Source organism: Ceratotherium simum, chromosome 6, assembly GCF_057802395.1.
Source record: "Ceratotherium simum simum isolate JZ-2026a chromosome 6, ASM5780239v1, whole genome shotgun sequence".
Lineage (NCBI taxonomy): Eukaryota > Metazoa > Chordata > Mammalia > Perissodactyla > Rhinocerotidae > Ceratotherium > Ceratotherium simum.
This window is the reverse complement of record NC_141905.1, coordinates 48,855,082-48,999,260: the sequence shown is the minus strand read 5'-3', so window position 1 is coordinate 48,999,260 and position 144,179 is coordinate 48,855,082. Positions and strand designations below refer to the sequence as shown.

The window sequence follows — 144,179 nt, the reverse complement described above, 5'->3', positions numbered from 1 at the left end:
TCATTAAGTAGTAGGTAATAAGGACAACAAACAAACACATAGAGACAGAGATTGTGTTGGTGGTTACCAGAGGGGAAGGGGGGAGGGAGGAGGGCGAAAGGGATAATTAGGCACTTGTGTGTGGTGATGGATTGTAATTAGTATTTGGGAGGTGAACGTGAGAACATAATGTAATCCATGCAGAAATAGAAGTATAATGATGTACTCCTGAAGTTTATACAATGTTATAAACCAATGTTACCACAATAAACAAAACAAAGAAAGAAAGAAAGAACAACAGATAAAACAAAAAAAGAAAAGAAACAAATTCTGTGGGCCGGCCCGGTGGCTTAGTGGTTAAGTGCGCGCACTCTGCTGCTAACGGCCCGGGGTTCGGATCCCGGATGCGCACCGACGCACCTCTTCTCCCGCCATGCTGAAGCTGCCTCCCACATACAGCAACCAGAAGGATGTGCAACTATGACATACAACTATCTACTGGGGCTTTGGGGGAAAATAAATAAATAAATAAAATTATAAAAAAAAGAAACAAATTCTGCTGTCAACCTGAGGGAGCTTAGAAGAGAATCTTTTCCCAACTGAACCTCCAGATGAGAACCCAGGCCTCGATATCTTAATTGTAGCCTTGTGAAACCCTAAGCAGAGACACAACCAAGCCATGACCCCTATGAGATGCCTATGAGAAAATAAATATGTATTATCTTAAGCTGCTAAATTTGTGGTAATCTGTTGTGCAGCATAGAATACTAATATAGGAGTTATGATAACTAAATGAAATGTGGGATCCTTGACTGGATCCTGGAATACAAAAAGGGCATTAGTTGAAAAACTAATGGAATCCTAGTAAAGTCAATAGTTTTGTACCAATGTTAATTTCTTTCTTTTTGTGTGTGTGGCTTAAACAACAGAAGTTTATTTTCTCACAGTTCTGGAGGCTGGAAAGTCCAAGATTAAGGTCCGGTAGGGTACAGTTTCTGGTGAGGACTCTCTTCTTGGCTTGCAGATGGCTACCTTCTCAGTCCTCACATGGCCTTTCCTTGATCTGTGCAAGTGAAGAGAGCAAGATCTCTGGTCTCTCTCTCTCTTTCTTTTTTTATTTAGATATAACCAATGTTAATTTCCTAGTTTTGATAATTCTATTATGGTTATGTAAGATAGTAACACTACAGGAAGCTGAGTGAGGAGTACAGAGGTCCCCAACTCACAATGGTTTGACTTATGATTTTTCATCTTTATGATGGCGAGAAAGTGATATGCATTCAGTAGAAACCATACTTCAAATTTTGAATTTTGACCTTTTCCCAGACTAGCGATATGTGGAACAATACCCTTTCGTGATGCTGGGCAGCAGTCAGCCATGCGATCACGAAGGTAAACAACTAATATACTTACAACCCTTCTGTACCTATACAGCCATTCTGTTTTTCACTTTTAGTACAATATTCAATAAATCACAGGAGATACTCAACACTTTGTTATAACATAGGCTTTGTGTTAGATGATTTTGCCCACTGTAGGCTAATGTAAGTGTTCTGAGCACGTTTGAGGTAGGTTTGGCTAAACTATGATGTTCTGTAGGTTAGGTCTATTAAATGCATTTTTGACTTAAACAATATTTTCAACTTATGATGGATTTATTGGGACATAACCCCATTGTAAGTCGAAGAAGATCTGTATACAGAAACTATCTGTACTACTTTTGCAATCTTTCTGTAAGTCTAAATTTATTTCAAAATAAAAAATTAATAAAAGTGTATCACTAGTATTCCTTGCTATAACCGTCTTGGTAAGGGTCATATTTTATTTTGTTATTTGGAGGCTAAAAGGGAAAGAAGAGGTAGAAAGAGACCAAAGAAGAGAAAAAAGGAATGATTAAAAAGCATGTGCCCATTTTCTAATGAAAAAGAGACGTGAGTTGGAATTAATTGTGCTGTGAGTGGTGATAGAGCATAAGGACTGCCGTTAGCTCTGTCCACACTCACCCTGACTGCAGAGGAAAGGACGTAGTGGAAGCTTTAGGTCTGACGTGTCTGCACCTGAGAACCACATCTTTCTACCAGCCCAGGACAGATTGCTATGAAGAGGGCCAGGCAACTGCTACATATTTGGAGAAGACAGAAATTTAAATGTGAGACAGAGAGGAACTTAATATTGGCAGGAGAAGCTGAAAGACGACAAACCAAGAAAAGCCATTAAGCAAATGCCATGAGGCAATGGAATGCATGAGTAAGCAGAGCTTTGAGGTAAAGAGGAGAAGCACAGACACTATAGAAGAGACTTAGAAAAACTGTGTCAAGAGAATGTTGGATTCTCTGGAGCAGGGAACAAAAGACACCTGATGCTGGGCTACTAGAGCTGCTGGGATCCAAAGCCCAGACAGTGTGCATCAAAAAATAATGCAAGTAGACTTTCCCATCACCCAGCAGGCTCCTCAGATCAGAAGCTCTGGTGAGTCAGCAAGACATCCTTTCACATGAGCCCCACAAGACATCAATCAGCTCCTTCCAAACGTGGGCTCCACACACCTTGGGAGGCTCTCTGCCCAGAGTGTCATTGTCATTTCTGTGACACTGCACTAGGTGACTTCTCCTGGCTCAGGCTTTCCTCAGGCTCCAGGCTGGGGCAGCTTCTGAAACAAGCCTTTGACTGTGGAACTCATCAAACCCCACTTGAAGACATGTGAGGGAGTTTGTGCAACAGTTCCACTCTCTGAGGGGTGTGCTTGCTGATGGCCTGAGTGTCCCAGAACCTCTCTGCCCACATCTTTCAGCACCACCAAAATTCTGGAACTTTCCTCACCAGCGCTGAGGAGTTTTCACCAATTATTGTTGCCTTTAGCTTCCTGCCGTGCCCTATGCAAACTTGGGAAGGAAGCGGGGTAAACAGGCCTATGCTTTCAATCAGGAGGCCATAATTTATAAAAAGTAATATCAAATACTCATACCCTTTGTTGTAAATTCCATAGAGTCAATTGATTCTCACAGAATGTTTTCTTGATTTTTGCCAAATTCTTTAGTTCATAGCCAACCTATGGGTATAATTCAAGCATGATTTGATAAATGGGATTGCATCCTAATGCGCTAACTCTTTTCCCAAAACGTTTCAGCTTCAGCACTACATATGCCGGAACTTGACTTGTTCGTCAATGACGTGAGCAGCTTCTTCGCTGAATAGGTTTTCAAATAGCATAAAAAATATTTCCTCAATGTTTCTTGTGCTTTTCAAAGTATAACAGCCACAGACCTGACTCATTTTCAGGTTTAATTTTCATTATTAACATTTTCACCGTTACTATCTTAAATCTAGACGAGAGGTCAGCAAAATATGGCCTGCATATTTTTGTATGGCCCAAGCTAAAAATAGTTTTTTACATTTTTAAATGGTTGAAAATAGTTAAAAGAAGACCACTATTTCGTGATATGTGAAAATTATATGAAAGTCAAATTTTGGTATATATACAGTTTTATTGGAACCCAGCCGTGGTCATTCATTTATGCACTGTCTAGGTCTCCTTTTGACTGTAATGGCAGAGTTGAATAGTTGCAACAGAGACTGTATGGCCTGCAAAACCTAAAATATTCTCTGGCACTTTACAGAAAAAGGTTCCTGACTTCTGGTTTGGACAATCAACAAAACAATAAAGCAAGCCTTGATTTGTAGCATTAGCCAATTTCTACAGTGCAAATACGCCCACCAGCCTCAACTGGAACTCCAGCCTGGGGCTGTGCTCCTAGCTTCACTCCATCTGCTGCTTTTGAGTGGCCTGAAACAATATCAGATTTTAGTTCTAATCACAGGTTCTTGATGTGGCCCCATCTACTCCCCTCAGGATATTCTAGTAGCAGTTAGCAATGCCTCAGATTAAGTACCTTGGATTCATGAAATTATGCGACAAATTACTCCTCTTTGCCTCTTGGGCAAGCTGTTAACTCAGTTTCTGTGTACACCTGCATACCTTGCAATTTCATTTGCACAGTCCTTTCAGAACAACCAGTTTTTTCAACCAGGTAAAGATTAGCTCAATGAAAATTTTTTTTTCTAGAAGAAGTACATCACTCACATATTCTGAGTTATGAACCAAAAATATTTCCATATTTTTAAGTAGCTGAAAAAAATGGTATTATTTCAAACTTGCAGCGTAAACAACTGGCTCACCCCATATTTAGTGTGAGCAAATATTATAGAATAAACAGAAGAGTGAGAGCACTTGTAGGAATTGTGATACCAACAGTATTCATTACATCCTGAAATGTTACTGCATTATGAAGTGCAAAGAGGGCTTTCACAAGATGGGATCCTGGGACTCCTAGCTAAATCAATTATTAAATGCTTTCCATCTATAGTCGCTACTAACTTCTCTTTTCATGTTGGTATGTGAAATTTTTGTCTCTATTAAAATGAGTCAGACAAGTTGGGAATGTTTTTTGAGCAGAACTAAAAATAAAATACTAATAAGTTGAACATGTATGTACTTGCATCGTAAAAAAGCACTTGTGTCTAATAGGAGTTGTGAAATTATCACACCTAAAACCTTAAAAAGCTATTTAAATAGAAAGCAATTATTTTAACTCATTTGTCACATTACAAGCCTGACAATGTTGACTTAGGTAGTAGAATACACACAGGATACAAACATATAAAAAAATGATGGACATATGAGGGTCTTTCAAAATAATTCATAGTGTTCTTTTCAAGTAAGTTTGGAAAAAAATCATCTGTGAGATTCTGTAAAACTTTTCCCTGCCTAAAAAATATATTCTCAAACTTAGTCCTAATTATCCGTTCCATTCCTTAAATCCACTTGGCCATGGCCACCTTTCTTCATATTAGAATTCTGCTGAGAAAGTGGTAGCTTAACCCATCTATGGTCTAATGATTGGGTATTTTATAAATACAAGTTCCCAAGGTGGTGCAACAAAGTGAGGCTGAGTTGTTAAGTTGTTTTAGGCCCAATGCCAGCTGGCTAAGTCATGACAATGAAGCTAATGCACACAGCACTTGACGTTATTCTAAGTGCTTTACATATATCAACTTACTTAATCTTCATGACAACCTATGAAGCAGGTGGTATTGCTATGCTCATTTTATAGAAGAGGAAATGAGGCACAAAGAAGTTAAGACCTAGGTAGACAGCAGAGCCAGGATTCAAACCCAAAGAGTCTGGCTCCATAGTCCATGCTTGTAACAACTATGCATGCAACCCCTCTCGTGCCTGTGTATGCACTATTTTTTTAAAAACATATTAAACAGAATAATCTTCATTAACTTGGAGTTATTAGTAGAAAAGTCATTCTGCATAAGTGAAAAGAGGTGCTTAAATGGTTTTAGAGAATATACCAATTTTTTTTTAATTTTATTGCATTAAAAGAAATTGTTTTATAATTTTTTTCAAATACCTCCAACAACAAGAACTAACTCCCAGCTCCCGAACTACGTTTCCAGACAGAGACCTTGCTAGGGAAGGGGCATTTGTATTTACTAGCTTTGCTCACACATGTTCATCTGGTGAACTTTAAAAACAACCTGTGGGGCCAGCCCGGTGGCATAGTGGTTAAGTTCACGCACTCTGCTTCAGCAGTCTGGGGTTGACATGTTTGGATCCCGAGTGCAGACCTATACCACTCATCAAGCCATGCTGTGGCAGTGACCTACATACAAAAACGGAGGAAGATTGGCACAGATGTTAGCTCAGGGTGAGTCTTCCTCACCAAAAAAAAAAAAAAAAAAAATTTGTTCTCTTAAGTAGGTTTATGAATCCATGAAAATATGTTCATAGTCTGTGGCCAAGTGGTTCAAGTTCCATGTGCTCCGCTCCAGCAGCCTGGTTCACAGGTCCGGATCCTGAGTGCAGACCTATAGCTCTTATCAAGCCATGCTGTTGTGGCAACCCACATACAAAATAGAGGAAGACTGGCACAGATGTTAGCTCAGGGCTAATCTTCCTCAAGCAGAAAAAGAGGAAGATTGGCAATGGATGTTAGTTCAGGGCGAATCTTCCTCAGCAAAAAAAAAAAAAAAAAGAAAGAAAAAGAAAACGTGTTCATATTGTCAATTTGCTTAGAAAACCCTTTACTTGAGATAGTGTTTTCGCAGTTATATCTTGAGTTCTGCCCTGGTTGAATAATCAGAAATGTCAAATCATTTGAGTCCAAAGGAAGGAGCCTGACTTCCATAAAAAAAATAGGCATCAGAGCGTTTTATTGACCAGTAGCTTCCAGGGCGTAGGGAATAGACTAAGCATTATGCTAAAATCGTAAATAAACTCTCCTTCCTATTGGACGAGATAATTAGAATTCTTTAAATAGATTCCCATAGATTCAAGCAAAACTCTGGAAAAATGGTAAAAGCTCAGCAAAGATGAGTCCTTTTTAGCCTTGCCATTGCCTATGGTAGAAGGGTATGTGATCTGGTCACTTGCTTTTACTCTGTAGTAAAAGGGCTTTAAAATCCCTGGAACTTCCCTAGCTGACCTGGAGGGAGGCACTGATGAGGTGGGGACTTGCTAAGCTTGAGTCTGATGTAACCTCATTGAGTCAGGAGGTTTGCAATGTGTTTTTGGCCGTGCCATGAGACAGAAGCAAGGCTTAGAACAATGTCTTCTTTCTTTTTTTTTTAAACATCTTTATTGAAATATAATTCACATACCATAAAATTCACCCATTCAAAGTGTACAATTTGATGGGTTTAGTATATGCACAGAGTTTAGTATATGCACATACAGAGTTGTGCTGTACATCCACAACCAAAAGCAAATTTAGGGTATTCTCGTAACCCAGAAAGAACCCCACACTCCTTGGCCATCACCCCACAATTCTCCCATCCTCCGGCCCCTAGCAACCACTAATCTGTTTTCTGTCTCTATAGATTTGCCTATTCTGGATATTTCACACAAATGGAGTCATAGCATATGTGGCCTTTTGTGTCTGGCTTCCTTCACTTAGCATAATATTTCAAAGTTCATCCATGTTGTTGCATGTATCAGTACCTCATTTATTTATATGGCTGATAATATTCCACTGTATGGAAATACCATATTTTCTTTATCCATTACTGATGGACATTTGAGTTGTTTTCACCTTTTGGCTATTTTGAATAGTGCTGCTACGAACATTCATTTGTGAGTTTTTGTGTAGACGTATGTTTCCATTTCTCTCAGATGTATATCTAGGAGTGGAATTGCTAAGTCATAAGCTAACTCTATGTTTAACTATTTGGGGAACTGCCAGACTGTTTTCTGAAGTGGCTGCATTGTATTACATTCCCACCAGCAATGTATGGGTGTTCCAATTTTTTTACATCCTCCTCAACACTTGTTACCATCCATCTTTTTTATTATAGCCATCCCAGTGAGTGTGAAGTGGTATCTCATTGTGGTTTTGCTTTGCGTTTCCCTGATGGCTAATGATGTTGAACGACTTTTCATGTACTCATTGACCATTTGTATAACTTCTTTAGAGAATTTCCTATCCATCACATATTTTTTATCTGCTTTGGTTTCCCCTCTAATGGCAAAAGGTACTGCAATACGACACTTCGTCACAGGTTCTGTTCACCTTGGTACGATACACAACCTCTAGAAATCATGAAAACAGATTTATTAAGCACATGAATCTGTCAGTGATTACTGGCATTATCAAAGCATTGATTTTAATAGAGTTCAAGACTTCAATAAAAACTCAAATAGAGCGCTCAAAGTCCATTGCAAGTGGACTTCTCTTAGGTCTAATAGACTTATCTTATCCAAAAGCTCCATTTTAACCTTCAGGCACTATTCTTGAGCCTATCGCTCAGAACAAGGTCCGGTCACAGAATATCAGAGGAAACATTCTAAATAGAAAGATCAGCGAAACAGGATGGTCACGTCATGTGACTCAGAGCCTTTCGAGAAACCTGAATAGGGTAACCAGCCACTACAATTTGCCTAGGATTGTCCTAATTTTAAAAGTGAAAGTCTCAGGAAACCCTTTAGTCCTGTGTAAGCCCAGCTGGTTAGTCACCCCAGAGCCATCCTCATCCTCTCAGTTAGGTAGGCAATAGAGTTATAAATGAGGACACGGTAAAGAGCAGAGGCTATGTCTTTAGGCCTTGCTGGCAGCATAGGTTTGAATTCTGTCCCTGCCACTTATTGATTGGCTTGTGAATTCTGGCATGCTACTTTACATCTGTGAGCCTCAGGGCAGTTCAGATGAGATACAGTGTGGTCTTGTTTAACATGGTTGAATTCAACTATGATAAGGGTGCAATTCATATTTAGTCAATAGTAACCTTGAAAATCATTCAAATACACAACCAAGTACAGTTCCAATACATGGTTTGGAATGGTCAATGCTGAAGATAATTTTACTGATTCTCTAACTCTTCATTTATTACTCTCAATGAATTCCTCACTTTCTTCCATCACCACTCTTATACCTGCCACTAGGAACAACGGTTTCAGTTTTCAGATCAAACCCTTACAGTCACCCACATGGTCTTTCCAAAGTTTTCAGCCGACAACGTTCCTGGTTTCCGGCACAACTGTACCCACTTCTGGGCACATGTTCATTGGGTAGACTAACAGGGCCACACCCCACATTATTTGAATTCTCTTTCTCTTTTTACTAGGGACATATAATAGAATTCTTGCAAAATAAATGGGTGTACGGTGTGACTCTCCTGTGAAGTATTTAAACCACTTAGCAGAGGGCTGAGTATGCCCTCAGACATGTCCAAGAAAAGGTCAAAGCCCCCCAAATCTTTCTATGATTGAGGTGACAGCTCCCAAGTTTCACCTCCCAAGAGAAGAGTAGTGTGTCGAGAGATCAGAGCCCAGTTCACAACTCTGGAAGTGGTCCCATTTTGATGATTCCTATAGTTACTGTTCTGAAAGTCCAATCAGTTCTGCCCCACATGGCCTATTATTTCATACACATATCACGATTGGCATTCCAAAGGTCAGCTTGGTGCCCAGGAGAGCAGTTCAGTTCACTCTAGTTGGATCAAGAGTGTCAAGGACTGCCCTGGGGGAGTAGCAGGGTTGCAGAACTTGAGGTTGGTAATAACTAAGGCAAGAATATAATACCCCTCCCCTACCATCCAACAGGAGTGGGTGGGAACAGAGTGTGAGGACAGAGGTACCATTTGCCAGTAAAACTAAGGCATTCAGAACTTTACCTGCCATTACAAAGTTGTACTTTGCCAGTGTCATGGCTTTAGATTTTTTTGTTATTTTTATTTATTCTTTGGGACGTTCCCCAGTGATGCCTTTTAATAAAAGACAAAAACTTTGTGTCAGCTGAAGCAGAAGGCCCTTACTGGTGAGGTAGGAAAAGACTGTAACAACTTAAATGCCCATCAGTAGAGGAGTGGTTAAGAAAATTATAATATATTCTTATATCAGAATACTAGGCAGTCATTAAAAAGAACAAGGTGGAGCGATCTGTTCTAATATGGAACTCTCTCTGAGACATATTAAGTGAAAAAAACAAAAAGCATAATAGGTACATTGATCCTACTATTTGCATAAAAAGGGAAAGGGTAGCTATGGAGATAAATACATATCGATATGCTTATAGTTGTAGTAATGCATATTTCTGGAAAGATACATAGAAAACTACTAGCAGTGGTTGTCTCTGTGAGGGGGAATCAGGGATAGAAGGAAGACCTGCTTTTCATTGCATGTTCTTTTGTACTGTTTGAATTTTTTTTATATGTGCTTGGATTAAACTTTAAAAAAGTAATAGTAGGGGCCGGCCCAGTGGTGTAGTGGTTAAGTTTGCATGCTCCACTTCAGTGGCCTGGGGTTTGCAGGTTCAGATCCTGGGCATGGACCTACACACTGCTCATCCAGCCATGCTGTGGTGGCGTCCCACATATAAAATAGAGGAAGATTGGCAACAGATGTTAGCTCAGGGCCAATCTTCCTGACCAAAAAAAAAAAAAAAGGTAATAATACAGAAGTCCAATCATTAGGAAACTAAAACAAACCTGCCTCTCACCTGTATTAGAGCAGAGTGGTGAGTAATAGAATTCCTGCTGCTCTTTGTTTTTCTTTTCTTTTCTGGCAAAAGAGTTTTGCAATCATCAAGTAAAGTACTAGTCCATTTCTGAGTTAGACTATTTCCCACATACAGCCATGCATGGCATAACAATGTTTCGGTCAATGATGGTCCACATATACGACAGTTGTCCCATAAGATTGGTACCTTATAGCCTAGTGTATAGTAGGGTATACCATCTAGGTTTGTGTAAGTACGCTCTACGATGTTCGCACAACGATGAAGTTGCCTAACCACGCACTTCTCAGAACGTATCCCCATTGTTAAGCAATGCATGAGTGTATTATTGAAAGAAATGTTCCAACAGTCCTTCAAAGACAAAGTATAAATCAGTTAATGATAGTGCCTGGATTAGAATTTAGAATTACAATGGTCATGCTCATTTTATATTAATCCAATAGAAATTTTCAGTTGACTCTAAGAAAAGGAATGTGTAATAAAGGGTGAAGAGGAAAATAACATCATAAAAACAGCCTGAAATTTCTATTAGTAGCTAGGATTGAGCCAATTATTTGAAAACTGTGGGAGCCAGAATTTACAGTCATAGAAAACAAGAGTTAGGAGTGTGCCTGGATGATCAGAATTGGGTGAGATTTAAGTTTCTCTGTGGGGGAAAAAGTGACAGTTTACATTGGTCCTTCATTCATTCTACAAGCTTTACTGAGTCTTACTCAGTTGCTGGCAGGCACAGTGCAAGGTACTGGAGGCATAAATGGAGGTACAGCTGTCATTTTTCCTTGCCCAGAATCCATTTCTCCCTTTCCTGGCGAGAGTATCTTGATTTTCCTTTGGGAAATCACTCATTCCCTACTCTTGGTTCATTTGGTTCCTTCAAGAGAGACTAGCCTTGAACCCTGTTACCCCACAACTACCACCAAGCACAGGTTCAGGAGGGGTACTTGGCATATTCTAAGCCCCTGGCCACACTGCTGTGCATAGGACTAAAGGAAAAGCAATCTAGAACTCCTGTGGAACTACCGAGAAGGTGAAGATCTCCCTCCAATGGAGGCTGAAGCTGTGAGAATGTAAGGCTGCCAGTAGTCTGACAAAAAGGCCAACAAAAACAAAAGTAGACCTGAGAGAGAAAGATTCTGGGTACGATCATTTGAACATTAGACCCAGCTACCTGTGAAATAGATCTAACCCTGAACATTTTAGTGCTAGGAACTAATAATTTTCTTTCTTGGTTTAAATCAGTTTGAGTAATAAATCTGTCACTTGAACCCAGAATGCTCCTGACAAATAGAGGAAATATAAGACTGTTCCTTCCTCTAAGGTGCTCCAGTCCTTTGGGGAGAGGCAGACACATAACTGAGAATTAGCTACCTTAGTGACAGGTGCTATGACAAGGTATATACCTGGTGCTGTGGAAACATGGAAAGGCGTAGATAATGTGGTAAGACATCTTAGAGTTGTAAAGGATCTTAGAATTTATCTGAACTAATCCTCTCGTTCAAATAGAGACTGTGAAGCCCAGACTCATCCAAGAAATGCAAAGTAGCTAAGAATTATTCTGAACTATATTCCACTCCTCTAGTGAGAAAGCAATTTTTAAATAGCACTTTTTCCTAATAACCAAAAATTTTACATATTCATTGTAGAAAATTTAGAAAATATAAGAAAGGCCAAAGAATAAAATAAAAATCATCCATAATACTCACTCATCAACCAAAGATATCCTCTGTTACAGTTTTGGTCAATACCCTTCCAATCTTTCCCCATGAATTCCTTAATTTTTTTTTTTTTTTTACAAAAATAGAATCATACTGTTTTGTAATCTACTTCTTAAATTCAACACTACATTATAATATTTACTTGTGTTATTAGATCTTCTTCAAAAAAAATTTAATTGGCTGCATAACTTATTTACTCAATCTCCTCTTGGATGCTTAGGTTGCTTCTAATTTTTTATTATTATATGCAATACAAAGATGAGTGTCCCTAGAGATAAATCTTTGCAGCCATCCCGATTATTTCCTTAGGACAAATTCCCATCCATGGAATTGCTAGATCAAAGAATTCACATATTTTAAAATAAAAGCTCACATTTCAATTTTAAGCCAAATATGTAAATATTTTACAGCACATACTTAACCTTAACTAGAAGGGGCAAAAAACTCAAGTCAGTTGCATACAAGAAGCTATGTGTGTTATAATTGTAGGGATTGTCTTCCTAATGAGAGGGAGAAGGAATAATTTCACCGAAACAGAATGCCTTTTTTTCTGAGAAAGGAAGAAGGTCATGGGTACATAACTTGTACCTGTTAATCTGTACCATGCTATCAAGTCTAAGCAGCAAGGTATTAAGAACAAAAGTGATAAGCAAGAAGAAAGCTCTCCAACTTTTCCTTCTTTAAGTCCATCCATTACACTGCCTGTCCCCACAGTCACTGAGCCCAAGCACAAATCAGATTATGCCATGTCCACGCCCTAACTTTTTCACCGCTCCCTAATGCCTCCTGACTACAATTCTTTATGGAGGCATTCAAGTTCCTTAAGATATGACTCCCAAGCCATATTTTGAGCCTTATCTCCCTCTAGTTACCTGTCCCAATGCATCTAATGCTGTAGACATGGCCACCATTCACTGAGGGGCCTCCACACGTGACCCACTCTATGCCGTGGCCCACACTGTTCCTATTTTCTAGAATGACATTCTCGTCCATCTCTATCTATTGAATCCCTACCATTTTTCAAGGCTCAGATGTCACCTTTCTGAGCTTATCCCAGCAAATCTCTCCTTCCTCTGGTTTAAGTTGTAGTTGACTGTGAGGCACCAGATGCCCCTGTGCCCTGCGGGCTCCTTGAAGGCAGGAACACATCTCACTGAGCTTCCTCTCGTCAACCAGCTCTGTGCCGTGCACACACACATCACCAATTAAATGTTTGTGGAATAGTATTTTTCAGGCATTAAACTTACATGAAATGGCACAAGGTTTACTAATCTAGCAGGATTGCATTTAATTGAGTTACTCTCCTTTATTATGTTATTGTATTAGCCATTCTGTTCTTGATCCCAGCCTTCCTAAGCAATCAAAAAGAGGCTCATTCTTGGTGGGTGGGGTGGTGTTTGCAATGAACTTTGGCTGAAATACAGACCTTTGGCCATTTACTGGCAGTGCAGAATTCTGTATTATGCTTAGAGAGATTCTGGAAACCGATTTGAAATTGGACATTATAGTTTATTTCAAGGAACCACGAATAAGAGTTGTACTAAAAAAACTGGACTAAATAGACGTGTTTATGTTTTCCCCTCACGATCCCCCAACACACACAGAAATCTGTGTGTCAAGTGCAATCTTTCCCTACACAGAACTCCATGAAATGAATCTCTAGTGTACAAACGATGAAACAATTTTGAAAAGGGCTTTAGAACAGCTTGACTTGGTGCTGAAACCTCAGGACGAGATGAACCAAGAGAGCCTTGTCCAACTGTTGAATTGCTTTTTATGCACTTCACTCCACCAGAAGCAGCTGAAGAATGTAACTCAGTGTGTTTTATTACACACTGTGGGTAGTTGGTATGAGTGAGGTTGACATCAGATACTTGCCAATAAATAAATCATCAGTACGTTCCCTAGGCTGTCTCAAAATATATGATGTGCAGAAATGGAGGTACATTCAGAATGCACAAGTTTTAAAAAGCTAGAGTTGTCATTTGAAACTGTCCCCAAAAGAGTGGCCCATCTGCAGCTCAACGAGAAGCCCAAGAACCTCTTTCACAGGACACCTGTGCTCACCACCTCTTGTGGTTTAAGGCTTTGAGCTCGATGCTGGGTTATGGAGAGGGATCACACCCCATCACTATCCTCACAGTGCTGACAGTGCAGCAGGGAAGGCAAACCTCTATATCGATAACTGAATTCTGCGTAGTAGCGAATTCTGTGTATCACACGGAGGTAGCAGAGGAAAGCTGGGGGACCCTGGGGCTGAGCAAATAGAAGACACTTCACAGACTTCACAAAGAATGTGACACATGAGCTGGATTTGGCAGGATAAGCAAAATTTTGCAAGTGGACAGCGGGGCAAAGGGCAGCCCAGGCAGATGGAGCAGTGTGTACAGAGAGGCACAGCAGCATGAAAACACTTGCTTGGTGTGGGGAATTATGAGTGCTTCAGGGAATTACCACGGAAACAAAGCGGAAGATGGGGGAGAGGCAGGAGGCGAGGCTGGTGAGAAAGGAAGGGCTGAGGTCACAAAAGATGTGGCCCTGTGGGCCAGGGGCTTTGCTCCATCAGTGATGGGGAGCTGGTGGAAGGTCTTAAACCATTAGTAATAGCCAGATTTTTACTTTGAAAATGCCTCTCTGTGGGAAAGTAGCCATTGGTGCCTGATTGTCTTGATTTGCCCCTCCAGATCCGCTCTCTCCTCCCTACTCCATGCCCTGGGAGGCTGACCTCTATAGACAGCATCCTCGGGCTCCCTTTCCCCCAGCTTGGTTGTATTTGGCAGGCACTGGCAGGAAACCAAAGGGTAGGAGGAGAAAGAGGTTAGGTACTATATTATTCAAGGTTCTCCAGAGAGACAGAATAAATAGGATGTGTGTGTATATGTAGTTATATATATAAATGTATTATGTAGTTCTAGACATATGTATATATGTATGTGTGTGTATATATATGTATGTACATATATATGAGAGATTTTAAAGAACTGCCTCACACAATTATGAGGGGCTGGCAAGTCCAAAATCTGCAGGGCAGGTCAATGGCTGGAGACCCAGGGAAGAACTGTTGCGATCTTGAGTCCAAAGGCAGGCTGGAGGCAGAATCCCTTCATCCTCAGATGACCTCCCTCTTTTTTCCTATTAAGGCTTTCAAATGATTGGATAAGGCCCACTTACCTTATGGAGAGTAATCTGCTTTACTCAAAGTTTTCTGATTTAAATGTTAGTCATATCTAAAAAAAAAAACCTTCACAGCAACATCAAGATTGCTGTTTGACCAAAAACTGGGTACCATGGCCTAGCCAAGTTGACACATAAAATTCACCATCACAGGTACTTGTTTGCCTTTGCTCCCTCGCTGCCAGGCTGCGATGGTACAGGCTACCATCACTCTTGTTGGTGGCCCTGACCTTCAGCCACCGCTCTGTCCTTGGCCTTCAGACACAGGAGTGGTAACAGTATCCTCTTGTTGCTAGCCCTCAGCTTCTCTTAACCCTGCCCACAACTTTGTAAATAGTCCCTTCGTTAGATTCTTCTCAACTACACCATTTCAGTATTTTATTTCTTTCCTGTCAGCATCCTGACAGTGACTCTGTGTATCCTTAGGGTTCATAATCTTAAAAAAAAAAAAAAAAACAGAATGCCCAATCAGACACGAACCTTACCTTCACTGGACTGTAAGCTCTCTGAGAGTGTGTGTTATCGTTTTGTTCAGTGATCTATGTGCCTGTTACATAGTAGATGCTCAATAAATTTTAATTGAACGAAAAAACAAATATATCTGCACCTTTAGGAAACAAACTTTAAAAGGTCATAGAGAAGACGGATATGAGTCCATGGCTAGAAGCCCCAAAGACAATAATATGTTCAACAGGAACGGAAGGTTCTAAGAATGAAAATACTAAAAATAAAACTGAAGTGAGTTCAATGAGAATAAAAGCAATTTTCTTGATAGTTCTAAAGCAAAAAATGTGGCCATATAGGTAGGTTTCTGAGGAGGGAACATTTTTGAAAGAACATGCACGACAGAAACCTAGAAGAGGCAAGATGTACTGCTCAATTAATGACAAATCCCAGAAACTGACATAGCCTTATCTGAAAAGCATCAGGGAGACTATAACCCAAATTGAGAGGAAATAGTAAAGCAAACAGAAGGATTGTGTCAGCACAATGCTGGAACAAGAGAAAACAAGGAAGGCTAAAGGGGTCGACAGAATTGCTCAAGTACTATTTTGCATTCTTCTTTTCAACAAGAGTCTTCAAATGAAGTGTGAAAAGCACTCACTGTGAAGAGGGGAATTGATGCTCCAGGTGGTCAAGAAAAAATTAGGACACTTGGCCATTTTAAAGGAACTCATTCTCTCATCTCTAGACAACCTAAAGACCAAAGGCTGAAAGACATGGCAGCTGTGATTTCAGAGACATTACTGGTCATCTCTTTCATCTTAGTGGTCTTCAGATACTGTCCCTCTTCTGGAACAGTATACACAGCCTTCTCACCTACCTAATCTCACAGGTCCCAAAGATCACACCTCCCTTGGGAAGTCTCTATGGACTCTCAAGACTGCTTGGTACCTTCCCACCTGCTCTCCTATTGTGGTCCTGCTCTGAAAATGGCCCACCAGATGGGTATCAAGCCATTCATCACCACCCTCCAGGTACAGCTCCAGGCTATAATCTTCCTGAGGGCAGAGACCGAGTCTTATTCACCATAGTCTCCCCACTGAGCAGCCTAGTGCCAGAATTTGGTAGTAAAAATGGTAACAACCATAATATTTATACCTAAGATATTGTATTAGCTTCCTAGGGCTGCCATAACAAAGTACACAAACTACATGGCTTAAAACAACAGAAATTTATTATCTCACAGTTTTGGAGGCTAGAAGTCTGAAATCAAAGCATTGGCAGGGCCACGTTCCCTCTGAAACCTATAGAGGAATCCTTCCTTGCCTCTTTCTAGCTTCTGATGGTGGCTGTCAATCCTTGGTGTTCCTTGGCTTGTAGCTACATCACTCCAATCTCTGCCTCTGTCATCACATGGCATTCTCTTTGTGTATCTTCACAAAGGACATCCGTCATACTGATTAGGGCCCACCTTAATGACCTCGTCTTAGCTTGATAGCATCTGCAAAGACCTTATTTCCAAATAAGGTCATAGTCACAGATACCAAGGGTTAGAACTATCAGTATATTTTGGGGGGGGACACAATTCAACCCAGAGCAGATACACTGAGAGCTTACTGTGGGCAGGGACTATGCTCAGTGTTTCACATGCATTCACTTATTTAATCCTTACAGCAGCTTTGTGAGGTTGGCGTGATTACCATCCCATTTGATCGACAAAGGAATTGAGGTTAAAGAGAGGTGAAATAATTTGCCCAAGTCCAAATTTCAAATAAATGGAGGAGGCAGAACTTCTCCTTTTCCTTTTCTTCATCCCTCTTTATCTTTCTTTCTCCTTCTTGCCCTTGTCCTCCTCCTTCTTCTTGAGTAATTAGAGAGTTAACTTGTGGGAATGGCTTAGATAGGGTTCCTCAAACTTTAACGTGCCTACTACTCTACTCACCTGGTGATCTTGTTCAAGTGTAGATTCTCATTCAGTAGGTCTGAGCTAGGAGAGGAGATTCTGCTTTTCCAGCCAGCTCCCAGGGGCTGCTGCTGATCTGCAGACCACACTTTGATTAGCAACAGCACCTGGTTCCCAGGTACTAGTCACAGCAGAATGATTTTTAAAATCACTAATTCTCATAACTCACCTAGAACCTATTGACTCAGAATATCTGAGGTGGGGCCTAGGAATCTGTATTTTAAGGGAGGTGATTCTGAAGGGATCCAGGTTTGTAAACTACTGGCCTGGACAAACTAAATGTTGATTTGAATTGGCCTGTTACAAAGTCTTTCCCGCTCACGTGGTAGCTAAGACCAAGAAATCTGAGCTAAATGATGGTAATTAGGACATTCAAAACTGGTTGGGTAACTTTATCCAAGAAGTATGTCAAGCCAGAGGCAGTCCCTTAGATGAGGTCTGACCCTGCCCTAGGCAAGATATATGTGAGTGACTTTGATGAAATCAGAGAAAGTAGCTTATCAAGTTTTTATATTGTACAAGGTTAGGTGGGAACACTAATGTAATTGCCAAAAGAAGATCAATATTTAGTAGGCTAAGACACTGAGCTAAAAGCAGTAAGATTTGAAGTAGTCACAATAAGGTAAAGTCCTACATTCAGGTTTATAAAATGAATTGTAGAAGTAAAGGATGGAGAACACCTGGCTTGATAATTTTTGATATAAAAAAGACCTAGAGAGTTTGGTTGATCACTGATTTAATATAAACCAGTAGTATAAAGCAACTACCAAAACATCTCAAGCAATCTTAATCCTTATTTCTATTAATATAGAAAGGCATCCAGAACAAAGAAGGTGACAGTGTTAGGGTTCCCTGCCTGGTCAGAGCAGAGCTGGGTACCATGTTCCCACTGGGGAGCCAAGTATCATTAGAATAGATTAGATTAGATGGATTAGATAGATTAGATTAGAGTGTCATTAGATTGTGCCCTGTGGAGAAAGGTCAGATTGGCTCTTAGAGCATGGATGAAAAAAATGGATACTACATTGGAATATAGAAGATAAAAGAATACTTGATCTTCATCTAAAAATACTTGAGAGCTTGTTGTCTGAAAAAGAATGACTTTGTTCTTTCAGCAGTATCTTTTTGAATATGTTGTCTCCTCAGAAAAGGGAAACAAAGGAAAAAATAAACAAATGGGACTACATCAAACTAAAAAGCTTCTGCATAGCAAAGGAAAACATCAACAAAACAAAAAGACAACCCACAAACCGGGAGAAAATATTTGCAGATCATATATCCAACAAATGGTTAATTTCCAAAATATATAAAGAACTCATACAACTCAACAACAAAAAAAGCAAACAACCTAATCAAAAAATGGGCAGAGGGTGTGAACAGATATTTTTCCAAAGAAGATATACAGATGACCAACAGGCACATGAAAAGATGTTCAACATCACTAATTATTAGGGAAATGCAAATCAAAACTATGATGAGATATTATCTCACATCCATCAGAATGGCTATTATTAAAAAGATAAGAAATAACAAGTATTGGAGAGGATGTGAAAAAAAGGGAACCCTCATACATTGCTGGTGGAAATGCAAACTGAGGCAGCCACTATGGAAAACAGTATGAAGAGTTCTCAAAAAATTAAAAATAGAAATACTATATGATCCAGCTATTCCACTCCTGAGTATTTTATCTAAGGAACATGAAAACACTAATCTAAAAAGATATACGCACCTCTATGTTCATTGCAGCGTTATTCACAATAGCCAAGACTTGGAGGCAATCCAAGTGCCCATCAATGGATGAATAGATAAAGAAGATGGAATGGAATACTACTTAGCCATAAAAAAGACAAAATCATGCCATTTGCAACAACATGGATGGACCTTGAGGGTATTATGCTAGGTGAAATAAATCAGAGAAAGACAAATACTGTACGATTTCACTCATATGTGGAAGATAAACAAACAAACACATAGATAAGAAGAACAGATTGGTGGTTACCAGAGGGTGAGGGGGTGGGGAGGGTGAAAGGGGTAAAGGGGCATGTATGTATGGTGACAGATAAAAACTAGACTATTGGTAGTGAACACGATGCAGTCTGTACAGAAGCTGAAATATAATAATGTACACCTGAAATTTAGACAATGTTATAAACCAATGTGACCTCAACAAAATAATTTAAAATTTAAAAAGAAAAAAAATAATGACCTCGTTCTAAGTACTTTCAAGGAAGCAGAAACAGGATCAATGGATGGAAGTTACAGGGAGGCAATATTTTAGTCAGCATATACGGAAGAACATTCTCAGACTTGATCTGATTAATGGTGGAAAGAGATGTTGATGAAAGATTCAACTCCATGTTCCTGAAAGGGTTTAAGGAGCTGTGTTATCAAAAGGATTCTTTGCACTGTTTGCAAGTCTGGGTTGAATAGCTTCTTAAATGCTTCCAGCTGAAAAAGGTCTGTGATTTTTGATAATGTGTAGAAAAATATACATTCACATATTATCAGGGGTTTGCCTCATCTCCCAGAGGGTTTTGTTTTCTTTTCCTCTTTCTCGAAAAAGGAAATAATTATGTCCAGATTTTAAATCCTTCTTTTAAGGTAGTTTGATGTTGCTGAAAATAATATCGTGGCACAAGAAGAATATTCATTGTTTCATTCAATATATATATTGGTTAAGCACCTAATATTGGCAATAATTAATAATGATAATAGCTAACCCATAGAGTGCTATGTGTCAGTCATTGGTCTTAGCACATATTAGCCCATTTCCACAACCTAATAACTAGGTGATAGTATGGGCCCTGTTATACAGATGAGGAAACTGAGTCACAAAGACATTAAGTAACTCCCCTGAGCTCACACAGCTAGAAAGGGGCAGAGACAGGATTCAAACCCAGACAGCCTGGCTCCGGGATTACTACTCTTAACCACTATACCAAACTACCCCTTTTACGCTACATTATAAGATACAGTCTCAGGGCCGACTGTCCATTAGGCATAATTCCTACAACCCCACAACACTTTTAGAGGTCAAACTATTTTCTTTTAAAATCAGAACAAAAAAATGAATTTAGGATCAAGAAAATATTTCTTTTTTTTCTCATCCGCCCCTCAAAAAAATTTTAGGGCCCATAAAATCCATTATGGTGGGAGGAGGCCCACGGGCCCAAAATGCTTAGGGCCCATGAAAGTCGATATGGAGCCCTGACAGTTCTACCTGCAGGAATTTTCAAAACACATTTCTTGGAAAACGTGGTATTTTATCTATTTTTCCCCTCTTCTCCCACGTCCTTCCATGTATAATTTATGCCTTTTAAATAGCCTGCTACCAAGTTCAGCTGGTGGCTGGGTACAAAGCTGTTCCCCTTTCAAATTCTATCTGCCAGCCTGGAGCATGTGTACTGGTTAAAGCTGGAAATCTTTAACTGACATGTGGAGTAACTTGGTACTTCTTTTCTGATACTCTTATGAAAGGCAAATGGCCAAAATCACACTTTCAAAAGGGTGGTACTTTAACTCGACCTTGTGATTAAATTGGTTCTCTTTTTTCTTTGAGGTGACATGAGGGGAAGGGGAGTGATGGAGAGGGAATTCCGGATGCAGGCAGGAACATGATCAAAGGCATGGGAGCAAAGAGACACAGGAAATACTAATCCATCATGGGTGTGGGAGAAGATGAGTGTGGCAGGTCGGAGACGGTTTATTCACCCTCCTTGCTGCAATAATTGGACCTCTAGATTTGTAGTGGGGGAAGGCAATTTGAGTTAGGGTAAAAGAATATGAAATCCTTTTCGTATTGGAGAAGACAATCTGGTCTAGAAAGGAAAAGGATTTCCATAGAGACATGCACAGAGCCTTGGGGATTGGAAGGCATCCAAACCACTTGTCAGGAAAGTAAGCTTTACTCAAGGCTGGTAAGTGAGAAGGAGGCTGGACTGCTATTTTGCAGTGCAAATATAAAACACTTCCTGGAAATGGCAGTAACACAGGCAAGGAAGTATATCTTCCAGGGAAATTTGATCTGTTTAATGTATAAAAGATTCTAGAAGAGGATTTGCAGATGTAAAAGATCATAGGGCATACAATTGAAAGTCTGAAAGCTGTCTTGAGAGGTTAACAACTCAAAGGATTAGAAAAGATGAGGATTTTATAGCACAGACTTTAAATATCTCTTTCTATTTTTGCTGTACTCAGCTTTCCAATTTAATTAACATATATTCACAGAAATTCCAAGGGGAAGGAATGATGCTATTAGAGCTCAACACTAACGGCAAGCGTTTTTTAAAGAAACATTTTTTGATGGTGGTACCTTGGCAAAAGGGCCCTCCACTCCAGCCCTGCCCCTTCAGGCCCCTACACTTTGAGGCACCTTCTTTGAAGTTTTCTAAGTCCCTTTTGGTATGGGACCTGGACTGGAGCCCACTTAGCCATACTCTATTTTCTCCTCTGTGGAATGTTCTCTGGCCTTCTACCCTATTCCTGCAGGGTCAACCAGATGCCCCTAGGAGCTCTGGGATTCACATCTATGGGATCTGTGGCCTAGTTCCAGTACCAGAAGGGAGGCCTGAATCACTCCTGCCAGGATTATTTCATGGGATCATGCCAGAATGGTGCTGGGTGACCTAAAAAAAAAGAAAAAAAAAGATTTTTAATGACTTTTTTGAGATATAGTTCACAAACCATATAATTTAACCACTTAAAGTGTACAACAAATAGTTTGAATAAAAAAATGTTTGCCCTAGCTCTGCATATTCCAGTTGTGTTCTTCCTTATAGATGAGGAATATTGAAATGAATGTGCAAATGGAGGCAAAACTGCCTATTCCACTAGGGATGGAGTCAATTGAACTTCTAAAAGACAAGACAGAATTTGTGTATCTACAGACAAAAGTCGTGTTGCATTGCAATCTACAAATTACAGAGTTGTTAAAATTGCTCCAATAGATTCATAATCAGATAACACAGATGGCTGTCCTCTAGAGTCTAGAATACACTCTCAGCACACATTGATTCTTTGTCAGTCTTTCATTGTAATATTGATGATGATGATGATGGTTATAACTGAATGTCTACTATGTGCAGTCACTATACTAAATGCTTTAAAAACATATTTCACTTAATTATTACAATAACTCTGTGGGGTAGTTATTATTATCTTCATTTTACAAACGAAAAAATGGAGTCAGAGAGACGGCAACATGAACAAGATTGTGTTCATGTTGCCAGTGGCACAGGATTCGAAGCTAGGTCTGATTCCAAAGCCCTTGCTTTGGTTGCTTGTGCTTTTGGTGTCATACATGAAAAACCATTGCCTAATCCAAGGTCTTGAAGCTTTACACCTATGTTTTATAGTTTGAGCTCTTATGTTTAGGTCTTTGATCCATTTTGATTTAATTTTTGTACATGGCAGGTGGTAGGGGTTCAACTTCATTCTTTGAATGTAGATAGCCAGTTGTCCCAGCACATTTGTTGAAAATACTATTCGCCCCTGTTGAATTGTCATGGTACCCTTGGCAAAATCAACTGACCATAGATGTATGGGTCAATTCTATTCCAGTGATCTATATGTCCCAATACTTGGTTTTTAATGTATGTCACAGCTGAAAAGATAACTCACAAAGGTTCTTGATCAAATGGAAAAAAATTCATCATTGGCCTCTTTTACTAATCATTTTGTATCACATACACCAATTATGCAAATGTTTGGCTAAAGATCTGCCTAGTGAGTTTCCATCTTTTCAGATGTCTTTGTCCTTGCAAACCAATAGCAAGGTAGTGCACTTTTTTCTTTTGAGCACAGAGATACAAAACTCACTAAAGCTCTTCATTTAGAAGATTTTTTTTTTTTGAGTTGGTTTTTTTTGTTGTTGTTGTTTTTTTTTTTGAGGAAGATCAGCCCTGAGCTAACATCCATGCTAATCCTCCTCTTTTTGTTGAGGAAGACCGGCTCTGAGCTAACATCTATTGCCAATTCTCCTCCTTATTTTTTTTTTCCCCCAAAGCCCCAGTAGATAGTTGTATGTCATAGCTGCACATCCTTCTAGTTGCTGTATGTGGGACGAGGCCTCAGCATGGCAGGAGAAGCAGTGCCTCGGTGCGCGCCCGGGATCCGAACCTGGGCCACCAGCAGCAGAGCGCTCGCACTTAACCGCTAAGCCACGGGGCCGGCCCCATTTAGAAGATTTTTAAAGCAAGTTAGCAAATTCTTTTTCCATGTTTTCAAAAGTGCAACTACAAGAGTTTTCAAAAGGTGTTATTACACTTTCGTAATTTTAGCAACAAAACCAGAACAATGAAAACATTTTTGAAGATTCATTTACAAAATGATTTTTCCATAGTTCGTTAGCTTGTTTAAAGAGGACTTAATTTCTTTCTGAAAAAACTTGTACTAGGAAGTGTGAGAAATGTCAGCTCTTCGATTTTATTGTTATTCACTTGTGTTTACATTATTAGTGTCCTCTTCAATCTATGTTTTTTTGCAGTAAATATTTTTAACCTACATGCCTATTTTGAGAGTATGTTAGTTAAACTACAAAATATCTGTTGGGTTTTTTCTTTTTATGTCATTAGTTACTTTGTCTACCTTTATTATTTCCTTCTTTCTACGTTTTTAGGGGTAATTCTGATATTCTTTCTTGAACTTTCTAAGTTGAATGTTATTCAGTTTTTAGAGTTACTTTTTTTTTCTAATGTGTTTAAATTTCCTCTAAGAGCTGCATTGGTTGCATCTACAAGTTTTGATAGTGTTTATATTATCTTTCACTTTCAAGTATTTTCTAATTTCCACATAATATCTATGTTGATATATAAGCTGTTTCATAGTGTGATTTAAAAATTCCCCATGTTGGGGAGGTCTTTATTTTTCGTTTTTATTGATTTTTAAGTCAGATGCATTGTTGTCAGAAAAAAGTGATCTGCATACTACTGATTCTTGAACTTTGTTGACATATATTCTGTAACTTAATACCCAGTAGATTTTTGTAAATGTTTGCCCAGAATTAGCCACACTGCAAAGTTTGAGGGCATGGTCTCCACACAAGACTGCCCTCACTTCTGACACCAACTATAGGGATTTTCAGCCAACTACAAAGTTAAAAGGAACAGTCCCGAAGATTGTCCTCACTTCTGACACTAATTGCAATTTCAGGGGGCTCCCAAAACCACTCTCAGGTTCAATAATTTGCTAGAAGGACTCACAGAACTCACTGAAAGCTCTTATGGTTATGGTTGTGGTTTGTTACAGGGAAAGCATACAAATTAAAATCAGCCAAAAGAAGAGATGCATAGGGCAGAGTTTGGGGGTACCAAATCAAAGCCACCCTTGTTCTCTCCCATGGAGTTAGGATGCATTACCCTCCTGGCATTGATATGTGACAATACGCACAGAGTATTGCCAACCAAAGAAGCTCATCTGAGCCTCACTGTTCAGGGTTTACACTGCGACTCCATCATGCAGATAAGATTGACTGATTGCCCACATGGTTGAATGCAGTCTCCACGTTGATCCATATTGTGTGACCCAAGGCCCCCCACTCTACATCACATGGTCAGTCTTTGTGGCATGACTAGCCCCTACGCTAAGACTATTGGGTGTGACCAGCCACATTCACCCTAAACAAAGACATTCATATGAGGTATGACACAGATTATCTCCCCTAAATCAAGGGGAAAGGCCAGACCTCTTTTTGGTAAGGCCAGATTCTTTAGTACACAATGTTCCTTGTGTTCATGAAAAGAATATGTTTCCCCCAGTTGTTGAGTAAAGGCTTCCATATATGTCTATTAGATATAGCTTGCTAATTGTGCTGTGCAACTCTTCGATATCCTTATAATTTTCATCTGATCCAGCAGTTATTGAGAAAGATAGGTATTAAGATCTCTCACAGTACTGGTACATATAGCCATTTCTCCTTTTAATTTTGCCAACTTTTACTTAATATATTTTGAACTTGTATATATGTCATTAGTTAAATACATTTAGAATTATTATATTTTTCTGGTGAATAAGCCTTTTATCATTAAATGATGACTTACCAGCAACATTTTAAAATTTTATCCTGCTTTGACTGCTATTTGTATAGCTATACCAGCTTTCTTTTGGTTAGTATTTCTTTGGCTGTTTTTTATCCATTCTTTTATTTTCTACCTTTCTCTATTCTGCTGTTTTTGTTATGTCTTTTGAAAACAGCACATATATGGATTTCATTTTTTATATAGTCTGAGTCCATGACATTTAACTGAAAAGTTCATGCCATTGCCCTTTTTTGCGATTATGATTTATTTGCATTTATTTTTGCTCCCGTATTATTTGCATATACTAATTGCTCTCAATTTGCCTTGCTTTTTTTTTCTTCATGTTTTCTTTCTCTTTTCTTGTTTCTTTCGGATTGATTAAAGATTTTTTTTCTCATTTTATTTTTCTGCCCTTTATCAGTTTGAAGTATATATATTTAATTTCTATTATTTTGGTAGTCACTCTTAGAATTTTAACATACATACCTAAAGTATAAATTTAATCAATACATTTCTCTTTAAAAAGTACGTTAGAATGCCAGACTCAAAACAGCCACCTCCAGGTTACTTACTATTGTTGTCCAGCCTTTTATTTCTCTTACTATTTTTATTCCTAAAATGATACATTAATTTATATTTACTATAGGCAACATTTATTTATACTTATCCTCATGTATTTCTGCTGCTTAGAATTTACTGAACATTGTAAATCTGAGTTATTTGTGAATCCTGACAAAGTTTCAGCCTTTATTTCTCTGACTATTTCCTGTCCTCCATTCTCTCCTTTATTTCATTCTAGAAATCTGATATGACATAAATTGGCCCTTCCGTGCTCACCCTCCACATCTCAACCTTTCTTTTCTATATGTTATCTTTTTCTCTCTGGGCTGCATTCCGAGTATTTTTTTCAGATCACTCTTCTAGTTCATCAGTTCTCACAAGAAAGATACTGAATATAAAAAGGACAACGGACAAACCATTCATCATAACAGAACTCTGACCCATATGAGAATCGCCAAACCACAACCTCAGCGGCTATCCCTCCAGAAGAGTCAAGACTTTGTTGCTAACTGCCAACTTTCCTATTTTTTGCTCTGGCTTCCAACTGAGGACCAACCAGAGAAGGCCAAATATGTTCCCCAAACCAGTCATATAAAACGGTCGTGTCCAGTTAGCCTACCTCTAGGTTCCCTGTGCCAACAACCTCCAGTCAGAGGATACCTGAAGCCTTCCCTGTTGGTCACTATAAAGCTTTTCCACTTCCTGCCTGCCTTTGAATTTCCGCCAGCAGCAAGCAGTAATGGCCGACTCCCTTGCTATAGCATGCCCTGAAGAAATGGCCTGTTTTCTTTTGACTGGCCTTTGTTTCAGCACAAATTAAAGTGGCTAAGCTATTTGAGGCTTCGACTTGGTTTTTCATTTCAATTGTTATATTTTTCAGTTTTAGAAGTTCCATTTGATTCTTTTTCAAAACTGCTTGATCATTTTAACCCCCCTGAGGAAGATTCGCCCTGAGCTAACATCTGCTTCTAATCTTCCTCTTTTTTTGCTTGCAGAAGATTATCCCTGAGCTAATATCTGTGCCAATTATCCTCTATTTTGTATGCGGGTCACCACCACAGCATGTCTGACAGGTGGTGTAGGTCCACACACAGGATCTGAACCCGCAAACCCAGGCCACCAAAGCAGAGAATGCTGAACTTACCCACTACACCACCGGGCTGGCCCCTGCCTGATCATTTGTATATTTTCTTGCTCTTTTAACATCTCTTCTATTTTTGTCAGCATATTAAACATTTTATCCAATGATTCTGATATCTGAAGTCTTTACGGGTCTACTTTTATCATTTGTTGTTTCTGCTGTCTCTCATTCATGGTAGCTTATTTTCTTGAATGTTCTTTGATTTTTTTTTATTATTATGAGCCCAAATCTGTTGTGCTTTCTGTGGGAGTTGGTTGAGGTCTGACCTAAGGGCACATTCTCTAGGAAAACATTTGTATTTGCTTCTTCTGGGCACCTGGAAACCTCCAAAGTTACTTAAAATGAAGTTGTTGTATTGGTCTCAGCCTATTGAGAGTGATGTTCTGGCCTAGGAATGCCTGAGGCACTCACTTGGGCCCTACTTACTTGGCACTCTCTATACACACCTGCTTCCCAGGGCCAATGTTGTAGCTGGACCGGCACTTCTGGTACTTATGATGGTTGCAGGGTGCACCTCAGCAAAACCATCAGGGAAGTTTGAAGAACAAGATTTATTACTCACAGTTCTTGTAGGGTACATGGCACACCCGAGGGCCACACAGTGAGGCTGCAGATAGAGAGAGAGGGAGGAAGTGCAGACCTGGGGCCTGTCTCTATTGGAGTTTGAGGGTGGGAAGTCTAGGATTTCACAGGTTCATTCTTTATTAGTGAATTTAAAGCATAAAAGCAGGAATTAGGGAGTGGGAAGGGAAAAGTGTGGTCACTCAAGTGGTCACTTTACTAGGTTATCCCCGGCTTACTAAAAGGGAAACTTCATGGGTGAGGTGAGCTGGTTCCCTATCTATTTGTTTTAGTAGTAACTGTGTCATAAAGTTGGCAATATGTTTATTGGAGATAGATGTCTTTGAAATGGATGGCTCAGTAATCAAAAGTTCAATGCCAGGCCCGTAAACTACAGAAGTTCTTCTTGGGAGCTTTTCTATCCACACTGTGGCATATGCACCTACTTCTTTTTTGGAGAGCATGGCATGTGAGTGAAATCCTATGTCATTGTCAAGAATCAAATGTGTTAGTAATAATGATATGTTCAAACTGACTTTGTAGTCAGACATTGACTATTTGATCAGTATCTTGTAAATTCCTAAACAAAAACCTAAAAAAACTTACCCTTTAATATGTAAGAAGTGATTATAATATAAAGAAAGTATGTTTTAACAAACATAATAGAACTTATTGTTCCCTTTTGTAGAATAGAAAGCAAGTTTAAATGAGTCTATATTTTTTCTAGCTATAAAAATATTTTTTTTAAAAGCAACATAGATTGCAGAAATTATGAGCTAAGCCACAAGAATTTGCACAATCTGTTCACTGCTTCTTCCAAAACATTTCTTTAAATTGTGTCACACATCTAAAGATAATTTCCCTATGTTATCCTAGAGTCTAAATTCTTATAGAAACCCCAGTGACTGGGTCTGAATGAAATTTGTAGGGACTACACCTTTTTCTTATGTCTGACAGTCTTCTGTATTTCAAAGCTCCAGTTCATTCGATACAGTAGTTATTATTCTGGATTAGGCTGTATGGAGGATACAAAGATGAATAAGGTAGGAGCTCACAGTCTAGTGAAGAGTAAATTAAAAACCCCAAAAGAACAACAGACTTTGATAAGTGCTCTAACCCTGCAACAAAATTTTATGAAGCATAAAAGGAGGAGAGAAGCATTCAAACTGAGGGTCAGGGAAAGGAGAAAGTATCATCTTAGGATTCCTGGAAAGCTAAGGAGAATTTGACAGGGACTGGCTTTCCTGGCAAAGATCTGGATTCCTTATTGATCAGGCCTACAGAAGAGAGTTCTGCCCTCAAACTGAGAGTAGTTAAGAATTCAAGAGAATTTTTATCCACTACGTAGAATGAGACCCGAGCCAGGAAAACTTGGGCCGGATTCAGTTGGCTAAACAGAAGTTTCCAGAAATGAGAAAATTCCAAGACTTAACTCCTAAGCTTTACTCTTATTGTTTCACAGAACCTGTTGTGTGAGGGCTTTAGGTCACACAGTATGGGTAGACCTGGAGACTAAGTTCAATTATGTGGGCAATCTATCAATCATGTCTACATGAAGGGGCCCCAATAAAACTCTGAACACTTATTAACTCAACACACTGTACACTTTAAATTTAAAGAAAAATTAAAGTAAAAAAAAAAGAAAAAACCCTCTGAACACTGAAGGTCGGATGAGATTCTCTGGTTGGCAATACTCTGTGCATATTGTCACACACCGATGCCAGGAGCATAATGCATCCTGACTCCGTGGGAGAGGACAATGGGAAGTTTTGCATTTGGTACCCCCTGAACTCTGTCTTATGCATCTCTTCTTTTGGCTGATTTTAATCTGTATCCTTTCCCTGTAATAAAAGATAACCATCAGAGCTTTCAGTGAGTTCTGTGAGTCCTTCTGGCAAATTATTGAACGTGAGGGTGGTTTTGGGAACCCCCCGAAGTTGCAGTTGGTGTCAGAAGTGAGGACAATCTTAGGGACTGTTCCTTTTAACTTTGTAGTTGGCTGAAAATCCTTATAGTTGGTGTCAGAAGTGAGGGCAGTCTTGTGTGGAGATCATGCCCTCAAATTTTGCAGTGTGGCTAATTCTGGGCAAACATTTACAAAAATCTACCGGGTATTAAGCTACAGAATATATCTCAGCAAAGTTCAAGAATCAGTAGTATGCAGATCACTTTTTCTGACAACAATGCATCTGACTTAAAAATCAATAAAAACAAAAAATAAAGACTTCCCAAACATTGGGAATTTTTAAATCACACTATTAAATAATGTATCAACATAGATATTATGTGGAAATTAGAAAATACTTAAAAGTGGAGGATAATAAAAATATTATCAAAACTTGTAGATGCAACCAATGCAGCTCTTCGGGGAAAATTTAAACACGTTAGAAAAAAAGTCTAAAAAATGAATAACATCAAATTTAGGAAATTCAAGAAAGAATATCAGAATCATCCCTAAAAATGTAGAAAGAAGGAAATAATAAAGGTAGATGAAATAATTAATGACATAAAAAGAAAAAACCCAACAGATTATATTGTGTATGTTTAACCATATACTCTCAAAATAGACATGTAGCTTAAAAATATTTACTGCAAAGAAACCATAGATTGAAGAGGATACTAATAATGTAAACACATGTATGTGAATAACAATAAAATTGAAGAGCTGACATTTCTCACACTTCCTAGTACAAGTTTTTTCAGAAAGAAATTAAGTCCTCTTTAAACAAGCTAACAAACTTGAACTATGGAAAGATCATTTTGTAAATGAATCTTGAAAACTGTTTTCACTGTTCCGGTTTTGTTGCTAAAATTACAAAAGTGTAATAACACCTTTTAAAAACTCTCATATTTGCACTTTTGAAAACATGGAAAAAGAATTTGCTAACTTGTTTTAAAAATCTTCTAAATATAGAGCTTTAGTGAGTTTTGGTACCTACATGTTCAAAAGAAAAAAAAATGCAATATCTTACAATTGGTTTGCAAGGACAACTCACAGACTTCTGAAAAGATGGAAACTCACTAGGCAGATCTTTAGCCAAACATTTACATAATTGGTGCATGTGATAGAAAATGATTAGTAAAAGACGCCAATGATGAATTTTTTTCCATTTGATCAAGAATCTTTGTGAGTTACCTTTTCAGCTGTGACATACATTAAAAACCAAGTATTGAAACATATAGATCAATGGAATAGAATTGAGAGTCCAACAATAAACCCATACGTTTATGGTCAGTTGATTTTTGCCTCAGGCGTTTGCCAAGGATACCATGACAATTCAACAGGGGCAAGGGTATTTTCAACAAATGTGCTGGGACAACTGGCTAGCCACATTTAAAGAATGAAGTTGAACTCCTATCACATGCCATACACAAAAATTAATTCAAAATGGATTAAAGACCTAAACATAAGAGCTCAAACTATAAAAGTCTTGGAAAAAAATATAGGTGCAAAGCTTCACGACCTTGGATTAGGCAATGGTTTTTAAGATATGACACCAAAAGCACAAGCAACCAAAAAGAAAGATAGATAAATTGACTTCCTCAAAATGCAATCTTTTGTGCTTCAAAGGCCACTATCAAAATGAAAAGATAACCCACAGGATAAAAAAAAAATGTGTAGATGATATATCTGATAAGGGTCTAATTTCTAAAATATGTAAAGAACTCATTACTCAACAACAAAAAGATAAATAACTCAATTTAAAAATGGACAAAGTATTTGAATAGACTTTTCTCCAAAGAAGATTTGCAAGTGATCAATAAGTACATGAAAAGACGCTCAACAACATCACTGATTAGGGAAATGTAAATCAAAATTACAATGAGATACCACTCACACCCACCAAGATGGCAACAATAAAAAGACAGACAATAACAAGTGTTGGTGAGAGTGTGGAGAAATTGGAATCTTCATAACACTGCTGGCAGGATTGTAAAATGGTGCAGCCACTTTGGAAAACAGTCTGGCATTTCCTCAAATGGTTAAACAGAGAGAGTTAGACCTGGCAATTTTAGGTATATACCCAAGAGAAAAGAAAACAAATGTCCACACAAAAGCTTGCACGCAAATGTTCATAGCACTGTTACTCATAACAGCCAAAAAGTGAAAACAACCCAAATGTCCAGAACTGATGAAAAGGATGAAGGAAATATGGTATATCTATACAATAGAATATTATTTGCTCATCAAAAGGAATGAAGTACTGACACGTGCTATAATATGGATAAACCATAAGAACATTAAGCATTAAGCTAAGTGAAAGAAGCCAGGCACAAAAAGCCACATATCGTATGATTCCATTTATGTGAAATGTCCTGAATAGGCAAATCCACAGAGACAGAAAATAGATTAGTGGTTGCTAAGGGGAGGAGGGTATGGGGAAGGAGGGTATGGGGAGTGACTGCTAATAAGTATGGGGTTTCTTTTGGAAGTGATGAAACTATTTTTAAATTAGATAGTGGCGAACATTGCACAACTTTGTCAATATACTAAAAACCAATGAATTGTATACTTTAAAGGGGTGAATTTTACAGTATGTGAATTATATCTCAATTTTAAAAAGATTAAAAGAAGACAAGTATTGTAATAAACAGAACTATCACAGAGTCACAGATCATGTTTTTTTTAAAAAAGAAGGAAGTGTATTTAAACATATTGTTCTCATTTGCAAAAGCAGTGATTTTTGTACTGTTACTAAATAAAACATAATTTAAAAGTACTTTTAAGATAGTTTAATCTTTATTTTATCCTTTAAAATTTAATTCTGGTCTATTTTATATTGTACATAAAATACTAAGGCAGCGGTACAGGGATATGATTTCAAAATACGTAAGTATACGTATATTGGAGATTAATTCACGAGGGTTTTTATTGCGGGGGGGACGCAATCAACAAAGGTTAGAGACCACTGCTTTGGTGTTTTATTAGACAACAGTTAGAAAAAAACCTTAGGGAAATTGATATAGGAAAATCAGCAAGAGGTACTGACTTCAAATTTTAGCTTATATTGAATAGTGAATGTTATGTTTTATAGACTACAGTAAAGCCTTTGACTGTGTGGATCATAAAAAGCTGTGGGCTGCTCTGAAAGAAATGGGTGTGCCTCAGTACTTGATTGTCCTGATGCATAACCTGTATTGTGGCAAGAAGGCACTGTCAGGACAGAGTATGGAGAGACAGAATGGTTTCCTATCAGCAAAGGTGTCAGACAAGAGTGCATTTTATCTCCCTATCTAATTTGTACACAGAACATATCATGTGAAAAACTGGGCTAGACTCAGATAAAGGAGGAGTGACAATTTGTGGAAGAAATATCAACAATCTAAGATATGCAGATGACACCATCTTACTGGCAGAAAACAGCAATGACTTGAAATGACTTCCGATGAAAGTGAAAGAAGCAAGTGCCAAAGTAGGACTGCATGTGAACATCAAGAAGACAGAAGTCATGACTTTCAGAAGAACTACACAACTTTATGTAAACAATGAAGACACTGAAATTGTTAAAGATTTTGTTTACCTTGGTTCAGTCATCAATTTAAAAGGAGACTGCAGCCAAGAAATCAAGAGAAGACTGAGACTTGGAAGGGCAGCAACGAAAGAATTAGGAAAGATCATCAAGTGTAAGTAAGTGTCATTAGAGACTAAGGCCAAGATTATCCACACCCTCATATTCCCAATTACAATGTACGGGTGTGAAAGCTGGGCAGTGAAGAAGGCTGACTGAAAAAAATTGATTCCTTTGAAATACAGTGTTGAAGGAGAGCTCTACGGGTACTTGTTTGCCAGAACGATGAACAAGTGGGTCCTAGAGCAAATTAAACCTGAACTATTGCTGGAGGCAAAAATGATAAAACTGAGGCTGTCCTACTTTGGGCACATCATGCGAAGGCAGGATTCTTTGGAATAGACAATAATGCTGGGAAAAGTAGAAGGCAGCAGGAAAAGAGAAAGACCAAATGTGAGATGGATTGACTCCATAAAGGACGCCATAGGCATGAGTCTATAGGAGCTGAGCAGGGCTGTTGAGGACGGGACACTGCAGATATCACTCATTCATAGGGTCGCCAGGAGTTGGAGCCGACTTGATGGCATGTAACAACAAAGAATACCGAGGTAATTTGCAAAACTGATTAAAATAAAAACAAATCTGAGGGTCTCTATGGAAAATTCTCTGAAGTTATATACATGATTTATGAATTTTAACTCACTTTAATTCTTCACCATGTGTTGGCAACTTGGTACTAAGCAAATTTCCATTCTGTGTTGCTCCACAGAAGAGGGACACATCTTATATACTGCAGACTAAAAATATATCCTTCAAGAATAATAACACTACAGTTCTTTCTTCAGTCATGTCCCCGACTGCTAGCCAGACGCTGGCAAGCTTTACCAATTCACCTGGTACCGCAGACGTTGTCTGGTCCAGCGTCCAATTTCTTTTCCCAGCTTGCCCTGGAAAAAGACAGTGGTGTCCCTGTAGTCTGTGATTCGTCTCTTCAAATGTTTGCCTGACCTCACTATCGAGAATACTCTATAAATGTAGTCTGCTACACAGCGCTGAGTCTGTAAAGGAACAGGACACTCCCTGGAAAGTGACAAAGCAAAATAGAATGATCTATCTAGCCAGGCTTGGAAAATACAGTTGCCAGGTTGCTATTGGTTTAAAGAAAACTCATGAGCAATTTGCTGGCCCGACACTCTGTTCCTGAAACCCTGCTGTGAACACTTTTACGGAAAAATCAAAAACTATGAGGAAAGCCTGCTCCTTTGCTGGTATACTTGCCCACTAGCTGTTCCTCAGGAAGTACTTTATACTTTATGAGAGGTTACAAAGCTCAGAGCAAGGCTGCACCCACCTCCACCCGGTGCCAGCTAGTTGGCCTATAGATCAAATGTCCTTCCTTTTCAGCAGGGTGACACTGTGGGAAGAACTCCTAGATACCTTGTGTTTCAATTCCAGGTCTTCCACTTATTGGCCTTGGGGAAGTCACTCAACTTCTCTGATCCTTGGTATTCTCATCTGTAAAATGGAGATAATGATAACTACTGCATATGGCTGTTGTACAGCTGAAATAAGAGAACGTATCCAAAAACAGCAGTATCTGGCACACAAGTAGGTGCTCAACAAATATTCGATTTCTTTTTTGCAAGTCAAGGATACAGGATACGCGGTGGTTTCTCTTTATTATCCTACAAGCACTATGGCTGACACCGTTCGTATTGCGTAACCAAAAGATAAAAAGTCATACACCCTTCTTCTTGGTGGGAAATGCTGATTTTATTTGGATGGTGTTTGAACTTGGATTCTCCTGAAGGCAGAGCCTGAGTCAAGACTAGCACGTAGGTGTTTGTTTGGAAGGTGATCCCAGGGACCAGGAATGAGGGACTGGGGGGAGTAGGACAGAGATGGAAGAAAAGCCTACAGAAGAGTATGTTATCAAGGTCACTGCTATGGGCAATGGAGTTGGATTCCACCAGGATCCTCTAAGAAGCATGCAGAATGCTCCTCGAAGGATGAGACACAGGAACATTTCTCCATTGGCTCCTTCTTGTACTGGTTAAATTGTGGATGTTAGCCACACACACCACCAACCCCCTTCCGAGCTATCAATGTCTGCTAGCTAATTGAATGCACCTCCTGGTGCCTATAGTTTGGGAGAAGCCTAAGAGAGAAAGCAAGGTTGTGCTTGAGGCAAGAGGCTATTAGAGAGAATTGATTCAAGGCCTATGTGAAACTGGCCACCTCAGCCAGGACTGGCTGATAATTTGCAGGACCCGGTGCAAAATGAAAAGGCAGGGTTCTTTGTTTAAAAATTATTAAGACTTCCAAGTCAGCAACAGAAGAGCATTAAACCAGGCACACAGCCTTTCTAAATGAAGGGCCCTGTACAACTACACAGGTCTCATGCCCATAAAGTCAGCCCTGACCCCAGCTGGGGCTGGAATTAGAGACTAGACCAAGAAAATGTGAGTGGAGGCACTATAGATGTCAGATACAGGTGGCAATGTGCCCAACCTGAGAGATTGAACTAAAATTGCTCTAAGTCCATTATGGTGGTCTTATTCCCCTTCCACAGTGATTGGTTTAAGATGGCCAATAAGACGTAAGGGTGTTGAAATATAACACTGAAGGGTGTTGGGCAGAAGAAGTCAAGCAAAGCAAAATCTTTTTTGCTCTCTCCTCTCTCCTTTTTGCTAAAGATTCTGTCCTGTGAGGACATAATGCTGGGACTTGCAGCAGCCATCTTGTACTTATGAGGAGGAGACACTGCTGCCACACTGAGGATGGGGTCCTTAAGGACTTTGGTGAGCTTCTGGGCCCACTCTGGGCCCACCCTGGGTCTACTACTTTGGGACTTCCTGCTCAGTAACAACAACTGTCCTATGGGTGGAGTCACCAGCAGCCAGAAGCTTTTCTAATTTATACAACTCCTAAGAAATGTGTTTTCTTTCTTTGGCCCTCCATTTCCCATGTTCTTTGAAGCAGAGCAAAGGCTACTGTCTGTAGACTATGCTTTGATCAGGCCAGGGAAGACAAAGAACTAAATTAAAGAGGTAGCAGTTGCTTGCCGTTGACAGGGTAGAGGAAAGCCACCTCTAATTTACTTTCCCTCTCTGCATAACCTGCATCCTGTGCCTCTGGCTACTTTCTAGTTTTACTTACTGGGAGAGGTGGTAAGAAGGGAGATGACACTTAGCTTCTCCATGTCCATACCAGTGGGGACTTAAGCCATACCAGATCCTCTTTTTTAGGATTAAGCTGTTTAAACTTTGTAGAGGTCATTGTTGTATTTGCCTTCCTGAATTCCCTTCATCTGGTAGTGGATTCCACTTTACTTTGGAGAACAGTCCAGCCTCTGCTTGCAGTCTTGGTGAGGCTTTAGACCTGGTCTTCCCTTGGCCAAGGTCTGGGCACCGAACCCAGAGGCCAATTTGAATCTCTCTCCAGGAAACTTGAATCCCAATAGCAGTGTCCTAAATGGATTAATTCTTGCTGTCTAGATTTTAGGTGGTCCAGCGTCCTTGCTGAAGCTCACCCTTAGATTCTGTAAGCCATCCCATATTCTTCACGTATATATTTTGCCTCTTAGCCACAGTTTCTACCACATGCCACCAAAGAATCAAAAAACCCAAACTTCAAACCTAAAATTTAAAGGAAGAGGAAATCCCAAATATAAACATCATTATTCAGCTTATAAATGAACTCCCTTACTTTCACATATTTCCTCACATTAATTGAGGGCCTGGGTAGTAGCCTGATTGGAAAACTGGTCCCAATTATCCACCTTTCCCGGTATCCATGCACTTTGCAATATGACTTTGTAGCTCTTCCCACCAAGAGGTGGAGTCTACTTCCCCATCCCCTTGAATATGGGTTGGCCTTGCGATTTGCTCTGGACAACAGAATGTGGTAAAAGCCGTGATGCATGTGTTCCAAGCCTAGGCCTCAAGAGGCTTTTCCTGCTTCTGGTCTATCTCCTGGAACCCTGCGACTGCCATGTGAACAAGCCCAGGATAACTTGCTGAAGGATGAGAGACCACGTGGAGCAGAGCTGTTTCTTTCCAGCCAGGTCCGTGCTAGACCAGCACACTGCTGACCCCTAAACCTATAAACGAGCCCAGCCAAAAATCAGCATAGCTGCCTACAAATGCACCACAGCTGACTGCAAATATACTAGTGAGTCCAGCCACTACCAGAAGAACCACTTAGACAATTAATAGACTCTCAAGCAATAACAAATGGATATTGTTTTAACCCACTGAGTTTTGGGATAGTTTGTTATAGAGCAATAGCTAATTGATACAGCCTATAAAGCATAAGGCACCAGACTGGTGTTTAACCAATTATTATTATCTGCTTAATAAATGCCTAGCACTATGCTCACAGAGGATTGCTTATTGAGATTCTCATGGTAAACCCATAGATTATTTATTTGTTTGTTTTAAAAATAATGTGGCCCCTCTGTACCTACATATTTTAAAAAGGCAAAGTTTCATATGACTATACTGTCAAAATGATAATTGGGAAATTTATCTAATACCAGAATATTTGTTTTTTACATAGCATTAGCCCAGTCCATCACGTTGCCAAGACCAGAAGAAGACTCTGTCTTAAGGTGTTGTGAGAGGTTACTATGGACTCTAGGCAGGGACTGTTCCTACCATCTCTCTCCCCTCTTCCTCTAGCGCAGTACCTGGCACACATTTGAAAAATTGAGTTGAATATTTAAATCTGCCAGGGCAAGCCTTGTGGTTCTAGTCAAGACCAGAGTAACTGCAGGTTTGTGAGCCAAACCACAAAACACCCTTAGTCCAACGCACTCAGAAAGCTTGAGTCGGTGCTATGATCACTTTTGGAAAATTTTAAAACTGACTAACCATTTAGAGCCAATGCAGAACAAGGGGGTTTGTTAGAAACAACGACGTTTCAGTGAAGCAATTCACTCACAAGACTAGAAGGAGAGATTTTGGTAATGGGTCTGTTTGATTTTCTAAGGCTTCAAAATAAATTTTTGAAAAGCTGTGTTCTAACCTGGTATATAAGGTTTTGTATAGCACAGTGGTTCACTTAAATAGATGAAAAGTATAAATATATTTAATATATATCTATCATTTTTATGGTGCAAGAAATTTTCTAACAAAATGTAATTTTGAAATATCATTAGTAACTTTAATTTGTGGTTCCAACAGGATCTAGAAAACGTTTTTGCTGATTCATTTGGCACAAAAGATTTCTCCCTAACATAATGAAAATCCACTTGTAAAACAGGTTTTCCATTGAACAAACATATTTTGATAGTCACTCTGTTTATAATACAAAGCAAGCTCCAAGATTCTTGATAAATTTATCTTCTCTGCCATGACATCTCAAGAGAACAATTCTTCCAAAAGACTCATAGGAAAACAAAAATAAAAACTACTTATGGCTGTCATTTAACACTGCCAATTTATTGTTAGCAAAATGCATTACTGTTTTACGGTGATGCAGGAGGTAAGTTACCCAAACAGTACATAATATAAGAATCTCCTGGTGAACTAAACAGTTAGTGGTTTTCCATCTTGCTCCATGGTATTTCCAAGTTGTCAGACAAAACTCCAATTTATCAATGCTTATTTCAAAATATCCTATCTCTGAAAGAAGGAACAAATCAAACCTTAAGAAAAACAAATTTGACAAAGTAAAATACCATTTGGGGGCATAAGGAGAAACGGGAAATAAAATATAATTAGCAATGATGAAATTATCAAAGCAACAATTCATTTTATTTTTGTGAAATTGACCTGTAATAGGATGCTTCCACATTAGCAAGCCTAAATGATCACTCCACCTAATCAGAATCAGTTGTTTCATGTTTTGTTTTGTTCCATATTGAGCAAGAATCAAGCAAATCTCAAGGCTTCTCAATGTAGCCTTAAGAAACTTAGCCCTCCCAGCAAAGCTCAGGTTTCAAACTATAATTATGAAAGGAGGAAAGCTCTCTTCCAAATCCAAATTACAACTTTACCTGATTATTGATCTCAGATTTCAAGTGTTAAAGACGGAGTTTACTCTCACTTCTTATAACTGGCTTCGTGTCACTGTTTAAGCTTCAGATTGTAAACTTGTGGATGCCAAGAGTCCTGGCCATTTTGATTCTGTATGTTTGTTGTGTTAGTCTGTCTTGTCACAATATTTCATTTACAAACTTTTGATCATGACAAGCAATGCTGAGTTTATGTGCCCTTTGGGCTTTTTATCAAGGTTTGAAGGGGAGAAAAAGGAAAATAACTTCCTAGATCTTCTCTGGAGGAATATAATTTCCTATAACTATTTCCAAGTGTGTCAAATGCATTTTAGAAAACTTTCTATTTCATTCCCATGTGTTATCCTTTGAGAAGATGGGAAATAGAAATGGAGGAGACAAGAGTATTCTTGGTTCTCCCTCTCTTGGAAGCTTTTAGCTCTTGGGACATTTATTTCAATTTAATCCATCCATAAATTTTATTGTTCAGTACCTATGAATACAGGGGTGGAGGGTGAGCTCCCCAATGAGGATATTCTCAAAATCCTCAAAGGAATAGATTTAGGTGGGAATAATAGCCATAAAACAAGATAAAGTTTGAAACTAGGACTACAGTCAACTAGAAATGTTAAAATGAAAAGCACAGTTATTGAAATAAAAACATCTAACAGATGAGCTTCTTAGCAGCCTCTTTACTGCTGAAGAGCAAATGAGTAAACTGGAAGGTCAAACAAAGTTTATCTACCAGAAAGCAGCTCAAAGAGGTAAAGAGAATGAAAATATTAAAGAAAAGTTCAAAGAGAAGAGGACAGATGCAGACCCTTCAATATATATTCGATAGACTGTCAGAAGCAGAGAATCGAAGGAATAGTGAAGAAGTAATACTGAAGAGATACTAGCAGGAACATCCCAAAACTGAAGGGAAAAAATGAGTTCTCAGATGGAAAATTCCCACTATGTGTATAGCAGAATAAATTAAGAACATACTCTTAGATATTTCTTGTAAAATTCCAGAGCATCAGAGATAAAGTGAACATTCTACAAGCTATCAGAGGGAAAAGACAATATCTACAGGGAATGAGAATGAGATTATCAGCAACATTGGATGCCAGAAGTCAGTGTGCTAAAAGAAAGTAATTTTGAACCCAGAATTCTATATATAGCCAACTTATCAAGTGTAAAGGCAAAATAAAGATATTTTCAGACATACAAATACTTAGAAAGTTTACTATCCAAAGATTCTCTCTGAAAGAGCTACACTGGGGTGTGCTCCAGCAAGAAAAAAAGTGAGTCTAAAGGCAGGATGCGAAAATCACAGTGAGCAAATAAATCATTAAAAATATAGTAGTAAATCAAAAGGAATAATAAAGTTTTAAAAATATGTGTTTAAATACAAGCTGGAACCAAAATTTCAGAGGGTAGTAACGTTGGAGTTGGAGGAAGAATGTGGAGAGAAATAAAAGGCTTAAGTGTCTTATCTTTTTTTGTTTGGAGAATAGTGACACTATTTAAATTTAGACTTTGTTGAAAGTCTAAATTTAATTATGTGTTTAAATATTTAAAAGTAACCACTTATACACACATGCACACACATATATAAAACAGTAGAAGATGGAAATGTGGAAAAAAGAAAAATGCAGTCAATACAATAAAAGGCAGGACTAGAGAAGAAGGAAGAAAAAAAAGAGCCAAGAGAAAAAAAAGACATAGCCCTAGTGACTTGTCTGAGCCTCTGGATTCAGCCTTGCCTGAAGCTAGATGCACTCCCGGACTTCTTATCTACTTGAGGCAATAAATCACCCTTTTGGATAATGTAGATTGGATGGGTTTGTACCACATGCATCCCCAAGCATCATAACCAATTCAGCCTTCATATACATCACCCATATTTTTGCTTCACTTGCCTTCCCTTTCATGCTGAATTAAATGCTCACACATTTCCAAAATGTGTTAAAATTTATTTTTGAAAACTTCCAGGATAAAACAACAGCAAAAAACCATTCACTGTCTTGCTAGATCACTCACTCCCCTGGCTTTTCAACATCTCGACTTTGCCATTCATCCCCCAGTCCTGCATAGAAATGCCATTTATTTTTCCACTTCAGTGTCTTGGTCACAAGATCCTTCTTGGAAAAAAAATCATGAAAACATATCAATTGCTTTCACTACAAATTCATGCAATTCAACCTTCTTGAGCATATTTTCTGCTAGATTCATACATTTATGCAATGTATGGCGTAAATATCTGTGGCTTAAGATCTGTGAGCTTTGGTTTCACAAGTTGCTTAACATCTGTGAATCTGAGATTAACTTCTATAGAATGATGTGGTTCTTGGCTCCTTCAATTAATGCAGAATGCTCCGTATCCTGGGAAGATCCTATCTACAATCGTTTTGGCCTGTCAGGACTTCTCACAGGTCCATTCACCTGTTTGCCAGGTTTATTAGTTATCTATTGCTGCATAATACATGACTCCAAACCTTAGCAACTTAAAACAAAAACCTTTTATTTTCTCATAACTTCTGTGTGTCAGGAGTCTGGGCATGGCTTAGCTGGATACCTTTGGCTCAGGGTCTCTCACAGGCTACAGTCAGGGTGTGTGCTGGAGCTGCAGTTATTTTAATGCTCCACTGGGAGAAATTCTATTATTTCTAAGCTCACTCATGTGCTTGATGGCAAGCCTCAGGTTCTTGTTGGCTGTTGGCTGGAGATATTAGTTCTTTGCCATGTGGGCCTCTTTACGGGGCTGCACACAACATGGCAGCTGGCTTCTCCCAGAGTGAGAAATCCAAGAGAAAGAGAGGGAGAGTCCAAGACTGAAGTCACAGTCTTTTTACAACCTAATCTCAGAAGTGACATCCCATTATTTCCGCCATATTCTTTTTAGAGTCAAGTCCCTAGGTCTAGTGCATTCTCAAGGGGAGGTGATTACACAAGGGCATGAAAACTAGGAGTACGCTAGGGTATACTCCAACAAACCTCTTCGTTAGTGAAGAGTGACTGAGTAAACTGGTGCCATCTTAGGGGCTGCCTAACAGGCCAGGCAAACCTAAACTTGTCTGGATCCCAGTGATGGACACAGCTTAGAGACCCCTGCGACAGGGTGGTTGGTAGATTAAATAAGAATGCACATGTGTAACACTCTACCTTTATGTCTTTGCTAATACTCTTCCGTGTACCTGGAGCACTAATCCTGCATCCTCTCATCATCTGTCAACACCCCATCCATCTTACTCTTTCAACTGGTCCCATTTCCATGAAGCCTTTTATGAATCCCTTAACCATATGGAAATGCTTCCTTGTACAAACCTGTAACATTTTGCTTGTGTCATTTTCATAGTATTAATCATTTTCTGTCCTGTATTTTACTTTTTGCATATTTGTTTCTCATTCATATCTGAATTCCATATAGAACACTGCCTAGCCCATTGAGGAACAAAGCCTTCATTTTCATTAAGAGCTGAATCCCAGTGGTAACAGAGCAAAGTACACAGGACATCCACTTTTTTCAGTTCTTCAGGAAACCTAGGAAAAGGTAACAGAAAAAAAGCCAGCCAACAGACTCTTCCATAAAGCCCCATGTCTCCCTGAAAATAATGACCAGAACATACAGGGGCACCAGGATATGAAAATACACATGGATGCTTTAAGGGTAAGGACTGAAGTTCCAACCTGACAAGATGAGTGAGGTACACCACCAACAGGGAAGGGAATGTTCAAGGGAGCTATCCTGCAGGCGGATCAACTGGAGACTTTTAGATTACACGGAACTAATAATGGAGGAGAGCTAAGAGGGTGCCAGAAAGACTCAGTGCCGGACATTTATGTAGCACAATAACGGTATTCACAGCTACCCTTTATTGAGTCCTTACTGTATGCCAGGTACACTAAATGCTTTCTTTACATTATCTCATTTAATCATTATAAGTTGAAGAAATTGAGATTCAGACAGACTAAATACTTCAAGTCAGGTCCACAGCTAGTAAGTGGCTGAATTGGTATTCTAGCATAGGTCTGTATGACTCTTAAAATCTGTGCTCCAAGCTTCTACTATCATTCATTTTCAGCAAACCAGATAAAATGAAGTAGAGAGTGCTTCAAATTCTCCTAGACTGTGGCTCTAGGAAAGGTGATATTTGTTTTATGTATGTATGCATTTATTTTACCTTCCACTATTTTTTCTGCCTTATTCCCATGATCGCTTTCTTGCATCTTTCTTTGATCCCATATAGGACTTACTCCTTCCATGTAAGAGCAAGAGATACCACTTAAAAAACAGGCTGCACTATCAGGAGAGTGAAAAGACAACCCACAGAATGGGAGAAAATATTTGCAAATCATATATCTGATGAAGATTTAATATGTAGAATATATAAAGAGTTCCTACAACTCAAAGAAAGACAAATAATCCAATTAAAAAATGGGCAAAGGGGGGCTGGCCCCATGGCGTAGTGGTTAAGTGCGCGTGTTCCGCTGCTGGTGGCCTGGGTTCGGATCCCGGGCGTGCACCGATGCACCGCTTGTCAGGCCATGCTGTGGCAGCGTCCCGTATAAAGTAGAGTAAGATGGGCACGAATGTTAGCCTAGGGCTGGTCTTCCTCAGCAAAAAATGAGGAGGATTGGCATGGATGTTAGCTCAGGGCTGATCTTTCTCACCAAAAAAAAAAAAAAAAAAATGGGCAAAGGACTTGAATAGACATTTCTCCAAAGAAGATATGCAAATGACCAATAAGCACAAGAAAAGATGCTCGCCATCATTAATCATTAGTGAAATGCAAATCGAAACCACAACGAGAAAACATCTCACAACAACTGGGATATAATCCAAAAATGAAAAATAAGTGCTGGTAAGAATATGGAGAAATTGGAATCTTTGTACATTGCTGGTGGGAATACAAAATGGTGCAGCCATTGTGGAAAAACAGTTTGGTGGTTTCTGAAAAAGTTAAACATAGAATTACCAAATGACCCATCAATTCCACTCCTAGGTATACACCCAAAAGAATTGAAAACAGGGACTAAAACAGATACTTGTATGCTAATGTTCATAGCAGCCCTATTCACATTAGTCAAAAGTTGGAAACAACTCAAGTGTCCATCAACAGATGAAGGGATAAACAAAATGTAGTATATACATACAATGGAATATTATGCAGCCATAAAAAGGAAGTTAGTTCTCATACATGCTACAACATGAATGAACCTTGAAAACATTATGCTGAGTGAAATAAGCCAGACATAAAAGGAAAAATATTATATGATACCACTTATATGAAATACCTAGAATAGGTAAATTTGTAGAGATAGAAAGTAGATTAGAAATTACTAGGTGCTGGGAGAAAGAAGGAATGAGGAATTATTGCTTAATGGATGCAGAGTTTCTCTTTAAGTTGAAAAAAAGTTTTGGAAATGGATAGCGGTGATAGCTGCATGACATCGCGAATGTAATCAATGCCACTGAACTGTATACTTAAAAACAGTTACAATGGCAAATTTTATGGTATATATAAATATATATATAGGTGTATATATATATTTTTTACCATAATAAAAAAACAGTTAAAAAAAACCCCATAGACTATATTCTTATAAAACAAAGACTAGATTAATAGTTTACTTTTAATAAAACAGCACTGAGTTTATTAGAGAAGATAGTCTGCTTTCATTGGTTAAAAATCTCTGGAGGAAACAGGAGGGCTGACTCCTTCCCTTCTTGTGATCACTACATGGTCCTGACAATTTCAGGTCCTTTCATTTCAGCCTCTCCCATTTCCCATGAGATGAGAACCAAGTAATACTAGGGCCTCCAGCATTCTACAACTACATACTTGACAATGCCACCTATTCATTCTGATTAGTTCCTATCTCTATCCTGTGATATTATCACCCTTATAATAATATGAAGCAGGTACTTCAAGCTGGACTGAAAGATTCTTGGTCATCTGTAGAAAAGACTTCGAGAAATAAGATAAAACCTAGAGTTGGGTGAAATTGGTTTGGAAGACTAGACTTTTGACCCTCTCAAATATACTTTATTTGTCTGATCATTTCTAGCGTGGATGGGAGTCACGATTTTGAACTGGGTCCCATAAATATTCAGTTGATTTGAATCTTGAAGCCATTAAATTAATATTATCCAGTGTTACAAAGCAACTATTCCAGAAAAAAATTAGTATAGATTCAGACTGGTAATGCATTTGATGCTTCATATTTGTAGAGGAAGACCCACAACTACAAGGCCTCCAAGCAGTCACCTTTCCACAGTTAAATTGTATTGAAGTTCCATTAATTTCTCCTCATCACTAAATAATTAATGAGTCTCCAAGAATGAATTTGAGTCCCGCGTAGCTGCTGTGTACCAAATGAGTGTGAAATCAGCTGTCCTCTCTTGTCTTTCATCAGAGTAACAAAAAGAAATTCTCTGACAATTTACTTTGAGGAAACAAAATTAAAGCAAAAATGAAACATGGGATATGCCATTTATAGAGTGTTTTCATATCCAATTTGATCTGAGACAATGGCTTGGGGACAATTAAATAGATATAAAATAAATCAGCCGTAAAGAGTCTATTTTCCAGGTCTAACATCCATAAGATTTCCAAGCAGAGAATTTCCTAATCTGTTTTATTTACATAGGAAAACATTTCCAGTAAAACTTTTTCCTGCTGTACTCACCAGCCAGTATTAGCTCCTGATCATCTGGAGAAGGAAAAATACCCCCACATGAGTCACTCTTCCTCTGTTTAGAGAGAACCTAGAGGCTTTAAACATTCCACCCTCAGCATTTATCTCACTGTGGTGTGACTGTTGGTTTCCCTCTCCTGTTAGATTTATGGCCCTTTTGGCCAGAGGCTGTGTCTTCGTGACATTTTAGTCCCAGTGCTTAGCTCAGGCCGGGCCCCCGATGCTTGCTCAGTAAACATTTTCTAAGCGGCTAGACTGGGCCACATGCTTTTCCCTAAATAAGCCCCTGTGCTTTCCAGCTTTGAGCAGAGGGCGCCTCTGTGTAGATCAGAGAAGGTGCCCTCTCTGGACAGATGCACCCCGAGGTGGACCAGTACACATGGCTCTGGGGACAGAGAACAGCCTAATCTCAGCCCTTATTCACCCTGTTAGCTTCGTCCCCTTGTGCAGTGAACCACATGCACAGCCAGACGAGGTGGCCCTGATACAAAGCCACCTTCCTGAACCAGGCCACGTGTGGGGCAGGGGCTTTGTTTAAAACCCCCACCTTTTAAACCTTTGTTGTTTTGTTTTAAGTCCCTCTTTATATTCCCAGCCTTTCATCTACCATATTCTCCATTCTATGTGATAAATAGCTGTCGTAGCTGCTGATGGTTATTATATTAATTATATTAATTTGTTGATTTTGCTAGTTATTAGATTTCTGATTAAATAGGATGGTTGAATGAAATACTGATATTATCTGAAAAACGGAGACAAAATTATTGTGAAGCAAGTACACCTAATTGCTTTTTATAACAGCTGTGTTAAGATATAATTTGCATAACATAAAATTCACTCTTTTAAATTACACAATTCAGTGGTTTTTAGTATATTCATTGAGTTATGGAACCATTAGCATCATACAACTTTAGAATATTTTCCACCCAAAAAGAAACTCCATATCCATTAACATTCACTCTCTTTTCTCCCCTTTTTCCAGCCTCTAGGAACCATTAATCTTCTTCCTGGATCTTTCTCTATGGGTATGTCTATTCTGGACATTTCATATAAATGCAGCCACACAATACATGATCTTTTGTGACTGGGTCCTTTCACTTAGCATAATGATTTCAAGGTTAATAAACATTGTAGCATGTTTACTTCATTTCTTAAGGCTGAATAATAGTCCATTGTGTGAATTTACCACATTTTATTTGTCTATTCACCAGTTGATAGATATTTGGGTTGTTTCCACTTTTCGGTTATCATGAATACAGCTACTATGGACATTCAGGTACAAGTTTTGTGTGAACTTATGTTTCCAGTTTTCTTGGGTATATACCTAGGAGTGGAATTGCTAAGTCACACGATAACTCTATATTTAACTTTTTGAGGAACTTCCAAACTGTTTTCCAAAGTGGCTGCCACCATTTTACAATCCCACCAGCAATTAGGGTTCTGATTTCTGCACACCCTCATATATACTTGCTATTGTCTGTCTTTTGGATTGTAGCCATCTTAGTGTTTGTGAAGTGGTATTTCGTTGTGGTTTTGATTTGCATTTCCCTAATGACTAATGTTGTTGAGCATCTTTTCATGAAAAATCAGACTGAAGGTAGGATGCAGCGAGGCCTCGGAAACAACTAGAGCCAGGATGACAAATGCAGCCAAGACTCCTTCTCTCACTTTCCATCACCTGCTCTGCTTCTCTCTGCAGGTGAGCTGAGTTTTCTTCTCTCTCACTGCGGACCAACTTCTTCCACAGGGTGCTGCCAGCTCCCACCGCCAGAGAAGGCCTGATTTCCTTTCTCAGGGAGCTCTGATTCATCTGCCTTGATTCAGACATTCAGGACTAGACTGACCAATAGTGAGCAGGAAATCAAGGTAAGATAAAAACATGGCAGCTCCCAATGGAACCACATGACTGGAATGGGGAAGAGGAGAATAATTCCTAAGAATAGGGATGTGTTATTCCCAGTAGAAAGAGGAGATACTAGTAATACAAAATAGAATATGTCCATGTCACTACTGACTTTGAAAAGCAAATGGCATTAGATTTTTGGTCTTTCAAAGTTTTATAATGACCTTTGGTCAAAAGCCTTAAAGTTTTTTACTGACCTGGACTATTGCCAAATATAAAGGAATATATAGTTATAATCTTAATGATGCATATTAGTGATAGTCCTGGTGTTGGCTGTCTATTTAAACAATAATACCCCGGGGCCAATTTAAGGTTATAACAAAGTTTTTGAAGGAAGTGCTATTACAATAAACTGCATCATCATTCTGTTTGTATAGTGACTCTCACTAACCCCACCAAAAAGGATTCTGATGAAAGAATTCTTAACTCTGAGGTCACAATCTGGCAGCACACAGGCCTGATTTCACCTTATAACATTTATTGTTTGGCTCACACAGTATTTTTTTTTAAAGTTTGAATTAATTTCCCATACTAGAAAACCTGGAAATTTCACATAGAAATCTAGATTTCTAGCTTTTCTTGAAAAATCAAACTATTTGGTGGCATTGGGCCCAAATTCCCACACACAGACAGTGAGGAGCTGATGCTGAGGAGGGATTACTCCCTTAATCAGAGTGTTCATGTTCCAGTTCACAGGAATTGCCATTCTGCTCTCATTCCTTTGCAGGCAGGTGACTTTGTAACCCCTGACTTGAATTATTTCAATCAGGCATATGCCAAGTAACTAAATCATAGTTTCCATTTGTGTGGCCTTGCCGACCTATAAGGTGACAGGACATAAATGGGGGATTCACTTCACAGTTGAATGAAACAAAAATCTCCTCTATAGGCACTTAAAATTTGTGATCATTTTACTTTCAGGCTCTTGTATAACATGTAGGGAGACTATAGAGACAACATAAACTCTCTTTGCAGATCCAGAAGTCTCTGTATTAATTCTCCTTGTCTCCTTTTCTCAAAGTAGGCAACTCCTAACTAGTTTTAACCACTTACTACTGGAGGATTATATTTATCTAATGCTGTTCTGTAGTTTCATCAACAGTTGTCATCAAAAATGTTTTTTAGTTAATAATATAAATATATATAGTTATAATAATATAAATAAATATAGTTAATAACACTGTATTGCATATTTGAAAGTTGCTAAGAGAGTAATCTTTAAAGTTCTTATCACAAGAAGAAATATTTTTGTTGTAACTATGTAAGGTGATGGATGTTAACTAGACTTATTGTGGTGATCATTTTGCAATGTATACAAATATCAAATTGTTCTTTTGTACACCTGAATCTAATATAATGTTATCTGTCAATTATACCTCAATAAAAAAATAAATTAAAAAAAAGCTTTTAGCTTTAAGAACTTTAAGCAATTCTTGTTCTAATCGAAGTCCATTTGGTTCTTATCTTACTCTAATTAATTGCAAGAAGTTTATAATCTTGCCCTTGTACCTTAATCGATCCAATGAAAGATGGTACTCTGTTATTTCAACTCAGTTTCTTAAGACTCGAGAGGCCAAAGTATTGGGCTGTCTTATCCAATGACTGCCCGAGGTGGACCCTGTGGACACCACCCAGACTCCCCTTCAGGAATAAAGAATTTATTTCCTCAGATGCTGGGAGTGCTGTTGGAAAATGGTCTTTAGCTGTCAACCCTATTTAAACTGCCTCTCCCAAAGTCATGCCTCCTCTGAAGGCAGCTGCATCCAAAGAATGATCCTTTGAGGATATAAAATTCTGCCCTCTTTGCCCCAATGTGGAATATCTAAAGGGCGATTCCAGCCCCAGAGCCCCTTGTAGGGTTGCCTGAGGCTTCATTGGGACTGCATCTCATTTCAACTTCTGCCTAATCCTGCTTGCCTTCATCCTTTCCACAGGTGTTGATCTCAAGCTCTCCCTAGTAAGCCCCTGCACCATAATCTCCATCTTGGAGTCAGCTTTGCAGGAGCCCAACTTGTGAAACTACTATGAAGAGGGTGGCTATGGAATGAGGCTGTTATTTCAGAGAGGAGGGGAAGAAACCAGGATAGCTGTAGCATAGGGTTCACATTTTGGAGTAAAGGCAAATTAGAAAGTGGGGAAAGGTTCTTAAAACTCAGTGGAAAAGTATCTGTTGATTCTCAACCAGAGCTTCCAGAGGGTAGAAACCAAGCAACACTGAATATCCTTCTCCTACTTTCTATTAAAATTCTCATGAACCCTATACCACAGAAATACAATGGATTATAAGAGAATACTATGAAAAACTATACAACGAGTTAGACAACCTAGAAGAAATGGATAAATTCTTAGACTCGTACAACCTCCCAAAACTGAATCAGGAAGAAATAGAGAATCTGAATAGACCAATCACAAGTAAAGAGATTGAAACAGTAATCAAAAACCTCCCCAAAATTAAAACTCCAGGACCAGATGGCTTCTCTGGAGAATTCTACCAAACATTCAAAGCAGATTTAATACCTATACTTCTCAAACTATTCCAAAAAATAGAGGAAGATGGAATACTTCCTAACACATTCTACGAGACCCACATTACCCTGACACCAAAGCCAGGCGAAGATAATACACAAAAGGAAAATTACAGGCCAATATCACTGATGAACATAGACACACAAATCCTCAACAAAATATTGGCAAATACAATATAGCAATACATTAAAAGGATCATATACCATGATCAAGTGGGATTTATACCAGGGACACAGGGATGGTTCAACATCCACAAATAAATCAATGTGATACACCACATTAACAAAATAAGGAATAAAAACCACATGATTATCTCAATAGATGCAGAGAAAGCATTTGACAAGATCCAACATCCATTTATGATAAAAACTTTCAATAAAATGGGTATAGAAGGAAAGTACCTCAACATAACAAAGGCCACATGTGACAAACCCACAGCCAACATCATACTGAATGGGGAAAAACTGAAAGCCATCCCTCTGAGAACAGGAACAAGACAAGGGTGCCCACTCTCATCTCTCTTATTCAACACAGTACTGGAGGTTTTGGCTAGAGGAATTAGGCAAGAAAAAGGAATCCAAATAGGCAACGAAGAAGTGAAACTCTCACTGTTTGCAGATAACATTTTTATATACACAGAAAACCCTAAAGAATCCATTGGAAAACTATTAGGAATAATCAACAACTACAGCAAAGTTGTAGGGTAGAAAATCAACTTACAAAAATCCGTTGCATTTCTATACTCTAACAATGAACTAACAGAGAACTCAAGAACACAATCCCATTTACAATTGTAACAAAAAGAATAAAATATCTAGGAATAAATTTAACCAAGGAGGTGAAAGACCTATACAACGAAAACTATAAGACATTATCGAAAGAAATCGATGATGACATAAAGAAATGGAAAGATATCCCCTGCACATGGATTGGAAGAATAAACATAGTTAAAAAGTCCATACTACCTAAAGCAACCTACAGATACAATGCAATCCCAATCAGAATCCCAATACTATTCTTCATGGAAATAGAACAAAGAATCCTAAAATTCATATGGAGCAACAAAAGACCCTGAATAGCTAAAGCAATCCTGAGAAAAAAGAACAGAGCTGGAGGCATCACAATCCCTGAGTTCAAAATATACTACAAAGCATCAAAACAGCATGGTATTGCTACAAAAAGAGACACACAGATCAGTGGAACAGAATTCCAAGCCCATAAATAAAACCACGCATTTACAGACAGCTAATCTTCAACAATGGAGCTAGGAACATACAATGGAGAAAGGAAACTCTCTTCAATAAATAGTGCTGGGAAAACTGGACAGCCACATGCAAAAGAATGAAAGTAGACCATTATTTTTCATCACACACAAAAATTAACTCAAAAATGGATCAAAGACTTGAAGGTACGACCCGAAACTATAAAAATCCTGGAAGATAATATGGGGTAGTACACTCTTTGACATAGATCTTAGAGGGATCTTTTCGAATTCCATATCTACTTGGACAAGGGAAATAAAAGAAAAAATAAACAAGTGGGACTACATCAGACTAAAGAGCTTCTATAAGGCAAAGGAAACCAGGATCAAAATGAAAAGACAACCTACCAGCTGGGAGAAAATATTTGCAAATCATATATCTGACAAGGGGTTAATCCCCATAATATATAAAGAACACACACAACTGAACAACAAAAAAACAAACAACCTGATCAAAAAACAGGCAGAGGACATGAACAGACATTTTTCCAAAGAAGATATACAGACGGCCAATAGGCACATGAAAAGATGTTCAACATCACTAATCATCAGAGAAATGCAAATCAAAACCACACTAAGATATCACCTTACACACGTTGGAATGGCTATAATCACCAAGATAAAAAATAACAAATGTTGGAGAGGATGTGGAGAAAAGGAAACCCTCCTATACTGCTGGTGGGGATGGGAATGCAAACTGGTGCATCCTATATGGAAAACAGAATGGAAATTCCTCAAAATATTAAAAATAGAAATACCATATGACCCCCCTATCCCACTACTGGGTATTTATCCAAAAAACTTGAAATCAACAATCCAAAGAGACTTATGCACCCCTATGTTCATTGCAGCATTATTCACTATAGCCAAGAAGTGGAAGCAACCCAAGTGTCCATCGACTGATGATTGAATAAAGAAGATGTGGTATAGACGTACCATGGAATACTACTCAGCCGTAAAAAAAGATAAAATTGTCCCATTCACAACAACATGGATGGACCTTGAGGGTATTATGTTAAGTGAAATAAGCCAGACAGAAACACAAACACCTCATGATTTCACTCACATGTGGAAGATAAATTAACTCACAGATAGAGAGAATAGTTTGGTGGTTACCAGGGGAAAGGCGGTTGGAAGGCAGGCACAAGGGGTGAAGGAGTGCATTTATATGGTACTGACAATAATGTACAACTGAAATTTCACAATGTTATAAACTATTATGACTTCAATAAAAAAAATTTCTCATGAACCCAAAGAGAGGAAAGCAATTAATTAGACTAAGATAAGAACCACATGGACTTAGATTAGAACAAGAATTATTTAAAGTACTTAAAGCTAAAACCTTTTTCTTTCTTTATTTTTTTATTGAGGTATAATTGACAGATAACATATTAGATTCAGGTGTACAACAGAATGATTCAACATGAAAAAGTTACAGTGGCATTAGAAACTAGAAATGCTGCTCAGCCATCTGCTAGGTGTCTGGAAGAACATCTATGTACCAAAGCCTGGAAGGTAAACCACAGAGACATAACAACGGGGCTCCAAGTGGGGAAAGGTGGGAGAACTGAAGATGGGCAGAACTATAAACTGCTAGAGATTATTCTCCCCTGGGGGGGCGGGGTCAATTTTGAAGATCAAAAGCCCCACCATGTTAAGGGCCAGGGGATCTATCCCTTAGGGTGAATAGATTCAGAATAAAAATAAATCAGCAAGCTAACAGAAGGATGGGCTAGGTGGTTTGCATATCCAGTCCTCCAGTCAAAGATGCAGATGAAAGATTCTAACACTGACAATTTCCCCATGATTACAGGCATTCACCAGAGCTGAATACAGCTCTTTTTTCAAAGATACTCAATATTTAAAAAGTGGTGGAGGAAGCCTAAAAAATATTATATAACAAATGACAGACAATCTGGCACTTGAGAAGAGCACGAGTTTGGAAAATATTTCTACAGGAAACCTAACTAATTTTAGAAAATATCAGGTTTGCACTCTCAATAAGACTTAGGAAGATGTAGATCTTATGAAATAAAAGATGAAATATGGATAAAGCAACAAACATGAAAAAGAAGCTAGTTGAGATGGAATAAAAAATCAAAAGCTGTATGAGATAATGGGACTATTGTAAAAAATGTTAAATATAATCACAGAATTAATCATACAGTGACAGAAAAGAAAACTGAAGCAGTGATTTAAAGAATAAGCTTGAGAAGAAGGAAGCATAAGAAAAAACAGAGAGATAATCCATTGTTTTCTGAATAGGTTGTTTTTCGTCTGTTTATTTGTTCATTATTTTTATCTGGGGTTTCTACCTAAAAGATCTCCTACTAGCTGGAAATTCAGAATCCATTTTCAGTGTGCTCTCTCACTTCCTTGATTTTATGACTATTAAGCTTCACCTACAGTATTTGTTTTCCTCACCAAGCACAAATGTGAACATTGTGCTGTTACTTTTAGAATGACTCATCAAAAATGCTATCCCCCTGAATATCTGTTATCTTAACTCTTTGGCTCTCAGAACACTGGAGACAGTGTTTCTGAGACTATGGTATGTATGTGGCAGAGAGTGGAGTGGAGAAGGCTACTCAAGGGAAAAAGAAAAGACAAAACTGAGAGGTGAAAATGTGGTAAATATGTAGGGCAGAGAACAGAGTTTCAACCAAAAGAGAATAGTTACTCCTAAAACACAAGCCAGAATAAACATAAGCAATAAATTAACAATAGGAGAAAACTTTCCTGATATAAAGATGTACCACAGTGCATGGAATTAAAAAGCCCATCATATACCCTCAGATGAAAAATAACAAGAAAACATTAACACCTAGACATTTACTGTTATTTATTTATTTTTGCTGAGGAAGATTTTCCCTGAGCTAACATCTGTGGCCAATCTTCCTCTTTTTGCTTGAGGAAGATTCACCCTGAGCTAACATCTGTTGCCAATCTTCCTCTATTTTTTGTATGTGGGTTGCTGGCACAGCATGGCCACTGATGAGTGGTGTATGTCCACACCCAGGAATCGAACCTGGGCCACCAAAGCAGAGCTCACTGAACTTAACCGTTGGGCCAATGGGCCGTGCCCCCCCCCCTTTTTTTTGTTTCAAAATTTTTTAGAAGTGTCCTACATACAGGAGAAACAGCTGACCTACACAGGAAAAAATGTAGGCATAAAATGAATCATATTCTGTATCTCTTTATCTCTCGTGTAGCGATTAAGGTCTAAGATAACAAGGAGGTCTATGGAAAGAAGAACAAAGGTGTCCAAGTTTGCGCTATTACAGTAATTCCTTGCCAGAGCAGGTCCTGGTTCTAGGACTCAAGTTACACCACACATCCCTGATAACTTCTTAGACTCCTTTGACCTGTTCACCTCTTACCTCTGTACCCGGCAAAGAATGGCATCCCACCAATGCTATTGTCAGCTAGTAGTACACCGTTACATCTTCACAACATTTCAGGTTCAGTAACCACCCAAGTCAGCATCAGATCGACTTCTCTGAACTCCACTGTGATCAAACCTTTGAGGCACCCAAACTGCTGGATCATCTATGTAGAGTGACTTGTTTTTTGTTTGTGACCATAAACAGGTGTATTAGTTTGCTATTGCTGTTATAACAAATTAGCACAAACCAGGCGGCTTAAAACAAGCCAAATTTATTGTCTTAGAGTTCCAGAGGCCAGAAATCTGAAATGGGTCTCACTGGGCTAACTCAAGGTGTCACCAGGCCTGCACTCCCTTCTGGGGATTCTGGGGGAGAATCTGTTTTTGTCCAGAGGCCACCCACATTCGTTGGAACACGGCCCGACTTTCATCTTCAAAGCCAGCAACAGCTGGCCAAGTTCTTATCATATCATATCACTCTGACCTTCTCTTCTGCATTCCTTTTCCGCATTTAAAGACTCTTGTGAATATATTGGGCCCACCTGGATAATTCAGGATAATCTACCTCTCTCAAAGTCAGTTGATTAGCCACCTTAATTTTATCTACTACCTTAATTCCCCTTTGCCATGCACTCTAACAGGTTTCAGGGATTAGAACATAGCCATCTTTGGAGTTCCATTATTCTGCCTACCACAAGAGGCTTCTCTGGTTTTGCTTCTGGCTACTTTAACTTTTCATTAGCATCTCCAGAGAAGAGTGGTGATAAAAGTTTGATGACGGAAGGAGAAATATATGGCTAAAATGGAGACCTGAGATTAAATCAGTAATGATTAAATCAGTTAATGTATGTGAAATCCTCTACCCCAAAACTTGGCCCAGAGCATGCTTGATTAAATATTTATGGAATCTGAAGTTGGTACTCCAGGTCCTTTCAGAGCATGGCTACTAGAGTGTGATCTTTCATCTGCTTTTGCACAAAATTCACTATTTTACAAAATTCCCACTACCGTCTTTCTCTTTTCCTCCCCCTCATCCTTAAAATATTTTTCATTTCTCCTCTGGACACCTTCAGCATGGAAAGGCTGCCAGGGACATCATATTTGTTTTATCATTGTGAACCAAGAGTCTGTCCAGTTCCTCTTCTGAGCTGAAATTACGCATCCCTGATTTACAATTATTATGAAGAGATTAATGGAGGGAACTGTACAGTGAGCAAAGATTGAGGGAGTTGTAGCTATTTGGGAAGAAAGCAACCTCATTAGTCAAGAAAACGTTGAGTTTCATTTATACATGTTGTATAAATTACAATTAAGTTTATTTGTACAGAACAGAACCTCCAATAAAGGGAGTTAAACACATAAGGGTTTCTCTGGCATATAAAAGAACTCCAAAAATGGGCAATTCCAGGCAGTGCGGCAACTCTGCAGCTAAGACTACAGTTTGTACAAGGGAAGGTAAATGTTTAATTCTTTCCTTTTAATGACCAATTTTCAAAGTATGGTGTTAGGGTGCTAGCTACTTTCAATGGTGAATGGTTTGTTTCATTTTTTTGGATTTTTTTTAAGTACCGTTATAAATTCAGACTTTTCTATAATCACTGTGTTTCAATCAACTGCAGTTACTCTTTTTGATGCTCAAGTTGTCTTATCTCTGGCCAGTTAGGATCCCCTGCAGGTTGGTTCCAGTCCTTGTGACATGATCCCATCAGTCGTTCAGCACTTCCCAGCTTTGGGCACAAAAGATATGCTTCATCTTGTACATGATATGGCTCATCTTGTACATTCCTGCCCCAGGCCAGGAATCAGCCATTTTCTCCAAGGTGCCCTGGTTCCTACTAGTGGAAAATGGTATTTGGAGAACACAAGCTGGTCTTTGCCACTGGGTTGTCATTGTTCTTAGGCCCCAGTGGACAGAGCTATTAAATATGTGTTTTTTAGAGAGACAGAAGTAAATCACAAGATCATATTAATAATTTCAATTCAAATTTAAGATTGCAAAGATTTTACTTAATATCTTTGATTTTATATTTTATATTTGCAGCTGTCTTAGGCTAAAAAATTCAATTCCTAACAACATAATAAATCATATAAATAAATAAATGATAGTATCAAAAATTTAAAAACCAACATAACGATTAACAATAAGACTACTGAATATATAATTTAAGTGTCTTTAAAGTTCTTTTTGCCCTTAGACTAGTTCCTAAAATACTGTGTTTTAAATTAATGTGAAATAATTCTTCTCAGTGTAAATATGTCACTACCTTTATACCCCATTAGGTTTTCTTTTGTTTGTGTTGTTTTTGAATTTTAGAGATTGTGTATTTTTCTTTTTGACTTAATTGTGTTTTTTAATTATAACATTTACCTAGTCACAAATAAAGATTTTAAATTAGACTTTTAGAAAAGTCTAGTTTCCCTTCCTCATAGTTAGTTATTTTTATTAGTTTTTGGTTTATCCTTCCATTATTTTAAAAAACAAACAAATGCTTACAGATATTCGTATTTCCCTCCCCTTTTTATACAAAAAGTATCATACTATAAAAACTGTACTACACTGTGCTTTTTTTCACTTAAAAAAATACCCTGGAGATTACTCCATACCAGGACATAAATGGCTTCCCCCCACCTTTTTAAAATTCTTATGGCTGCATAGGCCATCATGTGTATGTACCACAGTTTATTCAATCAATCCCTTACTGACAGACATTCATCTTACTTCTTCTCTTTTGCTATTATAAATAATGCTGTGATGAAAATCTTAAGTGTATATCATTATATTTTGCCAGTGTACCTTTGGGATAGATTCCTAGAAGTGGCATTGCTGGGACAAAGGCTCTATGCATGTATAATATTGCAAATATTGAAAAACTTCCCTCCACTGGGTTATTTTTGCATTCTACCAGCAATATATCAGAGCGGCTGTCTACCTGTAACCTTGCCAATAAAATATGTCAGACTTTTGCATTTTTGCCATCTGATAGATGAGAAGTGGTATCATCATAGTTATAATTTCCATGTCTCTTATTTTGAATGAGGTTGAACATCTCTTCATGTTTAAGGGTCATGGAAAATACATTTTAATTCAAATATATTTGTGGCTTATGCTGGTATTTTCTCACTTTTAAAGTTGGAGAGAACAGGATGGGTATGATTAGGTGTGAAACACATTTGTATTGAGGCAAAGGTCATGGCTAATGTGTTTCTTAGAGTATAGAAAGTTCTATGAAGCTTTACAGAATTTTTTTTTAAAGAAAAGAAAAAGATGCCTGGGCCTACCACTGGATATCTGGACCTGGAGACTCTGGGGTGAGTCCTTGTCAGCTATGTTTTTTTTTTTTTAAAGATTTTATTTATTTTATTTTTTCCCCCCAAAGCCCCAGTAGATAGTTGTATGTCATAGCTGCACATCCTTCTAGTTGCTGTATGTGGGACTCGGCCTCAGGATGGAGGGAGAAGTGGTGCCTCGATGCGCACCCGGGATCCGAACCCGGGCCACCAGCATTGCAGCGCGCGCACTTAACCACCAAGCCACAGGGCCGGCCCTCAGCTATGTTTTTTAGGGTTTTTTTTTTTCCCTTAAGCTGAGGAGATGATTCTGTGCAGACAAACTTGCTTGTTCAATAAGTATTTATTGGGTGTCTACTAAGTGTCAACGAATGAGTTGGCTGGTGGGTGCTGGGAACACAGCAGTGATGAAACAGACACAGCCTCTGTCCTCATGGACTGTAGAGAGACAGACCAAAACTACTGAATAAATTCACATTAAGTCGTCATAAGTACTATGAAAGAACAAGGGACTGAGAGAGTGAAAGGAAGGAATGTTTTTTTGATAGGATGGCTAGGGAAGGTCTCCCTGAGGATGTAATATTCAAACTGATTTGCAGAAGAAAAATGGGCTTTGGGGCCATATAGGTCTAAACTTTTAAAGGCTATTGGAAACATATGAGCAGAATTTACATAAAGTACTTTGCTCAGTGCCTGGATCATAGTAAATGGCAGCTGACATGATGATGGAGTAGGCAGAAAGACTTGGCCATCCACTTCTGAAAAAATTGGCCATGAAAACCCTATGAATAGCAGCAGAGTGCTGTCTGATATAGCACTAGAAGATGACAGGATGGTGCAAAAAGACTGGGCAGGGTTCATCTCCGCTGTACTCAGGGCTGATGGGGGTTGTAATCCACTTAATGGCACTAACAACAACAAATGATGATGATGAAAACAATTTTATGTTTAGCCAGATCTTCTTCCTTTAAAGCCCATTTCAGACTAAACTACTCCATTAAACCTTCCTTAGTGAATCCAGCCCACACCAATTCATTTATTCACCAAATGTTAACAGGGCCACTACTGTTTGTCAGATACTGTTGTGGGTTCTGGGGATACACTGGTAATGCCAACTTGGCCTTCACAGAACATATGTTAGAGGAGGCAACTCAATTTAGCAATTACCTATCTTTTCTTTTCCAGACTCAATAGGATTATAAATTCTTGGAGGGCAGGGGACCTATCTTATCCTTTTTTGAATCCCTCTCCAAAGTTCCTGGCATAAACAAATTGTTCTGTAAAGTACTAGAGCCAGAGACATTTGGGCTGGTCCAACATCCACCATCCACCCACTACGCAAGGACTCTGAGACCTGGCAGTCTTATTAGGAGAGAGAAGAGAATAAACGTAGATTCTGACACATTAAGGATACAAAAGCTATCTTTATGCCTCAAAAAAAGGCCAACAGCTATACCATTGCAGTCTGTTGAAAAGTTCGAAGTTGTAAAGTGCCAAAATTCAGACCCTGTTGGTATGGCCTTTAAACAAATGGTTCTTACAAACTTGTTGATTTTGTTGCTGTTGTTGTTAACCAACTTGAAAAAGAAATTCTTCTTAGAATATGTTCATCAATCATGGAGAAGTTTTTGAATTCCTAACTTTAACTAATACCCTTCACTTCCCCATTATTCCCCCCTAACCCCACACACATAGGTACATCCACATCCACATATTATGTAGAGTCTATACTTTTGTTTCAAAACTCCTGTTTCCTCCAAGTCAGTGCTTCCCAGCATAAAAAACACCTATTATGCCAATAACTTATTGAGTTACAGTTTACTTATTATTAGAGTTTATTATTAGATAAAATAATACGGGATGCTCAATTAAGTTTGAATTTCAGATAAACAAGAAATAATTATTTAGTGTAAGTATGTCCCATGAAATATTTGGGACATATTTATAATAAAAAAATTATTTGTTGTTTTATGAAATTCTAATTTAACTGGGTGTTTTGTATTTTTATATGCCACATCTGGCAATCCTACTTGTTATAGGTCTTTACGTATGCTATCTCTCATAACCCCTAAAAAACCACACAAAATAAGTATTATGCTAATTTTATAAATAGGGAAACTGAAGCTCAGAAAGAAACAGTAATATCCTCAAGATTATAGCTGGTACATTGTAGAATCAGGATTTGAAAGCAGATCTGTCCAAAGACAAAGACCTTGTTTTCATACTTCTCAAGAAAACCAGTAATTGCTTTGTTCAGAGCTAGATCAAGAGTATCAGAGGTTTTTTTTTATTGGTGTCATAATAGTTTATAACATTGTGAAATTTTAGTTGTACGTTATTGTTTGTCAGTCACCATATAAATGCGTCCCTTCACCCTTTGTGCCCACCCTCCAACCCCCTTCTCCCTGGTAACCACCAAACTGTTTCTAAGAGTATTAGTTTTATAATTGTGAGATTAATAGACATACTCTTGCAGCTCCCTAAACACAGCTCTTCACCGTGCTGAGACTTGGCACCGTCTGCTCCTTCTCACCATGTGAGTGCCTCTTTGCCTCTATCGCTCAGCTCAGAGGTTACCTTATTTTTTTTTCTTAATTCACTTATTTCTTTATTTGGTGAGGAAGATTGGCCCTGAGCTAACATCTGTGCCAGTCTTCCTCTATTTTGTATATGGGTTGCTGCCACAGCATGGCTTGATGAGTGGTGTAAGTCCGTACCCGGCATCCCAACCCTCGAACCTAGACCACCGAAGCGGAGGGTGCCGAACTTAATCACTACACCACTCAGCTGGTCCTGCAGAGGTTACTTTACTGAGGAAGCTTCTCTAACCATCTCAGGGAGAACTGATAATTCCATGCCTCTATTTCAGCACTTGTATAGTATATTGCATTGATCTTCTTAAGAGTCTGTCTCCCTCAGAAGACCATGAGTTTCCTGAAATAGGAGCCATGTCACTTTTCCAGTACTTAGCATGGGAGTGGAGCCTCAGTAAATGCTCAGTAAATGCCTAAAGGATGAAGCACAAACTCTGGTCATCAGATTTAGATGAACTCTACTAACATGTATGGGATTACTGACTAGAGACAATGGATCTCCCAGCTTTCTTTGAAAAATGTCATCAGAGAATGAATATTAGAAACTAACCCCTAGAGATGGGCAAGAAAATCATAATCTTTTACTATTTAACTTGGGAACAACCTTACTAATTACATTTTTTTTTATGATCCGATTTTGCTTCAACCTTTGACAGAGTTGTAACGTGTGTTATTGCACAATTATCTTGAATGGAGTATCTGAGAATGAATCAGCTTTAGTTAACATTTATAAATATCTGGAAGGAAAGGAATGAGAAGTAAAGAAAATTTGAGCCTCACCTTTCTAGCTCAGCAAAGTTCAAACCAGTCATTTTAAAAAGCAAATTTTGTGTGAAAAATGAAGTCATTTTATATGCTCAAGATACATGTGCTTGGCATATAAGGATGTTATTCCATAAAGTATTTCCTCGAATATACTCCAGAGATGTTTTTTTATTACCAAAAAGTGAATTATAATTCTAGTGAATACGGGGCTTCTCTACGTCTTTCCTCCTTCATGAATAGACCTAGTGATTTCCAAGGGCACCCAATTAGATTACTGAAAAGAAATTTAGTACTTTTGTCCCTTGGCTGACCTGCTCGTCATCCTGAACTGAAACTTTTTTAGTGCCAACAAAGCACTATTTCACTGAGAACAGAAATACACCCATTCCCCCTGGTTTTGAGTCGTCCTACCATGTCCAGGTTCTTTAGCTCTTTTGCTAAAATCTTTCAGATAAGAATAATTATGCGTCAACGCCTTTTCCACAATGATACGTAAATGCTACAAAAGGTAGCTATTTATACTAGCCAATAAACGTTTTAGGAATGATTAACAAACTCAGATTTAGATAATTTCTATTAAGACAAATAATGATTAGACCCAAATGACAACTCTTCTTTGGCAGAAGCACAAAGATATAAACAATCCACTCACGAAAATATCTAATTTTTTCTTTCACGCTGAGGAAATGACTGATGCAATCTGGTGTGTCACTTAGTATACTGAACAAAGCTTTAAGTCAAAAGGAAGTCTGTCTACTGGTGGAATCCCAGACATCAATGATGCAGTGTGGGTGGTGTCCTGGGAGGCAGAGGAACTTCTCACTCTCAGAAGCAAACTCTTTTTGTGTATTAGCTAGGCTGGGCCATGGTAAGCACACTATTGGCCGTTCCTCAGGATGCATGGGGGGAGGAGGGAGACACATATAATGGGTAAGAACTGGCTCTGGAGTCAAATTGCTGGAATTCATCTCCTACACCTAATACTTCCTGACCTTGGACAAGGTACTTCTTTCTGAGCCTCATTTTCCTCATCCGTAAAATGGAAATAATAACAGCAGCTACCTCATGGGTTATTCTGAGGATCAGTGAGACTGTAGGTGAATGATTTAGTCTAGGGCCTAGCACAGGGAGCACACAATCTGTTGTTCTTGCTTGCCTGTCAGCGTGACTGAAATCAATGGAATAGTAAGGTGGCATGCCGATGGACAGCATTTCAGTCTTTGACCACAGCTTCCTCCAGACAGATTTATATTAATAATGTAAGTCATATTAAAAAGGAGCAGAGATTTACATAGAGAAGGAGAGATAGCAGGGACTCAGGATTTCAAATGCCTCTCTCCTTTCCCTTCTCTCCCCTTGGCTCTCTTCCCACTTTAGGTTCTTGAGGGAAACAAAAACAAAAGCACAAAAGACAAGGCTAGGCAAATGCATGTTTTGAGACTTTGGCGCAAATCCCTGTGCAGACTGTAGTAAGCTGGGCTGGATCTTGTGGAAGATCCCTTTGACATGGCTAGAGGCAGGCCTAGAGCAAAAGATATCTCCTGCAGCCCTTTCCTCCCATAGCCCATACCCAGGTTTCTCTGGATCTGACTATGGCAACAGCACAGAAAAGGGAGCACAGGAAGAACTAGCAAGTCAGCAAAGAAGCAATACATTCAAGAGAGCATGTGTCCCTCACCTAGTGCTCAGCTGGTCCAGGCTCTCCCAGGAGGCCAGATGAGCCCCAGGACTCCTGGCCTAGATAAAAGCCCATCAAAGTGAGAGAAAAAGTCAGACGACAGAGTCACGTTGACCTAAAACAAATAAACAGCCAGTTATTTTACCAGCAGAATGGGTTTATTTGGGAACAGCAAAGAATTGCAATTCGGGACATGTGGTCTATGGTGAACCATGCACAAGTCTAGAGAAACAAAGGAGAGAAATGTTCTTTTATGAACTTGGGAGGTTCAAAAGGACTGTTGTAAACGTAGAGTCCACTGGAGGAAATTAGGAGTTTAAAGTGCAATGACTTTTCATTGGCTGAGTTATGGCAGTCTCTCATTGGCTGAGCTATTGCTGGGCAAGGAGGAATTTCTTCCTTTCTTCTGCTGGAATAGTAAGTAGTGTCACTGCCTGTCGGAGATGCAAGGTACATCTCTTCCTGTTGGGATCAGTAGTGTGTGTTGAATGGCACATGTGTGCGAGTTCTCTCTTCTAGCCTCCTGTCTCCATTTAAATGAGGTTTCTGCTTATTAGTTTTCACATTTTCCCCTTTTGATCAAGATCTTTCTCTGAAAGCATCACTGATCAAGAGTCAGGTTTTCCGGGATTCAGTGGCCCGTTTATCCCCCAGTGCCAGGAAGGACCCTTCTTGGATGCCGTGTCCCACATCGGAGGGAAGGTAAACAGATTGGAAACCTACCGAGGTCACATTTGAGTAACAAAGAGGGGTAGGAGGGAGATCTCTCAGGCATTTCCCATCTAAGTTTGTATCTTTCTTATACACCTGGTCTAGACATTTTAGGAAAGCTGTCTCATCAGGTGTCATCTGCTTCAATTCCAGGAAATATTTGCCATCAAATAACCAAATGGCGTGCAGGTCCAGCCAGAATTTGGTGCTTTCTTTAGCTATATCACGAGAATCCAAGAACCTATTCTCTGGATTTTGGTGGCACAAAGATTGTTTAGCAGTACTTGATAGGGACCTTTCCAGCGAGGTTGAAGAGAGCCTTCCTGGAGGTGTCTTTTCTGAAAGACAAATCTCCAGGTTGCAAGCTGTGATAGTTAAGGTCTTCATCTCCCTGGAGCACACTGTGACAAGATTGCTCTACCAGAACATGGTTATTTTTTATTTTTATTTCCTGTGAGGAAGATTCGCCCTAAGCTAACATCTGTTGCCCATCCTCCTCTTTTTGCTGAGGAAGATTGGCCCTGAGCTAACTAACATCCGTGCCTGTCTTCCTTTGCTTTATATGGGCCGCTGCCACAGCATGGCTTGACCAGCGGTGCATCGGTCCGTGCTGGGGATCTGGACCCATGAACCCCCAGGTCGCCGAAGCAGAGCCTGCAAACTTAACCACTATGCCACCAGGCCGGCTCCCAGAACATGGTTATTTTTGATAGAAGCAATTTATATTATTGAAGTATATCTCCTTTTATCAGCTGCTAATCAAAAGAGGCAGGAGTCAGGTCCCTTAGGCCTCCTGTGACTATCTCAAAGGGATATGAGTTCCAAAAGAGGTAGATCTGAAATTTAGAAGGAACAATGGCAGTGCTTTTGGCCAAGGTATTTGGAGGATCTCTACAAATTTTGTCAATTGAATCCTAATAATGCCATTAGTGCATTCAGCTAAACCAGAGGATTGAGGGTGGTAAGCGCAGTGAAAGTGTTGTAACACTGGCCAAACAGCACAGACTTTGTCAGAGCATCTGACAGGTAAAATGGATTCCTCGATCACTATGAAGTTTGAGAGGGGTTCCCCAGGTAGGGATAATCTTTTCCAAAAGGACTTAAGCCACAAAAGACGCAGTAGCCTGCCTGCCTATTAGGGAAGGCTTCAGTCCAATGAGAAAACATACAGACCATGACTAAAACATATTTATATTTATGAGATGGGAGCAACTGTATGAAATCCATTTGCCAAATCTTGAGTGGTCCATTAGGCAATTTAAAATGTCCAGGAGCAGTGCAAACAAGCTTCTCTGGATTGTATTTTGAACAGGTAGGACAAGTGAGGTAGGCATGTTTTGTGGCCTTATTAATATTTTCCCATCAATATTAATTCATAAATGCTATCATTTTGTCAGTGGACCAATGGTTTAATGCATGCACAGTGGTTAGGAGTGGGAATTTTAGAATCTCCATTAGGACTGAATTGTTATTTGGCCTGATCCAGAGCTTTATCTTTTTATCAAACCAACCAGTTGTTGAATTTCCAACCTTGTTTTTCCTTTTACGAGGCCAACTGTCAGGCTTCTTTAGCCAGTTTTGCTAAGTTATCATTTGGGGAAATCTCCCTTTGGACCACAACAGAGATTTGGCTGCTGTTGGTTCCTTTAACAGCAGCATTACTTGCAGAAGTGTCAGGAGGTGATTTCCTTTAGCTTCCAGAGAGTCAAGTTTAGAATGCCCCAGGATCTTAATAACAAAGCAGCAGGTAAAAGTATAGCATCCAATAATTCCTGAACATAGGTGCCATTTTTAATTTTATCTCCACTGGATGTAAGGAAGCCATGTTGCTTCCACAACATTGCAAAATCAGGAGCTATTCTGAAAGCATATCTACTATCAGTACAAATCTTGGCAGTTTTGCCTTTCACTAGGGTGCAGGCCCATGTGAGTGCGTATAATTTGACTTGCTGGGCCGTAGTAGCCAAAGGCAAAGGTGCCACTTCAGTTATGTCAAAGGGTGCTGATGTTGCAGATCTAGCACAATATTGCCATTGTCACTTTTTAAACAGGAACTGTCACTGACTAATTGCCCCAAGGAACTCAAGGGAAGTTTCGGAAGCATTTAACTGTTTCTCCAAATTGTTTTTCTCTTTTTGTTATGTTAAGAGATGCAACAACCCTGAACCAGACTAAGCCCCATCATAAAAGTGATGCCTATGACCTTTGCCTTATTTTTAATGCTTAGATCTCCTCTCCAGGAGGAGCTTAGGCCTTATTACCATAACCTGCAGTGTATGTGGAAGCATGTTTTCCAACTGAGCCTGTGCAAGTGAATGCAGCGTTCAGGGACAGCCACCACTTTGGAAATGATTCCATGTGGCCTCCTATTTGCTGCAAATATACCTACTTTGTGTGACAACTACTTCTGGTGGAGAGTCTGATTTTAACTCACCCGGAGGCGAACCCACTTTGGTTCGGTAACAGAACCATCAGCGAATCATGAGATGTTGGTGTTACTCAAAGGCGTTTCATGCAGATCATCATAAGGAGTTAGGAGGCGATCCGTCACTGTTAAGCAGTTGTGAGGGACTTCACCAGTAATAGAGAGGAGAAAAGTAGTAGGGTTAAGGTTATTACAGTGTAAAAGAGTTATGTGAGAAGCAGTTAGCAAAAGGATTTTATAGGAGGCGACGTGGCTGACTGAAAAAAATGTTGCCTGTGATGAGAATTCAGGAGGGCTCCTACTGCATGAGGTACAAAGATGGTTAAAGGGGATCCCACAACTATTTCCTCAGTGGCCTTAACCAAAAGGGCAGTTGCAGTAATGGCTGTAAGGAAAAGGGATATCCCCATGCCACAGGCTCCAGCTGCTGACTATAATACCCTGTGGGCAGATGGTAGCCCCTGTGTTTTTGGGTGAGTAACCCAAGGGCATTCCCTTCCTTTTCATATTCAAAAAGGAAAAAGTGAAGCTGATAATTGGGATGACCAAGGGCTGGTGCGTTCATTAAACTCTTCTTTAAGGCTTTAAATGCTATGTCGTCCTGTTCTTCCAATAAAATTGGGTCAGGGTTGTTATTCTTTAGCAAAACATACAGAGGTTTGGCCGTAAGAGAGAAACTTGGAATCAAATTTTTACAGTAACCAGCTAGCCTGAGAAATCCTCACAGTTGAGGCTTAGTTTTGGGTTTTGGGAAATTTAGGACACCATGAAGCCTATCCCAATTTAGGTGTTGCCCTTGTTCTGATATCAGATGCCCTAAATGTTGAACTTGGGTTTGGACAAACTGCAATTTTTCCTTGGCAACCTTGTGTTCCCTTAAAGCTAAAAGATTTTTCAAGTGGATGCTGTCTTCCTGTGAAGACACTTGGGAGAGAGAGCAAAGAAGCAAACTGTCCACGTATTGCAACAAAGTAGAGCCCCTAAGAAACTATATCATCCAGATCGGCCTTCAGGATTTATGAGAAATAAGAAAGACTCGCAGTAAAACCCTGAGGCATTACTGTCCAGGTGAGTTGTTTTCCTTCTCGGGTGAAGGCAGAAAGGTATTGACTAGCTTCATCAACTGGAATACTAAAGAATGCATAAACAGCTGTGGTGTTTGCCCACCAGCCTCGGAGTTGTCAGAGGTCTTCTCTGGATCCCCATATGGGCCACCAAATAATGTTGACCTAAAACAAATAAACAGCCAGTTATTTTACCAGCAGAATAAATACCAGGGTTTATTTGGGACCAACAAAGGATTGCAATTCAAGACATATGGTCTATAGCAAACCACGTGCAAGTCTGGAGAAGGGAAGGAGAGAAACATTCTTTTATGAAGTTGAGAGGACTGTTGTCAAGGAAGAGTCCGTTGGAGGAGATTGGGAGTTTGAAGTGCAATGGCTTTTCATTGGCTGAGCTACAGCAGTCTCCCATTGGCTGAGCTGTTGCTGGGCAAGGAGGAATTTCTTCCTTCCTTCTGCTGGGGTAGTAAGTAGTATCACTTCCTGTCACGAAAGCAAAGCACATCTCTTCCCGTTGGGGTCAGTAGTGTTTGTTGAATGGCACGTGAGAGTGCTCTCTCTGGCCTTTGGACTCCATTTTAAATGAGGTTTCCATTTATTAATTTTCATAGTCTAGAGCAACCACCATACTTGACTCAGAAATTTAACTCATTCAGTTCATTCAACATTTATCTTAGTGAGCCCCAGTTATGTACTAGGCACTTGTTCTAGATGCTAAAACCCCACCTACCCCAGTTTAGAAGTCAGTTAGTTACAACCCCAGAGGATTCAAGCCCTTGACCCCGGGCACCTCAAATCTGCCCTCTACTCTCTCAGAGCTTAACTCCTTCCCTTCATGTTGATGGCTTTGTCCTTTACCCGGACCCACCCTGACAGCAGTGTGCGAAAGAGGTGAGGAGAGAGAGCAGAAGGCAGGTTTAAACTTCTAGAGCTGGCAAATAACAGAGGGCATCCAGAGAGGAGATGTTTTTGGTTGTTTCCCCTGGTTTCATTTTCTTCAGTCCTGGGGTCAGAAAGTGATGGTCCTGTTGACCTGGGTGGGGACTACTCTCACAAAGCCTCTTTAGATTTTAACTCAAGGCACAAAAGCCTCAGTCCCTCTCCCTTAGTTCCAAGTTATTACAACTCACATTTCTGTCACTGAACTGTCATTTAGCCCAAAATAGAAAGTTAGCATTTGATCTTGATTGAGGAAAAAATGGCTTGCACAAGACAGAAAAGATTCAGGTAGCTAGCCTGTACTTGTTTGCTTTAGGAAATTATTTGCTTACCTTACATCACAAGCAGGAAGATTTTAGCATAGGATTAGCCAAGAGCAATAATAATCCACTCAAGTCTCATGAGCTGAGGTGAGGCCAAATGCTAGAGACAATAAAAAGATGCCCCACCAGACACTTCCTTTCCAGGCCAATCCAGATCATTAGTTATGCCACCCCAGGTTCCCAAATGGAGCTGGAGGCGCAGTGAGAAAGAGCTCAGCATAGGCTCTTCTAAATCGTAGTAGGGCTTGATTTTTTGAGCTATTTCTTTAAATTCCCACTCACCTATCCCATGATCTTTAAAAACTAAGTGAACATATGTTAAGATGCTCATATTTTTACCTTGGGGTTTTGAAATTGAACTAATTCAATCAATTGTTTGTGTTTCAAAACAAAGGATAGAATTCAAAGAGGGAAAAAACCTCCAGACTTCATGACACAAGTGTTTTCTTGCTTGTTCTGTCACTAACATACTCTCTCTGGAACTCTCTTCATTTTCCAGATGAGAATAAAAAGGTGAGATGTGAAGAAGGTAAGTCACCCTTCTCAAGTCACATTGCTGGTTAGTCACAGAGGTCACACTAGATCCCAGGGCTGGACTTCAGTCTAGTGCTTTTGTTTTGTTCTCAAACACAATACAATCTTCCTATTGTCCATGGACTGGACAATAAGCTACTCTATAAATAGAGGCTCAGAACGAGAGCCTGGATTTCTTTAATTGGCTGAAAAAATGTTATCAGTTTTCTGAAATTTCAGGTTTTGTGGCTTTTAAAAACTATCTCTTTAATTGGTTTAGTTAGTAAGTAAAAAGCAACAGGTATTTTTTTTTTTTTTTTTTGCCAGGCTCTACTTCCTTAATGACGTAGTAATTGTAATTGCTTTTATGGTCTAAGATCACCCCTAATCATCATCTCTTCCAGTCCTGTATCAGGCATGTTGCTTACACTGATTATTGCTTCAGTTTTCTGAGGTTATAATAACCATAACTAAAAAAACTTCTTTCTCAATTGCTGCCCTTTGCTCTTTGCATAAGAATGAACTTCTGCGTCAGAGAGGTTCTACTTTTGAAACCTTATCCAATCTTCTCTTTGGAATTCTAGAAAGTGGTATAAGAGCCAATTCTGCCTGGAAGAAAAACTGGGAAAATCCCCAACTTTCTAGTTATAAGACCGTATCAGGTGCATGTGGCATGCTACGGATTTGATTTCTTGATCTCTGCTGTTTACAACTAGGATAGCTGTGAAGTATGGTAGAAACAACTCTTGAGTCAGAAAGCAGAAAACACGGGTTCCAAGTCCCCTACACTCCAAATTAGCTGAGTGAACATGGACATCATCATAGGTTGTAACTTACATAAAATACAGAATTTAGAATTAGAATGGACTTTAAGGACCTTGGTCCAATAGCCTTGTTTTACAGATGAATAAACTGAGGTTCAGAGAAGTTCAATAATTTCCCCCAAATTTGGAAGTAGCTACCAATATTAAAAATATGTAATTGGATTTCTGGTCAAGATGACTCAGTAAGTCCACACTTTGACATACCTCTTCTGCTCAAATAGTAATAAGCAAAATATAAAAATCAAAATAAAGGAAAGACATGAAGGGCCTCAAAAACAAGCTACACATTCCATGAACCAGAAACAGAAGAGTAACATGGAGCAGTGGAGGGGCTGATGCTCCTGGCTAGGAAGCAGACAGAGGTGGCTGGGCCTGTAACTTCTAATGGGCCCACTGGTTTAATGGGGACTAGAAATGTTCCATATGAGACGGGAAATTAATGATTTACCACTTGAAACCAGGGTCGGGGGTTTCAAAGGATGAAAAAAACTGCTGCACACCTACTTCCAGGAAACATGGCCTAACAGGAAGCAGAAGGCCTTGGCAGGCAGGGAAAGAGGGGGCAATGGGCCTCAGGAATCAGGAAGACAATCCTTATGACTAGGAATGGCTTGGCAATACAGGAGACCCCCCAAATATCGTTATGAGACATGGTTTGGACTGGGCATTTAAGTTGCAACAATTGTAAAAGCACTAGACAGGCAGAGGTGAGAACAGAAAGACTGAAAAGAAGAGAAAGAGGAAAAGGAAAAAAAGAAGACATAAATAAACACAACTTTTATGCTAAATACATGTGCCAAAGTCAATCCAAACAAAAAGAAATCTAATGCTAACAAAAGAAAAGAAAAAAAAAAAAAAAACAATAAAATCAACAATGAGAACTTAAAATTAATTTAAAGATGAAATTAAAATTAATTTTATGTTACAGGCTGACAAAGACTTCAAATTAATGTTTAGAATGGCCAAAGAGATAAACTGAAGATTAACTTTCATTTTAAAAGAACAGAAGATAAAACAAAAACACAGAGAAATAAAACAGGTGGATATGAAAAAGAACCAATTAGAAATATTGAAAATTACTTTTAAGTCATCACTGAAGTTTTTAAAAAGTAGTAATAAAATGAATTTTAAAAAACCCACCAGATTGGATAAACTCTAGACTGGACAAACTCTGGACTGGACAACAGTAGTAAGGAATTATTCAGAAAGCAGCATTGAGAGACAAAGGGTTGAAAAAAATAGAAAAGCAATAAAGAGGCTTGGAGGATCAATTTACAGGCGAACAGATAGAAAGGATTCAACATACATCTAACAGGAATTCCAGGAGAGGAGAATGAAGGAAATGGCAGAGAAATGATATTTAAAAAAAGAAAAACTGAGAAGTTTCCAGAACTGGAAAAAGGCATGAGCTTTCAGGTCTGCCTTCTCATACTAAACAAAAACAATTTCACACTTATATTTTAAAATATCAAGGATAAACAGAAAAATCTGAAAGCTACCAGAGCCTACAAATCAACACAAGAAAAGGCAGACAATCCAATAGAAAAATGGGCAAAAGACTCCAATAGGCACTTCACAAAGGAAGTTACAAAACGGCCATTTGAAAAGGTGCTCAACTTCACTAATCTTCAAAGAAATGCAAATTGAAACCACAGTGATAACTCAACACACCACAAAAATGATTAAAATGAAAAAGATGGATAATACCAAGTGTTGACAGAATGTTGGCCAAATGGCATTTTCACATACTGTTGTTGGGAGTGTTAAATTGGTACAATTTCTTTGGAAAAACATTTAGCAGTAGCTACCAAAACTGAACATATGCATACCCTATGACCTAGCAATTCCACCCCTATGGAATTGTACACATAGATTCAGAAGTGCATATATATGTTCACCAAAAGACACAAGAATGTTAATAACAGCACTATGATAGTAGCCAAAAACTTGAAACTACCCTAATGTCCATCAAGAGATGAATGGATAAATTAATTATGTTATATTTATATAATACAATATATACAACAATCAGAGTGAATGAATTACAACTCATGAAACAACATGAATAAACCTCATAAACATGTTGATCAACAGAAGCCACGACTGGGAGAAAATATTTGCAAAACATATATCTAACAAAGGATTTGTATCCAAAATATATAAAGAACCCTTATACATCTTAATAAACAGAAGACAAACAACCTACTTTTAAAATGGGCAAAATATTTAACAGTCACTTTATCAAAGAATATACATGAATGGTGACGATCCTCTAAAAGATTTTGAAAGGAGAATCTAAGATGACAGTGATGGCATTTTTTTAACTTTCCCCAACCCAACACTTCCCATAAAAACAGAGCAACAAAAAATATAAAACCCAAAACCCATAGACAACACCTACAACATAAGTTGATGAAGTATCTCCCAAAATCCCCAAACTGAGAAGGTAAGGACAAACCACTGATAGCTATAAGGCCCATAACATATAAGCATCATCTTTGTGGGAAGAAGCAGAGGGAAGCAATGGAGTAGCTGATGGAATGGAAGAACCCCCAAGTCATCCATAGGTACTCACTGAAAGTGTAGAGGGCCAATACACAACAGCAGCCAAACTGCTGTTGTGAAAGGAATTACCTTAAGCTCTGAAAGGACTTGAGTAGGGGGACCCTATGACCTCTCAACCTCACCAGCTGAAGCTCCCTTCTAGGACATAGCCCCACTTGGAGGAGACTCTCCTAGGAATGACAATCCGTATTAAATAGGACAGGGACAAAAAGGGTAAAGAAAAGAGAAGGTCCAGATAAAAATGGGGGTAGGAGCTGAATCAGGAAATCTCAGAAAGAGCAAGGAACAGCCCTCTGACCAGCTCCCCTCTCCCATCACCACCACCCCAACCAAGATTCAGGAAAATGAATTAGCAGTAGATAAATAGGAAAATCCCACATATCAGTGCACAAGCTCCCAGGTTATGCCGATGCTGCTGGTCTGCAGGCCATACTTTAAGTGGTAAAATCATCACTGGGAGATCAAGTTTTATCTTCACGTCCTCAGACTGGGAAATATTTTCTAGCAACGTCTGTATGTAACAAGATTCTACTGACTTAAAATATTTGAGTGGTCATGAGGTGTTTGCTGTAACACCCATTGTTATTGCAATGAGGGTCCAAGTGGCACACTCAATTTATATGATGGAGTGGGGTAGAGATCACTGACATGGTGTAACATATGCAACTGACATGGTATAACATACGCATCAAATTCTTTTTTCATCCCCCTTAGAATTCTGCATCGTGGATATCTGGCAAAGCATCTGTCAGCTGCCATTGCAGTCTGTGTGCTCAGTGAGCCTGGCTTTATGGACTTGATGAGTGAGTTATGTGAGTGAGGCTATGAGGGTTGATGTAGTAGCTGCTTCACTGAATGAAGCAATGGAAGGGAAAATAAGTACACATTATAACTATACTTCCCATTATTCTGGAATTCAAACAATCTAGAATCTCCAACAAAGTCTGAATTGTGCTTTGCTTTGAAATACTACTAACAGAATTCTAAGAGATGGTTTGTAATACAACAATCAACCTGCCCTACCCTCTTGGTTAACTCAGACAGCCTTCTACACCAGGTGCATGGTGTAGTCAGCTGAGCCTGAGAAGATAGAAGGAACTGATTTGCCTTGGAAAGGGTCATATATGAGGCTTTGATTACATTTTTGTCTCCCTTCCATTTCCTGCTAAGCGTGCAACTTCTTGGCCTCAGCACTTACAGCCAGTGGCTACAGAGGACAAAGGGTGGCAGCATCTTCAAAAGTATTTTTATTGCAGTGGTGAGCAGAATCAAGAGATTTCAGTAGTTTACAATCAGTGTCCATTACTCAATCTGCATACCTAAGTGCCCCAGATGAACTAGGTCCAAATTCTACTCTTACCACAGATATAACTGTTAACAAATCTGAATAGAGCTTAAAGTGTAAAACAATGCACTTTCATTCTCAATTTCTTTATCTGCAAAATGGGTTTCATACTACCAACTTCATAATCTATAATAAAGATTAAGTGGAATAACAGGTAAATTACCTTCTATATAGTATTGGCAGGTGTCGATATTTCCCTTACCCAACGGCAACTACTGTTTCACACACGATTTATTTTATAGATAACCTAGTTAACATCAGGTACATTGCTGAGAATTGAGAACTATAAAGTACTTTGTCATATAATGGCTAACATGATGATTTTTCTTTTAAGACTAGACTTTACCCATTTGTGTTTGGGCAACACTAACAAATACATGTACCCATATCTACAATAGTGTTTATAAAATACTTAGTGGGCCAGCCCCATGGCTTAGCGGTTAAGTGCGCGCGCTCCGCTGCTGGCGGCCCGGGTTCAGATCCCAGGCGCGTACCCACTCACTGCTTCTCCGGCCATGCTGAGGCCGCGTCCCACATACAGCAAGACGTGCAGCTATGACATACAACTATCTACTGGGGCTTTGGGGGAAAAAATAAATAAATAAAATTATAAAAAAAATAATAATAATAAAATAAAATAAAATACTTAGTAACCAAAGAGTTTTTAGACCTGTTAAAAGAAAACAGATCTTTGAAGCTCCCATAGGCCCATGGGTAGGAGGAAAATCTTTTAGCCATGCTTCTGTTTTTCAAGAGCTAGGCTGATAGCTGCTAGACTTGAAAAGCAAGTATTACTTAATCTCCTACTTCCAGCAGGTGTCTGAAGCAAAAATTAGCATCACCTGTTTAATAAAAGTTTCATCGTGGTGGCCGCTCTAGTCCATTTCCCTTACTAGAAAGACCTGAAACCTTGCAACCAGACTGAAGTGGATGTAGACTCTCAGCTACTTCTGATTCCCTATCTACATCTGGGAGTTGCATGTATTGTGTATCTGTCAGCAAGGAAAAGGCAGGGGATTGTTTCTATCTCATTTCTTCATTCTTCTGCCCCAAGGATCTCAATCTCTCTCCTCAGACTCTTTTCAGTGTTTTTTCCTACCATGGATAGCACTTGGGTGGATTAAGGAGACTACAATACTATAACTACCTAAAATAGTCAAACTAGAAAACCAGGCTCTCATCCGAATCTCCACAATGCAAAGAGTGACAAAAGTTTCAGGGAGCAAGCTGCAGACGGAAGAAAAAAGCACTACCTTGTCTTACCAAGACTAGTCGTCTCACTTTCTCATGAAGGCAAGGGAAAAAGGAAAAAAATTGTAAGGAAAAGAAACCAACAGTCTCTCAAAGGAAGAGCAACTACAGCTAGAGCAAAATTAGTGTTCTTCCTATCTCCAATTAAGCATGTTTCTTATCAATTAAACTGAATTTTCTCATCTGTAGATATTCAAAGATAAATTGCACAAGTGTATATTTATATAATTTACATAAAAACTGGGTTTTTTCCCCCAGAATATTTGTTAAAAAAACTTTCCAAAAGCACCCAAATTGTTAAAGTTCTATCAAAAAACAATCAGAACCAAGGTTGGTAGGATGAACTCTAATGAAAAAAGCAGAGAGAATCTATAGATTTTTCATCCCAACTTAATTTTCCACACTAGCTATTTCAGAAATAATGTGAAATAAATATTCTAATGAAACGTTCTCTTTATACTAGGAGTATTATTCAGTTTGGAGGGCTATCATTATAATCAACAAATATTTGTTCTCCCAGTACAACAAACAAAAGTGTGAACATGAACTGCTTGGGTGTAAATAATGGTTTAAAATCTGGCAATAGTACATGGAAGATATTGAATTGAGACTAGTTTCAGAAATAATAAAATTAAGAATCCTTCTATCTTAAAATGTACAACTTCGGTAATGATAACATAGTTAAAGTTTTAAAAGTTAACCTCACAAGTTGCCAAGTATAAAGCTCAAACTACAAACCTTTTTACTGGAAGAACGTGACATCTTTTTTCTTGCTGTAGAATTTTCTCAAAAATACTATTACAGGGGCCAGCCCAGTGGCGTAGTGGTTAAGTTTACACGCTCTGCTTTGGCAGCCCGGGGTTCGCAGTTTCGAATCCCAGGCGCGGACCGATGCACTGCGCGTCAGGCAATGCTGTGGAGGCGTCTCACATACAAAAATGGGCACCAATGTTAGCTCAGAGCCAATCTTCCTCAGCAAAAAGAGGATGATTGGCAACAGATGTTAGCTCAGAGCCAATCTTCCTCACCACCCCCCGAAAATACTGTTACACATACACACATCCCAATAAAAAAAATAGGTTAACAGATTGATGTGAAGGTGCTTCAGAGTGGACTGGGCTGCTAAGTGAGTGGAAGGAAATACTTCAGTGAGAGAAAAAGAATGGTTAGGAGAGAATTGAGTGATCTGTGAAGTAAATTCATGAGAAGAGCTAGATACAGGCAAATTATATGGTAATGCAAATGTTTATTTTCAGCTTATATCTGGCAGAAGAGAATCCAAATTCCAAGGATCATTAATGAACCACATAGGATACCATCTTAGAGAAATATATTCCAAAAATTTACACTTATCTATTCTGGTTTGGTTGCATGTAACTCTCAAATATTTAAGCATGCATCAATTCTGCCATTTATAAAAGGAAAGCACTCAAGTAAAGATATCATAAAAGTTGATTACGCCTTCAAAAAAAGAAGCTCCTTTTTCTTTACAGGTTGAGTTTTGCTTATATACAAAAACAGTATCAAGTGAATGATTATGTGTTGGAGAGCAGAAACTTCAAAATGATGACTATAATGCAGTGCACACACTAAGTCGTAGATTAGACAGAAAAATGGCTAATGTCCACAGGCTATTTATTAATCAACCAAAATATCAGAACCAATAGTGATTAAATTAACACTTAACAGAGTAGTTTGGTCACCTATTATGAATGACCTCTTCTTAGCCAAAGATTATTTTTTGATGTTCAACTTTTTATATCCTATCCTACAAAAGGCTTTCAGTTTTTATCATGAGAGTCTTCAGTTTCAGGCATTTCCTAAATAAGAATAATAGCACCAGAATAATATCACAACCTCTGTAACATTAGCAAAAACGGACCACACTAATCCTCCATCCTGAAATATTTTACATACCGATGACTACGAAGATGACTATATGGTCCTATTTAACAATGAAATTAAACAATTCCTATAAAACTTTCAGTCTATTAAAAGTTTCTGAATCAAAAATTATTTAGTTAATGTGTCAGACACCAAGCAAATTTGTTTTAAGGTCTTTTTTTTTAGATTTAGGGTGGGACTCTGAAATTTTTTTTTTTTTGCTCCCCAAAGCCCCAGTACGTGGTTGTATATACTAGTTGTAAGTTGTTTTAAGGTCTTTTAAGATAACCCCGTTGAAAGAAAGAACTAAGTTCATTCAAATTTATATGTCCATCAACTGAATCTAGTGTTTGTACATAAAAAGTACTCAATAGGTATTGATGAATTGATAGTAGCAATTTGTGAAAAATGATCAGGATCAAAAAAGGTCTTGAAAAACAAACTCAGCAGTTAAAATAAATCACTCATTCAAGAATGATGTGCACAGTATAAGTCTTTTTATAGAAAATTTTAAAATTCCCACAGCAAAACTACAAGTTTCCAGAGTCAAGCATGCAATGAAATGGAGAATACTGAATTTTACGTTGGTGGTTACCTCTAGGCAGGGAGTGAGGGCAACAACAGCATCAGGGAGGCATACAGAAGTCCTCAATTGTTCTTATTTGGATGGAAACCAAATGTTACAATGTTAATTTTGATAAAACAGGGTGATGGGCATGAATGCTCATTATATTATTCTCTTCTTGTCAGCTTATTTACAAATTCAAAAAAGAAAAAGATAATACCAGACCTTTGCAGGAACAATCACCAGTGTATTGAGGCATCAGCAGTATTTACCAGCTAATCATCTATTTTACGAACATCAATCATTTGAAGATCAATGATCTATGCATCTTCTTTTATAATTTCAATATATAATTGTGATACTTCTTATTTAGATTTTTAATAAAATAGATTTCCATTCTTCTTTAAGAAGTGAAAATTTATTTGAGGCAATTTCTATTAGAAGAAAACTGCCTTATATTGACTGATTTAGTCAAAGCTGCTTGAAATTCCAACTTTTTACCATAGATTACTGATTGTATATCAACACAGAAAGCAGAAAAGACCTGGTATCAAAGTCACAAGAATTCTGTTTATTATTATAGCAAACACTTTCAAGGCATTTGACAGAACTCTTTGAAATGGGTTCATATCTGTGAAACTAAGCCAGCCAGGATAAAGCCTTTATTTAAAAAAAAAAAAAAAAGAAAAAAATTGAACAACCAAAAGACACATTTCACATAATAGCAAAATATAAAAATAGAAGCAAAGTGACAGAATGGAAAAAATTGCTAAGCAATGGATTTAAGAAACTTTGATTCTATCCATCTGACTTGTTGCTAATGGTCCTCTTTGTCCTCTATTGTTATATATGTAAAACAGATATGATAATAATTAAAGAATGACCTTGCAAGGCTTACTAGGAAGTTAAAAGAAATTATTGAACAAGTGTTCAAATACTTTATAAATAGTATTAACAAAAATATTTATTTTATTATACTTTTTGTCTTCCTTCCATGAAGGTGTCCTTTTAATCAGACTCGTTTCTTAACGTTGTTTCAAATTCTCAACTAGAAAGATGTTAGCTTTCTTCCAAAGTGATACTCCTAGTCTATCATAATATTTCTGACTAAAAAAGACAAAACTAGCACTATGCTACCTGAGGAAAAAAGAGAGAACTGCAGCACAACTGGTAAAGTTCCTAGACTTAGTTCAATCAAGCTATGGATCGTCCAACTGACATAATATTTTGTTACTCCAGCACCTTCAAGTATCACTTTGAAATCATATTCTATCTCAGTGTGAGATTTCTTATATAAATAGGAAGAATTTAATTTCTGTAAACATTTGCAGTGCCAGCTATTTCTGTGAATAAATATTTTTCCCCTTAAGAGAGCTGCTCCAGTGAAGAATCTTTTCTTATACATGAATGTCCAGACTCAAAAAGAAACTCAATGTTTTTCTGTGAAAAGACAGAAATACCCAAGTAATGTGAAAGCTTTCAGTAACCAGTAACCAAGGATTGCCCACCTATTCCAAGCATGTAATCCCTCCCTATAGATTCTGGATGAATTAAAAATGTTCTCCAGTTACTCAAAGCTCATCAGATGTGTTGTTCACCTTTGGTAATTCACATTCTTCACTGGTATGACAACTCTGAAGGATGTCCTTGTAATGGTTCTTCAGATCTTCATACACAGAAACAGTTTCTTGTGAGTGTGCCAATGGTAACACCTTTTCATTCAATAACATCTGCACTCGGAATTCTTCTTTAGGATTCTTGGCATTTTTACAATGGTAAAGCACGAATATTAGGTTTGAGGCATAGGGTACAATGTGACCACTTCGGAACTTCCGATGCATTTGTTCCTTGTAATTGTAAGCTGTTAGGGGCTCCTTGTCTTTGAAGTAGCCCATGAGAGAAAGCAGTGGAAGAAGGGTCTCTGCATGACCAAACTGAAGGATGACTGGAGAGGAAATTGGCTGAGACCTTAAAAGAGAAATCGAGAAAAAATATGTATATATTCTCATGTCACAGAACATAATATCTACACTGAGAAGTAGTATACAACTTTCTAATCTTTTTTTATCTTTACATACATAACTTAACAATATGGCTGAAATTCTGTGTGGCAAAGAACTGAACTTTTCATACTAAAAGTTAAGTTCCAAAAATCAGGATCATTGTAGAATTGCAAATCCATCTAAAACAGTGTGCATAGGCATTATTCTTTAAGTTTAAAGAGAGAGTGGAGTCTTTACTTGCATATTAAGGAAGTTGAAGCAGATATGTATTTCAAAACTATATTGCCTTTCTGTGAGTGAAACTGAGCAAATTGGCCCTTATTAAATATTGATTACTCAATGGAGCTCTTCTGCATGAACTTCAAATGCTATTTTATCTATATCTAGGGAATAAGGACAAGCAATATTCAGTAAATTTTTTGGTTAATACCAAGCTGAACAGTGAATGGTAATTCATGTAATCTTTCAGTGTTTTACAAGACCTGACTTGGGCACTAAATTCGGAATAGGGCCACAAAAAGGTAGAGACACAAACTATTCTAGCTGATATACTTTGTCTCTGGTTAGGAGTGGAGTTTATACACTGCCAGAAACACAACAGCTTTCAACACCATGAGCTAAGTCATCTTTTTTTTTTTTCAAGTTTTCTATGATTTCAAACATAATTAACCATCTGAATTCTTGCTGCCACCCCACATATTAGGTTACAAATTTAGTGCATCTGGATTTTCTGAGAGGACAGCCGCATTTGAACCTTCCTGATTCCCCACATAAAAACAGACGGAGCAACTAGATAGCAGATCTAAAACCCAAGGGAAACATTTACAACGTAACTATGTGGAAAAGTATACTCCATGAATCACCAATAGCCTCAAGATCTGCATATTGTCAGCATCAGTATGGAAGAAAGCAGAAGGAAGCCACAAAGCACATGAGAAATCTGAAAACAGGAGAATCCCAAACAACCATCAGGTATTCACTGAAAGTGCTGTGGGCCAATTTGAGATAGCAGCTGAAATTGGGAAGGGTTTAGCCCATTCTAGTATTTGGTGAATGCAAGTAAGGACAACTACTAGGCCTCTCCTGGGGCGGGAGAAATCTAGTCCCTGAGAACTCTCCAAACAGCCTCTCCAAGGCTCCATTCCAGGATAAATGACACAATAAGGAGAAACTGCCTGGAGTGGTGTCAAGATGGAGCAGGAGAGGCACAGCAGAGACAAAGGAAAGAGTAAGTCAAAATAAAACTAGGGGGGAATGGACGGAAGGGACCAGAGCCAGGAAGTCTCAGAAAGCAGCCCACCTGGTATTTCTGAACAGTACACACACACACACACACACACACACCAGAAAAGGGAGCTCTGGGAGTTTAGGAAAGCAATCTGACATGAGCTTTCTTCTAAATGTTTGAGAAAACTCAATTCACATTAAAATGAGCAACAGAAAATTAAATAAGAGAATAAAGAGCAGAAAACCCTACAGAAAATATAACTATACTAGAAATACATACTCAAAAAATACATAGAAACTGTAACATACTATTTCACAAGTATCTACTATTTTGAGATTAATATTCTCTAAAAGGTGTGAAATTTAAAAACCATTCATCAACAGGTGATTGTAAGCCTCTCTTCTTAACTGGCATACTTTAATTAGGTCATCTAAAGTACCTAAAACCTACATTTATTTCCAAGAAACATCCCCTTAGGTCCAAGTTACAAAGCAGTACCATTCAGACCACAGTATATTTGATTTGACCTGCACAAATATTTTTAAATTTTGCATTATAGGTCAGTATTTAAAAATTAGGAGATTTCAGATCCTTAAAAATCCAGATTTTGGCTCCTCTTGAAAACCTGAAAGATCTGGCAACATATATTCCCATAAAACAATAGTCAACTGAACAGGAATAAGAGTTACCATTACCCTCCAGAGAGGACATATACCTGTTGCACAGGACATATATCACTCCATATTGTCTAACATAGGATGGATTTATTCATTTGTTATTTGCCTGGCCCCTTTATACATTTGAGTATATGCAAGTCAAAGCTAATACCACTACCATAATATAAATATAATGGAATTTAATAGTGATACAAGTTAAAGAAAAACAAGTAATGTAAAAATACTGGTTTACATTTTAATTCCTCTAGCCAGTAACTTCAAAACCAGGAAAAACCCTAAGCTCAATGCTCCATTATTGCTTTCTGCAAGATCTATTAGGACAGGAAAGAGGTCAGGAAGGATAGCAGCGATATTCCCATTGTCTCACGGAAAGACAGCTGTCAGTAACTCTCTCCTCTTTTCCCCAGTGAAGAACTCCAGTAAACTAGGCACAAGATATAAGACAATATATAATATAAAATATTCTAGTTTCAACATGTGATTAACATAAAAATTATTAATGAACTATTTTACATTCATTTTTTCTACCAAGTCTTCAAAATGCAGTGTGTAATTAACATTTACAGCACATCTCAATTTAGACCAGCCTCATTTTCAAGTGATAAATAACCACATGTGGCTGGTGGCTATTGTGTCAGACAGCATAGGATAGACAGTAGTATGGACAGCCTTACATACTTGGATTCAAAAGTCAATCAAATAAAGAGAAAATAGAAAAAAAGATACAAGACAACAAACACACATATGAAAAAAAATGTGTGCTGGGGGAAGGAAAGAGACCAACAGGGCTGCGTACAAATGATAAGAGTTCAAAGTCCTGTTAATTACAATCAAGCTACAAAAGAAATTAAATCTAGGTTGTGATCCAAATTTAAGTTGTAAACCTGAAGGTTCCTTAGGTTTATATAAAAAGCAATAAACCCCATTTTCTCTTTTGACTGCCTTACTGTCAGCCACATGTTAAAATCAGCTATTTTCGAGAAGAAAGTTGAGGAAAATTGTGCTTTAAAAATGTTTATTGGGGGGCCGGCCCCATGGCTTAGCAGTTAAGTGCGCACGCTCCGCTACTGGCGGCCCGGGGTTCAGATCCTGGGCGCGCACCGATGCACCGCTTCTCCGGCCATGCTGAGGCCGCATCCCACATACAGCAACTAGAAGGATGTGCAACCATGACATACAACTATCTACCGGGGCTTTGGGGAGGAAAAAAAGGCGTATTGGCAATAGATGTTAGCTCAGAGCTGGTCTTCCTCAGCAAAAAGAGGAGGATTAGCATGGATGTTAGCTCAGGGATGATCTTCCTCACAAAAAAAAAAAAAGTTTATTGGGAGTTTTATGGGAAATCAAATAAATTTATATATTACATTCACACAGGAAGCCATATCAACAAAAATAAATGACTGTCTTCTGCCATTTGATGCATGCAAATCAATCTATTACAGAAGTTTGCAACATACAAAAAACAATATTTTTAAAGGTCTGATTAAATGCACCAATACAATAATAATAACTTAAGACAAGGATAACTATAGATTTATAGGGTCAAAACTAATGTAGCTTGCAACTTCAGAAAAAGAAGCTGGCTGATGTTGCTCGTATTCATACAGAAAAGGCTCTGGACAAAATGGCTGCGCCCAATTTTCCGAAACATAATAAAGAACAGACTTTTCAAAGATTCATTTGGTTATTTTGTTTAGATATGAAAGATCCTAGCATTCCTGCCAAGTGCCAGGTACCACGTTAGTTTCTTTTTTTTAGAAGGGGAGGAAAGATGACAAAGAAGGAGAAAAAAGGCGATAAGGGTGCAAGAACAAAAATACAAATAAAACATATTTCTGCTTCTTGCAGATTACCATTTGTCTAAGTGTTAGGGGAACCTGGAGAAGGAGAGCAAATCCTTTTGTTTGGGGAAGAATTGGATATGCTTTGCTGACGAGGTGGTGTTTGAGCTGGCTCATGAGTACATTCCTAGTAAGTCTCACAACAGAAATGCTGCCTGTTGTAGCCTTGGTAAAGTGTAGTAGCTGGTTTACACTATGATGTATATATTATCATTCTATCCTCTCCTATTTACAGATGAAAAAACTGAGGTTAACTTACTTGCTTAAGTTATCTTTGAACCACCAATTAAACTCATTAGAAAAAATACCATCCATTAAATTCATGGAAGTAGTTTAATGTAAAAGATTAACCTAAATCCTTTCAAAAAAATATTAACCACCCTCAGCCTGATTTATAAGTTTGACTTTTCAAAATTCTTTTCTTAGAGCAGGGCACACCTGAAATGATTCAAAAATAACTTTATAGCTTGAACTTAAATACAGGCATACCATAAATCAAGTTTCATGAATGATGCAATTTATACACAAAAAAAATACACTTGGAAAAATCTTAATACGTTTTTGCATAGGAAAATATTTGTATATTTGGACTGGAGCAAATAATTTAAGAATTTAGTCACCTAAGTTTACTTTCAAACCATTGCTGATTTAAAATCATTTCAAATCAAATCAGTTTTTAGTTGGAGTAAGAAACATGGCATTTCAACATACTAGCTGAGGAAAACTACATTGTTAGCGCTGGGTTGTTAGCGCTTGCTAACAGGCTCCTGGCATACTGATTTGAATTGACCAATGTCAAAAACACTCTTTAGGAACACGCACTTTGGTGAAAGCACATGTTAAGTCCTACAGAGTAAGAAAATGGATTGTCTCTTAAACAAGGCATCAATTCTTCTCCAAGAATGTATAAAAGGCAAAGACCACATTTCCCAGGTTTTTAATTTGAAATAAATATGCAATTAATGATGAAAAAAGACAGACAGAAAAGAAATCTTGCTTTAAGGAACATACTACATGACTAACTGCTTCCTAAAGTTAGAGACACCATGTCTCTATGAACTTATGGAGACCATCTTTTCTCACTCATCACTCTAAGGGATTCAGTTGCATTATACTCTCCAGCTTGAATTCAGTTTGCTGAGTCATACAGGGTGTTTACACCTACATTTTATTCTAGCATGGAAGAAAGGGAATATGTCAACCAATGACAATTTTTAGTTTCATAGAACAGTATCTAGGCCAAATAGGTTTCAACTCCAATCAGTAAGTAGTAACTATCTGGAACACTGTACTGAGAAGGATTCTGAGGTTGTATCCAGAACCAATGTCTTCTACTTCATATTTCCTGCTGCTTTCTTCTCCATGCACGAACATCCTCTCTTTGCCAACCAATCTCCCTGCAGATCTTTGACTCATTTCCCAGATATAATTAAAATCACTTTGCCTATTTCTAAGGCACCTGATTAAAAAATACAGCAATAGAAGATGCTTCAAGTCTGTATTATGATGGTGCATGAATTTTTGCTTTTTGACAGTGATATCACTACTGGTAAAGTGTATTACCAAACAACACAAATATAACATATAATCACCTGAAACAAATTATCACTTTAAGGACCATATGTAAATCATTCCTAAATGTATGTGCACAAACCTTTATTGGGCATAGACTAAGAAGATACTTAATTGATTTGGTTTATATCTTTTAAAAAAATGTCAAGAAAGCAGACTATTAAAAATTTGGCTTAGAGAAATTTTATCTCACAGGATAAGAGCTTATAAAATAGAAAAGAATGCCTTATAATATTTTATAAAGAATGCCTTATAATATTTTATAAAATATGCTATCAACATGAACATAAAATTAAAACCCTAAAGGGGCCTAAAAATTCTCTTTAAGCACTTAACATGTTCTATACAATTTTTAAAATCTTTCTTTTTGATTTGTGCATTTCAAAAAAAAAAAGGGAGCAGAGCTCACTAAATGTCTAGGTTGGGTTTTAAGGGTAAGTAACAAAATTTAGCACATAAGTTTAAATAAGTTATTTAAATAAGTTCCAAGATCTAGAAAAGTGTTAAGTATTTTTTGCATTAGCTCAAAAGTATTTCTATTAAATAATAGCTCAGAATATAAATCACTTGTCTCACACATAACTGTTTTTCTTCACTATTTTATTTTTCTTAGCCGGAATTCAACTTAGTAATCCTTAATGGTTCAAGTGTTAAAATTAGAATAAATATAATAAAGCAATCTTCTTCAAGCCTCTCTGTGAAAGTGGAAGTAAAATATCTAACTCATAATTATGAGGTATAAAATTCAAAAGAACTTAGCCAATAATTTTTCAGTCATTTTAAACTATATAGTTCAAATCAGGAGTCCACTTACAGCTAAGAATGTCAGAATGCCTTTCTTTACTTATAAACAATGACTAAGCGATATGTAAACTGATTTCTACTTTATTGTTTGCAATTCAACTGCCAAATATCAAACTTTGGATATAAAGAAACAACCAGAACTTCCAGTTTTTAGTCGGTTAGGAGCTTAGAAGTCACCACTCTACCCTAGCAACAAAGAGCTGAACAAACTGAAAAGTCAACAACTCTTAGATGCATCAGAGAAGTGAGGTCACAGGGCAAACTGCTGCTCCCCAAATTGGAGAGACAGAAAGGTAGATACAGAGAAGCACAATTTACAGGAGCAGAAACCTCCATGAGAACCAGTACCAGGGAAGGAAAACCTAAACTGTAATTGACAAATTGCTAGAGGCTCAGTGTGGACAAATCTGAGAGTTAAAAGCTTCAGGGGGACACAGTCATAGGGAGGCACTCACACTTTGTGAGTTTAACCTCCAGGAACCCTGCCAGGTCCTCACAGTGAATCTCCTCTTGCTACTGGCAGGGAGAGGAGAAGAGGAACCATTTGGAAATACGCCAGAGCTTTCTGTTCTTCTTAACAAGGCCTACCCTCAGGAGAAATTATTTTACCAGAGCCTAACCTGCTGGGGTTTTATCAGAGCCTAACCTACCTGGGAGAAGGGAAATACACAACTCTAGCCCTTCTAACCATCCTGTGACACCTAAGAAGGGGGAAAAAAACTGAGAAGCACTGCTGAAGTTCACAGCCTGAGGCACAGGCTCATCAAAAGGCTGAGATTTAACCATAGGACTATAGAATGCTTCCCTTCCCCCCACACCTTACCACTATTACTAAAGGCCTATTTACCATAGTTCCTTTTACCCAGTACACCATATCTACTTTCCACAAAAAAATTACAAGGTATACTAAAAGGCAAAAAAACCATTTAGAAGACTGAAGAAGCATCAGAACCAGAGTCAGATATGGCAAATATGCTGGAATTATCAGTCCAGAAATTTTTAAAAACTATGATTAATATGCAAAGGGCTTTAATGGAAAAAGTAGAAAATGTGCAGGACAGATGGATAATATAGGCAGAGAGATAGAAATCCTAATAAAAATCAAAAAGAAATACTAGAAATCAAAAACCCAGTACAGAAATCAGGAATGTCTTTGTAAACCAGACATGGCTGAGGAAAGAATCTCTGAGGTTGAGCATATGACCACAGAAACTTCCAAAACTGAAAAGCAAAGAAAAAAAGACTGAAAAAAGTAGAACAGAATATCCAAGAACTGTGGGACAATTATAAAAGATTTATATTAACATATTTGTAATGGGAATACCATAAGGAGAAGAGAGACAGGAACAGATGCAATACTTAATAATGACTGAGAATTTCCCCAAATTAATGTTAGACCCCAAACCACAGATCTAGGAAGCTCAGAGAACACTGAGCAGGATAAATTTCAAAAATAACTATACCAAAGCATATCATATTCAAACTTCAAAAAATCAAAGACAGAAGCCAGAGGAGAAAAGCACCTTACCTATAGAGGTACAAAGATAAGAATTAAATCTGACTTCTCCTCAGAAGCCATGCAAGCAAGAAGATAGTAGAGTGAAATATTTATGTGTTGAGAGAAAAAAACCCATCAACTTAGAATCTTGTACTCTGCAAAATTATCCCTTAGAAGTGACACAGAAATAAAGACTTTCTCAGACAAACAAAAATTGAAGGAGCTTGTTGCCAGTGGATGTGCCTTGCAAGAAATGTAAAAAAAGTTCTTCAGAGACAAGGAAAATGATATAGGTCAAAAACTCAGATCTACATAAAGAAAGGAAGAACACTGGAGATGAATAAGTGAAGGTAAAATTAAAACATTTATATTTTTTCATTCTTAATTGATCTAATAGATAACAGTTTGTTCAAAATAATTAACAGCAATAATGTATTCAATTAATATGCTTATATATATTTTATATATACACAGACACACACACACAGACACACACACACACTTATGCATACTTCTGTATAAGTAAAATGAATGACAGCAATGATACAAGGGACAGGAAGGAGGAATGAGGAATATTCTCTTATTATAAGTGTTTGCACTACCCAAGAAGTGACATAGTGTTATTTCAAAGTGGACTTGGATTAGTTCTAAATGTATATTGCAAACTCTAGGGCAACCAATAAAAAAAAGGAAAAAAAGAAGTGCAACTGATATGTTAAGAAAGGAGAGGAAATGGAATCATAAAATGCTCAATTAAAACCACAAAAGGCGGAAAAAGTGTGAAAGATAAAAATAGGAACAAAGAACAAGGGCAACAAATAGATCAGAGTAATAAATATGGTACATATTAATCCAGCTATATCAATAATCATTCACAACGTCAATGGTCAAAATATACCAATTAAAAGAGAGACTGTCAGAGTAGATCAAAAAGCAAGACCCAACTATATGTTGTCTACAAGAAACCCACTCTAAATAGAAAAACACATATAGATTAAAAGTAAAGTGATGGAGAAAGATATAACATGCTAATTAACACTAATCAAAATAAAGTGGGAGTAGCTATATAAATTTCAGACATACTGATAAAAAGGTCAATATTCCAAGATATAACATTCCTTAATGTGCATATGCCTAACAACAGAGCACAAAATGCATGAGGCAAAAACTGATAGAACTATAAGGAGAAACAGATAAATCCACTATTATAGTTGAAGACTTTAATACTCCTCTATCAGAAATGAACAGATCTAGCAGGCAAAAATCTTTAATGGCACAGTTAAACTCAACAACACCATCAATCAACTGGATGTAACTGACATCTACAGACTACTTCATCCAACAATAGCAGATTACACATTCTTCTCAAGCTCACATGGAACACTCACCAACACCACATTCTGTGAAACACATTGTAAAAAATTTAAAAGAACAGAAATCATACAATATCTGTTCAATGGAATTATACTAGACCATAATGGAATTAAACTAGCAATCAATAACAGAAAGAACTGGAAAATCCCAAAATATGTGGAGAATAAACAACACACTTCTAAATAATACATTAGTCAAAGAAGAAATCTCAAGAGAAATTTAAAAATATTTTGAACTAAATGAAAATGAAAACACAATTTATCAAAAATTTGTGGGATACAGGGAAAGCAGTGCTTATACGGAAATTTATAGCATTTAATGTATATATTAGAAAAGAAGAAAGATCTATAATCAATCATCTAAGCTTCCATTTTAGGAAAGCAGAAAAAGAAGAGCATATCAAATTCAAAGTAAGCAGAAGACAATAAGGAAAATTAGAGCAGAAATCAATGAAATTTAAAACAGGAAAATCGACAAAATCAAAAGCTGGTTCTCTGATAAGATCAATAAAATCAATAACCCTTTAGCCAGGCTACCTAAGAAAAAAAGAGAGAAGGCACAAATTATTAATATCAGAAACAAAAGAAGAGACATAACTACAGATCCCATGGGCATTAAAAGGTTAATAAAGGAGTATTATGAACAACTCTACAGCCACAAATTTGATAAGCTAGATGAAATGGGCTAATTCCTTGAAAGACACAATCTGTCGAAACTCACACAAGAAGAAACAGATGATCTGAATAGGCCTATATCTATCAAAGAAATGGAATCAATAATTAATAACCTTCCAAAATAGAAAGCACTGGGCCCAGATGGGTTCACTGGTAAACTCTAACAAACATTTACAGAAAAAATTCTACCAATTTTCTACAAAGTCTTCCAGCAAATAGAAGCAAAGGGAATATGAGACCAGTGTTACCCTAAATACCAAAAACAGACAAAGTCACTACTAGAAAACTATTGGCCAATATCTCTGATGAAAACAGATGCAAGCAAAAATCCTCAACAAAATATTAACAAATTGAATCCAACAATGTATAAAAAGAATTATAAACCACAACCAAGTAAGATTTATCCCGGGTACGCAGGGCTGGTTCAATATTCAAAATCAATTAATGTAAACGATCACATCAACAGGCTAAAAAAGAAAAATCTTTACATTATGATATCAATGACTCAGAAAAAGCATTTGACAAAATTTAACACTCCTTCACCATAAAAATTCTCAGCAAACTAGGATTAGAGGGAACTTCCTCAACTTTATAAAGAACATATACAAAAAGCTGCAGTTAACATCATACTTAATGGTGAGGAACTCAAAGCTTTCCTGCTAAGATCAGGTACAAGGCAAGGGTGTCCCCTCTCACCACTGCTTTTCAACATCGTACTGGAAGTCTTCGCTAATGCAATGAGACAAGGAAAAGAAATAAAAGGTGTATATATATATATATATTGGGAAAGAAGAAATGAAACTGTCTTTGTTTGCAGATGACATGATCGTCTATGTATAAAATCCAAAGAAGCAACAAAAAAACTGGAACTAATAAGCAATTATAGCAAGGTTGCAGGATACAAAGTTATTACACAAAAGTCAATTGCTTTTCTATATACCAACAATAAACAAGTAGAAATTTGAAATTAAAAACATATTTCCATTTATATTAGCACTCAAAAATGAAATAATTAAGTATAGAATAACAAAATATGTACAAGATCTATGTGAGAAAAACTACAAAGCTGTCATGAACAAAATCAAAGAACAACTACATAAGTGTAGAGATATTCCATGTTCATGGATAAGAAGACTCAATATTGTCAAAATGTCAATATTGAGAAGACTCAATATTGTCAAAAATCCAAAATGAATATGGATTCAACATAATCTCAATCAAAATCCCAGCAGGTTATTTTGTGGATACTGACAAACTGATTCTAAAGTTTATATAGAAAGGCAAAAGACAGAAAATAGCCAACACTACATTGAAGAAGAACAAAGTTGGAGGACTGACACTACTTGACTTCAAGACTTACTAGAAAGCTACAGTAATCAAGACAGTGTGGTACTGGCAAAAAAAAAAAAAAATAGACAAATAGATCAATGGAACAGAATAGAGAGCCCAGAAATAGACCTCCATAAATATAGTCAACTGATCTTTGACAAAGCAGCAAAGGCAATACAATGGAGCAAAGATAGTCTTTTCACCAAATGGTCCTGGAATACTAGACATCCCATATGCAAAAAAAGAAAAAAGAATCTAGACACAGACCTCACACCCTTCACAAAAATTAACTCAAAAAGGATCATAGACCTAAATGTAAAACTCAATACTATAAAACTCTTAGAAGACAACATAGGAGAAAACCTAGATGACCTTGGGTATGGCAATGACTTTTTAGATATAATACCAGAGGCACAATCCATGAAAGAAATAATTGATAACATAGACTTCATTAAAATTAAAAATTTCTGCTCTACTAAAGTTAATGTCAAGAGAATGAGAAGACAAGTCACAGACGGTGAGAAAATATTTGCAAAAGCTACATCTAAGGGACTGTTATCTAAAATATAAAAAGAACTCTTAAGACTCAACAATAAGAAAATAAACAACTCAATTTAAAAAATGGGCAAAAGATCTGAACAGACAACTCACAAAAGAGGATATACAGATGGCAAGTAAGCATATGAAAAGATGCTCAACATCATATGTCATTAGGGAACGGCAAATTAAAACAGCAATGAGATACCACTACATACCTATTAGAATGGCCAAAATCCACAACACTGACAACACCAAATACTGACAACAGGAACTCTCATTCATTGCTGGTGGGAATGCAAAATGATACAGCCACCGTGGAATTCAGTTTGGCAGTTTCTTACAAAACTAAACATACTCTTACCATACTATCCAGCAATTGCACTCCTTGGTATTTACTCGAATTAAAAACTTATGTCCACACAAAAACTTGAACGTGAATGTTTACAGCAGTTTTATTCATAATTGTCAAAACTTGGAAGCAACCAAGATATCCTTTAGTAGGTGAATGGGTAAATAAACTGGTACATCCAGATGATGGAATGTTATTTAGCACTAAAAAGAAATGAGCTATCAAGCCATGAAAATACATGGAAGAAACTTAAATGCCAATTACTAAGTGAAAGAAGCTAATCTGAAGAGGCTACATATTGTATGATTCCAACTGTATGACATCTGGAAAAGGCAAAGCTATGAAGACAGTAAAAAGATCAGTGGTTGCCAGGGGGAAGAGAGGGGTGAACAGGCAAAGCACAGAGGATTTTTAGGGCAGTGAAACTATTCTGTATGATACTACAATGGTGGATACACATCATTATACATTTGTCCAAACCCAGAGAATGTACAACAGCAAGAGTGAATCCTAATGTAAACTATGGACTTTGGTGATAATGATGTGTCAATGTAGGGTCATCAGTTATAACAAATGTACCACTGTGGTGTGGGATGTCAAGAGTAAGGGAGGTTGTGGGGGCGGGGGGGAGGAGGCAGGGAGTTTATGGGAACTCTCTGTATTTTCTGCTCAATATTTCTGTGAACCTAAAACTGCTCTAAAAAATTAAGTTTATTAATTTAAAAACAACAACAAACTACTGCTTTGGGAATATATATGACCAAAAGGAGCACATTTTCTTTCCAAAGAGTTAATATAATCCCTCTTAAACAGCTGCTCATGCTTATACTTGTTTGCTCTTTTATAAGACTTACTCACATTTCAATTTTCATTGAAAAAGTTAAGTAATAGAAGTGTTAAATGGAAAAACATATTGCGTTTCTATTCTAAATTATATCCAAACATCTTGAATTAGTGTAGGCTAAAGAGTTGTGGAGTTTGTGTGTGTGCACACATACAATAGGGTTTTTTGGTTTGTTTTTGTAACTCGAAAGATGTCAAAGCAAATACACAAGGCTATTTATTTACAATCCGAATTTCATCAGAAGCCATTAAAGGCATGTGCCAAGTTTCTGTAAGTGAATCAGTCATTTCTGTGAAGTGAGTTGGTTCTATTTCAGGAACATGCTGCTCTTTGCTCTGTCTCATAATGGAGAGTAAATCGTAGAAGCGTTCTAAACCATCTGCTAGGAACTGATCTAACCTATTTAGCATAGGCCCAATTGCTATTTAAAAGAACCAAATCCCCACTTCTCCTTGAATACACCTAAGTCCCAGGGATGGCATGAGAACTTTTCTGGGTTTCATTTCCAAGCTTCTTCAAAGCAAAGCTGGTCTATCATTAAGCCCAAAATATTGGTAACAGCAAATGGGTAAGAGTGTATGTATATGTCTGAATAAGGGAGTAAGGCAGTATGTGTGTATGTGGTGGGGACAGAACAAGAGAGAAAATAATGTATGGGAGGACAAAAGGGGAAAGAACATGAAAAAAATCACTTCTCTCTTTACTCGATTCCTAATATAAGGCCACTGCACAGATTTTTGTAAGAAGATTGCTGAGAGCATAAAGACGGCCATTCCATTCTATCTATGGTGCCACGCAGCATTCTTTGTCATGACCATTCAATAAACAGAGTTGTGAGGTTTTGGATGCCATAACAGAAAGGATCAAGTTTTTATCTTTAACAAAAGAATGCACTCTTTTGGCAGGAAGATGTAAATGTTTTTTAAAGGAGGAACTGCCAAGGCAATCAGTAATGAGGCATAGTCAATACCCACTGCATCTGAGTTTTTAAACTTTGGGAACATAAAACCGTTTGAGAATCTGACTAAGGAATAAGGACTTCCTCCCAGAGAAATGCATATACCCATAAAAACTTGAATACAGTTTTGGGAGTTCAGATTCTCTACATCCCCAAAATCTCTGTGCTATATATTATATTACAGTCTGACATCCCGAAAAATAGTACACCCACAATTCTGTCCCACATTGGTTTATATTGCCTACAACACATGTATTCCAGAGAAGTCTAATAACTTTATCCTAACGAGTCCTATATTTAAAATGTCTAAATAGATTAATTAAATTTACAAACTTAACATCAAATTAAGAATAATTCAAATGTTCTATAATTTGCTTTGAACTTTCCTATTTTTCTTGAATCTTTCTGTGTTTTCTGTATTCTGACTGCATATTAGGATCCCTCAATAAACAGACTTCTATTAGTCAAATTTCTCAAATTAACTTATATCTCTCACTTGTAATGACTATTCTTTCTTTAGAATTCTTAGCAGAATAGTCTCCCAAAGAACAAGGAATACAAAGGTATGGAATAGGAGACATTTAACGCTGCTCTCTCTCTCTGATAAAAATGTATTAAACTTGGGATGTCACACTTTCCAAGAAGTGACGAAACCACTTTAAAAGTGGTATATTTTAGCTTTAAAAAAATAAAAGAGTAGTGATGCCAGCAACATGGCAGAGTGAGCTGTTCCCTTTGTCTCTCTGCCTCTGAATTACAACTAAATGGACATTCATTGACCAACAGAGGATACCCACACAGTACAACAGGACACCTGAGAGACCCACACATCTGAAGGTGGATGGACTGAATCCCCAGGAAGCAGTGGAGATAGGTGAGCGCACCCCTCCCCCTCCCCAGCAGCAGGCAGCCAGGTCGCAGGTCCTCACACAGCAGCCGGTGCACAAATGCTATCCCTGCCAGCAGGAGCATGCACCATGCTGCAGCGCCCCTGACAGTGGGAACACTTCCCACCAAGTGGCCACACCTCAGCCCCTGTGAAGGAGCCCTGCCCACCAAGCACAGTGGGTGGCATGACTGTAAGAGGAGCCAGCAACAGCTCGGCACATGTGTGAACACTATCCTGGCCTGCAGGAGGATCCACTGTGCCGCGGCGGCCCCACCGCTGGGAATGCTCCCCATCAGGTGGCCATGGCTCAGCCCTTGAGCACAGTGGCTCAGCCAAACCACCAGCAAGCACAGTGCCAGCCTGCACCTGCGCAATCTGCCCACTGAGCACAGACGCCCTGCCTCCATGAGAGCAATTCATCAAGCGGCTGTAGCCAGCCCAGGCAAATGCAGAGCAGCCGTACAGAAACAACTTCCAGAAGATGAAGTAGGATCAGAAACACAGCTCTTGCTTCCCCCCAGGGGTGGCAGGTGGAATCTGTGACCTGATACTACCACAAACGCACTGGCAAAGGATCAGTTCATCAAACACCTGAAAAACTACAGTAACACTTCAGAGCAAAAGGAAACTGACAAGTCTCCAGAAACTAATACTGAAGTCACTGAAATTTACAATTTAAATGACAGAGAATTCAAAATAGTTGTCATAAAGAAACTCAATGAGTTACAAGAAAATTCAGAAAGACAGTTCAACGAGCTCACAAATAAAATTAATGAGCAGAAGGAATACTTCACCAAAGGGACTGAAACTCTAAAAAAGAAAGCAAGCAGAAATTCTGGATATGAATAACACAATTAATGAGAAAAAAATAATCTAGAATCCTTAAAAAAAGAGCTGATGTTGTGAAGGACAGAATGAGTGATTTAGAGAATCGAAATAAAGAAATGCTTCAGGTGGAGGAGCAGAGAGAATTAAGGTTTAAAAAATAATGAAGAAATTCTTTGAGAAATATCTGAGTCAGGAAAAGCAACATAAGGATTACAGGTATTCCAGAGGGATAAGATAGGGAGAAAGGAGTAGAGAGCTTTTTCAAAAAAATAATAGCTGAGAATTTCCCAAACCTGGGGAAAGAATTGGACTTACAAGTACATGAAGCCAACAGAACTTCTAATTACATCAATGCAAAAAGACCTTCTCCAAGGCATATAATAGTAAAACTGGCAAAAGTCAATGACAAAGAAAAAATTTAAAGGGCAGCAAGGCAGAAGAAAATAATTTCGGAATCCTCATCAGGCTTTTAGCAGATTTCTCAGCAGAAACCTTATAGGCTAGGAGAGAATGGAATGATATATTCAAAATACTGAAAGACAAAAACTTTCAGCCAAGAATACTCTATTCAGTGAAACCATCCCTCAGATACGATGGAGAAATAAAAGCTTTCCCAGACAAGCAAAAGCTGAGGGAGTTCACTGTGAATAGGCCTGCCTTACAAGAAACGTTGAAAGGCGCCCTCCCATCTGAAACTAAAAAGCAAAGGTTTATAAAACCTAGAACATGGAGATAAAGATAAAATTGCAACTCTTATCAGAATAGGTTAGTAAACAATTATAACATAAAAGAAAAAGGGAAGGAAAGCATCAAAAATAACAATAAACACTTCAATTTAGTCACAAACTCACAACACAGAAAAGAAGAATTTGGGACAAAAATAACTCAGAAGGGGAAGAGGAAAGGAATGGAACCTGCTTAGGTTAATGGAGATAACTGCCTATCTCACATAAATGCACTATCTCATATACGAGATCTTTTATATGAACCTCATGGTAACCACTAAACAAAAAATCAGAACAGAGACACAGATGATAAATAAAGAGAAAACTGAGAAAACCACCATAGAGAATCACCAAACTGAATTGGTAGTTGGAAATACATGGGGTGAGAAACAAGGGAAATACAGAACAACCAGAAAACAAGTAATAAAATGGCAGTATTAATCCCTCATATATCAATAATCACTCTAAATGTAAATGGATTGAATTAGTCAATCAAAAGACACAAAGTAGCTGGATGGATTAAAAAACAAGACCCAACAGTATGCTGCTTCCAGAAAACATATCTCAGCTCTAAAGACAAACATAGGCTCAGAGTGAAGGGATGGAGACGATACTCTGAGCAAATGGCAAGCAAAAGAAAGCAGGTGTTGCCATACTTAGATCAGACAAAGGAGACTTCAAGCTAAAAAGGACAATGAGAGACAAAGAGAGGCAGTATATATGACAAAAGGGGCTTTCCACCAAGAGGACATAACACTTATGAATATATATGGACCTAACACAGGAGCACCAAAGTATATAAAGTAACTATTAACATACTTAAAGGGAGAAATTGACAGCAACACAATAATAGTAGGGGACCTCAACACCCCCCCTTACATCAACAGATAGATCATCCAGACAGAAAGTCAACAAGGAAACAGTGGCCTTAAATGAAATACGAGACCAGATGGACTTAACAGATATATATAGAACACTCCATCCAAAAAGAGCAGAATACACATTCTTGTCAAGTGCACATGGAACATTCTCAAAGACAGACCATATGTTGGGAAACAAGGCAAGCCTCAATAAATTTAAGAAGACTGAAATCATATCAAGCATCTTTTCCGACCACAATGCTATGAAACTAGAAATCAACTACAAGAAAAAGGCTGGGGAAGTCACAAATATATGGAGACTAAACAACATGCTACTGAACAACCACTGGATCAATGAATAAATGAAAGGAGAAATCAAAAAATACCTGGAGACAAATAAAAATGAAAACACAACATATCAGCTCTTATGGGATGCAGCAAAAGCAGTACTAGGAGGCAAATTCATCACAATACAGGCCTACCTCAACAAACAATAAAAATCTCAAATAAGTAATCTTAAACTACACCTAACAGAACTAGAAAAAGAACAAAGCCCCAAGTCAGCAGAATGAGGCAAATAATAAAAATTACAGCAGAAATAAATGAAATGAGACTAAAAAAACAGTAGAAAGGATCAATGAAACTAATGAAAGCTGGTTCTTTGAGAAGATAAACAAAATTGACAAACCCTTATTCAGACTCACTAAGAAAAAATGAGAGCAGGCTCATACAAATAAAATTAAAAATGAAAGAGGAGAAATTAAAATGGCTACCACAGAAATACAAAGGATTATAAGAGAATACTATGAAAAACTATATTTCTTCTAGGTTGTCCACAAGTTGGACAACCTAGAAGAAATGGATAAATCCTGAGACTCATACAACCTCCCAAAACTGAATCAAGAAGAAATAGAGAATCTGAATAGACCAATCACAAGTCAAGAGATTGAAACAGTAAAGAAAAAACTCCCAAAAAACAAAAGTCCAGGACCAGAAGGCTTCTCTGGAGAATTCTACCAGACATTCAAAGAAGATTTAATACCTAGCCTTCTCAAACTATTCCAAAAAATTGAAGAAGATGGAATGCTTCCTAATTCATTCTATGAAGACAACATTATCATGATACCAAAACCAGACAAGGACAATACAAAGAAGGAAAACTACAGGCCAATATCACTGATGAACATAGAGCAAAAATCCACAACAAAATATTGGCAAATCAAATACAGCAACACATTAAAATGATCATACACCATGATCAAGTAGGATTTATACCAGGAATGCAGCGATAGTTAAACATCCGCAAATCAATCAATGTGATACACCACATTAACAAAATGAGGAATAAAAACCACATGATTATCTCAATAGATGCAGAGAAAGCATTTGACAAGATCCAATATCCATTTATGATAAAAACTCTCAATAAAACGGGTATAGAAGGAAAATACCTCAACATAATAAAGGCCATATATGACAAACCCACAGCCAACATCATACTTAATGGTGGAAAACTGAAAGACATCCCTCTGAGAACAGGAACAAGACAAGGGTGCCCACTCTCGTCACTCCTTTTCAACATAGTACTGGAGGTTTTGGCCAGAGCTATTAGGCAAGAAAAAGAAATAAAAGGTATCCACACTGGAAAGGAAGAAGTAAAACTCCCGCTGTTTGCGGATGACATTTTTCTATACATAGAAAACCCTAAAGAATCCACCAGAAAACTATTAGAAATATAATGAACAACTACAGCAAAGTTGCAAGGTACAAAATCAACTTACAAAAATCAGTTGCATTTCTATACACTAATAACAAACTAGCAGAAAGAGAAGTCAAGAGCACAATCCCATTTACAATTGCAATAAAAAGAATAAAATATCTAGGAATAAACTTAACCAAAGAGGTGAAAGACCTATATACTGAAAACTGTAAGATATTATTGAAAGAAATCAAAGACATAAAGAAATGGAAAGACATTCCATGCTCATGGATTGGAAGAATAAACACAGTTAAAATGTCCATGTTACCTAAAGCAATCTACAGATTCAGTGCAATCCCAATCAGAATCCCAATGACATTCTTCATGGAAATAGAACAAAGAATCCTAAAATTTATATGGAACAACAAAAAACCCTGAATAGCCAAAGCAATCCTTCACAAAAAGAACAAAGCTGGAGGCATCACAATTCTTGACTTCAAAAATATACTACAAAGCTATAGTAATCAAAACAGCATGGTACTGACACAAAAACAGATGCACAGATCAATGGAACAGAACTGAAAGCCCAGAAATAAAACCACACATCTACAGACAGCTAACCTTCGACAAAGAAGCCAAGAACATACAATGGAGAAAGGAAAGTCTCTTCAATAAATGGTGTTGAGAAAACTGGACAGCCACATGCAAAACAATGAAAGTAGATCATTATCTTACACCATACACAAAAATTAACTCAAAATGGATTAAAGATGTGAATGTAAGACCTGAAACCATAAAACTCCTAGAAGAAAATACAGGCAGTATACTCTTTGACATTGGTCTCAGCAGCATCTTTTCAAATACCATGTCTACTCAGACAAGGGAAACAAAAGAAAAAGTAAACAGGTAGGACTACATCAGACTAAAAAGTTTCTGCACTGCAAAGGAAATCATGAACAAAACAAAAAGACAACCCACCAACTGGGAGAAAATATTTGCAAATCATATATCCAACAAGGGGTTAATTTCCAAAATATATAAAGAACTCATACAACTCAACAACAAAAAAACAAATGACCTGATCAAAAAATGGGCAGAGGATATGAACAGATATTTTTCCAAAGAAGATATACAGATGGTGAAGAGGCACATGAAAAGATGTTCAACATCACTAATCATTAGGGAAAGGCAAATCAAAACAAGAATGACCTATCTACCATCAGAATGGTTATAATTAACAAGACAAAAAATAAATGTTGGAGAGGATGTGGAAAAGGGAACCCTCATTCACTGCTGGTAGGAATGCAAACTGGTGCAGCCACTATGGAAAACAGTATGGAGATTCCTCAAAAAATCAATAACAGAAATACCATATGATCCAGCTATTCTACTACCGGGTATTTATCAAAAGAACTTGAAATCAACAATTCGAAGAGACTTATGCACCCCTATGTTCATCGCAGCGCTATTCACAATAGCCAAGACATGGAAGCAACCCAAGTACCCATCAACTGATGAACGGATAAAGAAGATGTGGTACATATATACAATGGAATATTACTCAGCCATAAAAAAGACAAAATTCTCCCATTTGCAACAACATGGATGGACCTTGAGGGTACGGTGTTAAGCGAAATAAGACAAGACAGAGAAAGACAAACGCCGCGTGCTTTCACTCATACGTGGAACATAAACACATGGATAAAGAGAACAGATCAGTGGTTACCAGAGGGGAATGTGGTGGGGCCATCGGTGAAAGAGGTAAAGGGGCACATATGTATGGTGATGGATAAAAATTAGACTATTGGTGGTGAACACGATGCAGTCTGTACATAAACTGATAAATAATGATGTACATCTGAAATTACACAATGTTATAAACCATTACGGCCTCAATAAAATAATTGAAAAAAACAAAATGGAACCTAGAAAATGTAAACTATTAATACAAATATAAGAAAACAAATGAATAATCTATATGAATATATAGAGAGAAATACACAGTTGGAATCATAATGTTTTAGGGTTGAGATCTGGTCAAGCCCTCTCATTTTAGAAATAAGGAAAAGACAAGTAGCAAGATAAGAATGTAGTTCTCCAAATTTCAGCTCTCTTTTACTTATGTAAGTTGGTGAGGAGATTTTATTAAATATTCAATTAAAAACTAAATTTAATTTGAAGTCTAAAATTATGCAGTTAAATGAGGGTTGATGACTATGTGTGTATTCAAAGTAAGTAAAACGCCCCCCAAAAATACTTAAAGTCATTAAAAAGCTCAACCAGGAAACAACCAATAATGCATGTTTTTCTCTTAAATGTACTCAGCTTAGATCTTTCTAAGCTCTTAATTCACGTTTTACACTCAACTAAAGTTACGCAAAGTGTGTTTTTAAACATGATCCAGGACTATCAAATAGAGCTTTAGACAACTCCTTCAATTCCCATACTTATGTAAGTGCACAAATAAGCAACATGAACTGCCAGAGATTTGAGATGCTTTGGGGAAAAATTACCAGGAAAAAAATTTTTTCTAAGTCTTCTTATACATCAGCTCATGAGGCATTTGGAGAAGCATCAGTTCAACATAGCTTAACACAAATGTAGAACTAAAATGACTCAAACATAAAGTTTCTTCTCAAGCAAAAGTATATAGAAAAACTTCTGCTTCCAGCCAAGATGGAGTAAGAGGGACTGGATTTACCTTCCTGCCTTAAAGCCAGACAAACTATATGAAATAGCAGTTTTCAGACATCTGACAACAGAGTAAGAATGAGGGAAAGCAAATGAGGTGAACTCCAACAACTGTCCCAGCTTAACACCTCGAGTTTCCAGGCTGCGGCACAGGGAAGGGAAGCCCAACCAGAGCATGGCAATCTTCCTGACTAGATGAGACAGAAATGAGAATTCAGGGAGACCACACTGGCTGGAATTCACAGGATAGAGGACCAGAGAAGAGAGATCTGCAGGGACTCCCTTCAAGCTTTCAGCTAGTACTGATCAGCACATGCAAGTGAAAAAAACTATCCAAACTCAGGGAAAAAACATTGGAAAGGAATAGGTGAAAAAATGTCCAAAGCTAACACAGTGCCAGGAATAGCTTGTGTTCCCACAGGCCAGACTAGGAAAACCTCAAAATACAAAATACATGCTCAAGAGGAATTGCCTTAATAGTGGGGCAAAATCATAAAAGATATTATTATAAAAACGGCAAACCACAGACTAGATTTGTAAAGCATAAATCTGAGACAGGACCTAGAATATATATAAAGAACTCTTATAACAACAATAATAAAGATGATAAACAACCTAATTTAAAAAATGGCAAAAGATTTTAACAGACACTTCACCAAAGTAAACTAGGGATAGTAAATAAGCACATGAAAAGATGCTCAAAATCACTAGTTTTTAGGGAAATGCAAACTAAAACCACAATGAGATACTACTGCACATCCATTAAAACGGCTAAAATTAAAAAAGATCTACCATACCAAGCATTGGCCAGCATGTAGAATAACTGGAACTCTCATTCACTGGTGGGAAGAGTTTGGCAGTTTCTTAAAAAGTTAAACATACACCTACACAGGACTCAGCTATTCCATCTCCAGGTAAGAGAAATGAAAGCATATATCCATACAAAGACCACAAATGTTCACAGCAGCTTTACTGGTAATAGCCTCAAACTGGAAACAACCCAAATGTCCATCAACAGGAGAATGAATAAACAAATTGTGGTGTATCTGTATAATGCAATACTATTCAGCCTTAAAAACGAATGAACTACTGATACCCACAACAACATGGATGAATCTCATAACCAGTATGCTGAGTGCAAGAAGCCAAACCAAAAAATGTACATACTATATGGTTCCATTATATAAAATTCTAGAAAATACAAATTAATCTGTAGGGCAGAAAGAAGATCAGTGGTTGGCCTGGGAATAGGGGGTGGGAAATGGGTTAGAAAGAGTCATAAAGAAATTTTTGCATATGATGGCTATTTTGTTATCTTGAATGTAGTGATGGTTTCATGGGTGTATACATATGTAAAAAGCTATCAAATTATACACTTCAAATATGTGCCATTTACCTTACATCAATTATACCTCAATAAAGATGTTTTAACAAAGGTTAAAACAAGTATTAAGGGCTGATATGCTGAGGTTATTGAAAGAAGTCTTCAGTGACCAACCTCAAAGACTCCTCTTCCCATAAAGTCTTTACTAAACCCCACAGTTCTCCTTCAGCACTTTTTTACCTGTTTTAGTAGTGTTATATAAATATCTTCCAAATTAGGACATGAGTTCCTTGAGACAATTATTTATTTATTTATTTTGTGTGTGTGTGTGTGTGTGTGTGTGTGTGTGTGTGTGTGTGTGAGAAAGATCAGCCCTGAGCTAACATCTGATGCCAATCTTCCTCTTTTTGCTGAGGAAGACTGGCCCTGAGCTAACATCCATGCCCATCTTCCTCCACTTTATGTGGGACACCGCCACAGCATGGCCTGACGAGTGATGCATCGGTTGCGTGCCTGGGATCCGAACCTGGGCCACCAGCAGTGGAGCGCGCGCACTTAACTGCTACGCCACGGGGCCGGCCCCCTTGAGACAATAATTTAAATGTATTCATCTTTGTATACTCTCTATTGCTTGTATAATGTATATTGGAGTGGATGGGAGTAACACTGAAATCAGGGAAGCACTAAGGAGGCAATTGCTAAAATCTAGAGAGAAGATATTAGCCTGAATTGAGGTGGTAGCAGTGGGGGTGAAGAGAAATGGAATTGATATAAAACTGGAAGCAAAAAAAAATAAACCACACAATACAGAGTAGATGTAGAAGGTGAGGGAGATAGAGTCAAGAATGATGCATCGGTTTGTGGCTTGGATGCCTGGGAGGATGATGGTGCTAAATAGGGACTATAAGGGAAAAAGAAGGATTTTAGATGTTCCTTCAATGCACATTGAGCACCAACTGCATCCAAAGCTTGGTTTAGGCACTGAGAAGAGAGCAGTGAAACAAACAAAGTTCCAGACATCACAGACCTACAGTCTACTGAGACCTCGCAGTCTACTGAGAGTCTAAAAGTATCTTTCCAGAAGGTAGTTGGACATTTGAAGCTGAATTCACAGCATACCCAGGATGGTTATATTAACTTTTACCTTATTTAGCCAGTATCTTTCAACAACTGGCACTAAAAGAGATTCCTGGTATACCTAGTTAAACTCTATGGAACTCTAACTTCAGAAAGTTGGCAAAAAAAAAACAAGCAAGAACAGGTTCTGAGAATCTGTTAATACATTTCTTAAGAACTTTAAAAGTCAAAGCAGTCTCAATACATTGGGCTAAATAATTGACCAAAATAGCTATTTAAAATCACTTGGTGCCACTACACATTTATTTCAATGCCGCCATCTTATGTTAGAATATGGAACTACACAACCTTAAAAAGCCATACCCTTATTCAACAGCGAAATCTGAAAATATCAAATACTTGAGAGTCAATGAAAAGGTAGAAAAAAAGGTTAATGAGAGATATTTTATGACAGTAACAAATATTTACTGAAATTAGTTTTGGTGTCTGAGAGTATCCATGACAAAATGGAAGAGCTCATGAGGCAAGCAATTACAGTCCAGAATATAAACCTTACTTTGAAAAAGGAAATGACTGATTGAATTCCTCCAATCTAAAAAGATAAAAGTATATTAACAGAGAGAATGGGGAAGAGGAAAGGAGAATAAAATCCAGATATCTCTCATTTCTTCAATAAATTCAATCTGCTTCTCTAATCATAGCTGCTTAAATAGCAACAGCTTCTTAAATTTGCTTAAATAGCAAATTTAGTACTTCTAACTTTAATCCTATCACTGTAGTGATGGTTTAAGAAGGAAAATAAAAGTCAAGATCCTAATAAGAGTCAAGCACCCTGAATCTGGAGGGCTGGTTACATTTAACTGAAACGTTGACACTGTCAATTAACATTATTTGCAATCTTCAAGTTTTCTGTGAAGTAAAATCATGCTATTAAAATTATGTCAAAAAGGGGCCGGCCCCATGGCCTATTGGTTAAGTTTGGCATGCTCCACTTTGGTGGCCCAGGTTCACGGGTTCAGATCCTGGGCGCAGACCTACACCACTTGTCAGCCACGCTGTGGTGGTGACCCACATACAAAATAAGGGAAGACTGGCACAGATATTAGCTCAGGGCAAATCTTCCTCAAGCAAAAAGAGGAAGATTGGTGACCGATGTTAGCTCAGGACGAATCTTCCTCAGCCAAAAAAAAAAAGAAAAAAATTATGTTGAAAAATATTCAGAAACATTGAAGAATATCTCTGATTTAATGTTAATATAGGGCCGGCCCCGTGGCTTAGCGGTTAAGTGCGTGCGCTCCGATGCTGGCGGCCCGGGTTCGGATCCCGGGTGCGCACTGACGCACCGCTTCTCCGGCCATGCTGGGGCCGTGTCCCACATACAGCAACTAGAAGGAAATGCAGCTATGACATACAACTATCTACTGGGGCTTTGGGGGAAAAATAAATAAAAAAAATAAAATAAAATAAAAAAAATAAAAAAATAAAAATTATAATGTTAATATAAAAAGATAACAACTGTGTACATAGTACCATCTCAATGTGGGGTGGAGGAGGAATGGAGACAGCAAAAAATAGCCTGGGAACTCTAGAATTAAATGAAAGACATCTCCTCAGACAACATTAACGACAAAACATTGCTAATATATATACATATATAAATATACTCTCTTATAAACTCTAAATCCAAATACCAAAAAAAGATTTAAAAGTCATGAAGGGCAGCCGGCTCCATGGCGAAGCTGTTAAGTGCACACACGCCGCTGCTGGTGGCCCAGTTTCGGATCCTGGGCGTGCACTGACGCACCGCTTGTCGAGCCATGCTGTGGCAGAGTCCCATATAAAGTAGAGGAAGATGGGCACAGATGTTAGCTCAGGGCCAATCTTCCTCAGCAAAAAGAGGAGGATTGGCATCAGATGTTAGCTCAGGGCTGATCTTCCTCACAAAAAAAAAAAAAAGAATAGAAAAAGGAAGAAAAATAAATCTCCCAGCAGGTGATCTGAATTGTTATAAATAGGCCAGTCTCAACTTGGAATGCTTCATCATCAGATCACATCCAGGAACCAGTGCCTGTCAGGGACTGCCTACACATTTATAGTTTTATTATTCTTTAATAATCCCTGTTTAGTCAAAATTAATAACTCCCTAGAAATTCCATTCCTAGGCATATATCCAAGCAAAATGAACACATGTCCACACAAAAATTTGTGTACAAATGTTCACAGTGGCATTAGTCACAACAGCCAAAAAGTGGATATAATCCAAACATCCATCAACTGACAAAGGGATAAACAAAATATGGTATATTCATACAATGGAACATTATTCAGTCATAAAACAGAATGAAATATTGATACATGCTACAACATGGATGAACCTTGAAAACATTATGCTAAGTCAAAGAAGCCAGTTACAAAGAACCACATATATGATTCCATTTATATGAAATGTCCAGGAAAGGCAAATCCATAGAGACAGAAAGTAGATTAGCGGCTACCTAGTGCTGAGAGGGCTAGGGTAAATGGGGAGTGACTGCTAATGAGCATGAGGTTTCTATTTTGAGGTAATGAAAAGGTTATAAAATTAAATAGTAGTGAAGGCTGCACAACTCTGTGAATATACTAAAAACCACTGAACTGTACATTTTCAATGGGTGAACTATATGGTATACAAACTTTTTCTCAATAAAACTTTTTAAAAAAAATAACTCTGGTGTGGGATTTTGATAGTAGGGAAGGTGTATGTGGGAGGAGGGGGTAATGGGAAATCTCTACTTTCCACTCAATATTGCTGTGAACCTAGACGTGCTCTACAATATAAAGTCTATTTAAAAATAGATTTTAGGGGACTACAAGAGCCCTAATTAAAAAAATTCAATTATTTTCCAATATATTTTATTAAGGCAGGGAAGTGAACTAGTAATTTAAAAACACATGTTTAACAATTACACGTCATAAGCATTTTGGGGTCATCTTGTAAAAAACTCTATCTTAAAGATTCTATTTTTCTGAATTAGTAAATTCTTTAAAATTATTTCCACTTTCACCAAAAATTATTTCATTCTTCTCTTTCCCCTCTTTTCCTTTTATTAAATACCCATATTGTTTTAAAAGTTTTATCGAAGTATAAAGCAACTACCATAAAATTCACCTGTTTTAATTGTTAAGGTAGACGAACTTTAGCAAATGTCACAATGGTGTGTGTTCAATCTTCACAATCCAGTTTGGGAACACTTCTATTACCTTAAAAAACTCCCTTGCATCCATTTGCAGTCAATCTCTGCTCCCATGTCCAGATCTGGGCAATCATTGATCTACTTTCACCTGTAAAGTTTTGCCTTTTCTAGAAATTTCAAATAAACAGAACCAATCAACATATAGTCTCATGTAACTGGCTTCTTTCAGTTAGCATAATGTTTTTGAAGTCATCAATTTTATTGCAACTATCAGTAGTTCATTCTTTTTTACTGCTGAATAGTATTCCATCATATACATATATCACATTGTTTATCCATTTATCAGTTGATGGACATTTGAATTATTTACAGTTTTTAGCTATTATGAATAATATGGCTGTAAACATTCACATAAAACTCTATACAGACATATTTTCATTTCTATTGGGTACTTACAAATGGATTTGTTAAATCATATGGGGGATATATGTTTAACCTTTTAAGAAGCTGTCAAACTTTTCCAAAGTGGCTCTAAAATTTTACATTCTCACCAGCAATGTATAAGGTTTCTAGTTTCTCCACACCTCGCCAACACTTAGGACCATGTTTTTTTTTATTTTAGCCCGTAAATAAGAAAAACACCCAGTCTTTTCCTCCTATGTTTCTCCTTTACTCTCACATTACTACCACACTCACACCACTTCTGACACTTCTGGTCATCAAATGTGTAGGTTTTTTCCCCACAACAAGAAATTCTTTGTGACATTAACTGAGTGTCCTACAATTTAACTCAATTCTGACACTATCTACCTGGAGACAGAGTCAGATCCCACAGGTTTAGGGCTCAGTCCCATGAGACTGCTACCCTCACTTCAGGTGCTAACTGCAAGCAGCATGTCCCCAGCTTACCCACAACTTCTGTCTGACTTGGTCATAAACGGGAGGTTCCCACAATCCCCTCCTCAGGTTCCATTAATTTGCTGGAGCGGCTCACAGAACTCAGGGAAACACTTACTTACATTTACCACTTAATTATAAAAGGATATGATAAAGGACACAGATGAACATCCAGGTGGAAGAGATGAGTAGGGCAAGGTATGTGGGAAGGGGCACAGAGCTTCCATGCCCTCTCCAGGCACACCACTCTCTCAGCCCCTCTACTTATTCACCAACCCAGAAGCAATGTGAACCCTATACTTTTTGGATTTTTTTGGCAGCTTCATCATGTAGACATGACTGATCATTAACTCCATGTCCAGCCCTTTTCCCTTCTCAAGAGAATGGGGGGCAGGGCTGAAAATTCCAAGTTTCTAATCATGGCTTGGTCTTTCTGGTGACTACGCCTCATCTGGGAGCCATCCAGGAGTCCACCCAGAGTGGCCTCATTAAAAAAGGACAGTCCTATTGCCCAGGAAATTACAAGGGTTTCAGGAGCCCTGCGTCAGGAACATGGTGTAGAGATCAATATATGTTTTTATTATTATTTCAGAGTCAGTTGAGGAGGATTATTAGCGGTATTTCACTGTGGTTTTAATAGCTAATGATGTTGAGCATCTTTTCATATGTTTATTTGCCATCCATTTTCTTCTTTAAGTGAAGTGTCTGTTCAAATCTTTTGCCCTTTTTAAAAATTGGGTTGTTTCCTTATTAGTGAAATGTAACTTCTCTGTATATTCTGGATTCAAATTCTTAATTATAAATATGTTTGCAAATATTTTCTCCAAGTCTATTGTTTGTCTTCTCATTTTCCAAATAGTGTCTTTTGAAGCAGAAAGATGTTTAATTTTGATAAAGTCCATTTTATCAAATTTTTTATAGTCATGCTTTTGCTGTATCTAAGAAATCATTGCCTAATTCAAGATCATGAAGATTTACTCCTACGTTTTCCTCTAAGAGCTTTATAGTTTTAGCTCTTATATTTAGGTCGTTGATCCTACATTTTCTTCTAGGAGTTTTCCAATTTTACATTTAAATTTATGATCCATTTTTGTGTATAGTGTGAAGTAAGGGTCTAAGTATCATTTTTCAACATAAGGATATCCAATTGTTTCAGCACCATTTGTTGAAAAGACTATCTTTTTCTCCAATGCTTTACCTTGGCATCTTTGTCAAAAATTGACCATATATATCTGAGCTTATTTCCTGACTATTCCATTTTATCTATTTGTCTATGGCTACAGTTTTATAATTGTTGTTAGTGCCATCAAGACAATTCTGACTCCTAACGACCCTGTGAACAGCACAAGGTACTGCCTGGTCTTTTTGCACCATCCTCTCACCTTCTGGCACTATATCAGACAATGCTCCGCTGCTATTCATGGGGTTTTCATGGCCAATCTTTTCAGAAGTGGGTAGCCAGGTCCTTCTTCCTAGTGTCTGTTTTAGTTTGGAAGCTTTGCTAAAACTGGTCCACCATGGGTGACTCTGCTGGCATTTGAAATACCAGTGGCATAGCTTTCAGCATCACAGCAACACGCAGCCACCACAATATGACAACTTAACAGAGGGGTGGTGTGGTTCCCTGGCAGGGAAACAAACCCAGGCCATGGCAGTGAGGGCGCTGAATCTTAACCACTAGACCACCAGGGCTGACTAATATAATCAAATAAATCTTTAAAATTGGAGAATCTTTCCTGGCTATGGTCAGGAAAGGTAGATGTAAATAGGGAATCTTAACCACTAGACCACCACATCTGGCCATAGTTCTAGTTTGGGTTTGAACTGAACTAATTTCTGTATAAAAATTAAGTAAATTCCACTGAATTTAAAGGTATAGATAAAGTATCTCAACTCTGAAAACAGTATATTACTTGATATATTTATATAGAAAAAAGTAAAAACATAAGACCTAATAAATCATGTATAATGTAAAAAATTTACTAGAAGATCTACTACTTTTATGATTTATTATTAAAATCTTGGTATTAATAGTTCATATGTTAAAAACTTGGTTGCAAGTATACTGAAAAGCACTGGACTTTTTCAGCACTGAGAACTAGTCACATTTCTTCAGATTTGGACCACTCCAAGTATACTTTGATATTAGAATCCAAAAACGAAATACTTTCCATATACGAAAATCTCCAAGTCTGGACTTTATATGCTGAAATTTTGAGAGAAAAAGGTCTGCTATAATAAAATACAAGAGTAAAAAACAATAAACATAGTAGATACTTAACGTTTTATCATCATGGCCCGACATACTCAGTCAAGTGGGCAGTGTAACTTTATAGTAGGCCAGGACTCTTGTAAGGGCCCTATGCTTATGAGCTACATGAGAATTAAAATAAAAAGAAAATAGGGAGGGCTTTTAGATGGCATCAAAAAGCTAAGAGTTACTGGCCGAATCATGTATGCTGTGGGTCAGATTAGATACTAGTGAAACATGTATTTCCTATGACTTTGTATGACTTGCTGAATTAAAATAACTTCCACCATAATACAGTACAGAAACACAGAAATTTTATGAGATAATTGACCAACCATAATGAAATATGACCTATCAAATATTCAGGTCTTCTTTGCAAATTTTTCCTTCTCAGTGGTGAGATCAAATTTTAAACTTTCTGACAATTTTAAATCAGATATTTGCAAATAACAATTTCACAAGCTCATGTGTTTGTCAAAAATAGTAAATTCTTTAGTGCTTTTTCCCTTTCAAAACATGTCCATCCTATCCCACTAACTCTGGGAAGTAACATCCAGTTCCTGCTCTCCCAGAGACTCTGAGAGGGAACTTCTGTGTATCTTCTCTTTGTTTTTAATGACACTTATCAGTGGTTCAGCTTGTAGAGATGCTCCTGTTAAATGGAAGGTCACATTTATTAAAACATTAAATGTAGTTTAAAATAATTCCAAGCTCTGTTTTCTTTAAAAGTTGGCTCCAGATCCACCATTTCTAATGAGTCAACATCTTTATTTGATCAATTAGCTATTTTGTGTGATAACTACTCAGGAAACTACCAAGTCTGCCCCTCCCACGTTTTATATATCCATACCTTCTTTATTACCTCTCATTTTAACTTTTTTTTATTGAAGTATAATTGACATACAATATCCTATTAGTTTCAGGTGTACCTCATAGTGGTTTGATATTTATGTACACTGTGACATGATCACGATAAGTCTAGTTACCATCTGTCATCATACAGTTATTACAATATTATTGACTATATTCCCTATGCTGTACATTTCATCCCCATGACTTATTTATTGTATAACTAGAAGTTTGTACCTCTTATCCCCTTCACCTTTTTTGCTCTTTCCCCTACCCACCTCCCCTCTAGCGACCACCAATTTGTTCTCTGTATCCATAAGTCTGTTTCTGCTTTGTTTTCTTTGTTGATTTGTTTTGTTTTTTTTCCACATTCCACATATAAGTGAAAGCATATGGTATTCTTTCTCTGTATTTCACTTAGCATAATACCCCCTAGATCCCTCCATGCTGTCGCAAATGGGAGGATTTCATTCTTTTTTATGGCTAATATTTCACTGTATATATATATATACCACATCTTCTCTATCCATTCATCTACCGGTGAACACTTAGGTTGCTTCCATATCTTGGCTATTGTAAATAATGTTACAATGAACATAGGGGTGCATATATCTTTTCAAATCAGTGTTTTCGTTTTCTTCGGATAAATACCCAGAAGTGGTATTGCTGGATGGTACAGCAGTTCTATTTTTAATTTTTTGAGGCACCTCCATACTGTTTTTCACAGTAGTTGCATTAATTTACATTCCCACCAACAGTGCACAAGGGTGCCCTTTTCTCCACATCCTCACCAACTCTTGTTTCTCTTATCTTTTTGATGATAGCCATTCTGACAGGTGTGAGGAGATATCTCATTATGGTTTTGATTTGCATTTCCCTGATGATTAGTGATGCTGAGAAACTTTTCATGTGCCTGTTGACCATCTATATGTTTTCTCTAGAAAAATGTCTGTTCAAGTCCTCTGCTCATTTTTAAATTGGGTTTGTTTTTTTTTTTTGATACTAAGTTGTATAAGTTCTTTATATATTTTGGATATTAACTCCTTATTGGATGTATGATTTGCAAATATCTTCTCCCACTCAGTAGGTTGCCTTTTCATTTTGTTGATGGTTTCCTTCACTGTGCAAATGCTTTTGACTGTGATGTAATCCCATTTGTTTATTTTTCCTTCTGTTGCCCTTGCCTGAGGAGATCAATCCAAAAATATATGGCTAAGACCAATCAATGTCAAAGAGCTGACTGCTTATGTTTTCTTCCAGGAATTTTATGGTTTCAGGTCTTACATTCAAGTCTTTAATCTATTTTGAATTTATTTTTGTATATGGTGTTAAGATAGTGGTCCAGTTTCATTCTTTTGCATGTAGCTTTCCAGTTTTCCCAACACCATTTATTGAAAGGACTGTCTTTTCCCCATTGTATATTCTTGTCTCCTTTATCATAGATAATTGACCATATATGTGTGGGTTTATTTCTGGGCTCTCTATTCTATTCCACTGATCTATGCGTCTGTTTTCGTGCCAGTACCATACTGTTTTGATTATTATAGCTTTGTAGTATAGTTTGAAATCAGGAAGTGTGATACCTCCAGCTTTGTTCTTCTTTCTCAAGATTGCTCTGGCTATTTGGGGTCATTTGTAGTGCCACACAAATTTTAGGGTTCTTTATTCTAGTTCTGTAAAAAACGTCATTGGTAATTTTAACTTTTAACAAGGTCATCTTTTGAGAATTACTTTTTATGTTTTTTAATCGCAACTACAAAAGGTAGCAGGTATTTTAAAAATTATATTACACCCCTTCCTTTTTCTGTTGAATCACTTCTCAAAAGAAACCAATACCTTGATAGTGAACATCTTCCTTTTTACCCTATTAAACTTTAGCTGAGCCAATAATATATTATATCAGACTATAGAACTCAAGAGAACATTTTAACACTCAAATTTTAGAAAGGTGTGTTTTAGTTCTTATCAAAAACACATCTATACTGCTATTAATATCTCCCTTTACTCATGTCAACTTTCTAACATTCTTTTTTATAACCAAAAATATCTATAATGTAACAACTTTCTGAAACTGAATGATGAGCTAAATATCCAAAATCCATGCTTTCACAGCTGAGAAGAACTAAATAACCCAAATCCATGCTCTCATGGGGAATTCATATTTTACAATTCTGGTAATCCTTACTGTATTGAGGAGAACACAGGAACATCCAGTGGACCCAATGGTCAATGGTATGTTTGTATTTAGCAGGTTATCATCAGAAGATTGTGTAGTTCTAGGATTCCTGTAATTGCCTCAACTTCTGGTAGTTTTTAATGGTGGTAATATGCAATACACCACATTGACTGTGCTGGGCTGAGCACTGACAAACACTAATAACACAATAATTTGAAGAAATAAATACAATTTTTCATTCTTTTAATAGGAACACATTTTGAAGCTGTTTTCACTGCTGGGTGATCACAGAGGAAAAAAGTGTTGTCTATTATTCCTTCAGGTCTTTTTAAAATTAATTGTCCTACAAAAATATGTAAAACAGAATGTTTCTATCTCAAGTTAGAACAGGGAATGGAAAGTGTAAATCAATAAAACGCATTTTATTTAAATGAATACAAATGAATTTTTCACAAACACTGATCAAAGGACAATGCTTCTTTCTGGTCATGAAGCACAAACTCCTATACAGTCCCTAACTCGTCACCCACAATATCTTCATTAATTTCTTTGCATATTTGTTCCTCAGTTTTTGTGTTATTTTTGCTTATTTACATCAACTTGGATGCTCTTGGACGGAAAGCTGCACAGCCCGGTTAACTCACGTTGAAAAAAATAAGATAGAGGCGATGTTTCAGAGAGGCGCTCAGCAAATCTGGCACTCAGTATCTTAACGTGTTGTTGTTTCCTTTCAGAAGTGAAGTTCAGAGTCATACCATTTAAGGTGACTTGGATACATTACCTATGTTATATACACAGTAAAAGCCTGGATTATTACCAAACATCCTCAGCTACTCCTAATAGATTTCTTTTAAGTAGCAGGCTATAGAGTTATCTTTAAATAAAAATCTCATCAAGATATGCATCTAACTCTAAAGAAATATGGAGAGCCACCGTCAGGTTAAAAAGTTGTATTAAACTAGTCATTAAATATACTGAGTTAATAAACTTGGACCTTTTCCATTTTCTTAACAGGGAGACTACAGTCAATTAAAGTTGAAACATTGAGAAGTGACACTAAAATTGAATAGAAAGCAGTTAAGCAATATCTGTAAAATGCAAGCTCTGCATTTCAACAGCTGTTAAGCATATAACCAACGTATCACTCCAGATAATATTTAATATTTCAAATGACACAACTTCCAAGATAAAGTGACATGTTTCATCTCCCATCTGTCCCTCTTCACCTAGAGACAAATATAAATACACACATTCATTTATATAATGCATATGTACAGACTGAAATCCATTAAGAAGTAATAATAAAAGCAAATCCCATGTAGCCCCTACCCAGAGCAAAAAGGAAAGCATTACCAGTAACCTTTAATTCTCCTGAACGTCCCTCCACAAGTTTCCATTTCTTTCCTTCCAGAGGTTAACCACTTATAAATTTTGTACTAATAACTGGTTTGCACATTATATGTTTTGCTACATTAGAATTTATCCTTAAAAACTTTTATTAATTTTATCTGCTTTTGATCTTTGTATAAATAGAAACATACGTTGTGTATTTCTCTGTGACTTGATTTCTTTTTTGCTCAAAGTTACCTATTTGTCATTCAACATTGTTAATGTATGTAGCTCTAGCTCATTTTATTTTTCCCTCTGTTATTTTTTCACTGTACTGCTGATGAACAGATGAACTGCTTCCTGCATTCTTTATTTTTCTATTATAAAAATACTGTTTAGAGCAGTTTTATCCGTGTTTTTGGAATTGCTTGTTTCTAGGGTATGTGCACCTTCAAATTTACAAAGTAATGCCAACAATTTTCCAAGGTGGTTATACTTGGTTATATACATACTTACTAAGATGATCATTAAAATGAAAATTTTAATGAAGAGTTAAGCATCAGATAATAATAAAATGAAAAAGAAACTGTAAACTGTAAAATTGATTTGATGTAAAAAATAGGAATTCAGTTAAATGTTAAAGAAATGGAAAAATACTAATGAGAAGGTTCAACATGCCTGTGATAAAAATTGTAGAAGGACAAATTAGAAAGAATGAAAAAAAGGTAATATTCAAATAGATGATGTTTGAGAATTTTCACAAATTGATGAAAGATATAAATCCTCAGATTCAATAGGAAAGAAAATCCTCAAGTCTCAATCATGATAAGTAAAAAATAATATTCCACCAAGACACAATATGGGGAATCTGCAGACCATCAAAGACAAAGTAATATCTTAACCATAATGAGAAAAAAGAAAAGATAACCTACTAGCAAGAGGCAATTAGGAATTATTAGAGACCAAAGACATTGGAATAATGTTTTCAAAGTGCTGAGGAAAAGTAGCAGCTCACCTGGGATCTTGTACTGATCCAAGTCATCATTCCCTTACAAGGATAAAATAAAAACATTTTGAAAAAATACATAAAAAGAAAAAGACAGAGAAACTTGACTACTCCCTAAATATTGCTAAATAAACTAGTAGAGAATTTCTTCACTAAGAAAGAAAAGTGAAAATAAACAGTGGCGATGAAATTAGTAACATAAGGATGTCTCCACAGAAGTCATGATTTCTTTAAAAAATGATAAAGAATAAATGTGAGCAATTTAGAAATATGGTAGAATAAAATGACAGACAACACCAAAAGCATGACAATGAAAGAAAAAAATGTTGGACAATTTGAATATTTAAAAACTTCTGCTCTGTGAAAGATACTGTTAAGAGAATGAAAAGACAAGCCAAAGAGTGGGAGAAAATATTTTCAAACATATATCTGATAAAGAACTTGTATCCAAAACATACAAAGAACTGTTAAAACTCAACAGTAAGAAAAACAAATAACTAAATTTAAAAATGGGCAAAAAGTATGGACAGACATCTAACCAAAAAAGATATACACATGGCAAATAAGCATATGAAAAGATACTCAACATCATTTGTCTTTAGAAAATTGAAAATTACAACAATGAAGGACCATTACACATCTACTAGAATGGCTAAAATGCAAAAAATCTGATAATACCAATTGCTGGTGAGGTTGGGTAGCAACAGGAAGGAATTGCTGGTAGGAATACAAACTGGTACAACCACTTTGGAAGACATTTTGGCAGTTTCTTACAAAGCTGAATCACACAATCTAACAATTGATCTTCTAGGTATACACCCATTTGATTTTTTAATTTTTTTTAATTTTTTTGTGTGAGGAAGATCAGCCCTGAGCTAACATCTGATGCCAATCCTCCTCTTTTTGCCGAGGAAGATTGGCCCTGGGCTAACATCCATGCCCATCTTCCTCTACTTCATATGGGACGCCGCAACAGCATGGCTTGACAAGCAATGCGTCGGTGCGCGCCTGGGATCCGAACCTTCAGGCCACTGCGGCAGAGTGCGCACACTTAACCACTACGCCACCGGACCGGCCCCTAAACCCATTTGATCTGAAACTTTATGTTCACACAAAAACCAGCATGCAGATGTTCATAAGAGTTTTATTCATAAATACCAAAACCTGAAGGCAACCAAGATCTTCTTCAGAAGGGGAATGAATATACAAATCACGGTACATCCATACAATGGAACACTATTCCATGACTTCTAAAAAAAAAGGGCTACTCAGCCACAAAAAGAAATGGATGAATCTTAAATTCACACTATTTCTAAGTGAAAGAAGCCAGTCTGAGACTACATACTGTATGGTAATAATCATACCACATTCTGGAAAAGGCAAAACTATAGACACAGAAAAAAGATCAGTGGTTTCTAGCGGCTTGGGGGTAGAGAAGAGAGGTAGGATTGAATAAGTGAAGCACACAGGATTTTTAGGGTGGTTTAACTATTCCATACGATATTGTAATTGTCGATACATGACACTATGCACAAAATTCCAGTGAACTTTATGCACAAAGAGTCAAAATTAATCTACGCAAATTTAAAAAATCACTTAGAAGGCTGGGGGAATCCCAGGATTGAATGTAGAATGTGACAAAACAATCTAAATGTATTACAAATATATGAAACCACCTCACTGAAGGGGTAGGGAGAAAAGTTACTGACCTAAGTATCTTCGGATAGGAGTGGAGTCTGTAAATCTAAAGACAAAAAACTGCACATAAGCAATGTACTCTAGTTGCTAAACTTGTATCCTATAGGGCACAGGTTAACAATTCTCATACTATTATACCTGTATACAGGAACTGAACAATTAAGTAAAAGGGTGGTAAATGGTAGGAGCCAGATTGTTCACTGTTGGAATGAGAATTTATAGATAAGCAAGGGGAGGAGCCCAGAACAATCTCCGTAGTAAAGGATTAGAGTTGGAGATATCAGTAGGAACTCACAGTCATATATTCTCTTAAATATTTACATATAAAAATTAACATTTATAGATATACTCTTAAAAATATTTCCATTTAATTAAAATGTGTAATTTAATATCAAGGAGACAAAATTTGGAGCTGTCACTTTATGTGATATCAAAAAGCCAGAAGGGAGGGTTATGTGATGATATATACATTGATCATGGAAACGAAGTGAGAAATGATGCTTCTTGATTTCTGACAACTATCGATATTTCTAACTTTCTGTTTCAGTCCTTTTTGGAAATTGATGTTACGGGAGTTTTGTATTGGCTAAAGGATGGAAAACTATTACATAGTCAGTAAATATTTGGAAACAAGAGGACCAACTGTAGCAGAATGTTTACTTCTCCCCAAGAAACAAGGGATCCACAGCCTTTTCTACATGACCGTGCTGTTCTTTGCACTAAAGAGATGGATTATCTTTCCTAATCCATGACTTCAGGTTCATTCATGTAATTTACATTGGACAGTAGACTAAGGTGGAAGACTTAAGTGGCAGTTCTGAACACAGCTTTAAGAGGACCTGAGTATTCCTCATGCTCTCTTGCACCTCTGCCATCAACGTGAGAAGAAAATGCTTGGGCTAGTCTGCTCTTCCCAGGAGAAGCACAAAGAGCAGAGTTAAGTAAGCAGCTGCAGCCAAGTCACAAAAAGCCAGCTCCAAGTCTACTCCCAGATGCAGATATGTGAGCTAAATAAATGCATATTGTATGCTGCTAATTTTCTTGTGGTTGTTCATTATACAGCATTATTATGGCTATAATTAACACATAAAGTCGCTTATATCAGCAATAAGTTAGAAAATGAAATGGCATAAACCAGTTTATTTACATTACACATAAATACAGCCAGCCCTGGTGGTCTAGCGGTTAAGATTCAGCACTCTCATCGTTATGGCCCTGGTTCATTTCCCGGTCAGGGAACCACACTATTCGTCTGTCATTTGTCATACTGTGGCAGCTGTGTGTTGCTGTGATGCTGAAAGCTATGCCACTGGCATCTCAAATACCAGCAGGGTCACCCATGGTGGATAGGTTTCAGTGGATACAACAGACTAAAACAGATAGGAAGAAGGACCTGGCCACCCAGTTATGAAAAAGTTGGTCATGAAAACCCTATGAATAGCAGCAGAGCATAGTCTGATATAGTGCCAGAAGGTGAGAGGATGGTGCAAAAAAATTGGGGCAGGGTTCCGCTCTGCTGTACACATGGTCACTAAGAGCCAGAATCGACTCAACAGCAACAAGAACAATAGGTTTAAAGTAAGTTTTGAAGTCAGGTATTTACAAGTCCTTTTCTTCTTTTTTCAAAATTGTTTTAGCTCTTCTAGTCCTTTGCATTTCTGTATGAATTTCACCATAAGCTTCTCAATTTTTACAAAGAGGCCTACTGGGATTGTGACAGTGATTGCACTCAGTCTACAGGTGATCAACCTAAGTCTTCCAATCCATAAGGATGGTATATCTCTGCATTTATTTGTGTCTGTAATGTTTAATTTCTCTCTGCAGTGTTTTATAGTTTTCAGTGTACAGAAATACTCACTTACTTCAAAACACCCAAAGATAAAACTTCTTACTTAAGCTTTAAATCTGCAATCGAATTGTAATAGCAATCCTTGCAAAAGTTATTTAAGAATCTTTCTAACACAGTTTTAAGTCTGCCATACCTCCCATTCAACAATGGGACAAACAATGAACAATGAACAAATAGTAAAGACCTGTTATCTCATAAAGTCTAAAGGTTTTAAACCATTTTGCCTTGACTATTTTGCCCCACAAAAGTGTGTGGTAGCAGAAACTAAATACTCAATCTGGTTTTCTTCCCTAACTCCCATCAAACTCAAGAAAATTCCACAAACTAGATATGTCCATACACACACATAATTTCTTTCTCTGCATATATTTATATACACACATATGTGTATAAAACTTAAAACTGCAAACACAATCCATCTTCAGTCTTTCTGTCTCAATCCTTACAGTATGATTTTCATCTACAATTGTGAATGTATAAGCTTTCATGGAAGAATATTTGTCAAATAAAATGGGGTTTAGATTCTATCAAAGGTTAAAATTATGAAAAGTATGTTTAAAAAACCTTGAGAAGTATGAATGTTAACAAAGCCTTTTCGATGAGAAACTCTCATTTAAAATAAAACCATTTTGTAATTCATACCAGGAGCCAGGTACAATTATACTATTTATAATAGCAAAAATAGAAACTACCCAGAGGAGAGAGGGAGTCAAGATGGCGGCGTAAGCAGACTCGGAACTCACCTCCTCCCGTGGACACAGCCAATTTACAACTACTCATGGAAAAATTACCCCTGAGACAGAACTAAAAACTGGATAAGAGGAACTCCTGCAACAACGGACAATCCTAACTGAGGTAGAAGAGGCAGAAACTCCCTTCTGGAGAGGAAAAACGCCGCCTTCACAAGCCGCCAGCTTCACGGCCGCCCGGAGCAGCTCACAGGTACGCAGCCCTCCCTGGAGGCGCGGGGCCCTGAGCCGGGAGCGCCCCCGCTGTGGGCATATTGTGGACCCAGCACAATCGAGACCAGCGGCATAATATCTGACTTTGCCTGCTACTAAAGCATTGGGGAGTACCCCTAGAAAACCCGGTTCACAAAGACACTAAAACTGGCTCTTAAAGGGCCCACGCGAAAACTCACCCGTTTCAGAAAGCATCCTAAAATCACCAGAAAGAAAGCTGCACAGCGCTGTGGTGAAAAGAGACTCACCTAACAGGCCCTGAGTGCATCTTGGTGAGGGGTGAGACCTCTCCAGGGACTGGGACATTGGCGGCGGCCATTGTTGTGGCCTGGTGTGGGCGTGCTGACACAGGCGCCATTGGCGTTCTCCCTGGGGCCTGCTAGCCCAGGGTCTGCCCCACCCGCTAGAGCACCGATTTAATCCAGCTCAGCCAGGGCAGGCAGCCCACCCTAGAGACTGGCCCCACCCAACAACAAGCCCTCAGGCAACTTGTGGGCCTGCATAGATTGGTGACTGGATTCTCTGCAGCCTGGCAACTGAGCCGACTTGAGCAGGGCAGGGTGTGCACAAGGAGCGGGTGGAGAGTGTGGGGGGGTGGCGGAGTGTGTGGGGCTCCCGCGGTGGAGAGACTGGGTCCAATTGGGGAGGTTGGGGCGCTCACACGGGGCAGGACTGTGTTGACTGTGTGTGTGGACCTGTGGGCGGCAGGGTTTGTCAGCTGCAGAAGACTTGTGCTTCTCAAAGACCCACATAGGAGGTTTGCCCCACCTTCCAAAGCCTGAAACGATTGGGTGCTCCTGTGCCTGAGGCCAGCCCCACCCAGCTGCAATCCTCAGAGAGCTGACAAGAGACCTAATAGGCTAGAGACTTACAGCAATTGTAAGGCCCTGAGCCTAACAACCTGCCACGCTGGGGGCCTACTCACTTAAAAGAAATACTGCAACACAAATGTGGTATTAGAACTTGCAGCCAACTGTGCTGGGGCTCCCCACACCTGATAAAGAGACTGAAGGGCCCACAACAACTACAAGCAGCTGAGCATTACAACAGCTGGCCAGGAGCTGTTGTCGGCCTCCCTGGGCGCCTACAGGGAGAGCAAACAGGCCACAACAGAAGGACACACGTAGCCCACATAGGGGTCACCCCTGGAACATTGAGAACTGAGGGAAGCACACTGGAAGCCTCCTAAGGCATCACTTACATAAGGTCACCTATCCAAGAGCAGGAGACGTAGCTGACCTACCTAATACGTAGACACAAGCACAGGGAAAGAGGCAAAATGAGGAGTCAAAAGAATACATTCCAAGTAAGGGAACAGGACAAAACCCCAGAAGAGGAACTAAGTGAAACAGAAATGAGCAACCTGCCCAACAGAGAGTTCAAACTAAGAGTGTTAAGGATGCTCACTGATCTGGGGAGAAGAATGGATGAACTCAGTGAGAATGTCAACAAAGAAATGGAAGATATAAAAAAGAACCAATCAGAAATGAAGAATACAATACTGGAAATGAAAAATTCATTAGAGGGACTCAAAAGCCGAGTAGAGGATACAGAAGAACGGATCTGTGAGCTGGACGAAAGACTAGAAGAAATTACCCAAGGTGAACAGGTAAAAGAGAAAAGAATTAAAAAGAGTGAGGACAGTCTAAGGGACCTCTGGGACAACATCAAGCGCACTAACATCCGTGTTATAGGTGTCCCGGAAGGAGAAGAGCGAGACAAGGGGGCAGAGAATCTATTTCAAGAAATAATAGATGAAAACTTCCCTAACCTAAGGAAGGAAACAGACATCCAGGTACAGGAAGCACACAGAGCCCCAAACAAGATAAACCCAAAGAGGCCCACACCAAGACACATCATAATCAAAATGTTCAGAATTAAAGATAAAGAGAGAATCCTAAAAGCCGCAAGAGAACGTCAAGTTACATACAAAGGAAACCCCATAAGGCTATCAGCTGACTTCTCAGCAGAAACCTTACAGGGTAGAAGAGAATGGCATGATATATTGAAAGTGCTAAAAGGAAAAAACTTACAGCCAAGAATACTCTACCCAGCAAGGTTATCATTCAAAATGGAAGGAGAGATCAAAATTTTCCCAGATAAGCAAAAATTAAATGAGTCAGACAGAGGTCAAAGTAAAGTGACCATCAATTCTGTACAGAAGAAGAAAGGAACAGAGAAGGACAACTAAAACACTGAGGGGAAAAAAAAAAAAGTTAAAAAATGGCAGTAAGTACATACTTATCAATAGCTACTTTAAACATCAATGGACTAAATGCTCCAATTAAAAGGCACAGGGTGGCTGACTGGATAAAAAAACAAGACCCATATATATGCTGCATTCAAGAGACACACTTCAGACCTAAAGACACTCACAAACTGAAAGTGAAGGGATGGAAAAAGATACTCCACGCAAACGGCAATGAAAAGAAAGCTGGGGTAGCAGTACTCATATCAGACAAAATAGACTTTAAAACAAAAACTGTAAAAAGAGACAAAGAAGGGCATTACATAATGATCAAGGGAACAATCCAACAAGAGGATATAACACTTGTAAATATCTACGCACCCAATGTAGGTGCACCTAAATATATAAAGCAATTATTAACAGACATAAAAACAGAAATAGACAGTAACACAATAATAGTAGGGGACTTTAACACTCCACTTACACCAACGGATAGATCATCCAAACAGAAGATCAATAAGGAAACACTGGCCTTAAACGACACACTAGAACAGATGGACCTAGTAGATATATACAGAGCATTCCATCCAAAAACCGAAGAATACACGTTCTTTTCAAATGCACATGGAACATTCTCCAGGATTGATCACATATTAGGCCACAAAACAAGTCTCCATAAATTTAAGAAGATTGAAATAATACCAAGCATCTTTTCTGACCACAACGGTATGAAACTAGAAATCAATTATAGGAAGAAAAACAGAAAAGCCACAAATACGTGGAGATTAAACAAAATGCTACTGAACAATGACTGGGTTAATGAAGAAATCAAAGAAGAAATGAAAAAATACCTGGAGACAAATGAAAATGAAAATACGACATGCCAGAATTTATGGGATACAGCAAAAGCGGTTCTAAGATGGAAGTTTATAGCAATACAGGCCTATCTCAACAAACAAGAAAAATTTCAAATAAACAATCTAACAATGCACCTAAAGGAACTGGAAAAAGAAGAACAAACCAAGCCCAAAATCAGTAGAAGAAGGGAAATAATAAAAATCAGAGCAGAAATAAATGAAATAGAGACCAAAAAAACAATAGAAAAAATTAATAAAACCAAGAGCTGGTTCTTTGAAAAGGTCAACAAAATTGACAAATCTTTAGCTAGACTCACCAAGAAAAAAAGAGAGAAGGCACAAATAAGTAAAATCAGAAATGAAAGAGGAGAGGTTACAACAGACACCTCGGAAATACAAAAGATTATAAGAGAATACTATGAAAAGCTATATGCCAACCAATTCGACAATCTGGAAGAAATAGATAAATTCTTAGAATCATACAACCTTCCAAAACTGGATCAAGAAGAAGTAGAGAATTTGAATAGACCAATCACCAGTAAGGAGATCGAAACAGTAATCACAAACCTCCCCAAAAATAAAAGTCCAGGACCAGACGGCTTCCCTGGTGAATTCTACCAAACATTCAAAGACGACTTCATACCTATCCTTCTCAAACTCTTCCAAAAATTGAGGACACGGGGAAGCTCCCTAACTCATTCTACGAAGCTGACATTACCCTGATACCAAAACCAGACAAGGACAACACAAAAAAAGAAAATTACAGGCCAATATCACCGATGAACATCGATGCAAAAATCCTCAACAAGATACTAGCAAATCGCATACAACAATATGTTAAAAAGATTATACACCATGATCAAGTGGGATTTATTCCAGGTATGCAGGAATGGTTTAACATTCGCAAATCAATCAACATAATACACCACATTAATAAAATGAAGAATAAAAATCACATGATCATCTCAATAGATGCAGAGAAAGCATTTGACAAGATACAGCATCCATTTATGATAAAAACTCTGAATAAAATGGGTATAGAAGGAAAGTATCTCAACATAATAAAGACCATATATGAGAAACCCACAGCTAATATCATCCTCCATGGTGAAAAACTGAAAGCCATCCCTCTAAGAACAGGAACCAGACAAGGATGCCCAATGTCACCACTCCTATTTAACATAGTACTGGAAGTCCTAGCCAGAGCAATCAGGCAAGAGAAAGAAATCAAAGGGATCCAAATTGGAAAGGAAGAAGTGAAACTGTCACTATTTGCAGATGACATGATTTTATATATAGAAAACCCTAAAGAATCCACCAGAAAACTTTTAGAAGTAATAAACGAATATGGTAAAGTTGCAGGATACAAAATCAACATACAAAAATCAGTTGCATTTCTGTACACTAACAACGAAGTAGCAGAAAGAGAAATTAAGACTACCATCCCATTTACAAGTGCAACAAAAAGAATAAAATACCTAGGAATAAACTTAACCAAAGAGGTGAAAGATCTGTACACCAAAAACTATAAAACATTGCTGAAAGAAATTGAAGAAAACACAAAGAAATGGAAAGATATTCCGTGCTCTTGGATTGGAAGAATTAACATAGTTAAGATGTCCATACTTCCTAAAGCCATCTATAGATTCAATGCAATCCCTATCAAAGTTCCAACAACATTTTTCACAGAAATAGAACAAAGAATCCTAAAATTTATATGGAACAACAAAAGACCCTGAATAGCTAAAGGAATCCTGAGAAAAAAGAACAAAGCTGGAGGTATCACACTCCCTGATTTCAAAATACACTACAAAGCTATAGTAACCAAAACAGCATGGTACTGGCACAAAAACAGACACACAGATCAATGGAAGAGAATCAAAAGCCCAGAAATAAACCCACACATCTATGGACAGCTAATCTTCAGAAAGGAGCCAAGAACATACGATGGACAAAGGAAAGTCTCTTCAACAAATGGTGTTGGGAAAACTGGATAGCCATATGCAAAAAAATGAAAGCAGACCCTTACCTTACACCATACACAAAAATTAACTCCAAATGGATTAAAGACTTGGATGTAAGACCTGAAACTGTGAAACTTCTAGAGGAAAACATAGGCAGTACGCTCTTTGACATCGGTCTTAGCAACATCTTTTCAAACACCACGTCTGACCGGGCAAGAGAAACAATAGAAAAAATAAACAAATGGGACTACATCAAACTAAAAAGCTTCTGCACAGCAAAGGAAACCATCAACAAAACGAAAAGACAACCTAACAATTGGGAGAAGATATTTGCAAACCATACTTCTGATAAGGGCTTAATCTCCAAAATATATAAAGAACTCATGCATCTCAACAACAAAAAAACTACCAACCCAATTAAAAAATGGGCAAAAGACCTGAACAGACATTTCTCCAAAGAAGATATACAGATGGCCAACAGACACATGAAAAGATGTTCAAAATCACTAACTATCAGGGAAATGCAAATCAAAACTACAATGAGATATCACCTCACGCCCGTCAGAATGGCTATAATTAACAAGACAGGAAACATGTGTTGGAGAGTATGTGGAGAGAAGGGAACTCTCATACACTGCTAGTGGGAGTGCAAACTGGTGGAGCCACTATGGAAAACAGTATGGAGATTCCTCAAAAACTCAAGGATAGAACTACCATATGATCCAGCTATTCCACTGTTGGCTATTTATCCAAAGAACTTGAAAACAGCAATTTGTAAAGGTACATGCACCCCTGTGTTCATTGCAGCATTATTCACAATAGCCAAGACTTGGAAGCAACCTAAGTGCCCATCAAGGGACGAATGGATAAAGAAGCTGTGGTATATATACACAATGGACTACTACTCAGCCATAAGAAACGGTGAAATCCAGCCATTTGTGACAACATGGATGGACACTGAGGGTATAATGCAAAGTGAAATAAATCAGAGGGAGAAGGTCAAATACCGTATGATTTCCTTCATTAAGCAGTAGATAATAACAATAATAAACAAACACATAGGGACAGAGATTGGATTGGTGGTTACCAGAGGGGAAGGGGGAAGGGAGGAGGGTGAAAGAGATAATTCAGCACACGTGTGTGGTGATGGGTTGTAATTAGTATTTTGGTGGTGAACATGATGTAATCTATGCAGAAATAGAAGTACAATGATGTACACCTGAAATTTTTTACAATGTCATAAACCTATGTTACTGCAATAAACAAAAAAAAAGAAATAACAATGGAAATTTTAAAATACCAGAACAGAATAAAAATACTATGTATCAAAAAAAAAAAAGAAACTACCCAAATGCCTACTGACAAGAGAAGATGGTATAAATTATGGTATTTATGTATTGAATATTGCACATTATTGAATATCGTACTGTAGTAAAAATGAATGAACTATAGTATATGCAACACAACATGAATATTATAAATGTAATGTTAAGGGGAAAAAAAACAAGTTCTAGTAGACAGTAAGCATGACTCTAAGCAAAACTAAACATATTGTTCTGATACACATACATTCATAATAAAAATTACTTTTAAAGAGGAAAAGCTATGAAAGCTATGATATACACCAAATTCAGAATAGTAATTACAGGGGATAGGGAATAGAGAGGGCAAGGAGAGGCAGGAAAATGGAATCACTGAGGAACACATAAATAAACAAATGTAAATTTTTAGAAATGTTCTAGTGTATGAATTGAATGAAGGGTTTATATGCTTTATAACTTATATGTCATCTAATTCTTTTGTAAGCATAATCATTATATTAAAATATTTTTTTAAAACATAAGCAAAATCTATTTTTTTAAATCACTCATTATAAAACATTTTCCAGAAGCTTAACTGGGCACTCAGAATACACATTAAAAAATTTTCTTTAAGTTTTTACCTTTGTTTCTGTTCAACTGCCTTGTCCAAGTGCTGAAAGATATCCTGAAACAGGGTGCAGCTGGATCGACTATTAATCGTATACCCATATCCTCTTTTCCAATATTGTTTCAGATCATTTAAATATTCTAATACCTAAAAATAAAAATTTCAAAAATCACTACAATTACGTTTTATTAATGTAAGAGATTCCCTGATTTAAAAATAATTCTCTCAGAAAAGGTTTATAATTAGTATTCTGCACAAACTATAGTAGAATCTTAGCATTTATAGTGTTTATATTTACCATTTCAAGCATTTAACAGTTGGGCCCAAAGGTCCATGACACATAGAGATTTATGTTGAGACACAAATTTGAATTGTGGGAATGTAGAGGCTGTCATGCAACAGTAAGTTAGTAGTACTCACAGCCAATAATCCAGCATCCATGACAGCTCAGGATAGTGGGTTAACGACATTTGCTCACTTCCCCTTTCTTCTAAAATTATATTAAGATGATAGCAAAGACATATACAGAAAAAAGAAAAAAAGATATACGTAGAAGAATATTCATTACAGCACAGAAAGATGCCAATAGTGGATCAGGAATTTTTAAGAATTTTAGGAAGGTAGAAACCAGAGAGAAAATGAGTTACTTTGGTTCATGTATTAGTTTGGCAAAAATAGTAATAAAAGTAGACCAAGACCAAGGTTATCAAAAATTGGTACTGCTGGAAGGAATGTATACCGGTATAGACATTCTAAAGCGCCAATTGGCAAAGTCCATAAAAACATACATCTCTACGGCCCATTTAATTCCATTTCTTATAAAGTAATATTCACAGAGGACAAGAGAGAATGTACAAGAATGTCTTACAGCAATATTGCTTTTAGGAGTAAAAAACAAAAAATTCCTGAAAATATCTAAATTTTATTAATAGGTAGGTGTTTACATAAACTGTGGTATACACATACTTTGGAATACTATGCAGTTACCAAAAATTCTATATTGTAGGTTTACATGTACTGACAGGGAAAGATCTGCAAGACATACTGCTGAATGAGAAGAGCAGATTAAGAATAACAAATACACTATAATACCATTTATTACCAAAACACACACACACATACTCATTATGCTGTTTACATTTCTAAGAATGATACAGATTATAAATAGCAGCATAGAAAAGGGTTGACAGGCACACATGAAACTGACAGCAGTGATTAATCTTTGTGGAGAGGTCTTAAATTAGAGACAGTGATTAATTTAGCCTTTATCTGAATGTCAAACTTTGTACTCATGTATCATTTGATCAGATAAACACTAAAACTAGAGGACTAAAACCTGCAATCCAAAAGAGGTACAAGAGAAAACTATGCAGTAGTTATGAGCCATTCTTCCCCAAAAGAACCGCCAGAGAAACTAAGTGCAAGCCGTAATAAGTTTAAGAGCAAGAGTAGGCCAGTGTCATATACCAAAAACAAAACTAAACATATATTAAAGAGGCAATTAAATCAAGAAGTTAGCAAAAAGGACCAAGTAAACATTTAAAAAAAGTAAAAAAGGAATTAAAGAGAATTAGATGAAGTTCGGCCAAATCTATTCAAGCAGTAAAACAAAAATAGTATCAGAAATGAAAAAGAAGATATAACTGGAGATTTTTAAAAAATCATACATGAACAGTATTAAACGATTTATATCAAAAAGACCTGAAAATGTAAATGAAATGGGTGGTTTTTCTAGGAAAATATGTTACCCAAACTGACTCAGAAAAATCTGACTATATAAAATAACTATAGAGTCAAAGGTCTACTTAAAAAGATACCAGGAATAGTTGGTTTTAAGCATGAGTTCTACCAAACCTTCAAGGAAGGTTAGTTACTAATATTCAAATTATTCCAGGGTACAGAAAAAGATGGATAGCCTCTTGATTCATTTTAAGAAGCTAATAAAAGCCTATTACCAAAAGTGGACAAAAAAGCACAAAGAAAAGAGGTGAGGGGAGAAAATTCAGACCACTGCATTGCAAGACATTAGTATCCCGTGCTCTCCTCCACTAAATGCTGACTGTGACTCCTACTCATTGTTACAAAGAAAAGTCCCCCTTACATTTCTAACCTCCCCAAAGGGAGAGGAATAGAGCCACTCACAAATGAGAGGCACTGCCATAAACCAACCTCACTATAAACATGATTTAACGAATTTGAAATAAAACATTATCAAATAAAATTTCAGCAGTATATTAAAAGGATGTATCATCTGCCATGATGGAATAACTGATACCAGTCATGCCCTATTGACATAAACAACTAGAAAATGAGACAAAATATATAAAATAAATATTATCAGGCATTGAGTAATAAGCACTGAACTGTGATGACTGAGGGACACAAAGTAAACCCTACAAGTGCCCCAGCTTTCTGCCTGGAGGCATCTTCAAACTGTGGCACAGGGAAAGGGATCTCAAGCAGAATCCAGCAGTCTTGTTGAGTTGAGGAGTCAGAACTCAAGAGTTTGGTAAGTCGGAAGGTGCTGGAATTTGCAGGGTCGAGTATCAGAGAGGAGGAAGCTACACAGAAAAAAAGCTCCAGAAATCTGGGGAGTCCTCTTGATTCTCTTGCTGAAAGTTGTAGGAGTTGTAAGCTGCACAATTCCAGAGCTATCACAAGGCTGGGAGATATTCAAGTTCCATGCAGCCTAAGTAGAGAGAGTGTCAACAGACACCCAGATATCCAGGACTTCAAAACAGACTCCAGAAGGGTCATAATTTAATACTAAAGGCTTGTATACAAGTGAAAGCTTGTTTCTGAGTTTCAGGTCAGGTCTAGAATATAAAACTCAGAAATAAGCCTCAAAAAGGTCAAGCTGATCCACAAGTAACAACTGCAAAATAAAACAAAATTCAGGGGCCGACCCAGTGGCACAAGTGGTTAAGTGCGCACGCTCCACTGCGGCGGCCCGGGGTTTGCTGGTTCGGATCCTAGGCACGCACTGACACACCGCTTGTCAAGCCATGCTGTGGCGGCGTCCCATATAAGGTAGAGAAAGATGCGCATGGATGTTAGCCCAGGGCCAGTCTTCTTCAGCAAAAAAAGAGGAAGATTGGCAGATGTTAGCTCAGGGCCGATCTTCCTCACAAAAAAAAAAAAACAAAATTCAACACATTAAAAGAAGACAATAAAATCCAGGCATTCAACAATATAACATTCACAATGTTCAGTATCTAACAAAAAGTTACTAAAAATACATGAAGAAACAAGAAATGTGACCTAGAACTAGGAGAAAAATCAGTCAATAAAAGAAATTATCTTAAAAAAGAAAGAATGCAAGGATAATTCAATATTACAAAATACACTAATGTAATTTACTATGTTAGAAGATTAAAGAAGAAAAAAATACTATCATCTTCCTAGATGCCAAAAATTCTGCATACATTCCTGATTTTAAAAATGATAAGTAAATAAAAGGTTTTAGTAAGTAGAAAACAGAAATTTCCTTAACTTGGTAAGGATAACTACCAGAAACTACACCAAACATCACATTTTATGATGAAACATTAGAAGTGTTCTTAATTAGAAAATATAAGCAAAACTTTTGAGTTTTAAGAAGGTGGAATCATCTGCTCTCTTCTCTCAGAAATCACCCTAAAAAAAGAAGAAAAAAGAGAAATGCAAATGCCTTCTGCAAAGAGATTAGGAGAGGGCCGGCCCCGTGGCTTAGCGGTTAAGTGCATGCGCTCCGCTGCCGGCGGCCCGGGTTCGGATCCCGGGTGCGCACCGAGGCACCACTCCTCCAGCCATGCTGAGGCCGCGTCCCACATACAGCAACTAGAAGGATGTGCAGCTATGACAGACAACTATGTACTGGGGCTTTGGGGGAAAAATAAATAAATAAAATCTTAAAAAAAAAAAAAAAAAAAAAAAAAAAAAGAGATTAGGAGACCTCTGTACCCTGAACCACCACCATAATTGAGCAAGGACTGCTACATGCAGTGAAAATTAAATAAAACATCTCAGATAAAACCAGCAGAAGACAGATCCTCAAAGCACATGGTACACTTGGAGGAGCAAAACTAACAATCCTTTGCTTGAAACAATGAGAATGAAGTCTAACAGAACCCTCCCGGGACAGCATATAACACCAACACAAGGAAACAGACATTCATCTTTATAGGAAGCACAACGCAAAGGATCTCAGAGGAGAATAACTCTAAATTAGAAGGAACGCTACTCATCTCTGAGTAGCTGCTCATTCCTGCTGGCTAGCTGGGGAGAAGTAAAAGCTGAACTCACTGCAAAGATGAGTAATAATTAGAAAGGGGACTAGCACAGCATCTATAAAAACACACAGAAAAAAGAAGACTGCTATACAGATAAAATAGCCAGAAAAAAAACTCTCACTCAAGAAATTCTGCCATAGGGCAAACGAAAATTGTGATTAAATAAACATAGTATCATGAATTCCAAAGACTTAATAAAATAATCATTTAAAAAAAGAAAAAGAGTCAAAAGCAGGAAAAAAAGAGATATGAAAGGAAGCATAAAGACAGAAACAGAAGCTGGAACAGCTACAAAAATAGTTTGGAGTTACCTAGTAAATTTGAAGTTTTGCATATCATCTGATCCAGCAATTCTAGCACAGATGTAGACCTTCAGAAATATGTGTGTATTTGGCCCAACAGACATACACAAGAATACAAGAATGTTCATAATAGCCCCAAACTGAAAATAATCTAAATGTCTACCAACAAGATAATGGATTAAAAAACTGATAATTCATATAATGGAATACTATATAGCAATGAAAACAAGTGAACTATAGCTACATGCAGCATCATAGACAAATCTTAAAAATATAATGTTGAACAAAAACTAGATACAAAAAAAAGTACATACTGAGTGATTCCATTATATAAAGTTCAAAAATATATAAAGTTAAACTGTTTCTTGGGGAAGAAAATAATACAGGAGTAAACACTAATGTAGTGAAGAAAACTGTAAAAGCACAAATACTCAAGTAAGTAATAATAATGGGGAAACAATCTCAGATATAGAGGGAAAACATTTTTTTTTAAATCATGAGATAAATTTGCCAAACTCTACGAATAAATCTGAAAACCTGGATGACATGGATGACTTTTATAAGAAAATATTAAATAACAAAACTGACTCCAGAAGAGAGAGAAAATCTAGATATACTCATTACAGTAGAAGACATATACAAAGTTACAGAAAAGGATCTAGTTCACGTGTCATTTCTTTTGTAAAGATTTACCCGACTGCCATTAAATCAACTTCCTGCCTGTGTTATCACCGGTGATACCTTATATATACTTCTAGTACAGCCATCCCATTGTCTTACAATGGCTTATTTGTTTCTTTCACTCCTTGTGGCATTCTTTGAAGACAATGCTTATCATATGTGGGTATCTTTAGTTCCAACCAAATGCCTGACACAGAGCAGGCACTCAAACAACATTTGCTGAATGAAGGCACACATGGTCCAGCATTTCACAAGGTCTTGGATAGCTAATAATCTCCATAATTCTCAGAATTTCATAAATGTCTATTCATTTTTAATTTTTTAAACATTTTAATTGAGAATTTCAAATATATAAAAAATAGAGAACAGTAGTATAATGAACTCCTGTGTACCCATCATCCAACTTCAACAACAATCAACATTTGGCAATCCTGTTTCAGTTGTGCCCCTACCACCACCACTGGATTATTTTGAAGCAAATCCCAGACATCATTTTATTTCATCCGTAAATACTTCAGTATGTAAACCTATTTCACAGTGAAAAGTCCTAAGCAGAGATAGCTTATTTTCTATCAAATCACTGAGAAAGAAAATAATCACAGGAAATATATATATCAAAAGAGAATTTATATATTTAAAGGAAGAATCTAACATTTACTTTTTATATATAAAAAGGAAATTCATATTCAATTAATTTAATAAACATGTATTTCAAACTTTCAAATTATGGTCAATTACACGAGAAGTTCTTTATTTATGAAGGAAAAAAGGTACCTCCACAAAGGAGAAATCTGGCAGGCATCACTTTACTCAAATGATCAAACATATCATCATCAATGATAGGACAAACTGACATCGTTCCTTCTGATATGATGCACTAAGAAGGACACATCACTTATATTGTATTCTTGTCAAAAGCGTTTAAACCCCAATCTAATCATAAGTAAAAATTCAGAAATAAAGACTGCAAAAAAAACTGGCCTAGATGCCTGCAAAATGCCGATGTATAAAAGACAAAAGAAAGGCTGGACACTCTTCTAGATCAAAGGGAACTAAAAAGACATGAAAGTAAATGCAATGAGTGATCCTTGATTAGATCCTGAACTTAAAAAAGAAATAGCTGGAAACACAGGACTTTATTAAAACAAGTGTGAAAACTTGAATACTGACTGTACATTAGATAATATTATACTTATATATGTACAGTCAGCCCTCTGCTTCTTCAGCATTTGTATCCACGGTTGATTGAATCCATGGATGTGAAATCCGTGGATATGACGGGCTGACTATATTCACTGTTCTACGTCTTTTGATATAAGGGACTTGAGCACCCACAGATTTTGGTATCCGTGGGGGTTCCTGGAATCAATCTCCTGGGGATTACTGAGGGATGACTATATACATAAAATTATATTTTATTATGGTTATGTAGGAGAATGTTCTTGTTTAGATGCATGCCCAAGAATTTAAGGGTGAAGTGTCCTGATGTCTGCAAGGAAAAAAGATTATATATATGTGGTAGACAGAATAAATGCCCCCCAAAGATGTTTACATCCTAATCCATGGAACCTCTGAATATGTCATTTTACATGATAAAAGAGAATTTGCAGATGTGATTAAGCTAAGGATCTTAAGATGGGAAAATTATCCTGGACTATCCAGGTGGGCCCAATGTAATCATAAGGATCCTTATAAGAAGTAGGCAGGAAGGACAGTTTAGTGTAGGAGATATAACCATGGAAGCAGAGGTCTGAGTGATATAAGGAATGCAGGTGGCCTCTAGAGACTGGAAAAGGCAAGGAAGGGATTTTCCCCTAGAGCCTCCAGAAAGAACACAGCCCTGCTGATACCTTGATTTTAGCCCCGTAAGATTCATTTTGGCCTTCTGAGTTCCAGAACTCGAAGATAATAAATGTGTGTTGTTTTAAACCACTAAGTCTGTGGTAACATTTTAACAACTTTAATAACTTGGGCAAATAAGTTGTTCTTTTGTTAAAAGGTGAATTTCCCTTTTGCCAACACCCATCAGTCATTTACACAATACTTAAAATCACTTCAATTCTGTTTACTGGCTTTTTTTCCCTAGAGCAATCCGGGTAGGGAGAAAAGGGAGGTGAAATATTTTGACACATGTGAATGGTGACCATAAGTCTTAGTTTATACCTATACTGGCATAACTATTAATGGTGCCCATTTCACTTTTAAAAGTATCCCAATTAGTAGATGAATTTTGTGGTCATCCTAAGCAAAGGGCATTCAAAGGAAGGTAGGCCAGGAAGATGCTGAAGTGATGAGTTATGGACAGTCAGAGGAGATGAGCAGGGTATTAGGTACTTGGGACAGAGAAAAAGTAGAGCATCAGGAAGCAATTCAGGAGCACAGAGAGGAAATACAATACACCTATTACTACTGGTGCTCAGCATCCTAGAGCAATCATCCACTGAGGGCCGTTTCACCTTCTTCCAACTCACCTGCTAAGCTCTACTCCCGCATTGGCACAATACTACGTAAAATCACCTTTAATCTGGTTGCTGGTCACTTAAGTCTTTGAGCAACAAAATGAAGCACTTGTTTACCTTCAAATGTACATTAGCTCTCAGCTTAAAAGCCTGCCTCTATCTGGCAAATAGTATACTTCTTTTCAAAATGTGAGGTTAAATTTTGAAGTTAAGAGTTGATTTTCATATGGAATTCTGAAAGTTTCATATGCATGCAAGGATGACTGAAGTTTCAAAAGTCCATATTCCTGAATGATCCATACATACAGACACATCCTACTCTCATCTACCAGAATTCTACCCAATGTTAGTATCCTCAATGCTCAAGAAAACAATTAACACTCTCCTACCCCACCTCTCTGGCTCCCAACATCCCAGAATTGACCAGAATTTGCCTGCCCTTCTCTTTCGAGAGTCTAAAAGTCTACAAAGAAGCCATATGAAAAGAGAAAAAAAAAAAGGGAACATTAGACAGACAGAAATTGTAGATGAATTACTGCCATCACCAGGTAGAACACAGAACTCAATTTATCATAAAAACTGTTATAAAAGAAATAGGTATTTGGAAAACCATTTATCCTCTCTGAACTTTGGCTTCCTATAGAAAGAAGAATTTGGATTATATTAGCACTATAATTCTTTCCAGCAGTAAAATTTGATGATGGGTTAAATAGGTTTTTAACTGGGTGAACCTAGAAATCAAATCACCATGGAAGGATGTTTTCCAGAGTTTTATGAACCCAAACTATTTACAAGTAGGTAGGCCGTCTCTGAACAACTAATCTCCCTTTATGTAAGGAAAATTTCGACTTAGTTCACGACAGTTAATGTTCCCTACTCTGCCTATCTTTTGAAAAGCTGCTTCAAGTAACTATAACAAAATATCATGCAAACAACCACAAAAGTAATACTTACCTTTGCATCATCTATGTCAAAAACATCACACCAAGGAGATTTAACACCTTTAATTGCCAGGTCAAATGAACAGGTGAAAAAAGCCACCTGAATTAAATCTGAAAAAAGAAAAAAAGGTAAAATTTGTGGGTTTCTATTTTCTGCAATTTTCCAAAGGCTAAATATCTATAGAATGCCATGTGCAGCACAGCTGAAGAAACTGGATATGTGTAGTTTGGAGAAGAGACTACTCAGTTTCTTCCTGGCTATCAAAGAATTAAGACTTACTCTGTACAATCCAAAGGGAAGGAACTGGAACTGTCAGGCAGAAACCACTAGGAGGTATAAATTTCAGTCCAATGAAACTAAGAAACTTTTTCTCTGTAAAACAGTAACTTTTTTCTGTTTTTAAAAGTAATACATTTGTTAAGAGCATGCTTACCTACAAAACCCAACAAAAAGTTTAACCCAAGGATTTACTACCTGAAACATAATTTGATTTTGTTAATTTTAGAGGGTTGGAGGAAGGGAGATAAAGTTATAAAAGGTTTTATTCCCCAACTTGAAAATTAGGAATAACAAAGTACATTTATTGAACAGTTCCTTTAACTACACGATTCATATTATAACTATTAAGAAGAAGCAAGTACAGAGAGGGGCTATAAAAGGGAACAGAAGACTGCAGAAGGTAGAGAGGGAAGAAAAAGCAGAGTAAGTGAGGGGTCAGAAAGAAGGAGAAACAAACGGTCAAGAGGAAGAGAAACAAAGCGGGAAAAATCACACTCTGAAGAGGGAGAGAGGCTGAGAACAGCATCAGTTTTTCAAACTTAGCTGCTCAATCACGCAGTGGATTTCAGAGTAAGTTACCTGGGATTTTTGCATTGTTAATTAGCTGACTGCATTACTTTTAGATACATATGGGTTTTGAAGACAAGGGATAAGGGAACGAGTACCTGGGCTACAAAAGGTAGCCTTTGTCAGTACCAAATAAAAACACTGCAAACTAGTCAAGAGGAAGTTTAACGCTACAGAGAGAGAAGTCAACTGCAGGGGTCGCCTCCATTGCTCTGATTTTTCTTTAACTTCACTGCCTTTCCTCTTTCCCAAGGAAAATGGGAAATACAACACAAAAAATAAGTGATCTCACATGCTTTTTGTACTAGTTTTGAGTTTAAAGAACTTCCCTGAGGCAGTATATAGAGTATATACAAAAGTATATATGTAGAGTATATACAAAAAGAATATTTCATTGGGAATATATGTAAAAGCCATTTAAAAACTCTGCCTATATAAATGAAAGGTTTTATAATCCTAATACCTAATATTAAATATAGTGGCTTGTAAGTACCATATATGTTTGATGAAAGGAGCCGGCTCATTCACACTCGAAGTTCTACTTCTGAAACTATGAGTGAGTCCAAATGGTCTATTCTTTAACCGGAGTGGAGTTGACTGAAAAAAAATTTACCAAAAAACTTTGAAGTACTAGTATAGGGAGAAAAAGCATAAGATAACAACTGAGGCTATGAGACCTGACTCTGCCACTAATTATACTGGGCAAGTCACTCTAGGCTCTCTGGGTCTCAATTTTCCCACCTGCATAATAGGGAGGTTAGACAAAAATCTTTCATGACGAGTTATGGCTCTGATCCATCTATTATGACCATTCTGACTTCTTGGTCAATCTTTTGGAACCTCAAAAATATTTCAGATGGATTAAAGATTTAAACATTAAAAAAATTAAATTAAAATTAAATAAAATAGGAAGACATAGGAAAATATAATAATCTTCGGATAAGAAAAGATTCCTAAGCAAAATACAACACTCAGAAGCCATAATGAAAAGACAAATATGACTATATAAAAGATGTAAACCTCTGTATGGTGCCTCTAAGGCACCATAACTAGACTTAAAAGATAAACAACAAATTAAGAGAAAATGTTAGCAACATACAATAGGCAAAAAATTTATCCTTCATCAAAGAAAATTAAAGGATATATAATTAATATATCCATAACACATAAACGGTACCTATGATCAACATAAAACAATAGTAAGAAAAATGTAAAAAGAATTCAATAGAAAATGGACAAGGCTATTAAGAGGCAATTCTAAGAAGGAATGCAAGTAGTTAATAAACATATGAAAAGATGTTCACCTTCACAAGTAACCAAAGAAATGCAAATTAAAGCTAGACACCATTTTTCATTAATCCAATTGGCAAAAATCAAAATGATCAATAATATCCACTGTTGGATGAGATAGGAGAAAATGAGCATTCTCATATATTATTGATATAAATTTTTCTACACTTTCAGAGAACAATTTGGAAGTATACATCAAGATGTAAAATATTCATGCTCTTTAACCCAACAATTCCACCTACAGTTATCTTATAGAGCAACTCTCAAGTGCAAAAACCAGACTATAAGAATGTTCACTGTAGCATCATTTGAAACAGTTAAAAACTAAGAAGAACTTCAGCAGGAAAATTATTTCCTATAAAAAGAATTTGGACGGTTTTAACTCCAGCCTCTCCCACCAGTAAAATCTGATGATTGTTAAGTAAGTTTTTAAGTAGCATTGACCTAGAAATTGAATCACATATCCTATAAAATATAAAAGAATGAGACAGATCTATACGAGACAGATATATTGCTAAGTAAAAATAAGTTACAGAAAATACATACAGCATCACCTATGTAAAAAAAAAAAAAAAAAAAAAAAACGGCTGGCCTGGTGGTGTAGCGGTTAAGTGCACATGCTCCCCTCTGGCGGCCCCAGGTTAGCAGGTTCAGATCCTGGGTGTGCACCGACACACTGCTTGTTAAACCATGCTGTGGTGGCATTCCATATAAAAAAGAGGAAGATGGCACAGATGTTAGCCAGGGCCAATCTTCCTCAGCAAAAAGAGGAGGAGCGGCAACAGATGTTAGCTCAGGGCTAATCTTCCTCACCAAAAAAAGAAAAAAAAAGTATTTAAATAGCTAAAATATTTTGAGCAGTTATTCTGTGCCAAGTACTGTGCTAACGCTTTGCATGAATTAATCTCATATAATCTTTGTAATATTCCTATGAAGCAGGTACAATTCCTATACCCATTTTACAGAGAAAGAAACTATGACATAGAGATATTAAGGAACTTGCTGAACTTCACAGAGTTAGTCCATAGTATAACAGAGGCAAAATTCAAACACAAACAGTCCAATTCCAGAACCCATGATTTTAACCACTATGCTTATATTGCCTCCAAAAAACAGGTCGCTATCAGTTACTTCAGCAGTGAAACACAAATAAGCCTTGTCCATTCAGAGACTAAAAATAGTTGTAAAAAAATCTTCGTCAACGATATAAATGCTCACTAACAAAATAAAGGCTAGATACTGGTATAGTTATATAACGGAATTCTGTACATAAGTTTAAAATATAGGACTAGAACTACATACATTAAATCAAAAATAAATTGAATTAAAATCAAATTTCAGACTGCTATTATACAGTTTGATACCATTCTTTAAAAGTTTAAAAATCTGCAAAACAATATCCCATTTATATATAGAAACATAAATATAAACGTAAAAATTGGCATGGGATGATTTAAATGCTCAATTCATGATAATGGTTACCTCTGGGGAGAAAAGGAGAGGAATGAGATCCTGGAGAGGGACCAAGGGACCTCAATTTATTTAAAGCAACTAATTAAAGCATAATGTTAAAATTTGATAAAACTAAGTTTTCAGGTATAACTTTTATTATTATCTATATCCTTGAATTATTTCCCAATAAAATAAATAATTTTTAAAGCTCCACAGGTGACCCCAATGTATAGCCAGTTTGGGGAAAGAGAAAACACTCGATTTTAAATGCTAGTCTAGGCATCTTCACTTTTTTGATCCTTATCAAGTATTCAGGTTCCATGATGGACAGATTCTAGTTTACTTTATTTTTTTTCCCCAACATCTACCACTTCTAGTCTGTTGGAAATTTATTCAGAATATAATGAAATCCATACTCTTTGTATATTTGTCAAATCTGCTCTTTAGATTATAAATTCCTAGAAAACAGGAAAATCTTATTATTTTTTCTTAATTTCCCATTGCTAGGTGATCATGTGCCCTCGTTTTCCATTTACTTTCCCAGTATAACTATTAAGTGTCTCCTCTCACCCTCAAAAGTGCCCCAGGTTGGGGCCGGCCCAGTGGCGTAGCGGTTAAGTTCGCACGCTCCTATTCGTCGGCCCGGGGTTCACAGGTTTGGATCCTGGATGTGGACCTACACACTGCTTATCAAGCCATGCTGTGGCGGCATCCCACATAAAGCAGAGGAAGATGGGCACAGATGTTAGCCCAGGGCCAATCTTCCTCAGGAAAAAGAGGAGGATTGGCATTGGATGTTAGCTCAACACTAATCTTCCTCACCAAAAATAAAAAACAAAAAAAGTGTCCCAGGTTGTATGATAATTTGCACTGTCAGCCCATCCACTGTAATACCATATGACAAACACGACTGGTCATTTTCTCAGCATCTCTAGGTTTAAAAGCCTCAAAAAAACAAAAAATCACACTACTTTGCCTTTGACTTTCTAAAACTTATCCCTCTCAAAACATTAGCCTGTACTTCTGAACTGCTTCAAAAGCTGAAGAATTTATAACTTTTCCATCTGTATCACTTTACGAGGAGATAATTCGGAAAATTTTTGTTTTATAAATAATGTTTAGAGTTGAAACTTTATATACCTCTGCCCTCCAAAAAAAAAATTCCAGGATATAGCAAGAAATCTTGTACATTAATTTACATAGAACTCAAAGAAGAATATGAATCTAAAAATAGTTAAGCATAAGGTGTACAATTTTCTTGCTCTAGAACATATTATCTTCTTAATGTAAAATCAACTGTGGGTCTTTAAAAGGTATAACTTTATGCTTCCATATTTTTTCATTTTCAGAATTCAAAAACCATTTAAACTATTTCCGAGTTCAAATGAAAAATAACAGGCACCTTACCTGCATTTAAATTGTTGACTGGCACTTGCAAAGCAGCTGCAACTTTTTTTAAAATGTTCTGCATTTCTGGTCCAGTTTTGAAGGCTTCTACATGATAAAGAGCAGTAGCATTCCTTTCCACTTCAGTTAAAAACTTCTCACAATGATCAAAGAACCTCATTAGTTTATCATTAACTCTTGGAGGTCCACACTCCATGTCTGAAAGGGAAAAAAAAAATCTATATATATATATATATATATAGATTTTTTTCTATATACATACATAAATCAATGACATAAATGACAATTTCAAATTATTGAAAACTTTGTTTCAAGTGTGAAAAGGAACACTAAAAACCTATTTATTCATTGGCATGTCTGAAATAAGCACACACTGATTAAGAAAGATATAGGACAAAACTACTCCCTATTTGTCATGATTGTAATTCATGAGAGCATATGCTAGAAAAGACTAAAGAGACAGAGAGTATCAAAGATAAAATGTATTATAGCAATACTACACAATGAAATAAAGGTAACTGAAATGAATGTTTTCTTAAAACAAAAATAATTAGACATGAAAGTCATAAAAAGTGCAAAAATGTGTTATATAAGTACTGTTTCTGTCAGGCACAGAAAACTTAAGAAAACAAACTAAAAATCAGCAAAGTTTCTAATTACAAAGTGAGAGATAATTCAACAAATCGAATCTGTTTTTCTCCTCTAAGCCAAAGTCTAAATACAGCATTTTATTTTCTCAATCAACTTTCCCAACCCCGTGTTGCTTTACAAAAGACTCTGCTTTGGACAAAAACTACTGATAGCAGCACAAATTACATCAACGTTTCTGTATTTCACTGTGCTAGGTGCTTCTGATTTGATTTATTTTTTCTAACGGAAGCTCCCAGATAACTTTCCACTTAAAATTCAATGTTACATTATTTCCTCAATTTGGCAACAAACATGTGGTGGAAAAGCATTCATAATCATGTTTCAACTATTGGGGTGCCTTTTAAGTTTTTTCAGAGTCATATTCAAAACATACAGATTTCAATCATTTTTTCTCTCATAATTTACCATGAAAAGAACACCAAGTATACTATTTCTGCATATGAAACGAGAAAATTAAATCTAGTTATACTGTTTTGCTTTGGATGTGTGTGTGAACATATACACATATACGTGTGTGTGTGTATCCATTTCAGGATCTCCTGAAATGGATAATTCTGCCCACTTGAATCGCCAGTTGGATTGCAGTTCTTAAGAAAACATCTTGACTAGGAAAATAAGTTATCGTTGTCATCTTCTGTGGCCTCAAAAACTGATTTCCCAAGTGGATGTGGATATTTCATCCTTGCTACTGTCTAATTACTGCTGCTCTTTAAAGAGAAACAGTTCTGTTTCTGTAAGAATACAAAATCTAATTCAGCAGCCTCCCTCAAAAGCCGAGATATACCCAACAGGCAAAACAACTGTCTATAGATAATAATGAAGTAGCTAGGCAAAGGGTTTAATCTATGAGACTGAAAATGATGAGGGGTGGGCTTATCCTTAACTATTCTGATCCCTGGCTTTGTACTTGGAGGCAAATGCCAATCCTCACAATGCCAGCTGAAGGCAAAAATTCATTCATCCCAGGAGGTCCAGTAGACCCTTTTTGGTATGCACTATATATACTGAGCTATATTGAAATATGTTCTGCTTTCAACATTCAGTTAATTTAATAGATTTGTGAGGAATTTTCACTCACATTAATGGAAAAAGTCTAGTTATAATTAAAATGCACAATTTAACAAGTGACTAAACACAAGTCAGCCAACTGAGTTACCTCTAGAGCAATAACGTGACACATAATCAATGGAGGAATGCCTTGGAGACAGCTGAACTACTTAAGAGAGGATTCTACTGGAGAAATGACAAACCAGTATACTTCTAATTTATTTTTCACTTGGGCTTTGAAGCTAAATGATATCTCATGTCAACTCTGAGCTTAAAACTGATCAAGACAGTATTAACACTTGTTCATCTCTCTGGCACAAAAGTATTAAATGCTTTTACACTTAGCCTTAAATTACAGGACAAATGGAAGCTGTATACTGTAATGGTTAAGAGACCAAGCTCTAAATCAGATTTCCTGGGTACAGACCTAGCTATATGAAATTAGTAAATTATTTAACGTTTCTGTGTCTCAATTTCTTCATCTGTTGGATAGGGAGAAAATACTATCAACCTAAGAGAGCTGTTGTAAGGATTTAGTGACATAAATGTGAAGCATGCCTGGCACACAGCTGGCATTAAGTGTCTGCTATTAGTATTATCTGTGACTATCAAAACATTTTCTGAGGGAAAAAAGCACAATTCAGGGGAAAACAAAAGACCTGGATTCTAGGCCTGACTCTAGCACTCAAACTAAGGAAGGACAATCATCAAGGCATATTCTTAGGCTCAACTTCACCTGTGAAATAAAAGGGCCCCCACTAGACGATCTGTCAAATTTTGCAAAAGTGTAAGTAGTGGAATAAATCAGTAAAGTACTGCGTGTGACCATGGCCCACGGCTACAACGCGGGTAACTCTATAGTACACAAAAGAACAAAAGAGAAAAAACCAGAGCAGTAAAGAAAGTTAGAGAATAGCTTCCTAAAAGAGGATGTAGGTCTGGAACCAACATCTGAAAAAGTCCATAAGTAAAAAAACCCAAATAGTATCAGAAGCAAAGCCTGAGGAAGAAAGTCCTAGATTGTATTTAAAAAGTGCACCCAACCGCAGAACTAGCTGCCAGGGAGGGAGGAAGGGACGGGCTGTGCTCGGAGGGCCATTTCAATCCGGGATGGGAGATTAAAAACTGCTCTCGTCTGCCTCCTTTCCTATTGGATACCCCAACGTCTACTACTCTGTCCTGCACGTAGAAGATGCCAAATTCATACCTGATGAATGAATAAAGGAACGTGCGTATGAGGAGGAGGGAGACAGCCAAGTCCTGAGCATTCCATAGGATGGGGGCCCGAGGGACGGGTGACTGGGGACAGAGGGAAGTGAGGGAGGCTGGGGCAGTCCGGGATCTGGGGGAGGACTTAGGACAGGGGGAGAACTGAGGCAGGGCAGTGGCCCGGCGGCCCGGGGGGTTACCTGCGACGTCCGGTGGCGGCAACCCAGGGTGGTAGTGCTGCCACAGCCCTTGCAGGAAGGCGGCGCCGCTGTCCACGCAGCGATGCTTGGAGCTGGTGATGAGCTGCAGGCGGCCGTAGTTCTCGAGGCTGAAGAGCGCCGGGAAAAGGGAGGCCAGGCGCAGCGCCAGCTGTCGCATGTCCTGTCGCCCCTTCTCCACCAGCTGCCCGTCCATCCAGTCCGCGTACCACAGAGGCCAGTTTGCCAGCGCGGCGCTCAGGTCGCGGCCGCCGGCAGCGCGGGTGCTGTCATCCCCGGGCCCGCCGGCCTGCAGCAACCCGTGCAGCTGTCGCAGCTTGCGGATCTGTTTGGCCGTAGGGTAGCGAGTGCCGTGGCGGATGAGGGCGACCAGCTGCACCGGGGTGCAGGTCTCCTCCAGCAGCTCCGGGTCCCGCCGCGGCGCCTCGGGGTCCGGCGGCAGACCGGGGTTGACATCCTCGTAGCGAGTCTTGGTGCCGAAGTAGGAGCTGAGCGCCGAGACCACGCGGTCCTCCGGCTCCAGGAGGGAGCAGCGCGAGAGTGACGAGAGCACCGCCACAGCCAGGGCCGCGGCGGGTGCTACCGAGACCCTGAGGAAGCGGCGGGGGCCGCGGAGCATCATGCCGTGCGGCCCGCGGAGGGCGACGTACCGGCTGAGAAAGACAACTTCCGGCTCCGCTGGGCAGGGGGCGGGACCGGAGGGTGCTCGCGCCTCGCGCGCCGGGGTTTGCTGCGCGTTACCGCGCTTCTGCTGTGAGGAAGCAGCGGCGCCTGGCGAGGACTGTGGGTGTCAGCCGGAAGCTCCGAGGAGCGCTGTAGGTCTGTGGCTCAGGTGAAGCCGGCAGAAACCCCCGAGGAGGTTCAGGAGACCTGTGGTTTAGGTGGAGCCGGCGTCGGCTGGTCCCGAGCATGGGCGAGTTGC

The 144,179-nt window shown here is 37.8% G+C and overlaps 1 protein-coding gene across 2 annotated transcripts; it reads right to left on the bottom strand.

Annotated features, from left to right (window-relative positions):
• Window positions 1–77,485: 77,485 nt before the first annotated feature.
• Window positions 77,486–143,912, bottom strand: MINPP1 (multiple inositol-polyphosphate phosphatase 1). Of its 2 annotated transcripts, XM_004439994.3 has the most exons (5): window positions 143,240–143,906; window positions 140,133–140,330; window positions 135,150–135,247; window positions 126,496–126,629; window positions 77,486–79,538 (listed from the first exon to the last, which is right to left on the bottom strand). In XM_004439994.3, the coding sequence occupies exons 1-5, from the start codon at window positions 143,877–143,879 to the stop codon at window positions 79,142–79,144; spliced, it is 1,467 nt and encodes a 488-aa protein (XP_004440051.1). In that variant the 5' UTR covers window positions 143,880–143,906; the 3' UTR covers window positions 77,486–79,141. The 2 variants fall into 2 exon arrangements, with proteins under 2 accessions (XP_004440051.1, XP_004440052.2); XM_004439995.3 differs by lacking the exons at window positions 126,496–126,629; window positions 135,150–135,247 and having other exon boundaries at window positions 79,301–79,538; window positions 143,240–143,912.
• Window positions 143,913–144,179: the final 267 nt, after the last annotated feature.

Bases quoted from the DNA above. Each gene is read 5' to 3' on its own strand.
- MINPP1 (XM_004439994.3), bottom strand. From the start codon at position 143,879: ATGATGCTCCGCGGCCCCCGCCGCTTCCTCAGGGTCTCGGTAGCACCC. The intron at 126,630-135,149 runs GTAAGTATTACT...TTTTATTTTTAG, and splicing joins TTGACATAGATGATGCAAAG to GTATTAGAATATTTAAATGA. The intron at 79,539-126,495 runs GTAAAAACTTAA...TTCTCTTTTAAG, and splicing joins GCAGTTGAACAGAAACAAAG to GTCTCAGCCAATTTCCTCTC.